At 41.7% G+C, this 144,179-nt stretch overlaps 1 protein-coding gene across 3 annotated transcripts; it reads left to right on the top strand.

Moving 5' to 3' along the window:
• Positions 1 to 41,535: 41,535 nt before the first annotated feature.
• On the top strand, positions 41,536 to 116,878 carry LOC137334976 (myoD family inhibitor domain-containing protein-like). 3 transcript variants are annotated; one of them, XM_068000067.1, is made up of 5 exons: positions 41,537 to 41,795; positions 42,085 to 42,219; positions 51,126 to 51,260; positions 105,391 to 105,666; positions 115,529 to 116,878. In XM_068000067.1, the coding sequence occupies exons 2-5, from the start codon at positions 42,135 to 42,137 to the stop codon at positions 115,777 to 115,779; spliced, it is 747 nt and encodes a 248-aa protein (XP_067856168.1). In that variant the 5' UTR covers positions 41,537 to 41,795; positions 42,085 to 42,134; the 3' UTR covers positions 115,780 to 116,878. The 3 variants fall into 3 exon arrangements, with proteins under 3 accessions (XP_067856170.1, XP_067856168.1, XP_067856169.1); XM_068000069.1 differs by lacking the exon at positions 51,126 to 51,260 and having other exon boundaries at positions 41,536 to 41,795; XM_068000068.1 differs by lacking the exon at positions 41,537 to 41,795 and having other exon boundaries at positions 42,165 to 42,244.
• The last annotated feature ends 27,301 nt before the right edge of the window (positions 116,879 to 144,179 follow it).

Here is a 144,179-nt window from a genome sequence, read left to right as displayed (position 1 = left end):
GGCGAAGCCAAGTGTGTGTGTTAGAGAAATGGAGAAAAAATGATTGTTCCTTTTCCACACCTGTTGCAGCTTTTGTGTTCTGTAAACTTGAGAAAGTATTAAATTGAGGGAGAGTGAGAGGGGGTAAGAGAAATGGATACTTTATGTTAATGCTATTTCAATTTTTGAAAACACAACACCAATTGAAGCCAATTATTTATCTCCCCTATTTATGTTGAGCGTTAGAAAAGGTCAATGTTAATTATTATTTATACCTGTGTGAGACAGAGAGAGAGAGAGAGATTGCTGTCAGACAGAGAGAGGGTGAAAGAGGAAGATATAATGTGTCTTTCTTCATTGAATGTTACTTCAATTTTCAAAAAATTGAATTTTGAAACCACCTGATTTATCTCACCTGTGTTTTATTGACAGTTAGAAAATGTCAAAGATAATCACTTATAAAGGTGGGCAAAAATTCCAATTTCTAACACTTATGAGAGAGAGAGAAAGACAGACAGAGAAAGACACAAATAGTGGGGAAAAAAAGACAGGCAGCTTCTTTTTTTTAAAAAATAATAATTTTGAAAGCAAACAGATGGGAAGCGAGGATAGGAATGGGAAGGGAGGAGGGAAAATTGTTGAGGAGGCCTCTGGGATCTTACCACCCACTTTTGGGAGTAGGGTTAATGTATGGAAGCTGAGGTGAATGATAGCAGAGCAAGGGGGCAAGGAGGATGTAGAGGTTGACAGCATAGTTCAAAGTAGTTCATACAACAGGAAAAAAAGAATAGAAGAGAAAGAGAAGCAAATAAAAAAAAGTTTAGGGGAGAGAACAGAAAGAGGGAGAGAGAGATTGGCCCTGATATGTACGGGGAGGTGGGAGGTTGGTGGGTCATCGTGGCCGGGAAACCCAGAAATGCAGGTATTGCGGAGGTCCTGCCGATTTTAATGGCAGGACCTCATTTGAATTTTATTTTTCCATTTCCCGGCCGGCAGCCAGCTGGATTGAGAGGCTGGCTGGCTGTCGGGCAGGAAGGTCTGCACTGGAAGGCCGCAGCCAGGGAGCGGAGCGGAGAGGAGGGAGGGAGATATTGCGGTGGGGGGGGGGGCGGGTTGAAGACATCATGGGTGGGGGGGGGGCGCTGTTGAAGACACCACAGGTCGGCTGGTTGGGGGAAATTCAGATCGCGTGGAGGGAGGCCGATTGCAGCAGGTTTTCTTGGGGGGCCGGGTGGAAGTACTCCTGCTCCTCCTGGCCCACAAACAGTGCCGAAAAGGCACGTACCTGCTGGATCCGGCCATTCTCGCCTCCCTTCAACTGCCGGGCTTCCTGAGCCCTGAGAAACCCAGCCCGCCGCCGTTAAATATAGAAGTCAGTTAAGATTTGAGGCATGTAGCCTCATTAACATATTTAAATAACTGACTCGCCTCTTGAGAGCAGGTTCGTCACCTGCCCCCCAACCTGCCTCTGTTAAAACTGGAAGTGGGTGTGTTCGAGGCGGGCTGGTGTCGGGTTTCAGATTTTAAAGATTTTTACCTACCCCCACCCCTCTACTGCCTGAAGTAGGGGTTAAAATACCCCCCCTTGTAAAGCAGAAGAGACAGAGAGAGAAAGCAAGGTGAAGAAAGCAGAAATGGATAAGAGAGTGATCATATTCTCTGACATATGTAACAGTGTGAGAGATTGACTCGTTCTTTTAAAAAAAATTAATATGGCAATTAAAACATCTGAGGATCAAGCGACTACCACTGCTGCTGAAATTAATACTTCTTTTAAAAATGATCAATTATTATACTAATCAGGATGTTGTCTTTCTGAATAGGACTGAGAATTCTTCTTTAGGGAGCTGTATTTAACTTAAATTTCTAAAGAACATAAAGTTATGAGAGATAAAAATATAGGCCTTGACATTTCTGGGGGTCCACTCCACAGGTACAAGTATGAGAGAGAGTTACTCCCATCTTTCCATACTGATAACTGCAGTCCCCATGCCAAATTACAGTGACAGGGCACTTGCATGGCTGGGGTGCATCAGCAGTGCCTGACCTGAACCACTGGCTGGAATGTCATTGCCGCACCAACAGTGGAGCAAAGGCCCGTCAAGGACCTGAACTGAATCCTCTCCTTCAAGTCTTCTGTTCCCAATGAAGTAAGCTGGTGTGAGTTCCTATGAGGACTATAGGGGACATAAAGGATAGCATTCTAGGGTTGGCTGAGAAACTCTACTAAACATGTCTATTTGACATCGGGGGAGGGGGGGATGTGGTGGGTGGTAGATTCACCCATGCGCCCCAATTGAAATATAAAGGGCCAGGATAAATGGTGCTGAATTATGGTGTGACTGGGTTCCGGCTCAAATTCCAGCCTCCCACACCTATCAAGCTATTGGCCCTCTCCAGCACCAGGAATTTTGGGGCCATAGTGCGAAGAAATAGTCAAATCAATATGGTCAGGACAGGATCTTGATAAATGGGTGAAATTGAGATTGTGTCAGATTCCTAACAGATTATAATTGCAAGTTTCTGTCCTCCATCCAATTTGGAAGATAAATTCAGGGATTGATTTTAACCCCGAGTGGGATTCAATGGGCTTCCAGAGGCCTTTTTAAAGTGGGAACGCACCTCTTAAAGGGAGGCTGCATTTACTTTACTGACATTGCTGTCTTTTACTGCTGCAAAGTGCAATATGAGTCAGAAGCAAGCCCCCAAGCTCGCTGAAGCCTCCTTGGAGGTCCTGGAACAAGAGGTGATGGCCAGGAGGGAAGTTCTCTTTCTCACCAATGGAAGGAAGAAACTCAAAATGGACATTCTCCAGGCCTGGTGAGTGGTAGCTGAGATCATCAGCTTTTGAAGCAGCACATCCAGGACCTGAGTACAATGCAGGAAACATTTCAAATAACTTGAGAAGGGCAGCAAGGACAGGTTTTTTTTTATTTCTCCATCTCTTTCAATAACATTTGGCAACAGTCCGTCTCCCTCCCTCAGCACTCTAAATAATTCCCTCCCTGCATCATATTCTTCACCACCCATCACATGGGCACACTATACTACCTCTCATTCACAGTCCAAACACACACTCACCTCTTGCTTGTTGCCTTTACAGCAGCCACTAACCACATTCTTTTCTCACATGGTATCTATTGCAAAACAAAGAACTTCTCTCATGGCTTCTTCCTCAATTCACACTCCAGCCACTTGCTTTCCATTAAACATCTCCCCAACCTGCTTGAATTTTGCTCCTCCCCCCTCTCAGCATTTGCACAAGCAAAAGCCCCATACAGGTGTATTTTCCTTTTCAGTAGCCACTCACTGGCGGTAATTTTGACTTTATGACATTGATTTAGCCACCCGTTATACATCTCTCCCGATTTTTATTTCCATTGAGAGATATACAACCGACGGACACAACCAGCGTAGGACACTTATTATAATGAGCCATTTTAATGCTTCCAGCGCGCGCCCTGGACTCCTATGGAGGAGCCGAATGCAATTTTGCGGGCGGCACAATTATATGGAACAAGTACCTGTGTGCTTCCTGCCATATTGGATCCTAAGCACCTGTATTATGGCTGAAAAATGGGCATAGTGCAATCAGATTTCTAGCCCTCTGAATCCAACAGGGAATAAGCATGGTTTGCACTCTTTAGTGATTACTGTAGCTCCATCTGCCCCCAACCCAATTCTAGCTTGTTTTTTTCTACTTCAAATATTAGAGGCACATGGATAGAAAGAGAGCAGCTATTTAAGGAATATTGATTACCAATATTGCCCATTCTGAACTTCACACACAGTTGGACAAGTTCACCTATAGCAAATAATATTTTTGCTATTTGATAAAGGATTTATTGTTTTATCAGAACAATATGGCTGTAAACTATACTTGACTGCCTAATCAGCTTACAGTTTTCTGGTATTTTGGATTCAGATTCATCCAGGCATGTTTCCTGAAGAACACCATTCCACACTCAAGATTTCTAAGGTATAAAGTCATTTTGCATTTTCATGTTGCTAATCCCTTTTATTTGAATCTTAACATTAGACTATTTAGTATTCAAAGTCAGTCCGGTCTGTCATAATAGCACATATCACTTAGAACCATACACCAAGGATTTTTTCCTCTTGTCTGAGCATGAAACTTAATCTTCATGGAATACACACAATATCCTTACAAAAGTGCATTATCCAATTTGTGATTACACGAGAGTATGGCACTTTATTTTCTGTAAGTGTCACACTTTAATTACCAATATTTACAAATTGTAAGAAGTCAGCATTGAGGAACACTGGCTGATGATCTCTAAAGCTATATCTCTGAGTTGCTATTTCTGTTGTACAACTGCATCCAGAATCAATATATTTTCCTGTGTATCACCTTGATGGGTAAAGTCTATGGTGATAGTGAATTTTCAGTTAATCTTTGCTCCTTGGTACCTTTCTTTCTGTGTGGTGTGAAATAAGGAGGTCACGTGCTTATGGGCTGTGCTTCCCATATGTGTCATATACTATAATGCAGAAATCAATGCTGTTATATAATACAAAGTCTAAGCTCTATAACCACTGGATTAGATATCTGGGGGAGTTTACAATGAATTACTAACCTTGTGGCCATTATCTCCTCAGCCAAAAATATCCAGCTTCTTCTCAAAAATTTGGTTTTCTTTGTGATTTCTCTGCCAAATTTTCCGATGAGAATTTCTGACAGAGAATCTCTGTATGTAGCTTTATAAGCAGTTACGAGTGTAAGCTTTGGCTGTTTGCAATACTTAGCTGTGATTATTGGTGTACGAGGAACTCACCACTGTCATCACTTTTATTGCAACTGGTGAATGATTTGACAGAAAATGTTGGGCATTTTCCTGAAATAGTTATACTACATCGTTTTAGGTTGACTTTGAGAGATAGTGTAAAATAGGTAATAGCGAATCGGCAGCCCATTGCTGAATCAATGGAAACAAAAATCGGGAGCGATGTAATATGGGCTGCAGATTCATTGTCACCCGTTTTACACTATCGCACAAAGTCAAAATCTACCCCAGACTCTCTGGCAAAGACAGAGCAGCAAGACTTTGATTTAATTTTTAACTGATTATGCAGACAGATAAGTAAGATCTTAAAAATGTGTATTTGCATTCTTTAACCAAATAAATAAATCTCATAGAATTTTGAAGTTATTCTGTATATTTTGATTTGACTATAAGCTATTTTTTGTAAATTTCAAAACAACTAGTTTGTACATGGATGGATAAGAATATTCAAAGTAGCATAAATAATCGGAAAAAATTGAATCTAATTTCCACTCTGCTGATGCTGATTATGCTTTTTTCATACTGTTCCATTCCTAATGCTAAAACATCACTGAAATAGATCTAAACAATTGGCTTTGCACCAATATAATCATGTCAGTGAAATCTGCTGGAAAATTCAAACACTTATTACTGTGGTCAATAGGATCTTTAATCAAACTTCATATTTACTTTGAATCATCACAGTTAGGTGTACATTTGTATATAACACCCACACATCATTAAAGATTTATGATATGAAATCTTTTTAAAATGTACCCCTGTTAATTAGTTAGTCTGAATCCAGGCACCAGTTCTGTCGTATTTTTAAAGCCATGTATTGACGTGATTTGAATCTTGTAACCAATCATATATAGATGGAATTTTGAAAAAAATTGGAAGAAAGCTGGTACTGCTTTAAATTTGGTGAGCAATAAACCTTTTGTTCTGAAGTTTGTGTATAAGCTTCAGATATAGTTAGTCTGTTCTACTTGTCTGATGGGAAATAGGGGCCGATTTTCCTGGGGGTCCTGCATCTGGCCACTGGACAGGAGTAGTGCATCTGAAGTATGCTGTGCCTGCAAAGGCTGAGAAATGCCTGAATTTTGTGGGTTGTGTCATTAACATGGCCTAGTCTCATCCCTGGAGCAGGGCCTCCTCCTGGCAGGGTCTTGTGCCAGGAATCGGGGTGGAATTCAGAGCACGGCCTGCAGCTGTGGATCTGACTGGCAGCTTTGGGGCCTTTGGCTGCTGTTGCAGAACAGCGGCCAGTAGGCCTCCAGACCCTATAATCCACCAGGCTCATCCTAAAAAGTTAGGGCACTTACCTTATTGGCCTTCTTTGCCATGGTGTCTGGCCCCCTCAGATATCCTAATCTATGGAGGGGTGGGGATTCAGACACAAGACCTAATGCTGCCTTCTTTAGGTGCTTCCCAAAATAGGCGCTCAAATGACAAAAGCACAAGAAATTGAGGCGGGAGGGCTGGGAATGCACCTCCGACTTCATTTTAATTAGACCATGGGGCCTGTATCTATTTCAGGTCCAGGCCTTGCTCCGTCACTCAAGTAAAGCCCCGTAAATCCTTCACAAATGTAAAGGAGGAGGAGATTTGGTCTCTTCCCCTTTTTTCTTGAATTTTGCGCCCAGGAAGAAGGGTTGCTTGGGGTAAAGGTCAAAAAAATTAGAGCTGAAATCACTTGCATAATGCTATTGATACATGAAGGAAATGACAATTCGTAATACTTACTTTTTATTTGAATGGATAAAAAGTCCATTAAAATAAAGAGCTTAGCTTCTCCTTCAATTATCCTACTTTATTTAATAATACCAATTTTATAAACAGATATTATGCATGAAAAAATAGCCTTCATAGTGATATTAATGACCATCCTCCAGTAGAGGTATCAGATTGATGATGCCTTTGATAGTAGTGCTAGATATATGTTAATTTGAGCTACAGTGCAGAAAATGGTTTCAATTGATATGGGGAGCATAGAAAGTAGAAAGCACAGTTCTGCGGATGTTCAGCATATGCTGTCAAGTGCCAATAATGATTTCTCAGATGCTAAAAAATTGCCATATTGTACCAAAATTGGATTTGGATATTGTTGGAGAGTAGAAAGTACAAGCTGTTGATAACTAAAAATATGCAATCTCATGCAAAATCATGGATGCCGGCTAAATATAAGAGATGTCACTGAGGGCATCATTTCCAAATTTCTGAAAGTTGATGGTTTGCCTTAATTTCTTTGGAATTTGAGAAGTTTTGTAGATTTGCCACTGAAAGACTTAAAAGAAGCCCATATTTGTACTCTGGTGACACTACAAATCAAGTATCGAACACTTTGGGCACAATTTTAATATGCCGGTGGGAAGAGTCCAGGGGGATGATTTGTGAGCGCTAAATGTGGAAGGGAAGCAGGCGGGTTGCGAAAGCCTCGTCAGCGCCTGATTGACAGGCTGGCTGCTGACAGGAGCTGCACATCCGAGGTCGGGGGGGTGGGGGAGAGAAAGAGAGAGATAGAGTCCTCGTTGGCAGTTAGGATAGAAATGGGGGGGGTGGTGGGGATCAAAGATTAGCGTGGAGACATCGGACATCGGGATCAGAGTGCGGGGGAGGTCCAGGCAACATTGTTTTTTAAGGTATGTTTATTTAATTTTTTTACTATGGGAAATGTAATTTTATTTAATTTATTTTTCACTGATCTGGCCCTTCCTACCTGGTTTCACCAGGTGTGAGTCGAAAGCAGTGGGAAAGCCGCCCAGGCAACATTAAAATCTTTTTAACTGTCCAATACACAAAAAATAAACGACCTGAAGTACTTCAATGAGGTACATTTGCTCCTTTAATTATCAGCCTGCTGTATTTAAGTGGGGGCGGCACTTCCTGGTGACTGATATACGCACACACACAGATTTGCCTGAGTCGCATTCAAAAATATGCAGGTTCCAGCCTGCTCCCAAAAACAGCGATTTTGATTGCCCCCCAGCCCCCAACCCACCTGTTTTTCCCTTTTAAAATCGTGCCCAATGAGTCAATAGGTTTGAAGCACACATCACTCTACAAATTTTGATATATCTGTAAGTCTGCAAAAATAGCATTTATCAGCATGTCAGTTTGCAACTGCAGTGACATGATGGCGATGAGTTTGATATGATCAAACGATGCATAAAAATAGTCCTGGTTAAAGAACCCATCAGATTCAAACATTTTGAGAAATCATCCATTTTTTATGGCACTTACTTAACTTCTGAAGACATCTTAACCGATCGAATTCAATACACAACTTAAAGTTGTGAATTCAATACACAACTTGATGTCAATGTGTGTGTGTGTGTGGGGAGCATTGTGGGGGGGCTCACCATTATTCACTGCACCAGTAGAATACTTTGAACCTATTGCAGGAAACTAGTTAGTTTAAGTGAAATTCCAATTGAGATACACAGAAAAGAGTGACTATTTGCAATGCCATTCTTTATTCATATGCATCACATTAGTCATAGGGAATATTGAAGTGCCAATGATCCAATATGCCTTAGAAGAGGAATTTTAGAAATCTGTGTTCCGAAAAAATGCTGGCCATGACCTTGCCTAAAAAGATATAAGTGGAGTTTCTCATGATGACTTAGGTATTAATTGCACTACCTAATGTGGAACTGAGCCATATAGTTCAGGAAGGTTTCTATCTGTAGAATGCACTAACTTAGCTTCTGGGCAGCAGTAGGGACTCTAATGTTGGCCTCAAAACCCCTGGGCTAGGGAAGGGAAATAAAATCAGCCAGCGTTCCACTCATATCAAGTGACTCCTACCAGAAAATCCACATGTGGGTGTTGAGCAAAGACAGGATCGGGTTTGGCTGTGATTCTTACGGTCAGAGAGCCTGCTAACACTCACTGACTAGGCTCATATAAGAGAAATAGTAAATTGGGAAGGTATTGGAGGGCAGTTAACACTGGTGAACAATGCCTCAGCATATGTCTGCGCCTTTATTAGAGAAGGGAACAAAATTGCCGGGAAAAAATAAATACATCTTACTTGCCTTTTAACATACTGCCATATACATTTAGATAACTAATTCTCTCTATAAGAAATGATGTTAACAGCTTGGAGAGAAAAATGCTGCTTTTGAAAATTATTAACAGTCTGATTACATTACGAAATAAAAATATTTGTTCGAAAGTGGTTAGAATTTAGATACGCAATCATATCTATATCTATGGAGGTGGTGAAAGTTAAACTGAAATATGCAACAGACAGGGGGAGCCAAGATGTTTGTATTGCTCAGATTTATAGTACGCTTGATATATATTAATGACTTGGACTTGGTTGTACAGGCCACAATTTACAAATTTGCAGATGACACAAAACCTGGAAGTGTAAGTGAACAGTGAGGAGGATAGTGATAGACTTCAAGAGGATATAGACAGACTGGTGGAATGGGCGGACATGTGGCAGATGAAATTTAACGTAGAAAAATGCGAAGTGATACATTTCAGTAAGAAGAACGAGGAGAGGCAATATAAATTAGAGGGCACAATTCTAAAAGCGGTACAGGAACAGAGAGATCTGGGGGTATATGTGCACAAATCGTTGAAGGTGGCAGGGCAGGTTGAGAAAGTGTTTTTTAAAAAAAGCATACAGGATCCTTGGCTTTATAAATAGAGGCATAGAGTACAAAAGCAAGGAAGTCATGATGAACCTTTATAAAACACTGGTTCGATCACAACTGGAATATTGTGTCCAGTTCTGGGCATCGCACTTTATGAAAGATGTGAAGGCCTTAGAGAGGGTGCAGAAAAAATTTACTAGAATGATTCCAGGGATGAGGGACTTTAGTTACGTGGATAGACAGGAGTAGCTGGGGTTGTTCTCCTTGGAACAGGGAAGATTGAGAGGAGATTTGATAGAGGAATTTAAAATCATGAAGGGTCTAGAGAAAATAGATAAAGAGAAACTGTTCCCATTGGCGGAAGGGTCAAGAACCAGAGAACATAGATTTAAGGTGATTGGCAAAAGAACCAAAAGTGACATGAGGAAAATCTTTTTTACGCAGCGAGTGGTTATGATCTGGAATGCACTGCCAAGGTGGGTGGTGGAGACAGATTCATTGATGGCTTTCAAAAGGGAACTGGATAAGTGCTTGAAAGGAAAATATTTACAGGACTACGGGGATAGGATGGGAGATTGGGACTTGCTGGATTGCTCTTGCATAGAGCCGGCACGGAATCGACGGGCCAAATGGCCTCCTTCCATGTTGTAACCTTTCTATGATTCTATGTAATGCAGATGTTGCCCTGCCTTTTTACAAGGTTGTCTTTAATTATCTTTGGAGGAACTGATCAAGTGTGCTTCATCAACTGATTAAATATTTGACTGATGTTCAGTAAATTGTGTTTGTTTATTTTCACTGTATGCATAGTATTATTCAGAAATTATGTATTAGACAAAGTTTTGAGTAACACAGCACTGCAGGTGACCACAGATATTCTCTGTATGAGGTAAATTAAAACTCATAGTTTGAAAATTATAAGATTCTTGCACTTCATGATTTAAATATTTAATTGTAACTCATGTTATGATTTAATGTCTTTCTAAGCCAGGCATTAAATGAGTAAACATTGGGGGAAAACACTTATATCCCTTAGGCATGGAGATAAATAAATGATATTGCCTAGTGTTCAGTTAAACATGGCAGACATCGAGCAATGAAAAACCTGCAGATGTTATGACATATCTGTTTGAATGGAAAGTATAAATACGTTTTTCTACCTCTTGCTGGATTGGGGCATCTCACAGCGCGCCCCATTAGTTAGGCTTTTTTCTTCACCCTTCAGCTCGAAAATCTTTTGCACCATAACTTGCTGATAACGGTGTGTAAACAATTTTACAACACCAAGTTATAGTCCAGCAATTTTATTTTAAATTCACAAGCTTTCGGAGATTTTCTCCTTCCTCAGGCAAATGTTTCAAGAGCTCCTTGAAGCCTACGCATTTATACATATTGAACAATACATGGTGTTTACAGACTGCCCCTGCAACTGCCCGTTGCCAAGGCAATCACCGTGTTCAGACAGAGAGGTGTCACCTGCAGAACCCCCGAATACACATTCAACAAAAAAACAAACAGGGAAAAAAAACAGAGAAAAAAAAACACAGAGAGAGGCAGAAACATCCGGAAGGCAGAGAGAGCTTTCTTAACGGTGTGGTAAGGGAAATGGGGCATCTGGGACCTGCGTGAACAGTGGGACCAACAATGTATCTCCTTAACCATTGTGACTTAAAGATTGAGAAAGAAACAGAGGAACGATGGAGAAGGAGGGAGAATTAGAATGGGCGAATTAGAGTCAAATCAGGTACAGGAAGAGAATTAAAGAGAAGGTAAGAGAGAGCGAAAAAAGACACAAAAAGGAAAAGTAAGAGAGAGCGAAAAAAGACACAAAAAGGAAAAGTAAGACAACAAATTTAAAATGTTAGATTTGACATTTTAAAAATCTCTGACAACAATTCACTACGTGCAGGAATGAGATTGAACACTTTAAATTTTTCCCATTCTGGGACAGAGGGGTTGATTGGCATTGCGTTAATAATTATCAGGTCGCTAAAAAGGTGCTTATGCTCTTAATTACAAGACTTAACTTTCTGTGGCAAGTTTAGTGGGCAATTAATGTACAAATCCAGCAAGTTCTTAAAAATAACGGGGAGGCTAAGGGCAAGATGCTGTTTGTGTGAAGCAAACAGCGGAATTGCGTAAATCGACCAGCAAGTTTTGGAGATTCACAACACATGGTGTATTTCTTAATCCCCTGAACTTGCTGGCCAATTTGCACATTAATAACAGTGTGTGTTGTTAACACGTCGTTATTTTTCCATCAAGATCTGGCCCAATATTTCACTCTTGCAAAGAATGTAATAAATTTGTTTCTATCACCATTTTTGCTAGGTCAGTCTATTGCATGTACTTCTAATTTAGGATGGAATAACAGAACAATTACAGAAATGCAATGTTGCTGGTGTGAAGAAAGGAAGAAAACAGTCTTAGCTGTCCTATAGTACAAGTTTTCTCACTTGTATTGTTCACCTTATATATTCCAGATTGTCTTTGGTGTCTTCCTGGTCATAACTCCACAAAGGAAGGAAACTGTATTTATTTTAAACTTCAGTGATCTAGTGGGAGGGGCAGTTAGTAAAATACAAATTTTTCACTCGTGGCATATGTCACACATTCTAATTTTTTTAACTTGTAATAGTTCCACTTCTTAACTTGTGGCAGGTTATGTCTATAACACAGACAAAGTGGGCAATTCTAACCCGACCCACCTGGCAAAAACTGGACGGATTGGCAGTTGAAATGCCCCAAAATTATTTAGCTGCCCTGGAACTCCAGGATCCCATTGTTTGTGATTATAACCTGCTTGCCTGAGCAGGCGGCAAGGATACTCCCACAAAGCTGGCGGAGTCCTTCTTTACATATGCATTTTGGGCCCCGATGATGTAATTGGGACCCAACTGCAATTTTAACTCAGGCCTGAGTGCAGCTTTCTCGTCCTACCCATTCCAGAACACGAGACGCCATGGAACCTGATCCTGCCACATACTTTGTGTCAGCGGGAGGTCTCTGAGCTGTGCAATTTTCTGCTGCATCCCGCCAACTACCTTCCCATTACGGGTGGGAGTCGGTCGGTGGGATTTAAATGAGGCCTAACTGTTAAAATCAGCCGGGCCTCATTCTGTTGTGGGTGGGCGGGAAATGAACTCACCAGTATGGTTTCCTGACAGACACCCACTGACAGTTAAAATCTAAGGCAAAAGCTCAAAATACTATTGGACTATATCTTCTCGATATTCTGTGCCCTTGCTGGAGTGGACCTGAAAGCATCAACATATAATTCTGCAACTTATTTTAAAAAAGCATTTATCTATCTTCTGGTCGACAAACTGTGATTTCATGTCAAGAGGCAATATTGTGAAAGTCATTGCGTTCCACTAAAAAAACTGACAAGCATTATTGTAGTCCATTCCTGGATTAGCCAAGGCATCTAAAACATATTTTGATCATGTCAAATGCCAGTTTAATCAGACACGTATGTCCCTATTTCTACAATCCCCATCAGGAATAGAAGTATTTAGGAGTAGAGTATCAAGCCATCCGTTCACACCATAATCACTGTCACCCAGCAGACAGGCCCTCCAGGCTTGTGTCTTTCTCAAATCACAAGAGTTGATTGAGACAAAAAGAAAAGAATTCTGACAGGATCCAGATTAAATGGCAAACATGTGTGAGGAGCATCACATAAACACTTTCCAGTTGATCTAAGTGATTGAATGCATGAAAGGGATGTGTAGTTCTACATGTGTGCAATTAAAACTTAATACACCATCTCCTAGTCTAACTTCTTCTTTCCCACTGCAGAACTCCTTACCTCCCTCAGCTTTTTCTTCCTCCCACAATCAACAGTCTTTCAAAACCCAATCTGGCTGTCACCTAACCATTTCTTGATTTACATTGTCTACCCTCCTACTCTTTTCAATTGTCTTTCACAAAGAGCTTTGCCATCCATCTAAGTTTCTCGAGAGAGGAAAAAAAATCAATGATTTCCTTTTGCAAACCAGCAGTCATCTAAAACCTGTATGTATTGCTTAATCTTGAATCTCATGGGTAAATGGGAAATCAATATTAAAGACTGCTACCTTGACCACCACACCTATGACCTAACTTATACATTTGGACTGTACAGATGATTGATGCTAGTGATATTACCTATGAATGTCGGTAAGAACCCAGTAGTATAGGCGGCTATAACTTACCAATGACTGATTCTGAATCTGTTTGTAAGTACAGATTTAGTTCCACTATTTTGAACCATAATATATTACTAATTGCAAATGGTTCTTTGGAAGGAAAAAAACAAATTTATGGCCGAAATGGGAATTACAGATCTAGTTTTAAAAGCAATAGGATTTATACAATTATTATTTTACTTGCAGTGTTTTGTACTGTGAAATGTTCTTTCAATTGTATCTTTTGAGCTGATGGTGGATGGGAGAGCCAGCAGGAAAACTCTGACAAACTCTGGATATTTTCAGCTGCAATTTCAGTATTGTGCTCAATTTTAAAAACATTAATCTTCTGTAACTTGTTATTTGGCTAAAAAAAGGATTTGTTGTAAAGGAAAAAAAGAAAAAACAGTCAACATCAAAAATATGTGATAGAAAGTAGATAAACACATCCCATGAGGATAACAGTTCCAAACGTTACTGGTGATTTGTGGTTTACAGTGATTGCCATGATGCGTGTTCATCCCATGATGCTTATTCGTTCCAATTTGTGAAATTCAATTCAATAAATCTGGACATTTATGGGCCAGCATCAGAAAAACTGACCATGAAAGCTGCTGGATTAGTTGGAAACCCAACTGGATCACTAATGTCCTTCAGGGGAGGGGACCTGCCAGCAACAGAACACAATAAGAAAAGGTATGCTGTAATATTTTCCGAAATGCTTGGAAAAGACACTCCAAGGCCACATGATGCCATCCTCTACATTATTGATGATGACATGGAATAGAACGAGTAACAGTGAACAACCTTGCCTCATACCTCTTTCAAGAGAGAGAGGGGGGAGTTTTAACCCCCCCAGAACGAGTGGGTAGGGGGCGGGTGGGAAGTTAAAATAACAGAATTTTGCAGCGCGACCGCAACCCGGCTCCAAAGCGTCTGGTTTAACAGAGGCATGTTTGGCTGCGTGCAAGTAACTACTCGCCGGAGGCGGGTGGATAATTAGTGCAGGCGGGCAGGAATATCGGAGCAATTTACCTAATTATCAGATGTAAATTAGGTGATTTTAAATTGAATTTAACAAACCTTAGAATTTAACGCCTCTAACATGGGTTTCCTGAGGCAGGGGAGATTGAGCCACAGTTCATGGGGTCTTTAAAGTTCTGATTGCCCAATGTGAATAAAAGCTCAGTGATTACAATTGGTGTCTCAGTTCCCTCTGGCAAATGTTTGGCAGAGAGTTCTTGTATTCATACAGCTTTTTCAGAATTTTGAAGGCTTTCAAACAGACAGGAACAGGATGGGAGCTGCAATGGATGTATTCAACAGGACATCGGAGGAGGAAGACAATGACCATCCATGGCAGTGACATTGTGCTGTGTTGGGATCTGCAGGTGCACAAGAGAGAGATGCACAACACAGAGCTGGAGAACAGCAGAGAGGAGAACAGAGAGGCCAAAAAAGAACTATCCAGCCTAATCCCATTTTCCAGCTCTTGGTCCGTAGCCCTGTAGGTTACGGCACTTCAAGTACATATCCAAGTGCTTTTTAAATGCGATGAGGGTTTCTGCATCTACCACCCTCTCAGGCAGTGAGTTCAAGACCCCCAACACCCTCTGGGTGAAAACATTTCTCCTCAACTCCCCTGTAATCCTTCTATGAAATTCTTTAAATCTATGCCCCCTGGTTATTGACCTCTCTGATAGGGAAATAGGTCCTTCCTATCCATTTCTACCGGAGGTTGACTATCAGACAGATGCACCACATTGCATAAGGATTGGGGTGAGTGGCAGCGGTGGGTGGATACATAGAGCGGTGAGGAAGTGCTTAGAAAGGGAAGGATGGTTGCTGCTGAAATATAAGTGGGTGTAAGGAATGTGATGGAGTAGCTTGGCAAGACAGAGTGAGAGGGGGTGGTGTTGTACACCACAGGATGTAGGTGAATCAGCAACAGTATTCACTTTTCCTGACCTGGTTCGGTCATTAAAGCATTTCCTGCACCTGCATCCAAGAATGGGCCACAGTGCTCCTGCTGCTCCCCTCCACAGCCACGTCCAGCCAGGCCTTCTTGGTAACAGAAGCAGGTTTTTCCCTCACATTAATAATAAAATAAAAGCAGAAAATGCTGGAAATAATCAGCTAATCAGGCAGCATCTGTGGGGAAAGAAACAGAGTTAACGTTTCGTCAGAAAGGTCTTTGACCTGAAACATTAACTGTTTCTTACCCCACAGATGCTGCTTGACTTGCTGAGTATTTCCAGCATTTTCTGTTTTTATTTCAGATTTCCAGCATCCATTCTTTTTTCCTCTCATTGCTGGGGAAAATGATGTCCCTCCTGCTCCTCACTGCACCCAGCAGTACTTCAAGAGAAGCATCTGTGAAACTGAGTGCTGGCCTGGCTCATTGCGAATCCATGGTTAAATTCCTCCTGGCTCCTCCAAATTCCATTTTTGCCATGGCCCTTTAAATAGTGGACTTCAGATCGCACCATGCGGGTGCACATTACGCCCGCTGTGCAGCTTGGAGACTCGAAACCTGGAAGAAAAAATGTAATCGTTCGATCAAGTTGAGATCGCAGAATCTGACCCGTTAACTTCACTCTGGGTTTTGCGTCCGAAAATCATCCGCCCCACCCCCCCACTCTCTTCCCAGCTCCGGCTATATATCGGGGCCATAGGTTCAGTGGGGGCGATTTTAAAGTAGTGTCCGAAATGGGCATGAAATCCTCGAAGTGTGCCTGCTGCCCGTTCATGTTGGGCCTCACAAGCATGCCGCCGGCGGACTGCAGACACCCATTGTAGCTTGCCAGTTCGGGAGGGTGGGAAGTCGACTGGATCTCACAATGAGCTCACCAGCAGGATGGGCCGATCCCGGGAGGACCTCAAATCAGCCAGCAGCGGGCTAGAGCTATTGGCAGCCCACCCAAAAAAGAGTTTCCTGGGTTGTTTGGTGAGTGGTTTACAGTGGTTCCTCTAAGCACCGCTGATTAGATCACTTACTGCCTGGTACAAAAAGGCAGAGCATGCATGGTACATGCTCCATCCATTTGCAGCTGAAAATTGCAATTGGCGTCCTACAACCTGCGTAGGACCTCAATTTGCATATTTAAGCAACCTTGTGCCTGTTCCAGGCAGGCAGACTGCTTGTTTATTTAAGGCCTGTCTGAGAATTGCACCAGGCTGGATTTGGGCGTCAAAAGGACAACTCCCAATTTTCAATTGCTGGATGCCCGATTTTAAAAAAATCCGGCTGGAAATGTGCACGTGCTTCCTTGCACATCATATTGGGAGCATAGTAGCCGAATTTCTAGGCTTATCTCTTTACTTTATGTTTCTTTTCATAAAGTTCCACTCTTTTAAAAAAATGTTAGCCTCGATTTTAACTTCTGGCCGAGTGTCGTGCGAGCAAGGGCCATGGTGGATGGTAAACTGTCCGGCCCTCCGCAGCGTGAGGCCAGAGAGATTTTAACTCCCAGGCCTCATCCGTTTAGACCTCGTCAGTCTCTTGCCCGAACCCGGCAGGAAGCAATAGCTGGACAGCAGGCCGCACGAGATTTCAGGCGGCAGGAGGTCGCCACTGGGATCGCAAAGGAATGGTCCCCGGCACTCAGGTTAGGGGTTCGGAGAGGGGTCTGGAGGGCCTCGCGATCGGGGAGGGGGAGGGAAGTCTGGGCTGGGGGGGGTGGGTGAAAAGTTTCCTTGTAGGGATCAGAGCAGCACTCCTGTTTCTCCTGGCCCACAAGGAAACAAAAATAAAATTCACTTATCTTTCAGATCCTCTTCTGGCCTCAGATCCTCTTGCTGTCAGTTTGGACTGGCAGGAAAGCCTTAACGGCTTCCCTGTTCAGGCCTCCGGTTAAAATTGCAGTTGGCGCTGATGATGTCATCAGAACCCAATCTTCATATTAAAGGAGCACCCCGCTGCCTACCAGCAGATGTTCCTCTCGCTTGCTCAGAAGAGCAGGTTAAGATCAGAACTTGTGGGAAGACAGCAGGATCGCTGCAGGTAAGTTGCACAGGCCATTTTAACTGTTCACCTTCCCTATCTCCGCCAGACTGGCAAGGTTAAAGTTAAACCTGTTATTAAATATTCATTATTGCAAAATGTGAAATTTTTCCAGATGTAAGATTTCCAGATGTTATTGTTCAATTACCTTCACAAATATGCTTCCATTTATTGGACATTTTGGATTATTCAAAACACAATCTGTGCAAGACTGTTACTTCAGATTTCCAACATCCGCAGTATTTTGCTTTTGTTTTACTGGTTATTTGTAGTTGACAGGCAGCATATCTTGGCAGTTTGATCTGATAATAGCATGTGGTTCATTTTAAGATTTGGCAAAATATTATACTTTTGGGTAGAACGTAGATTTTATAAACTGCATATGTGTGTCTGATCCACCTATTACGTAAGTATAATTTTTCACATATATGTCCATATCTACACTTTAAAAGCATTTAATTAGGAACATATACAAAATTATACCATAAAGTTAGTTTTTATTGGGGGGATAGATTTTTTTGTGCCCGTTTTCGGGTGTGAACTGGGTGGCATACACATAGGCTACAGGATATGATAGTGTAGTGGTAATAGAGGCCTGGACTAATAATCCAGAAATGTGAGTTCAAGTCCCACCATGACAGTTTGAGAATTTTAATTCAGTTTAAAGAAAATGTGGAAATAAAAAGCTGGTATCAGTAAAAAAAAAAGTGTCCATGAAGCTATCAGATTGTTGTAAAAACCCAACTGGGTTGGGTCCAGGTCCAACCCTTTAGAGAAGGAAACCAGCCGGTCTGGCCTATATGTGACTCCAGACCCACACCAATATGGTTGACTCTTAACTGACCACTTAACTGACCAAACTCAGGGCAATAAATACTGACCTTGCCAGTAATGCCTTCATCCCCAGAATGAATAAAAAAAACACTGTATGAGCCAGAAGAGGCCATTCCGAGGAACATCCAAAATTGTTCCTCGGGATTCATCCTAATAATTCAGGTGAGCTACCGATACCTGTCGCTCCTCCAGAGGCAGCTTGCTGCTTTGGTACCCTGCAATTTGGGTGGGCTGCCTTGCCAGCAGGACTCTAAAGTTAAGTCCTGGGAAGAGGGTGATGAGAACGGGATGGGGGGCGAGCACGGGCTGGCAGAGGCCTGCAGTAGTACTGAGGAGCCGGGAGAGGCCTCAGTAGTTTTTGCAAATCAAGATTCCATGGATCCTATACAAATTTAATATTGGAATGTACAGCGTGCAGTGCGCAAACCCTGCCCAGTGGAACTCAATGTAAAGCAGGCACATCACTGGTCCTTAGATGCACTGCTTGGAAAATGCTCTAGGTACGCTTTTTTAACGTGTTTTGTGGGGCTAGGAGGAGCATTCCTACAGGCTGCATAAAAATCAGAAAAAAGTATTTTGTAAACTAATTTAGAGCATCCTCCAGAGGTCCTTTAAGGACCGCTGGTTTGGCCACTCCATGCTCAGTTCCACTGAGCAGAGTGTGTATAGCAGGTGCTTCACCTGGTGAAAGACCAAAACTGCATCTGAGGACCTGGATTTCAATATGTTACTGAGGCTCCTGCTTGTTTCGGGTGGGAGCACTGGCTGCTTAAATTGAGGCCCACTCCAAAATCACATCATTGAATTTCCTGAATAGAAACAGATTCACTCCCTCAAAGATCAAATTGTTCATGACCATCAGCAACAAAATCTCCATGTCAATGCCAAATTTGTCATGATGCTTTTGTCATGAGATCGTCCAACCTCCGAGGGAAGAAGGTAGTCAATTGTCAGGTTGACTTCTGGTAGATGTGGCATGCCCCTTGCATTAATGGCTCATAACTCCACGTCAAGTGCCAGCCACACTGTCTGAACATCTCTAAAATTAAGCACGTTCATCAACTAGAGCGAGGACTACTGAAGTTCTGAAAGGAAGGTTTTGCTGTCTTGATAAATCTGGAGGAGGTCTCTCATGTTATGATTGTTTGCAGAGCCTTTCACAACTTCACTATTCAGAAAGGATTGGAAATGGAATCCCTGGAGGAAGCAGACCTGACTGCTATAGAGGCTGAGGAACAGGGAGCTTAACCTTCCATGAGTTTCGGATCATGACTTGGAGGAATCTTCCTTGCTGGCTGCCAGGAAAATTTCTAGGCAGATTATCCTCTTTGAAAACTTCCATTACTGCCCCCGCTGAACTTCATGCCTACTCCAATCCTTCCAGAATGAAACATCTGCTTTTGTGTCTCACTAAACAAACATGCCACTTCACCCCAAACAGACCTCTTGAAACCTCATGAGCTCATTGAACAACAAAGCCAATTCAAACTGCAATATTTCATTTCATTATATATGAACGCAATTCAAATTTACTCTAAAGCCCTATTTCTTATCACTGTGTTTCCTCTGAGCATCTAGATGTGCTTTTCTATTACCCATGCTGGTGCATCTTCTAGGTGCCATCTGAAGGCCAGTATCATGACAGGTGATTGGCTTTTCATTTGGAATAAGAGGGTCGTCAGCTTGTGACAGCTGGGTCCTGGGAAGGATTTGCTGTAGGCTGCATTTATGTGAGTGCTGGTGTAGACTGGTGCTGCCTCCTCTCTGTTTGCTGAGCCTCCTATTGTTGTGTTGCTAAAAAATATCCACGTTACTTTGCTTGTAGCCAATCCAAATCCTATCTCTATACCCTGGGGAACTCCACTTCCAACTCTTCTGCAGTTCAAGCAACACCCATTTACCGGAATTGTTTGCTTCCTGGCCATCAACCAACTTTCTGTCCAGGCTGCTAAATTTCCTCATACCATATGCACAATTTATTTTTGTGAGCCTCTTATGAGACACCTTATTAAACCCCATTTGAAAATCCATATGCACCACATCTATACGTTCTCCTTATCCATCCAATCAGCTACTTAAAAAAATTCTACTAAATTTGTGAAACATGATTTACTATTAACAAAGCAAAGAGAGAGTAGGACCTTGATATACCCATGAATTTCTATCTCAAATTATGGATTGTAACTATCATTTTAACCCCCTGAGCCCAAAGAGAATGGGGTGGGTGAGATTTCAAATAGGGGCAGAGTACTCACCTCGTTGTTCGTGCCGCGCTCCCGCCCACCGCCATTTTAACTCCTGGGTTTCACACCGCTGGCAGGAGATGGCCTCATAAATGTGCAAAGGTTGGGTACTATGACACAATTAGGACCACGACACGGTTTGAACCCTGGGTTGCGTATGTCATGTTGAGTACCGGACCTGCCACAAAAATCTGACAGCAGGAGGATCTATGCCAGAAAAGGCCCAGGTATGTTGGAATTTAAATTTTTTTTAGGGTTTCCTTGTGGGCCAGGAGGAGCAGGAATTCTCTTCTGGACCCTACAAGGAAATCTTGGGCCTTCCTGCCACTCCCACTCCCCCAACTGTGATCGCCTCTGGACCCCTCCCCCTCCTTCGCCACTAATGTTCCCTTGGTCACTGGTGGATACCCTTTGCCGCGCAATATTCCGCTTTTGTCCGCTATCCCGCTCCCTCTCGCTGGCCACCTCGTCATTTCCACCAGGTTTGGGCAGGAATGCTTCCTCCTATTTGCTAATGAGGCCTGGAGTTAAAATGGCCCGGCTTCATGCTAGCATGGCCATGGGAGCTTGATGCTTGCCCATTCCCCAGCCACATCGTACCGTGTCCTGAGTTAAAATCGGAGCTTAAGAGTTTGCTTACTATTGATATGGTTACCCAATTTATTCTTCTCCTCCCTTCTTCAACAAAGGTATTACATTACCTACTCTCCAATCCCACAGCACAATTTGTACATTTAAGGAGGATTGTAAAATTGCAATCAGAGTCTCTGCTATCTCCTCTCTGTCTTGTTTCAACAGCCTAGGCCACATGCCATGAGGACCCAGTGACTTAACCGTAGTGAATTCTGTGAATGTTTTCAGAACCAATTCTTTTTCTACAGTTATCTCTAACAATTTTCCACTGCCTCCTCCTACATTATAACTTCCATCATCATTTGTAAAAACTGATGTTTATCTCTGCCACATCTTAACTCTGCATAACTAGATTCCCTCCTTCATCTCTGAATGGTCCTACTTTCTCTTTAACTATTCTTTTACTTTTTATACGCTTATATATGCCCTTACTGTTTCCTTTTATCTTCTATCCTTTTTTATATACCCTTTTAGCATTTCTAATCTCCCTTTTCAACTCCCCACTACACTTTCTATATTCCTCATGGTTATCTTCAATATTGTTAGCTCTAATTTTATCATAATGCTCCCTTTTAGGTTTCAGGTTAGTTTTAATCTCTCAATTTATACATGGATTTTATACTTTGATGTACCTCGTTTGCGTAATAGGAAAATAATTTTGTACTCTATCCATCTCATATTTGATGATTTCCCACTGCTGATCTGTCGACCTGTTTCCCAACATTTCTGCCCCATTAATTTGGACCAAATCCTTTTAGAATCCTTCACTAACACTGCCAACTCTTCCTTTATTTTTCTTCCTTATCACTCCTGAAAATATTATAATCAAGATTACAATTTTCCCAGTCCTGCTCACATCTCTGTTATAACTATTATATCATATCTTTCCATGTGCTTCGAACTATCCAATTTTGTTTTTAATATTTGTGGATTCACATTCATAACACTCAATCCTGAGTCTATTTTTTCGGAATGTTGACCATTATTCTTTTTCCTGGTTTTCTCATTTAATTTTTTTGATTTCCCTTGCCCCTTCTGCAGCAATGTTTTTATCTCTCACTATCTCATAGCTTCTTTCTTTCTTTTTTTCCTCTGATAAAATGTTTTCACTATTTATTTCAGCTATGAGTCCTGCTTCCATTACAACAGCTTTATTAATTGAAATCCTTCCCCACTGCTCTGTTTACCTTCTCCGCAAGGACATTGTTGCTATTGCCCTGTTGTTCTTACATTACTATAAACTGTTTCCAGATCCAGCATTCCAGCATGGGCTCGATGGGCCAAATGGCCTCCTTCTGTACTGTAACCATTCTATGATTCTATTCAGTTCAGAAAATAGCTCCAATGGCCCAAGAATATGAACTCTTCCCTCCTTCACCACCTATGCAGCCCCTTGTTGACCTTCCTAATCTTCTTCTCCTTAACCTGTTCAGTGCATGGCACAAGAAGCAATATAGAGATTAACACCTTTGAGGTATTATTTTTCATTTTATATGCCTAATTCCTTAAACTCCCTCTGTAAGAACTCAAATCTACTTCTATCTATGTCATTGGTTTGAATGTGAACCGCAATTTTTGGCTGTTCTCCTTCTCTTTCCCGACGTTTTTTCCGCAGGTTCCACGATGTTCTTCACCCTAGCTCAGGGAGGCAACATAACACATTGGCAATGAAAATCCATGGATCTTTGATCCCAACACAAATGCCAGGATCCGCCCATTGATGACTTCCACCACTGACTCTGCTAGCCAGGTCAAGGGAAGGTCACCACTTTTATATAAACTGAGGATGCACCCTTGCCACTTGGGTTGCATCTTAGACGCTTGAGAGGCTACAAAAAGTGGCTTTGGATCCCTACTTTGGGGGGAGGGACATTCTAGAAACCCCTCCCCCCCACGTAGAAATATTCAAATGTACTGGTCATTGGGCCCTGTTATTATGGGGAAAACATGTAAATTTACAAAAGGCTGTGGATGCAAAACCCCCAACACGGGGGAGCCCTTGGCACTTCCCCACCGTTGCTTGGGACAAAGCCGGCATTTGGTGTATCTGGGACCAAGCCTACTTTGTAGCCATTCTGCCAGACCCGTACCAGAGTTACTGGAAGATCTATAGATTTTCAGCCCCATTCTTTTATTTAAACAAAAGCCATTCTCATGTACAATTTCCAAAGGCCTTAGTACCAAATTATCAAAATATGATTTCATGCCTAGAAGTAAGTAAAATGAAGTGTGAAATGAGGTGCTAGAAATATTGCTGATATGGTATGATAATAAATGGCTTTTGCAGTATGAACCTTTTTACAACTTTACTGTTTATGATAGAGGTCACTATCTGCTAAAATGGTTTTCACCAAAATTCCCTCAAATGTGAGTTACATTGCAAAAAGTTTTCTGTATGAAGCTGGAGCCCTTTCACTAAATGTCTGCTGAAAAATTTCTTGGCCCCTAATTGCACTGAAACAGAACATTTAAGAGCACAGTAAGAAAATGTAAAGGATGATTCTGTGGGAAAATTGGTCAATTTCTATTGCTGCTCTGAAATTGGTCAATTTGCTACTGCTGAGTTTGGAAGAAAGAAGCTGTAATTTAACAAAGAATGTATTATGTCCTCATATATTATTTTCTGGTGCATGTACAACAAGGAAGATTAGAGTTCAAAGGCAGGCAGATTGATATCTGACAAAAATTTAGGACAAAAATATTATTTGAGGTGTATAAAAACATTATATAGCTTTACTATTTTGACTGTGTGTGTTTTAAAATGTGACTTTATTTTTGATATCCTTTATATGGTTACCACCAGACCCATTTAGGGTCAGTTGATGGGAAAAGCAGACATGTAAACTATAATTCTTGTTTTCCCTATATTAAGCACTGCCTGGAGTGAAAGTGAGGAAGAGTTTTGCTGGCAGAACTAGGAAGTACCATCAATACAAAATGTGTAGGAGCAGGAAGAGGAGAAAAGGAAATAAATCAGATGGAATCAAGTTCTACCAAAAACGAGATTAAGGAGTTGGAAACGTCTTACTTTTAAAACTTTTGAGGGGACTTGTTTTTCTTTCAGAATGTGAGATATCTGAAAATCTGTTGGTTTTAGCTAGCAAACCAGCAGGTACAAAAAAAGAGTGAGGGCAGACAGTGTGATATAATGTATGAGACAGAACTAAATTGAGAACAAATGTGTGCAGAGGAAGAGACTACAGTGTGGCATGACAAGAATAATTTTAGTTATGAGTTGTTTTTGTAAAACTTATGTTGGCCTCTTCTGGCCAGTCAACGTTTCCCGCTGTGGTTTGGCTGTCGGGGTGGGCCTCGGCGGGCCGCCCAGAAGTTAAAATGCTGTCACGACGCTGATGACATCATCAGGTTACGACTTTTAAATTTAAATTAGGCCCTCGCTTGCCTGCGGCAGGAGCCTCGGTGGACTTCAAAATTGGTGAAGGTAAGAAGTCGCCGGGGGGGGGGGAATGTTGTGGCCTCAGGCTGGTAAGTAGATTCGGTTTGATCCTAACCCCTCCCACGCACCGATCTCACTGGGTGAGGGGGGTTAAAATCGACCCCTAAGATAAAAGTGGGATGAATTGAAGTAGCACTCAGAACAGAAAGCAGAGCAACATATTGGCCCAGAAATTGCTGGAAAAATAATGGTGAATTAACGGCAGCCGCCATTATTGGTTTGCAAAAAATATAGCAATTTGTGGCGAAGAAGAGATAAGCCATGAGTTCCGATTGTCCACAAATTGCTGGGCGATTTGCGCCACTCCGCTGTCAGCCTCGACAGAACCAAAAATTGGAATCTCACCGTGAGCCTTTCCATTGAAATTAATTGCATGTCACGAAATTTGCTGGATTTGTGCCATAAGTGCGAATTAATCTCGCCGCTGCCATTTAGGACTGGTAATTCATGTTGTAAGGACTCTGTTAATGATGTGATTTATGGTGCTGACATGAAAGTCAACCTTGGAGGCCCAGTAAGGGAACAAATCAAGCTGTGGAGTCTCACTCCAGCAGGTAGTGAATTGTTCCTAGAGGTTTTTAAAAACTTTTTAAAATCTGTCTTGGCAGTATTTTGGTGCCAGTCTTGCAATCCACACTCCTTTTAGTATCTGAAGGAAATCATTTTCAGGATGCAAAGCTGTATTTACAACTCAAATATGCAAATTAGATAGATTTCGTTCAGCGAATAATTTTGGGATACAATATATAGTGAGAATGTTTGTACATTTCACACACCTACCTTGCCATTCACTCGTTGTTAACTTCTCAAGTTCCACTACAGCAATTCCCAAACACAACTGGGTTATAATGTCCTGTTCTTCTGCTTGTTCATTTTAAATATTTGCTTTCTTTTTCTTTCTGTCTCTTTTTTTCCCTCTCTCCTAATCCACTCTCCTTCTTTCCCTCTCTTTGGGCTCGATTTTCAGATGTCCGAGCCAGCGGGTTCGTGGCTCCAACCCGCCCACTTCCGGGACCCCCGCCGGCTTATCCCACTTTAACAAATTAATTAGATAGTTCAGGTCGTTTGCAGACCTGATATGTAGAATATTTTAGGAGGGATGGGATTTTCAACTCAACTGAGACTGTTTCCCATAATGGGGGAAACACTCCCAATTGAAATGGACATGTTGCAGCCACCAACCTGTGGCAGCTGCAAAGATCCATTTGACAGGTTGGGGGGGGGGGGAAGACCCTCACTCATTGCAGGAGGCCACTCTGTCACTTTGGACAAAGTTTGGCCTCCACCACCCTCCTCCTGACAATCAAATTCACAAACATGCACACTTACCCCGGTGTGCAGACATATTTACCTACCTTGCGGACCCCCTCAAACGTACATCTTCTGGATGGGGGCTGCCATAGCTGCAGTCATGACCTCCTCGGAGGACGAACAGCATCACCAGCCTCGCCGGCCACGCGTCCACCTCAGATACGTGGAGCTCCACAACACAGTGCTGTGACACTTCCACCTGCACAGCAGGAGGGAGGGCAACTGCAGAGAGAGATGCGTCGCAGAGGGCACTACCCTCGCCACAGGGTCTACAGACCGAGGCTCAGCTTCCTGGACCTCTCTGAGCAGCAGTGCACACGGAGGCTTAGAGTGACTCGACATGTAGTCGTGGACATCTGCAGCCTCCTTCATGCCGAGCTGCTCCTGGCTGGCCCGAGCACCATCTTCTTACCTGTCACTGTCAAAATCACCACTGCCCTCGACAACTTCTCCTCCGCATCCTTCCAGGGTGCCACCAGGGACATCGCTGACGTCTCTCAGTTGTCTGCACAAAAGAGCCCTGCAAATACACCTACACCCACTCTGCAGTGACACAATGGGTGGCATCAGTTGTGGGTCTTCATGGTGATCCTCAGGAAAGGGCATTATTGCACAAACCAGACAAGATTTACAAAGGCGTGGCAATGGGGATAATATAATATGTAATGTGAGTTGATCAGAAATCAAATATAAGTAAAAACCATGAAAAAACCCTCAAACACCCTTGTGCATCCCCTTCATGCTCATGACACGTTTGCCTCACACTTCCTACTACACATATGTGATGCATACCCTGTGGCTGCAGCACAGGTAGTGGCAGGTTGAGTGAGGCTGACCGTGAAAGAGATGCATGAGAGGGTGAGTATGAAACGGAGCCATGAGATTGTATGAGGATTGGGTTGAGTGGTAGTGGTGGGATGAGTACTGGCGAGGTGAGTAAGTGCAGGTAAGATGAGGATGAGCTTTGAGTGGGTGTGAGGAGTGATGTGATAGAGTCATGTTGGCAGTGCAGAAGGAGATGTGGGGTGGGGGCGGTGATGTGGCAGATGGAGTGTAGGGGAATGAGTAAGTGTACTCGCTTCGGCTGACCTACTTAGGTCATTGAAGCGCCTCCTGCACTGTATGCAAGTGCGTGAGATGTTGGTGGTGCTGGTGACCTCCTCTGCCACCTCGAGCCACGCCTTCATGGTGGCAGAGGCAGGCCACTTCCTCCTCACCCCATTCAGTAGGACCTGGAGTGAAGCATCATTAAACCTGTGAGCAGCCTTCCCCCTGGGCTGCTTCATGCTGCAATTTTGGCTCCTTTCTGCAGCATCAGTCAGTGGAGGACTGCCCCTTTAAATAGGGCTCCTCCAGCTGACAGCCTATGATGCAGCTGCGCAGTCCGTCTGCTGCGCAGGTTTCCAGTGCGAAACCTGGAAGCCAAAGTAAGTGCCTTCAATTAGGCTGCGATCGCGTGCGGAGCACCCCGAATTCATTGGGCACGTTACCCACGCGCCCAGTCGACCCCCCGCTGCCAACCTGCCTCCCTCCTAAAATCGAGCCCTTTATTTCTCTTTCTGTATCCAATTTGACTCTAATTCACCCTATTTCCTTCTCTGGTAACGTTCTGGTGAATCTGCACTGCACTCCTTCCAAGGCCAATATATCCTTCCTAAGGTGCGGTGCCCAGAACTGTACACAGTACTCCAGATGTAGTCTAACCAGGGTTTTGTACAGCTGTAGCAAAATTTGCTCCCCTTTATGTTCTAGCTCTCTAGATATAAAGGCTAATTTTTGATTATTTTTTGTACCTAACCACTATAGTTTAGTGATCTGTGTACATGAACCCCTAAATCACTGCTCCAAGCTTTACACCATTTAAAAAATACTTGGATCTATCCTTTTTGATTCAAAATGGATGACCTCACACTCTGTTTCTTTCTCTATCCTTAAATGTCACTGGTTAAGGAGATAGGCCGTTGGGCACGATGTTCATGAGGTCCCAAATCCGACATTGATATTGTTGCATCATTATCAATTCGCATTTCCAGCAATTTGCGGCGCAATCTGAAGGGTGAGGTAAAAAATCCATTTCATGTCGCTCGCTACGAGATGCGCCATTCCAGCAATTTCTGGGCCATCATATCATGGTTATCCATCAGAGCTAGTCAATCCCTTTGGAAAGCTAAGAAAGAAAAATGCCCTATGTGCTGAACGTATGATGAAGGGGTTGAGAAATTAATTTACATTTAGCATCATAGACGCATTCTCTCATATTCATGGCATCGCACCATTTTCTAAAAATTGTCCTTACTGTGGTAAGAAGGTCTGAGTACTACACAGCACATGTGGAAAGTGTTATTTTGCTAAAGTCATATTTAATCTGTTGCCATGGAAACAACAGGTCACCATTTTCAAAACTCAACAATTGATGAATAACTATCAAGTACAAACTTTCAAGGAAGTTTCTAATGAAAATTTGCTACATAAAAATTAATCTTTCTGGATACACAAACCTTAGTAACATCCCCTGTTTTAAACTGTGCAGAACAGAAACTTATTGAATATTTTCATTTGTATATCTGTTATATATACCCTGTTTTTGTGAGAATAGGAAAATCGGGACAGCAATTGCCAATGGTGTGGGTGCATTCGTACCAGTGGCAGAGAGAGCTGGCCTCACTGAAATTTGGGATGTAAGCCCCTCCCCAACATTTCAATGTGCTCTCCAGCACAGGAAGGCAGGCCTGTATTTGCTTGGCTGGAAGCTGCAAAACTGAGCAAGCCACAACTTGTGAAAGGGATGTTACTCATGATTAAAGGTGAGATTCACTATTTTTCTACCTTACATTGAAAATAAATATGAAAGGACATACTTAGAGAAATGTGTGCAATGCGGGCTGCATCTAAGATTCCCTCATTGAGTAATGACTCCTTGGAGGTCTTGCTCGAGGAGATGCAGCGAAGGTGCTAAACACCATCCACTTGTTAATTCTGAGGTGCAAGCTGCATAAGTGGAGGTAGCCAAGTGACTGAATGCAGTCTCCTAGGTCCCTTGTACCTGAACAAATGGGAATGAAGTTCAGTGGCATCAGAAGTGCAAAATTGTATGTACCCATCTTTGTATATATACTTACTCTTCGTCCGTACAAGGTAATGTAAATGCTCATCTGCACGCTCACCAGATTATATGTAAACCATTTAGAAAACATGCACCCCTTTTCACAATAATACTTCACACAATAGCAGTTGCAGGACACAATTGCAGAGAGGCACAGAATACCTTGCACATAGCAGTTCAGTGTTCAGTTTACAAAGAGCACTGCCACCGGAGACACTATGCAAGCTAATTTGCAAAGGTCTGGCACAGGAAGGGAGGCGGTCTGGGCATGAGGTATCACTGGGCGTGCTAAGGCAATTGCAAAGATCCTCTTAAATATGTTCTGCTTACAGGCCAAGGCAGATCGCACAACCACCAGAGGAGAATCAGGACAGATGATAGCCCAGCCAGGCTGCTCCAGCTCACCCATAATAAGGAGATTAACCTGGCCTGCTTTGACGGCAAATTTCTGGAGGGGGTTTTTGAGTGCAAGCTTGGAGGCATGGCACTACTACCCAGCAAATATTCTCCATTTATTATTATCTTCCTACACTGATTCACTTTTCAATCCTTATGGCAGGAGCTAGATTTGCAATGCACAAAACGTTTTATTATATTACCTCTCTTTGAAGGCATTTCTAGGAAGATGCATTGGAAATCCACTGCCTTTTTTCACCAGCACACATACCAGTACCTTGGAGAACTAGGAAGTGGCAACTTCCTAGCTATCTGGAAAGGAGCCCAAAAGTATAGAGGGAGCAAAAGCAAAACAACTTTCTCTCATGAACGTTGTGAAGATTTAGTAATGAGAAATAAGCCAGACTTAGTTAATAATTAACAGAAAGGAAACATTTATCTAACAGTGATCATAATACGATCGAATTCAATGTTAGGTTTGAAAAGGAGAAACTAAGATTCTAGATTTTGGTAAGACTAACTTTAATGGGATGAGACAGAGACTGACAACAACAAACTGGTCAAAACTGTTATCAGGTAAAACAACAGATGAACATGGGAATTTAGCTTAATACAGGGCGAACATGTACTCTTAAGGGGCAAGAGCTCTACTTACCAAATAAAACAGCCGTGGTCGACAAAAGAGGTGAGAGATAACATAAAACTAAAGGAAAGAGCATACAAACATGCAAAGAATAGTGTGGATCCAGGGGAATAGGAGAGATAAAGGACAGCAAAGGAAGACAAAAAAGATTGTACGACCTGCAAAAAGGGAATATGAAAAGAAACTTGCGAGGGATATCAAGATTAACACAAAAAGTTTTTACAATTATATTCGAAGAAAAAGGGAAGTCAAGGGTAACATGGACCCTTTATAAACAGATGCAGGTAATATTGCAAATAAAAGTACTGAAATGACAGACTTGTTGAATAATTACTTTGTGTCAGTCCTCACGTACACGGAAGAGGATAATGGGTTAGATTTTAAAAGTAAAAAACAGGTGGGTTAGGGGTGGGAGGGCATTGAAAATTGCCTCCCTTTCAGATCCGCCTTCAACCCACCCATTTCCGGTTTTCATGGGGGCGGGAAGAGGGGCGGGCGGCCAACCGTCTCCTAAGAGGTTGGTTGGGCCTTAAAACCTTTCAAGGAAGCTTCAGGCCTCCATTTTTAACTAATTCCCGATTTCAACCCCGGGGGGGGGGCAGGATTCCCGGGCCTATTGTTTTACACCTCATGAAAGGAGGCGAGAAGGCCCGAGACTGCAGGTAAGTGTCTTGAGGGCCCGGAGGAGAAGGAGTGCTTCCCCTAGGCCCAACACGCCTACATGCAACGATCCCCCACCGATCGCGGACCCCCCTCCCGATCGCAGACCCACCCCCCATCGCGGACCCCCGATCCCCAAGCGTGGACCCCCCCTCTCGACCGCGGACCCCCGACCCCAGTCATCCGACCTCGATCCTCCCCTTCCGACCCCGACCCCAATCCTCCGACCCGATCCTCTGACCCCGACCCCCGAGCCTGTCCTCCAACCCAATCCTCTGACCCCGAACCCGATCCTCCGATTCTCCCACCCCGACCCCGATTCCCTGATCCTCCCCCTCAATGATCGCGGACCCCCGCGATGACCCCCCAATCCCGCCCCACCGTGACTAACCCCCGAAACCAACCCCCATGACTCGCAACCCCCATGCCCACCTGTGCCCCTTGCCCGCCTGTGCCCCTTGCCCACCCGTGCCCACTCCTTGCAAACGAAGACTTACCTGCAGACTTACCTTCAGACGTCCTCTCCCTGGCTGGTCTCCCATCCGACTGAGACCAGCCTGTCAATCAGCTAGTCAGTCAAACGGGAAACCAACAAAAAAAAAAGATGTCCTTATGTCAAAATCGTAAGGACTTCCGGGAAACCCGTACTAATGGGTTTCCCGACCTCAAATTGACTGCCCGCCCCCTTCTCGGTTCTGTTTCAAAATTGAGCCCAATATACCTGGAAATTAATATCCATGGAAATTAATAATGAATCAAGGACTGGAACTGACCAAAGTTAAAGTAAGCGAGAAAACAATAAAAGAAAAAATAATGGCACTAAAGACTGACAATTACCCAGGACCTGATCGTTTCCACCCCAGGGCTTTAAAGGAAGCAAGTGAGGAAATTGCAGATGTTATAGCCATAATCTTCCAAAGCTAGCTCTATTCAGGAATTGTCCCTTTAGATTGGAAAATTGCAAATTTAACTCCATTATTTAAGAAAAGTGAGTGAGAGAATCCAGTAATTATAGACCTGTTAGTCAAACATCTGTTGTGGGGAAGTTATTGGAATCTATAATTAAGGACAAAGTGACTGAGCACTTAGAGAAATTTGAGCTGTTTAGAGAAAGCCAATGTGGATTTGTAAAGGTCAAATAACTAGCTCTTTAGTTACTTCCTCAGTAACTCTTTAGTTACTGAGGAAGTAACTAAAGAGCTAGACAGGGGAATGTCTATGGATGTAGTTTATATGGACTTCCAGAAGGCATTCAATAAGGTTCCACATAAGAGATTGTCAGTTAAAATTAAAGCTCATGGAATTAAAGGCAAATTATTGACCCGGTTAGGAGATTGGTTAGGTAGTAGAAGACAGAGAGTAGGGATAATTGCTATGTACTCAAATTGGAAGGAAATGACTAGTGGTGTCCCACAAGGATCTGTGCTGGGGCCACAACTATTCACTATATTTATTAATAACTTAGATAACATAATAGAGAGCCATATGTGCAAGTTTGACAATGACACAAAGATTGATGGCATAGTAAGTAGCATAGATGGGAGCATAAAGTTACAAAGAAACATTGGTAGACTAAATGAGTGGGTAATACTGTGGCAGATAGATTTCAATGCAGGCAAGTGTGAGGTCATCCATTTTGAATCAAAAAGGATAGATCCAAGTATTTTTTAAATGGTGTAAAGCTTGGAGCAGTGATTTAGGGGTTCATGTACACAGATCACTAAACTATAGTGGTTAGGTACAAAAAATAATCAAAAATTAGCCTTTATATCTAGAGAGCTAGAACATAAAGGGGAGCAAATTTTGCTACAGCTGTACAAAACCCTGGTTAGACTACATCTGGAGTACTGTGTACAGTTCTGGGCACCGCACCTTAGGAAGGATATATTGGCCTTGGAAGGAGTGCAGTGCAGATTCACCAGAACGTTACCAAGGTTGCAAGGGTTAAATTATGAGGAGACATTACATAAACTAAATTTATATTTCCTGGAATATAGAAGGATAAGGGGTGATTTGATTAAGGTTTTTAGGATTTTGAAAGGAATTGATAGGGTAGATAAAGAGAAACTTTTTCCACTGTGGGGGAGTCCCTCAATTAGAGTGGGGGAAATAACCTTAAAATCAGAGTCAGGCCATTCAGGAGAGAAGTTAGGAAACACTTCTTCACACAAAGGGTGGTAGAAGTGTGGAACTATCTCCCATAAAAAGCAGTAGATGCTAGCTCAATTAATAATTTTAAATCTGAGATCGATAGATTTTTGCTAGCCAAGGGTATTAAGGGATATCGAGCCAAGGCGGGTAAATGGAGTTAGGGTACAGATCAGCCATGATCTCATTGAATGGCGGAACAGGTTCGAGGGGCTGTATGGCCTACAACAACAAAAACAACTTGCATTTATATAGTGCCTTTAACATAGTAAAACGTCCCAAGGCGCTTCACAGCAGTGTTATCAAACAAAATTTGACACCGAGACACATAAGGTGATATTAGGTTTGAGCTTGGTCAAAGAGGTAGGTTTTAAGGAGTGTCTTAAAGGGGGAGAGCGAAGTAGAGAGGTGGAGAGGTTTAGGCAGGAAATTCCAGAGCTTAGGGCTTAGGTAGCTGAAGGCATGGCTGCCAATGGTGGAGCGATTAAAATCGGGGATGCGCAAGAGGCCAGAATTGGATGATCGCAGAGATCTCGGAGGAGGTTACAGAGCAAGGGAGGGGCAAGGCCATGAAGGGATTTGAAAACAAGGATAAGCATTTTAAAATCGAGGCGTTCCCGGATTGGAAGCCAATGTAGATCAGTGAACACAGGAGTGATGGGTGAATGGGACTTGGTGCGAGTTAGGATACGGAGAACAGAGTTTTGGATAAGCTCAATTTTTATGGAGGGTGGATGATGGGAGGTCGACCAGGACAACATTGGAATAGTCAACAATGGTAACAAAGGCATGAATGACGGTTTCAGCAGCAGATGAGCTGAGGCAGGGCTGGAGACGGGCAATGTTACCGAGGTGGAAGTAGGCGGTCTTGCTGTTGGAGTGGATATGTGGTTGGAAGCTCATCTCAGGGTCAAATAGGACGCTAAGGTTGCAAACGATTTGGTTCAGCCTCTGACAGTAGCCAGGGAGGGGGATGGAGTCGGTGTCTTGGGAACGGAGTTTGTGGCGGGAACCGAAGACAATGGCTTTGGTCTTCCCAATAATTAGTTGGAGGAAATTTCTGCTCATCCAGTACTGGATGTCGGACAAGCAGCATGACAAATCAGAGATAGTGGAGAGGTTAAGAGAGGTGGTAGTGAGGTGTAGCTGGGTGTCATCAGCATACAAGTGGAACCTGATGCTGCATTTTCAGATGATGTCACCAAGGGGAAAATGAGCCATTGGAGGCGATTCTCTGGTTATGATTGGATAGATAACAATGGAACCAGGCAAAGGCAGTCCCACCCAGCTGGATGATGGAAGAGAGGTGTTGGAGGAGGATGGTGTGATCGGCAGTGTCAAAAGCTGCAGACAGGTCAAGGAGGAGGGATAGTTTATCATGTTCACAGTCACATGGGATGTAATTTGTGACTTTAATAAGGGCCGTTTCAGCGCTGTGGCAGGGGCGAAAACCTGATTGGAGGGGTTCAAACATGGAGTTGCGGGAAAGATGGACACGGATTTGGGAGGCAACAACACGTTCAAAGACTTTGGAGAGGAAAAGGGAGGTTGGCGATCTGGCGGTAGTTTGCAAGGACAGTGGGGTCAAGGGTGGGATTCTTGAAGAGGGGGTGATGACGACAGATTTGAAGGGGAGAGGGACAGTACCTGAGGAAAGGGAACATTAACAATATCAGCTAACATGGGGGCCAGGAAGGAAAGTTGGGTGGTCAGCAGTTTGGTGGGAATAGGGTTCCTATGTTCCTATGACTGGTGTCATTGAGACCTTGGGTACCCATCTACAGGAGTCTGTCACTGTCAGATTTGATAGAGTGAGCGATTGGTTAAGAAGAGCAATGATGATGGGCTTAACCCACATTGGAGCCAGACAATGCTCTGCTGTCATGCAAATTGCTGGTCATCCAGCTGGGGTACCCAGCACTGGTGGCATGGCAGGAAAAGAGTCAGATGAGATGGCTTCCTGTTAGACTATCCGCCCATCCACCCAGCCCAGTCAAACCCCACAACGAATAGATGAAATGCCAGAGAGCAGGTTCTAACCACTGCATTGTTGGACATGGTTTCAGCTGTGCAGATGAAATGAGTTAAAATGACCCGTGGGGTACTCCTGCCCATCCTGCACCACACACCCCCAAACCCAACCCAGATTAAAATCAGACCTATGCACTTTGTTTTTTAAAAAATGCTAACTGAAACAACAGCAACCTTGCTTTAAGAATTAGGCCAAAGCAGGCCTGGTCTTTCAGCAGACCTGTAACCATTTAATATGGGTGTGGTGCACGCTGAGGATGAAAGTTGCAAAATTCATCATGGGAATTATTTTGAATCATTTTACTATAGATTGAGAGTTGGCTAGCCTCTTTCTGCCCCAAAAATTGTGACTTGCAAAATATGGCACGCTATGAATCAGGCATCAAGATAGTGCCCCCGATTTTATGACCTGCACTTGTCACCTGTGAGACCCCATACCAGTGCAGAGCCTTGTAAAATCAGAGCTGATATTTGATCTTGCAAATTCCCATGACAGGATGTGAAAAATATTTTATGTAATTTTATACCTCTAACGTCATATGTCCATTATTTTCTTGCACCTGCTAATTGCTCTTCATTACAGATCAGTGTTAGTCCAAGCCAATTTAAGACTGTGTATATACCTCTGTAATTCAACCCCGACCATCTGCAATTCTGCACAATTCTACATGAAAATATTAACTGGGCTTAAGTGTGAACGAAGAATGTTGCACAACTGCATTAAAACACAAAGAGTAAATAAAATATAATCTAGACCTGGTAAGTCTAATACTTCTGAAGTAACATTCACTATTTTTGGTTGAAAAATGCAAACTGTTTCTGTGTCATCCATTCCAGCTACATCAACACACATCTTTATATACACCAATTGATTTAAGATCCATCTCACTCATTGTTCTCATTAAATGCCTCTCCTAGTATTGTGCCAAGGTTAGCAGCTAAGTATAATTAAACCGGTTAATGTTGCTTGGCTGAGGAACTTTAATACCATATTAAGTGTCAAGAAGCTTACTGAGCAGTTTCATGGTTTCATTTTTTATTTGCTGTATTTAAACATTTGCTTTGATTTTGCCCTTTTAGAACTTAAATTCTGTTTCCTTTTACCATACTTTAGTTTGAAGAATTGAACTATCTTAGCAATAGACATCTCCCCAGCCAGAACAATTCCACTCCTGAATTATTTCACTTCTATGGGATGGGAAGGGACTTCCAGCTGTCTTTTCTTCATCCAAATGTGTTCCATCTAGTTGCCTAAGGAGGGAAGACCAGTTTGAATGTCAGGTAAGGCTGGACTATAAACCTTGTTGGGGTTTAATGTCCAACTATTAGAACCACTGGATATTCACTGAGTTTGCTGATGTCTAGTGAAATCATTGGAATTACTATCATTACCAGCAGCCTTGCTGATACACCAGCTTTGTTTATGTAATGCTGTGGGCGGGGAGTGAAGAGTTTTTGTAGCCTTGCATGCTAATATAAATAATAGAAAGCTGGTGGTTAACCAGATATTGCACCATATTATAAACACTGCACATTCTCTCTCAGCTTTAATATCAGCATTTCATTTGTTACCGCAATGAAGATGATGTGCCACCTTTTGCTAGTCAGTATAATTTCATGCTGATATTTTTGCTGGTGATATCCATTGCATGCAGATTTTCAGAGGTAAAAGGGGAGGCCTAATATGATATTTCTCTTTGGAAGACATGTATGGGATTACCAGCAGTGGTTTACAACAAGAGTTTTAAGAATCTGTGTGTATGCTAAATATTGCCCCAGCCCATTAGTGGTCATTCACTCTCCTTATCAGTCTCTCTTAGCTTGTTCATTTCTAACTTTATTCTCTGTCTTTCTCCAGGTTCGCCCTCTGTAATTATTGCCACTCTGTTGGCTGTCTCTACTGTCTGCTCTTGTCTATTCTTCTTAAACTCAAGTGTGAATAGTGAGGTTTATTAAATGCACAATAGGCTCATAATAATCCAGAACTTGAATGGATCAGGCTAACAATTGTACCAACAAAAAGCAAAAAACTGTAAATGCTGGAAATCTGAAACAAAAACAGATATTGCTGGAAACACATCAGGTCAGTCAGCATCTGTAGAGAGGACAAAACTAATGTTTCAGTTTAGGCCTTTCTTCAGAAATGAAAAATGAAAGATGAACAAGCATTTGAGTAGATAAAGAAAAAAGGGGAAGTTTTGCAGTTCTAAAGAAAGACCTGGCCCGAAACATTGACCTGTCTGTTTTCTCCACAGGTATTAACTGACCTGATGTGTGTTCCCAGCAAAGTCTGTTTTGTTACCAATTGCACCAAAATGCTAGCTATCTGTATAATATAGGACAGTATTTTAAATAAAAATATTAAACAAGAAGTTTTTTGTTATTAAATTAATTCTGTGGGTATATGTGCACAAATTGTTGAAGGTGGCAGGGCAGGCTGAGAAAGCAGTTAAGAAAGCATTTGGGATCCTGGGCTTTATAAATAGAGGCATAGAGTACAAAAGCAAGGAGGTTATGATGAACCTTTATAAAACACTGGTTCGGCCACAACTGGAGTATTGTGTCCAGTTCTGGGCACCGCACTTTAAGAAGGATGTGAAGGCCTTAGCAAGGGTGCAGAAGAGATTTACTAGAATGCTTCCATGGATGAGGGCCTTCAGTTACACGGATAGAATGGAGAAGCTGGGGTTGTTCTCCTTGGAACAGAGACGGTTGCGAGGAGATTTGATAGAGGTATTCAAAATCATGAAGGGTCTAGACAGAGTAGATACACAGAAACTGTTCCCATTGGCGGAAGGGTCAAGAACCAGGGGACATAGATTTAAGGTGATTGGCAAAAGAACGAAAGGCGACATGAGGAAAAACTATTTTACACAGTGAGTGGTTATGATCTGGAATGCACTGCCTGAGGGAGTGGTGGAGGCAGATTCAATCGTGGCTTTCAAAAGGGAACTGGATAAGTACTTGAAAGGAAAAAATTTGCAGGGCTACAAGGATAGGGCGGGGGAGTGGGACTAGCTGGATTGCTCTTGCAGAGAGCGAGCACGGACTCGATGGGCCAAATGGCCTCCTTCCATGCTGTAACCGTTCTATGATTCTATGATAAAGCCTTTACAAAGCCATAATATATGATGTAAATAAAATACATGTTGGGATAGTGATGGTGGAGTATAAAAAACAAACTACTCATAACATACCCAACATAACTTACTTGTGCCTCAACTGCCTGTGAGATATGCAAAACTGAACATCCTGATACATGACCACATAAATCACTTTCTACTACATTGGAAGAGGAAAGGTTCATGAATTTGGATCAGAAATTATGTGATAAAATTTGTAAATACTAGGAGCAGAGAGGGAGGATGAAAGGAGAACCATTCAGTGGAAAGTTAATGTAAGGATGGAATAGGTATTCTGGATGAGGAACGTAGGGCATTATGAAATTAAGAGATAACAAATCAGATAAAAAATAGCATTAGGAGCAAGATATTAGAGCATGAAATTTGTGTACAGGATGAGAAAGTGGATATAATCAATCACACCTTACTTTCTGTAAGGGGTACGATAATAATCCATTTGTGTATGCAGATGTATTACTAAGGAGACACAATCCTTAAAATTTACAGACATAGCCCACAAGGTCATGCCCTTCACCTTATCAGCTGCACTGCATTACATGCACTCATTTATCCAGTGTGACCCGTGATCTATAAAAATATAACTGTGTATAATAGAACCTCTGCCCTGGAACATTTACCTCCAGTTCAAGTCTGCCACCATTTCTTTTGATAGGTATGTAGCATTCTGCAAATGGCTGCCATGTTGGGTATCAAATATTAACCAGCTATTTTAATGCTATACAATGATTGTGCCCTCATTCAATTTTAATGTAAAATGTATCTTTAATTCCTCAAGTATACACTTTATTGATATTCATGTTGCTTGATAGCCTTCATTGTATTTCCCTTTTGTTTAAATTTGGAACTAGAATCATAAGATGCATTTTCAGATTGAAATCAGAGTCAGTTATGAAAAACAAAGTATCATCAATACATACAAGAGCACAGGCAGTTATCAGACAGGTTACCACACTCAAATTCCCTGCACAGCCCTGAGCCTGAGAAGATGAACAAATCATTACTTGGGCAGTGAAAGGTGGCCACTCACATTCATGTGTTGTTATATTCTTTGCATGCCTTCTGCACATTTAATATGAATGTAATGGGTCAGATCTTGACTTTGTGCGATAGTGTAAAATTGGTGATAGTGAGTCGGTAGCCCGTTTTACATCTCTCCTGATTTTTATTTCCATTTACTCAAGGACATCCCAAAGTGCTACACAATTAATTAATTCCTTTTGAAATGCAGTTACTGCTATTTTGTAGACAACTGTGGCCATTTACACACAACAAAGCCTACAAATAGCAATAAGATAAACGGCCAGTTAATCTGTTTTTTGATGGTGTTCGTTGAGGGAGTCATGTGGGCTAGGACGCGATAAGATCTCATTGCTATTTTTCAAAAAATGCCATAGGATGTTTTGCAGCTGCCTGAACAGGCAGACCAGCCTCACTTTAATATGTAATCCAAAAGATTGTACTACTGACAATGCAGCACTCCTTCAGTACTGCACTGAAGCACCAGCCTAGATTTTATATGCTCAAGTCTTGGAATGGGGGCATGAACCCAAATCTTCTAGCTCAGTGACAAGAATATTACCACTGAGCCAAGCTGACGCTTACACCAATAAAACCCCCAGGATGCTCAGTTTACCTGAGGCTTTGTATCAAAACAAGATGAACCATTTTCTGTAAGTTAACCTGGTTTTTATGCACAAAGGTACCATGACTTAAAGAAGCCAATACCATGATACTTTTTGTTACAGCTGAGACCTGGGAGGCACAGAAAGAAAGATAAATGCAGTATTCCTAAATTTTTAAAGAATAAAGGGTCACAATAAATAGAATAGGATATATTATGTAAAAATTAAATGATAAAAATAGAAGAGAGAATAGGGAAAAGATAATATGGAGAAAGGAAAAGACAATTCAAGCAAACGAAAAGTATTAAAAAGTTTTACATTTATTTGAAATTATTTGTTTCTCTTTACATTAGTTGTATATGATTAATATTGCAGTAATGAAGCTATTCTTGACTTTCAGTAGCTTCTTACTGTAATATTCACATTTGTATTACTGTAACGATATGCAAAATAGTGTTTTGCATGACCTCTCCCCCCTTCATCATATAAATGCTGCTTCTTGACAATTTTTTCTGCAGGCATGGAATCAGTTTCCATTATTTTTCAATTACATCTAGCTTTACCGCATCGCCACCACCACCACCCCCAACTCTACAACTACTGCTGTGCTGTTTGACTATCTGTCCAACATCAAGTCACAGATGGACCGAGTAATCATTAGCAACACTGAAGCCTTACTCCCCATTTCAAAAGTCTTTTCAAAGTTCAGCTTTTTGACCATACCTTCAGTCACCTCTCCCTAACCTCTCAATCCCTGCTCAGTGTCCACTCTTCCTCTCTACAATGCCTTGGGAGATTTTGCTAAGTTAAATATGGCATAGAAGTGAAATTGTTGTTGATCTTGGACAGTTTAAGGGTCGGAGAAAGTTCCTGTAACTTTTACTTAATATGTAGTATTAAAGGAAACTTGTCCCAGAAACGTTAAATCATGATACAGAAACAAAAGAGGCTGTATATTTTGAAACTACTGATCATAAGCATCCTGAGAATAGATATTTTGAGTGGAATTTTCTTGCCATGAAGAGGGAGAGGAATTTACCTTCATCATAATGGTAGAGTATTTCCAAAAGAGGGAAGCAGGTTATGACCGTTTAAATAAACGTTTTGTTTTACAATAGTGTACTGTGACAATGACATGTGCTAAATACGCATCGTTTGAGTGAATTACGTACTATTGGCGACAGTTTTATAACGTAAATAACATTGCGAAGAATTAAAAAAAAATATTTTTGAAATTGAATGAAAAAAGTCGTTTTGTATCACTGGCCACATAATCCATCCAATGTAACTTTATTAGCTGTGCTGCTGCTGAACTTCCTAGTGAATCATTAAAGGCGGATCCTTTACTTTGTGGGCGCTAAGTTCCACTGGGCGTCAACCGATATCAGCCAGGTGTCATGCTAATGTGTAAGTGTCAGAATGAGCATCAGGATATAATGCAGCATTTTAACCCGAAAATGAATCAGCTGTTTTGAAGTATGCAACTGTTAAACCTGAATAATAATGATTTTTTAAAAAACTATGGCATTATAAAGAAGGATGATGCCGAATTTAACTTAAAGATATTTTACTTGCAATGTTATATGTAAAAAAAATAAATGATTGAATTACAAATAAATCAGGTTAAGTGAAGTGTGAAATATATATATATATATAATGTTATATTGATTTGTAGTTTAAGACTGTAGTGATCCGGCGGACATGTGGACCCTGAGGGTAACCAGCACACTCCGTGGCTCCACTCCAGCGCTGGATACCATTGGCATCCGGAAATGATGAAAACTGTGGTCTGGGGAGAAAAAGAGAAAAAAAAGGTCTCTGTGAAGAAAAGTGAAGAAATAATGTAAGAGCAGCAGGCTTAGTCGGAGCCTGGCTATCTTTGCATCGCTTCACTCAATCCTCATTTTATAACTGGGACTGAGCTGCAGAAAGTATCCGATTGGCGTCGTTTGGATACTTTGTAACTTTTAAAAAATATCCAATAAAATCACATTCGACAAACACAAGGGACTGGGATGGTTTTCAGGTACGTAACCCAAGAAAAAATGTAGTCAGAGCCTATTAATGTACTGTTATTAGATAATGCACTATTTTCCCAGAGATTATTTTCATTAAGGTCTGTATATATAGTTTTGGTTTAATTTTTTTCCAGATTTTGAAACAACTGTTGACGTAGTTCAAATAATGGCTTACAGTGGCGACGTAAAAAAAGTTTAGAAATTAAATAAACGGCCAGAAAGGGTAGAATGAACAGCTTTTAAATAAAAAAAAAAGTGATGGGTGGTACTTTGAGTTTTTCTCCTTGTGTTTATCAGGGTTGCTGGTTCCGTTTCTGCGATCTGTGCGTGAGTGAGCTGCTTGGCAGATGTCCCAGGTGAAAGAGCCTCCAGGGCCTGAAGGGCCAGAAGAGGACACTTTCACAGAAAACAGTCTTTTGCTCCATACTGATGGTAAGGAGACTTGGAAAAAAGAAACGTAAGCTATCTCTTACTGTTAGAGAATTCCGCCTTCGATGTTCAAACGGTTCGGTTTAAACTTAAAAGAAAACTAACGTTTGGTGCAAAGTACAAATCTCAGCGCAGAAATAGATCAATGTAAAATAAGAATTAATTAGAGACACTATCCTCACTAAATTTACATTTTATTTTATCCATAGAAGTTGTTTTAATTCTCTTCTGAATAAGTGAATATTTGAAAAAGATGAATCAGGCATGTTTTCAAATATACATTTGATTGCTGGAATAATTCTTTTTGATTGAAACTTGAGTTTTAAAATATGCACCCAGCCTGAACTTGGTCTTTTGGACTATGTCGAAGTTTGACATCTTCTTGCTATGGTAATTTAAACCTTTTCCCCAAGCTTTTTATTTGGCGTGTTTTATATGATTCTGATGCATGGTATATTATAGGGCTGATTTATACAGCAGACATTGAGATTCAAACTGAGGATTCTCACAACTCAGGGCTATAGTGCATTTGCTGGTTTTCAGAGTTATGCTGCCACTTCTCCATTGATGTGCATCCAAAAGTACTTTTGTATTGGAAAAAAATGCAGTGTAATAAGTATCTGGTTTGAGAATGTGGAATGAATATCTGTTAAAGTAAAAGTAAAACCCAAACAGCATCATTGATTTTTTAAAGGATTTCCTCCTGATGTACATAAGATTTACATTGAAATTTAGCCACATTTTTTTAAATGGCTGCTATGAAATTCAAAATTAGTCGAATGCTGTAGAAGCCTCTTGTTTGAAGTTGATATTGTGGAAATTTCAGTTTTCTTTATTTAAGGCTCATGTAATTTTCTCAGAATTATGGTTTAATTTTACTAACATCTTGTCAAAGGCTGAACTAACTAACAACATAACACAAACAATTTCATGTAAAATCTGGATAGACAAACTCCAGAGGGACAGCAGTTTGAATGCATGAAATTGGTGTTTGGGTGTGTCACCTGATCAATGGCCAGAAGTTAAATCTTGGCAATTTAATGTGTGTTATATACTAGGCAGCTGTGGACAGAATAAGCATCTGTTTTATTTCTGTTGTGCTTCTATTGCTTTTTTTAAAAAGAAAACCTTAACTTTCTGATTTCAGTTGCTGCTGTAAACCCTGATTTTGCTGACTTGTTTCTTCACCTTCTGTTCTGTCTTTGAATAATGAAAATGCCCTTTTATTACTGCATTGTTACAAAATATGAAATAATAAGTTGATGGAACCTTCTTGTGATGTCAGCAGAAGCATATTATCTGAAATGAGCACTGAAACAAAATGAGAGTTCAATTTATTAGTGTGTTTGAGACTAAAAATTCAAGGGAGCTTGCTTGTGTCCCACTTAAAGTAAAAGTACAAGATAGCATTATCAAATTAAGTGAGATTATAGATACAAACTGTTGCAATAAATTGTGATGAATGTAGACCCATTTTAAACAAATCTATAAAAAAGTGTTTTGCAATTTTAACTGTTTTTCCTCTTTGTTGTGACTGTTTGTTTTTATATAGAATATGTGAATAGCCTAGCTGTTGCTTTCGTAGAATGGCACTAAACCTTGCCTCCAATAAACGTCATTTCCTGTGAATTTTTCACTGACACAAACATAAGGGTATAGCACATCTTGAGTTTTAAGAATTTGATTTGTCCCCTTTTCTCTAGGAAGATAAAATGTCAGGAAGTGATAGGTTTTTATTTTGCATATCAGGTTTTAAGATTCTCAAATTCTCAGCACACATAGAATCTCATCATAAACAGTTGCAGTGGGTGGTGCAGGCATTTAGCTCACTGTCCTTTCACTTCTAGAAACTATTAAAATTCACACACAGAATTTACAGCACAGAAACAGGCCATTCTGCCTGTGTTTATGCTCCACACGAGCCTTCTCCCACTCTATTTACATCACCTAACCCTATCAACACAGCCTTCTGTTCCTTTCTCCATCATGTACTTTTCTAGCTTCCCCTCAAATGCGTCTATGCTATTCGCCTCAACCACTCCACGTTTTCATCACTTTTCTGAAAAAAGAAGTTTCTTCTGAATTCCTTATTGAATTTATTAGTGACTATCTTAAATTTGCGGTCTCTAGTTTTGGGCTTACCCACAAGTGGAAATATCTTTTCTACGTGTACCCTGTTGAACCCCTTCATAATTTTAAAGACCTCTATCAGATCATCTCTCAGTCTTCACTTTTCTAGAGAAAAGAGCCCCAGCTTCTTTTGTCTTTGTTCAGACAGTTTGAGTGGTCTTGATCCAGTTTCCAGTGGGGTTCAACCTATAGCACAAAACTATTTTGAGCTTGGCACTAAATTGGCAATCTCACTTGAGATACAAGAGAGATAGCTTAAGTGAGAAATGGAATTGCTCCACTGATGCATTGTGGGCAGTGCTTCCTAATATTCCCACAGTCCTTCAGATATTCCCATAGTCTTTCAGTTGATGGTGTCGCCATGCCATTTATCTTCTCCAGGGGCTGAGCAAGCTGTTCCAGCATTCTCCTTAATTGTTCTCTATAGAGTCCTTGTGCAGTGTTATATGCTTTGATATCAATATTATAGTGGAAGCTGTACTGCCTACCTAACCATCTGTTTATAGCTAAGATAATGTGGTTATGGAAACATTAATTGTGATATCTGACTATAATACTATCAGTGAAAGATCAACATGCACATTTGCTTTTATGAAACCCAGAAAATTAGATACTTGGTTTCCTGATGTCTCAAATATCAGGCAGTCACACAGCTATTGGAGCATCATTATTTGGATTCATATGATTGCATGATTTTGTCAGGTCTCCAGTCTTCTGTATGGTTTCCCCCAAGTGCAAGTTTGTTTGCATTTTTTAATATTTGGTCACAAAGTAGGAGGCTTTGCAGGAAGGGAGCAGTTCAGTTCCTAGCTGGGAGTGAGATTTATGTGAAAATCCAGAGAGATTAATTAAAAACCTTTAGAAGTGTTCTTCACTCTTCCCCAATCTTGCTCCCCCCCTCTCCCTCTCCCCCTCCCCCCCTCCCCCCCTCCCCCCCTCCCCCCCTCTCCCCCTCCCCCCCTCTTCCCCTTCCCCCCCCTCTCCCCGGCCTGCCTTTTACCATTCTCTTACTGCAAAAGTGTGGGCAGGTGATTTGTTCCCAAATCACTGCCTGTGTTCTGATATGGTTGCAATGGATCAACCAGCCTTTTCCCCTCCATTCCTTCAGATAAGCAGGCAGAATTGTTGGTCCTGCACATTTTAAGGAATATTTATTAATTAAAAAAAATAGTAATTTTTATTACTTCATTAGTAAGGAGCTCAAATTTTCAAGTAATGAAGCATTGTGCACTATTGCTTCATTCCAGATACTCTATTCATTGAATTCCAGTTCCTTTCTTACTACACTGCTCTGCCCTCTAGCTCTCCCACCCCCTCCCCCAAACAACCAAAATTCTACAAACGCACCATTTTAGTTCACATTGTGGAGCTTAAAATATCAAGATGTGTTTTTATAAATCAATGGCCTGAAATTCTGAGAGATGCCTTTTTGGGGTGGATCTGGGGTGGAACATATGACCATCCCATAGATGGATGACTGGCCCCGTCCCAATTCCGGGAGTCAGGGGTATTTGCATACTGTGGGCCAGTGCCCGCACCACTTATGTTGGCACAGGGCACTTATTTTGGCTGGGGTGCAGGGATTTAGCTGCAAGTCCTACCTGCATTACCAGGCTAAGAACATTTAAAAAAAATAAATTGCTGCTGCTGTTCACTAGCAACAGCAATTTTCCAAAAGCAGTCAATTAGAGTCATAGAGTCATAGAGTTATACAGCACGGATAGAGGCCCTTCGGCCCATCGTGTCCGCGCCGGCCATCAGCCCTGTCTACTCTAATCCCATATTCCAGCATTTGGTCCGTAGCCTTGTATGCTATGGCATTTCAAGTGCTCATCCAAATGCTTCTTGAATGTTGTGAGGGTTCCTGCCTCCACAACCCTTTCAGGCAGTGAGTTCCAGACTCCAACCACCCTCTGGGTGAAAAAGTTCTTTCTCAAATCCCCTCTAAACCTCCCGCCTTTTACCTTGAATCTATGTCCCCTTGTTATAGAACCCTCAACGAAGGGAAAAAGCTCCTTAGTATCCATCCTATCTGTGCCCCTCATAATTTTGTACACCTCAATCATGTCCCCCCTCAGCCTCCTCTGCTCCAAGGAAAACAAACTCAATCTTCCCAGTCTCTCTTCATAGCTGAAGCGCTCCAGCCCTGGTAACATCCTGGTGAATCTCCTCTGCACCCTCTCCAAAGCGATCACATCCTTCCTGTAGTGTGGCGACCAGAACTGCACACAGTACTCCAGCTGTGGCCTAACCAGTGTTTTATACAGCTCCATCATAACCTCCTTGCTGTTATATTCTATGCCTCGGCTAATAAAGGCAAGTATCCCATATGCCTTCTTTACCACCTTATCTACCTGTTCCGCCGCCTTCAGGGATCTGTGAACTTGCACACCAAGATCCCTCTGACCCTCTGTCTTGCCTAGGGTCCTCCCATTCATTGTGTATTCCCTTGCCTTGTTAGTCCCTCCAAAGTGCATCACCTCGCACTTTTCCGGGTTAAATTCCATTTGCCACTGTTCCGCCCATCTGACCAACCCATCTATATCGTCCTGCAGACTGAGGCTATCCTCCTCGCTATTTACCACCCTACCAATCTTTGTATCATCAGCGAACTTACTGATCATACCTTTTACATTCATATCCAAGTCATTAATGTAGACCACAAACAGCAAGGGACCCAGCACCGATCCCTGTGGTACCCCACTGGCCACAGGCTTCCAGTCACAAAAACAACCTTCGACCATCACCCTCTGCCTTCTGCCACTAAGCCAGTTTTGTATCCAAAGTGCCAAGGCACCCTGGATTCCATGGGCTCGTACCTTCTTGACCAGTCTCCTGTGGGGGACTTTATCGAAGGCCTTACTGAAATAATTGATCTGAGTGCTTTTGGAAAACCAGCCTTTCAAAATTTAAATTCCCTTCCCTTCTGCCAGGCCCTTAGCAAATCTGAATGTTTGGGCTACACCGATCACTCTTGCATCCAGTGTTGTATAGCTTCATAATATACCTGCCTGTTTCTGAGTGGGCTTACTATAATGTGAAGAGTATTTAAGCCACAATTTCTGATTGGGGCAAAAAGGGCTGAACTCAGAGTAAATGGGTCTGTCCAAACTCCTCCACTGCTGCAGAGTTTTGGTCTCATTTTTAAGGAATTATAATGCTCTTTTTTCTATGTTCTGTTTAGTATTTTCAAAAATAATTTTGCTTAGGTAGTGTATAGTGATGACATCAGTGGAAAAATTAGAGCACATAGGAATGAGTTAACTTGCAACATTAGATGCTGGAAGACCCTTATAGTTTGATAAGCATCGCTGAGGACTTTGTTTTTCCTTTATTTATGCTGCAGGGTGTTTCACCAACAGGAGGAAGATAATCTATCTAATGGAGAAAAAATGGCCAATGGTAAACCTCCTGAATTGAATCCTGCCACTATAAAAACATTATTAGGTGACTTACTGGTCGACTGACTGGTATATTCTTTTAACAAAGGTTCACTGTTTTTCAGTGTGTGTATGTCAACATATTGGCCTAGAAATTCGATGGTGCTGCGCCCATTTTTCAGGCGCTAGATGGGCGCCCAAGCCTCCAATATGGCAGGCAGGAAGTGCACCGCCTGGCATATTGGTACAGTCGAAAAATAGCGTCCAGGGCTCGTGCCTGAAGTTTGTCCCTTTGCATATGCAAATCAGGGGCCTAACACTTGTTTGAGGCCCCCTGTGAAAAATTGGGTTGCCTGGGCCAGCTGCGTTCAGGAAAACTATGGGGTCTAACCAGAGGTCCTTAAAGGGACCACTGCAGGCTGTACCAAAAAGGTAAGTTTAAAAAAAAATACTTTCCTGAATGTCGAGCCGGGAAGCGCAGGAGTGCTTCTTCTGGCTCCAGTGCAGTTCCGCAGATTGATGCCGGTCCCCGATCGCTTTCCTTCCCGGTTGCCCCCGCCCCCCCTCTCAATTGCCTTCCCTTCCCCTTAAATGACTTACCTGAGGGCCTCTGCCGGCGACACTGCAGCACGAAATTCCAAGCCTCTTCGCCGGTGAGCTGCCTGGAGATAGCCAGCGGGTATCTGGACAGCTTGCCAGTCTCGTTTAAATGAGGCCCAATATCAGGTGCGCCTTGGAGCTACTCGTTTAAGCACAGGGATCATTCTGTACACCCAGTTCGCGCCAGCACGAGCGAATTTCTGGGCCACAGTGTTCAGTGACTTTACGTGGTTTGAGTTTTTAAATCTCTGAAAGTAATTTTATGTGTACAGACAGGTGAGCAATAGCATGCTTCAGTCTGTTCTTAGAAGCAACAAAATTAGTAAATTAGTGAAGGCAGTAACACTTTGACATTTGAATCTTTTAAATCATTTTTTTTAAATTAGCCCCACCATCAGGACCCATCTCTTCAAAAAGCATCATGAACAATCCATTGAACTGTGCATGTGCCACACTGTGCATTGGAAAATAATGAAATGTTAACTCATCCATTTAGGCGAATAATGGACAGAAAGCAGTGTTCAAAATGGGACTGACAAGCAAATACAATATCAGGACTTTTAATCTGAAACATGATTTTATACTATGAATTACTGCTCAATCCAAAAAGTCTGCACAGAACATCAGCAGTGAAATTTTACACACGACTTATCATGTTTGTGGTGTTCACAGACAGTGTCATTGTTTGGAACTCTGTCCTTTTGCTCACACATGCTTTAATATAGAATTAACTTTTCTGGGAGCATGCATTAAGGTGTAAAGATTGTTTTTTTTTTCATTGAAAAACCAAGGTGAAGGACCAAATCTCAGTGCTGAATATCAACAAGGTTGAAAATACACTAGGTAAGTAAGTAGTGATGCCAAGTTTGGGGTTTAAAAGTTGGAAGATTGTAGGAGGAAGGAAGGATTGAGGAAGGTAAAGAGTGTCAATTTTGAGACCCTGGTCAAAAAAAAAGTTAGAATAAATCAGGAATAGCATAACTCAGCATGCATTCAACACTGTTTGTAGGGAGGAACAAGAGCGTGTAGGATGCTACAATGTGGATCTAAAACATTTTTAGAGCAGCACTGACCAAAGTAGTATTGATTTAAAGTAGAGAAAGGCTAGAATGGTTGCAACAAAGGCTCAAGGTGATGCAGGAATTGCCTATCAGATGATCAGTATTCTGTCAAGAATGCAAGACAGGTGCCAGAAAACTCTTCCCAGATATGGGGGGGGAGTATTCAAATCTTGTACAGACTTGGGTTTTATAGAAAAATCACAAGATAGGTACAAATGATAGGCCATTCAATCTATCTTCGCTATCTATCCAGAAAGACCCTGCTGACCCCTATAATGGCATCCAGCTGCTTTGCAAATGATTTCAAGGATTTTGCCTCCACTCCTTTACCCAAAGCCTATTCCATGTATTGATCATTGTTTAGTGCAGAGAAGAACTTCCTGACATCACTCCTAAATGTGCCTTTTACTACTTTGAACCTATACCATTTATTTTGTTTTCATGTTTTAGTTTGAAGTAGAGTTCTGAATTTACCTTCTCCATATTCTTTACTATACTATAAGCCTCTAAGATTATTTGTCAGCCTTCTTTCAAGACTGACAAGCCCAAGTTTCTTTAATCTTGCCTTATAACTCAGTCCTCTGATGCTAGGCATCAGTCTCTTGGCTATTTTCTGAACCACTTCCAAGGTTTGAATGTTTCCCCACTGTCTTGGTGAATGGAACTGGATGCAGTATTCAAGGTAAGATCTGACCTGAGCACTTTACAGTCTGAACAAGAATATCTCCAACTTGTACTGTACTGTTTTGCCTATTATAGTTCCGTATTCAGTTTGCTTTGCTGATTGCTGCCCAGCTGTGATCAGATATGTTGAGTTTGCCAAAATCCCTAGATTTTTCAATTTCATCTTTAACTATTTCAACACCATTCATGGAGTTTTTATGTCACCTATTTTCTTCATATTTGTAGTACTTTACACTTGTTCATATTAACTTTCATTTGCCATTGATATTCTCACATACGTTTCGTTTAACTCATTTTGTAGTTCTTGAGCTCTCTCCTCCGATTCATCTAAACTATTAATGAAAATTAAAAGCAGTAGGGTTCCCAGTACCATTCAGTGGGACATCCCACTCAGCACTTACCCTTATCCCGACACAGCTTTTTAAAAAATGACTTATTACCTCCTACCCTTCAACTAGTTTCTTATTGATTCCCAGTCTTCGTCCTGAGTCCCCAACCCTCTGATCTTAAATAGTAACCATTCATATAGAACTTTGTGATTCAGTCCACTTGGGATGTCACTTCCTCAAAAGAAATCTGGTCAGACAGAATCTTTCTCTTCTGAATTTATATTGGCTGTTCTTTACTATGCTGTCATACAGGTAATCCTCAAGTTTATTTGTAATCAATTCCATTATTTTGCACAGTATTAATACAGGTTGTTGTTGCAGTGCAGTTTCTCCAAATCTTTTCAATGCTTCCAGAGTAAGATTCCTCAACTCTGTCTTTGTTGATTGTTCTCTAGGTGTACACTGTTGTAATGCCATCTGATATGCAGTAAAATTGCTTTTCCTCAAAATGGAATAAAATATATAATGACCTAAACAAGGAGTGACATGATTTTTGTTCATAGTTTTGCAGATGTTCGAGAAATTTCTGGTTTGATCCTAAATGGCTAGAATAAAGGAAATGGTTGAATAAAACTTGTTTACTTAAGTCGGAAAAATTCTTGCCTTTTTACATGGTTTTAGTAATTGGAGAGCTAGAGAAAACATTGAATAATTGCCTCTTTCAGATACCAATAAACATGATGAGGGGAGAGAAGTTGCACAGCAGGAGGCCTTACCTTCACCAGGTAACTGGGCCATACATCAGGATGCACAGAACTCATCAAACCTGGTGAATGACACCACTGGTGACCTCATCAGAAGTAAGTTCATGGAAGGTCTTTTGACTAATGTAGTGCATTCTGGAACAAATTGCTGCCTGACAGTGTTACAATAATACCACAATTACAGATAGTGACGATATTGACACACAGTTAGCTTGTGTCAAATGTGATAATGTCAGTAAAGTAACATGAGTCAACGGAATTGCTTTAACAGAATGATGGCTGTCAGAGTATATTAACAGTTTGCGTAAATGCACAAGTATTGCTAAGTACTGCTCATCGTTATCACTATGCATATTGTCAGGCTTGTAAATAGTTGATACTATTTGTGTGCTAGTGGTGATCTTTGCATTACAGATTTGTTGTCATTGATTTCAAGAACAAATAAAACTCATTCTGGTGGAATGGTTCAAGTACACATTCATTGGTGTACTGTTGTATGTAGGAAGCTTGATAAGAACATAAGAAATAGGAGCAGGAGTAGGCCATACGGCCCCTCGAGCCTGCTCCGCCATTCAATAAGATCATGGCCAATCTTCAACCTCAACTCCAAGTTCCTGCCCTATCCCCATATCCCTTGATTCCTTTAGTGTCCAAAAAGCTATCACTCAGCCTTGAATATACTGAAGGACTGAGCATCCACAGCCCCCTTGTGTAGAGAATTCCAAAGATTCACAACCCTCTGAGTGAAGAAATTTCTCCTCACCCCAGTCTTAAATGGCCGACCCTTTATCCTGAGAATATGCCCCCTAGATCTAGACTCTCCAGCCAGGGGAAACAGCCTCTCAGCATCTACCCTATCAAGCCTTCTAAGAATTTTATGTTTCAACGAGATCACCGCTCATTCTTCCAATCTCTAGAGAATGCAGGTCCATTCTACTCAATGTCTCCTCATAGGACAACCCTCTCATCCCAGGAATCAATCTAGTGAACCTTTGTTGCACCCTCTCTAAGGCAAGTATATCCTTCCTTAGGGAAGGAGACCAAAACTCCAGTTGCAGTCTCACCAGAGACCTATAGAATTGCAGCAAGATTTCCTTGCTCTTATACTCCAACCCCCTTGCAATAAAGGCTAACCTACCATTTGCCTTCCTAATTGCTTACTGCACCTGCATGTTAACTTTCTGTGATTGTGTACAAGGACACAAAAATCCCTCTGGCTAACAACATTTCTTAGTTTCTCACCTTTTAAAAAATATTCTGCTTTTCTATTCTTCCTACCAAAATGGAGAATTTCACATTTCCCCACATTATACTCCACTGCCACCTTCTTGCCCACTCACTTAACCTGTCTATATCCCTTTGCGGCCTCTTTGCGTCCTCCTCACAGCTTACTTTTTCACCTAGCTTCGTATCATCAGCAAACTTGGATACATTACACTCGATCCCCTCATCTAAGTCATTGATATAGATTGTAAACAGCTGAGGTCCAAGCACTAATTGTTGCAGCACCCCACTAGTTACAGCCTGCCAATCCGAAAATGTCCCGTTTATCCCTACAATCTGTTTTCTGTCCGTTAACCAATCCTCTATCCGTGCTAATATATTATCCCCAATCTCATGAGCCCTCACCTTGTGTAACAACCTCTTATGTGGCACCTTATTGAAAGCCTTTTGAAAATCCAAATATTCTACATCCACTGGTTCCCCCTAATCTACCTTGCTAGTTACATCCTCTAAAAACTCTAATAGATTTGCCAAACATGATTTCTTTTTCATAAAACCGTGTTGACTCTGCCTAATCATATTATGATTTTCTAAGTGCCCTGTTACTACATCCTTAATAATCGATTCTGGCCTGACATCAGTAGTAGGGAAAATGCTAACTGGCCTATAGATCCCTGTTTTCACTCTTCCTCCTTTCTTGAATAGCGGGGTTACATTTGCTACCTTCCAATCCACGGGGACCGTTCTAGAATCTAGGGAATTCTGGAAGATCAAAACCAATGCATCCACTATCTCGACAGCCACCTCTTTTAAAACCCTGGGATGTAGGCCATCAGGTCCAGGGGATTCATTAGCTTTTAGTCCTGTTAATTTCTCCAATACTTTTTCTTTACTAGTCTTAATTAATTTAAGTCCCTCACTCTCATTAGACCCTTGGTTCCCCACTATTTCCGGTATTTTTTTGTCTTCTACTGTGAAGACAGATACAAAATATTTGTTTAACATCTCTGCTATTTCCTTATTCCCCATTGTAATTTCTCCTGTCTCTGCCTCTAAGGGACCCTCGTTTGCTTTTGCTCATCTTTTTTTTACATACCTGTAGAAGCTCTTACAGTCTGTTTTTATATTTCTTACGAGTTTGCTCTCATATTCAATTTTTTTTCCTTTTTATCAATTTCTTGGTCATCCTTTGCTGATTTCTAAAACCCTCCCAATCCTCAGGCTTGCTACTCTTTTTGGCAACATTGCAAGCTTCTTTTAATTTAATACTATCCTTATCTTCTCTAGTTAGCCATGATTGGATCACTTTTCCTGTGGCGTTGTCATTCCTCAAGGGAATGTATATTTGTTGAGAATTATAGGAACATAGGAACAGGAGTAGGACATTCAGCCCCTCGTGCCTGCTCCGCCATTTGATAAGATCATGGCTGATCTGTGATCTAACTCCATATACCTGCCTTGGCCCATATCCCTTAATACCCTTGGTTGCCAAAAAGCTATCTATCTCAGATTTAAATTCAGCAATTGAGCTAGTATCAATTGCCGTTTGCGGAAGAGAGTTCCAAACTTCTACCACCCTTTGTGTGTAGAAATGTTTTCTAATCTCGCTCCTGAAAGGTCTGGCTCTAATTTTTAGACTGTGCCGCCTACTCCTAGAATCCCCAACCAGCGGAAATAGTTTCTCTCTATCGACCCTATCTGTTCCCCTTAATATCTTATAAACTTCGATCAGATCACCCCTTAACCTTCGAAACTCTAGAGAATACAACCCCAATTTGTGTAATCTCTCCTCGTAACTTAACCCTTGAATTCCGGGTATCATTCTAGTAAACCTACGCTGCACTCCCTCCAAGGCCAATATGTCCTTCCGAAGGTGCGGTGCCCAGAACTGCTCACAGTACTCCAGGTGCAGTCTAACCAGGGTTTTGTATAGCTGCAGCATAACTTCTTCCCCCTTGTACTCTAGTCCTTTAGATATAAAGGCCAGCTTTCCATTTGCCTTCTTGATTATTTTCTGCACCTGTTCATGACACTTCAATGATCTATGTACCTGCACCCCTAATTCCCTTTGGACATCCACTGTTTTTAACTTTTTACCATTTAGAAAGTACCCTGTTCTATCCTTTTTTGATCCAAAGTGGATGACCTCACATTTGTCTACATTGAATTCCATTTGCCACAGTTTTGCCCATTCACCTAATCTTATCAATATCCCTATGTAATTTTATGTTTTCATCTACACTGCTTACAATGCCACCAATCTTTGTGTCATCGGCAAACTTAGATACGAGACTTTCTATGCCTTCATCTAAGTCGTTAATAAATATTGTGAATAATTGAGGCCCCAAGACAGATCCATGTGGGACTCCGCTAGTCACATCCTGCCAATATGAGTACCTACCCATTATCCCTACTCTCTGTCGCCTTTCACTCAGCCAACTTCCTAACCAAATCCGTACTTTTCCCTCGATTCCATGGGCTTCTATCTTAGCTAACAGTCTCTTATGTGGGACCTTTATCAAATGCTTTCTGGAAGTCCATATAAATAACATCCATTGACATTCCCCTGTCCACTACTTTAGTCACCTCTTCAAAAAATTCAAATCAGGTTTGTCAGGCACGACCTACCTTTCACAAATCCATGCTGGCTCTCTCTGATTAACTGAAAATTCTCGGTGTTCAGTCACCCTATCCTTAATTATAGACTCCAGCATTTTCCCCACAACAGATGTTAGGCTAACTGGTCTATAATTCCCCGGTTTCCCTCTCTCTCCTTTCTTAAAAAGCGGAGTGACATGTGCAATTTTCCAATCTAGAGGGACAGTTCCTGAATCTAGAGAACTTTGAAAGATTATAGTTAGGGCATCCGCAATGTGCTCACTTACTTCCTTTAAAACCCTGGGATGGAAACCATCTGGTGCTGGGGATTTGTCACTCTTTAGTGCTATTATTTTCTTCATTACTGTTGCTTTACTTATGTTAATTTTATCGAGGCCCTCTCCCCGATTCAGTATTAGTTTTCTTGGGATTTCTGGCATGCTATCCTCTTTTTCGACTGTAAATACTGATGCAACGTAATTGTTCAACATGTCTGCCATTTCCCCATTGTCAATGACAATATCCCCACTTCCAGTTTTTAAGGGGCCAATACTGCTCCTGACCACCCTTTTTTCCTAATATAACTATAAAAGTTCTTCGTATTGGTTTTGATATCCCTTGCGAGTTTCTTTTCACACACTCTTTTTGTAGCTCTTACTATCTGTTTTGTGACCCTTTGTTGATCTTTGTATCTTTCCCATTCGCCAGGATCTGTGCCATTTTTTGCCTTTTTGTATGCCCTTTCCTTATGTCTTATACTGTCCCTTACCTCTTTTGTCCATGGCTGTTTTTTTTGGCAAGTAGAGTTCTTGCCCCTCGGGTATAAACCAATTCTGTATCACGTTAAATGTTTCTTTAAACATTTCCCACTGATCATCAGTTGTTTTACCCATTAACAGATTTGCCCAGTTTACTGTGGACAGTCTCTGTCTCATCCCATTGAAGTCGGCCTTGCCCAAGTCTAGAATCTTAGCAGCTGATTCACCTTTTCCCTTTCAAACACTACATTGAACTCGATCATGTTATGATCACTATTGGATAGATGTTCACGCACAGTTAAGCCGTTAACTAAATCTGGTTCATGTGAATTATGAATTATTTCTTTAAATGTTTGCCATTGCTTATCTACCATCATATCTTTTAATATAATTTCCCAATCTACCTTAGCCAACTCATCCCTCATACCTACATAATTGGCTTTGTTTAAATTTAAGATCCTAGTTTTGGACTTAACTACATCACTTTCAAACTCAATGTGAAATTTTATCATATTATGATCACTGTACCCCAGAGGATCCTTAACTATAAGATTCCTAATTAATCCTGTCTCATTACTCAATACTAGATCTAAAATAGCCTGTTCCCTAGTTGGTTCCTCGACATATTGTTCTGGAAAACTGTCTCGAATGCATTCCATGAACTTGTCCTCCAAACTACTTTCGCCAATTTAGTTTGCCCAGTCTGTACAATGATTAAAGTTCCCCACGATTATTGCATTACCCTTGTTACATGCTGCTCTAATTTCCTGATTTATACTCTGTCCAACAGTATAACTACTGTTAGGGAGTCTATAAACTATTCCCACCAGTGTTTTCTGCCCCTTGTTATTACTTAGCTCCACCCCTACTGATTCTACATCCTGATTTTCGGAGCTATGATCCTTTCTCACCACTGCCTTTATCTCATCCGTTATTATCAGAGCTACCCCCCCCCCCCCCCTTTTCCATTTTGACTGTCATTTCTAAAAGGCAAGTACCCTGGAATATTTAATTCTCAACCTTGGTCACCCTGCAACCACACCTCAGTAACGGCTACTAGATCAAACCCATTTATCTCTCTCTGTGCCATGAATTCATCTATCTTGTTACGAATGCTTTGTGCATTCAGATATAGCACCTTTAATTTTAGCTTTTTACTATTTTCCCTAATGTGACCTATCACTGATGTGCTATGACCAGTTAAGTTTCGAACAATTCTGATTTATAAATTTCATTTTCCATTGTGTCTTGTGGTGAATTGATGTAGAAAGAAAATTTGTACCTATACAGCAGCTTTCAATAGACAAACCACAATTTTAAATCAAAATAGCTTAACACTTTTTTTGTCTTTTTTTGCCATCGAATGTGACCCTTTCAGCCCTTTTCAAAATTACTTTATAAGCAAGTTCTACAAACAATTCTTTGAAAACCAGCCCCATAGACCATTTTGTTTTTTAGCCAATTAAGAACCAAAAATATGAAAGCAAAGTTATTTGATCAGCAACGTCCGATGCCTTACCCTGCTCATCGGTGACTAATTTTGCAAAGAGGTCTTTCAACAGGCATCAAGCCCCTAATTTACACATTCAAGGAATCTAATGCCTATTTTAGGTGTCTGCCCGGGATGCATAAAAAAAGAAAAATGGGCCCCACAAAGTGCAGAAAAAAGGGCGCAATACAGACCAATTTCTACCCCATTAAGTTTTGAGTGCTGTGAGTTGCAAGCTTACGCAAATTACAATCGAACATGAGGCTGTTACTTGCTTTGACATTCTTTGATATCTGGGGAGTGCAGTTTTCAGCACCCTGAATGTACACTAGTTTTGGGGATGTTTGGTTTTAAAACTGAGGATTGTGCCCATTGCATTAATCTGATTAAGTTAAACTAATTTGAGGCATAGGCCACTTAAGGTAAGGAGGGTTCTACTGAGCTGTCAAAATTACTCATTTGGAAATAGAATTCTAAAGAATAAATCTTTCAGTAAAAAATAAGTGTTTAACAAAACAAATGTTAATGTTGCTAATAAGGCAAATAACCCAGCCTAGGTGAGCTAGTCCCAGACCCTACTAGACTGGATCAATTATGGGTTATTTTTTCCTCTTTATATATAGGATAGTCTATGCATAAATACACTGTTCAGATTTCCCCCTCCCCCTCCTGTCACCCTCGTAGAAGCTAACTTATATTGGAATAATATTCAACTGGCGCCAACAGACCTCGAGTAACCCTATTGTTGCTACTCTTCGTGTGAGTTTGGATCATGAGTGATGGTATGCTGCTTGACTCTGGGGAACATTACCCAATGTTCCGACATGTACATTTCTGACAGAGGCAACTGAGTAACAATTAAGCCTCTTCTTTCCTACTTCCCAAGCTTGATTGGGGTCCATTGTACTTCTTTTGTTCCCCAGGCTGAGAGCCAGTCAACATGTGCCAGGGATCAAAACTGACTTCTTCCTCTTCTCCACAGTTTGCTACCGCACTACATAGTGTATTTGTCCAATGACTGAATGTTTTGATGAATTGTTAATTCAAATGAGAAATAGGACTTCCTTAATACTACATTTTTGTCTTTTTTTCCTGAAGTAAAGAAGTAACATTTGTAACCACAGCTGCCAGCATTGTCCAAGTTTGGGTTGAAAAATGTTGTGTATGTTTTTTTTTGTATGTTGTTACAAAAGCCTGGATTTTCCACTAGGATGGAAATCCTGCCGGAAGTGTTGCAGGATGAGAATGACGCACTCCCGATGTCACTGGTGCTGACCCTGCTATAATCTCTGTGGTGTCTTGAGGGTCAGTTTAATTAGAATAATATATGTCTTCTCCAAGTGTTGTAAACTCCCCTGATTGGGAGCTTGTCTATTTCAGTGCAGTAAATAGCATGCTGCTGCAGGGTTTAAAGACCTGCAGCAGTTTAAAAGGCCTATTAATTTCAATTGCTTTGGCTGCAGTAAAGTGTCTGATTGCTGTCCAAATGTTAGGTTGACTTTGCCAGTCTGTAAAATTTAATGCATTCAGTTTCCTAATAGGTGCTGCTGGCAGGCAAGGCTCCCCACCGCCTTGCCAATACAAACTCAGAAAACTATCGTCCCCCATATATGTTGCTAATATCTCAAGGGGAAGAATGCAAATGGGAAAAATAAGGGGCCAAAGATGAAATGTTGCGAACGAGGTGATCGTGCAGAGCTGAGAGGAAAAGCCATTGCTGAAAATGTTCTGGTTATGTAGAGACAGCCATGTAAGGGCAGTTCCTCAGAGTGGAACCACAGGGGAGAGATGGTGGTGGAGGAAGATGCTGTGGTTGGCTGTTTCAAATACCACAGGGATGAGGAGGGATAGTGCAAGATAGTTGCACTTGCAGAACATGTCAAAGCCATCAATGACTAGGTTGGTCATGGCACTGTGAGTGGGATGGAAGCTAGTTTGAAGGAATTTGAAAAATGCATTTTCTGAGAGGTTAGCACTCGGCTGGGTGCCGATGACGTGTGTGAAGACCTTGGAGAAGAAAGGGAAGTTAGATATGGGATGGCAGTTAGGGAGGATGAAGGGATCAAGACTGAGTTTTTTCAAGGAGGTGTAATAGTTTTGGAGGAGAGGGTAACAATGCCTGTGGAAAGGGATGTTGGCAAAGATTGGAGCAAGGAGAACTAGTTGAATGAGGAGGAGATTTAGATGCTGGGAGGCGGGCCTCAGAGGCGATGGACCTGGTAAATGTTGGTGGGGAGAGGGGGGAAAAGTTTGAGTGATATGGGATCAGGTTGCGGCAGGGAAAGGCTGAGTGGGAGGAGGAAATATTGAGGAGGAAATGTTGAAAAATATTTTCAACATTTTCTGCTTCAGCCTCCTCTGGTCAATCAGTATCTGTAAATTATTGTGGTTATAAGCCTTTGTCAGAACACTTGGACCCAAAATAGAAACCTGTCTCTTCTCTTTACAGATACTGGATGACCTGTGTATTTCTCATATTTTCTGTTTTTGTTTCAGATTTCTAACATTTACAGGTTTTTTTTTTCTTTTTAATCATAGCTGTGTGGACATTCTTGATTTTTGAGACAAAATAGTCGATAAGCTTTTCACACTTGGCATTGGAGATGAGGGTGGGGGGGGATTGAAGTCGGCAGTTGAATGTTGAGAAAGGGTTTGAAATTGTTCTTGCCGTCAAGGACTTAGTAGGAGGATTTGGCTGTATTTATTCATATGCAAATTGAGGAGGGAAGAAAATATAGAATAACCATAAAAAAGAAAATCAACATTTAAATTTTACTTAAAATTTTGTGAAAAGACAAGTATGTAAATGTCAGGATATTGGAAGGCAGCAGAAAGAAAAACTGCCAAGCTAAGAGAAGGCTACCTTCTAAATGAGAAATAGGAGGGGGCCAAGAATAGATCCTTGAGGGACTCCAGAGATAACAGTGTGGGAGTGGGAAGAGAAGCCATTGCAGGAGATTCTTTGGCTACGACTGGATAGATAAGAATGTAACCAGGCGAGGGCAGTCCCTCTCAGCTGGACAACAGAGGAGAGGCATTGGAGGAGGATGGTGTGGTCAACTGTGTCAAAGGCTGCGGACAGGTCGAGAAGGATGAGGGATAGTGCACCACTGTCAGTCACGTAGGATGTAATTTGTGACATTGATGTGGGCCGTTTGAGTGCTGTGGCAGGGACGGAACCATAAGAATATAAGAAATAGGAGCAGGAGCAGGCCATCCGGCCGCTTGAGCCTGCTCTGCCATTCAACAAGATCATGGCTGATCTTCTACCTCAACGCCATTTTCCTGAAACATCACCATATCTCTTGATGCCTTTAATATCTAGAAATCTATCGATCTCTGTTTTGAATGTACTCAATGACTGAGCCTCCACAGCCCTCTGTGGCAGAGAATTTCAAAGATTCATCACCCTCCTGAGTGAAGAAATTTCTCCTCATCTCAGTCCTAAATGGTCTACCCTTTATTCTGAGACTGTGACCCCTGGTTCTAGATTCCCCAGCCAGGGGAAACATCTTCCTTGCATCTACCCTGTCAAGCCCTGTAAGAATTTTGTATGTTTCAATGAGATCCCCTCTCATTCTTCTAAACTCTAGAGAATACAGGCCTAGTCTACTCAATCTCTCCTCATATGACAATCCTGCCATCCCAGGAATCGGTCTGGTGAATCTTTGTTGCACTCCCTCTATGGCAAGTATATCCTTTCTTAGGTAAGGAGAACAAAATTGTACACAATTGTCCAGGTGCGGTCTCACCAAGGCCCTATATAATTGCAGTAAGACATCTTTACTCCTGTGCTCAAATCATAGAAACATAGAAAATAGGAGCAGGAGTAGGCCATTCGGCCCTTCGAGCCTGTTCTGCCATTCATTACGATCATGGCTGATTCTCTATCTCAATACCATATTCCCGCTCTCCTTATACCGCTTGATGACTTTTGTGTCTAGAAATCTATCTAGCTCCTTCTTAAATATATTCAATGACTTGGTTTCCACAGTCTTCTGTGGTAGAGAATCCCACAGGTTCACCACCCTCTGAGTGAAGAAATTTTTCCTCCTCTCAGTCCTATATGTCCTACCCCGTATCCTGAGACTCAGACCCCTCATTCTGGAACCCCCAGTCAGGGGAAACATCCTCCCTAAATCCAGTTTGTCGAGCCCTGTCAGAATTTTATGTTTCAATGAGATCCCCTCTCATTCTTCTAAACTCGAGTGAATACAGGCCGAGTTGACCCAATCTCTCCTCATACGGTAGCATAGTGGTTATGTTACTGGACATAGTGGTTATGTCCAGAAGCCTGGACTAATAATCCAGTTATGAGTTCAAATCCTCCCACGGCAGCTGGCGAATTTAAATTCAATTAATAAATAAAATTCTAGAATAAAAAAAACTAGTATCAGTAATGGTGGCCATGAAACTACCGGATTGTCATAAAAACCCATCTGGTTCACTAATGTCCTTTAGGGAAGGAAACCTGCTATCCTTACCTGGTCTGGCCTATATGTGACTCCAGACACACAGCCATGTGGTTGATTCTTAATCGCCCTCTGAAATAGCCTAGCAAGCCACTCAGTTGTACAAGAAGGCGGCTCACCACCACCTTCTCAAGGGCAATTAGGGATGGGCAATAAATGCTGGCCTTGCCAGCGATGCCCACATCCCATGAATGAATAAAAAAATGACAGTCCTGCCATCCCAGGAATCAGTCTGGTGAACCTTTGTTGCACTCCCTCTATGGCAAGTATATCCTTTCTTAGATAAGGAGACCAAAACTGCACACAATACTCCAGGTGTGGTCTCACCAAGGCCCTGTATAACTGCAGTAAGACATCCTTGCTCCTGTATTCAAATCCTCTTGCAATGAAGGCCAACATACCATTTGCCTTCCTAACTGCTTGCTGCACCTGTATGTTTGCTTTCAGTGACTGGTGTACAAGGACACCCAGGTCCCTTTGTACATCAACATTCCCCAATCTATCACCATTTAAATAATACTCTGCCTTTCTGTTTTTCCTTCTGAAGTGGATAACTTCACATTTATCCACATTATACTGCATCTGCCATGTATTTACCCACTCACTCAACTGGTCTAAATTGTCTTGAAGCCTCTTTGCATCCTCCTCACAACTCACGATCCTACCTAGTTTTGTGTTGTTAGCAAACTTGGAAATATTACATTTGGTTCCCTTATCCAAATCATTGATATATATTGTGAATAGCTGGGGTCCAAGCACTGATCCTTGTGGTACCACACTAGTCACTGCCTGCCACTCTGAAAAAGACCCATTTATACCTACTCTCTGTTTTCTGTCTGTTAACCAATTTTCAATCCATGCCAGTATATTACCACCAATCCTATGTCCTTTAATTTTGCACACTAACCTCTTATGTGGAACTTTAGATTTTCAGCAGGTCTTTGATAAATACACAACATCCACTGATCCCTTATCTATTCTACCAGTTACATCCTCAAAAAACTCTAGTAGGTTTGTCAAACATGATTTCCCTTTCATAAATCCATGTTGACTTTGTCTAATCCCATTTATATGTTCTAAGTGTCCTGTTATCACATCCTTTATAATAGACTCTAGCATTTTCCCTACTACTGATGTTAGGCTAACTGGTCTGTAGTTCCCTGTTTTCTCTCCCTCCTTTTTTAAATAGTGGGATTACATTTGCCACCCTCCAATCTGCAGGAACTGTTCCAGAATCTATAGAATTTTGGAAGAAGGCAACCAATGCATCCACTATTTCCATGGCTACCTCTTTTAGTACTCGGGATGCAGATTATCAGGCCCTGGGGATTTATCGGCTTTCAGTCCCATTAATTTCTCCAGCACTTCTTTTACTAATACTAATTTCCTTTAATTCTTCCTTCTCACTAGAACCTTGGTTCCCTAGCATTTCTGGGAAGTTATTTGTGTCCTGTTCCATGAAGACAGAACCAAAGTATTTGTTTAATTGCTCTGCCATTTCCTTGTTCCCCATTATAAATTCTCCCGTTTCTGACTGTAAGGGACCTACATTTGTTTTCACTAATCTTTTTCTTTTTACATACTTGTAGAAGCTTATACAGCCTGCTTTTATGTTCTTTGCAAGTTTACTCTCATACTCTATTTTCCCCTCTTAATCAATCTCTTGGTCCTTTTTTGCTGAATTCTAAACGGCTCCCAATCCTCAGGCGTGCTACTTTTTCTGGCAACTTTATATGACTCCTCTTTGGATCTAATACTATTCTTAATTTCTTTTGTTAGCCATGGTTGGGCCGCTTTTCCTTTTGTGTTTTTGCACCAGAAAGGAATATATAACTTGCAATTCATGCATTTGTTCCTTAAATGTTAGCCATTGCCATCCACCTTCATACCTTTTAATGAAACACCCCAATCTATCATAGCCAACTCACTCCTCATACATTCGTAGTGTCCTTTGTTTAGATTTAGGACCCTAGTTTCACGTTGGACTACTTCACTTTCCATCTTAATGATGAATTCTATCATGTTATGGACACTCTTCCCTAAAGGACCCCGCACAACAAGATTATTAATTAACCCCTTCTCGTTGCACAATACCCAATCTAGGATAGCCTGTTCCCTAGTTGGCTCCTCAATGTACTGGTCTAAAAAACCATCTCTTACACACTCCAGGAATTCATCCTCCACCGTATTATTGCTGATTTGTTTTGGCCAGTCTATATGTAGATGAAAGTCACCCATGATTACTGTAGTACCCTTGTTACATGCATCTCTAATTTCCTGTTTGATGCCGTCCCCTACATTACCATTACAGTTTGGAGGCCTATAGACAACTACCACCAATGTTTTCTGCCCCTTGGTGCTTCTTAAATCCATCCAGACTGATTCTACATCTTGATTTTCTGAGCCAATATCCTTTCTCTCTATTGCTCTGATTTCATCCTTTACTAATAACGCTACCCCATCTCCTGTCCTTCCTAAATATCGAATACCTTTGGATATTCAGCTCCCAGCCTTGATCACCCTGCAGCCATGTCTCCGTAATTGCAATTATATCGTATCCATTTACATCTATTTGCACTGTTAATTCGTCTACCTTATTAAGAATGCTTCGTGCATTCAGCTACAGTGCCTTTAGATTTATCTTTTTAACATTTTTAGACATCTTAACATTTTTTTGTCCTATGGCCCTATATGTCTTACTACCATTTTTTTCTTACCCGGACCCTATTTGTTAGTGCACTCTTTTGTTTGTATGCTCTGTCCCTTCCTGACACTATCTGGTTATCCTTACCCCAGTCACTTTCCTGCACTGCTTCCTTGTCTTTTCTTTTTAGCATTCTAAATTTCTCTCCACTGGGACCCTCCCCTCCGCCCCCCCCCCCACCCCTTATTTAGTTTAAAGCCCGATCTACCTCCCTAGTTATTTGATTCACTAGAACTCTGGTCCCAGCATGGTTCAGGTGTAGTCCATACCAACGGAGCAGCGCTCTCTTTCCCCAGTACTGGTGCCAGTGCCCCACGAATCGAAACCCACTTCTCTCACACCAATCTTTGAGCCACGCGTTCATCTCCTTGATGCTTTTGACCCTATGCCAAATTGCTAGTGGCTGAGGTAATAATCCAGAGAATATTACCTTTGTGGTTCTGCTTTTTAATTTAGTCCCTAGCTGCTCAAACTCTCTCAGCAGAACCTTTTTCTTAGTCAATGCATCCACTATCTCTATAGCCACCTCTTTCAAAACCTGGGATGTAGATCATCAGGTCCTCGGCATTTATCAACTTTCAGCCCCAGTAATTTCTCTAATACTATTTTTTTACTAATACTAATTTCCTTCAGTTCCTCATTCCCACCAGACCCTTGGTTCTCTAGTATTTCTGGGACGTTTTCTGTCTCGTCTTCAGACACAAAGTATTTGTTTAATTTCTTTGCCATTTCCTTATTCCCCATTGTAAGTTCTCCCGTCTCTATCTGTAAGGGACCCATATTTGCCTTCACCCTGATTGGAGAGGTTCATACATGGAGATGGATATGGATTTGGGTGGCGACAACACATTGAAGGACTTTGGAGAGGAAAGGGAGGTTAGAGATGGGGCGGTAATTTGCATGGACAGAGGGGTCAAGGGTTGTTTTTTTTTTGAGGAGGGGAGCAATGACAGCAGATTTGAAAAGGAGGGGATCAATACCAAAGGAGAGGAAACAGTTAACAATATCAGCAAGCATGGGGACCAGAAAGGTAAGTTGGGTGGTGAGCAGTTTAGTAGGAATAGTGTCGAGAGAGCAAGAAGTGGGTCTCATGGACAAGGTGAGCTCGGAGAGGGCTTGAGGGGAGATAGGAGAGAAACTAGGGAAAGATGTGAGTTCAGGGCTAGGGCAGGGAGGGAAGTTTGGCTTAGTGGGCTAGGGGAAGGGAGGGATGTGGCAGAGGCAGCTGAACGGATGGTCTTAGAGATAAGGACGTCCATTAGCTCCTCGCATTTGGTGGAGGGGGCAGGGTTTAAGAGGATGGTTGGTAGTGGAGAAGTGATGCCTGGGGTTATCTTTGCACTCCAGGATCATCCTGGAGTTGTGAGCAGTTTTGGCAGAGGAGGGCAGGACCCGATAGTGCTTTCTGTGGTCTAGCCATATCTGACGATGAATGGCTAAACCAGCTGTCTGCTATAAACATTCAAATCTGTGGCCCTTGGACTTCAGGATGCAGAGATGGGGGCTGTATTAGGGGGAATGACCAGGGTGGTAGAGGGTAAGGATTTTACTGGAGATAAGGGCATCATAGGTGGTGGTGAGATTGTGATTGATCAGATCAGTAGCTGCAGAAATACCGTGACGAATGGAGGGCTAAAGGCTGGAGAGTTGGGAATTTGAAAGTGTCGTTATAAGTTACTTGGGGGAGAGTTTTTTCCTGGGGCGGAAGCAGAAGGAAGTGGGGTTGGGAAGGGAAAGAAGGGGGATGGGTGTGGAGAGGGATATAAGGAAGTGATCAGAGTTGGCCCTTTCTGTGATTGAGACGATGGGAGTAGAGAGGCCTCATGAGATGGCAAAGTCGAGGGGTGGTCGTGAATGTGAGTAGCAGTGTTTATGTGGAGGGAGAGGTTAAAGGAGGGCAGTGAACTCGGAGGAGAGAGGGCAAGGTGAGTTGAGATGGAGGTTGAAATTATCGAGGATGAGAAGACACTTGGTGCAGAGGTTGAAGGAGGGAAGTAGTGAAGCTATCTCAGTAAGAAACTTGGCATGGTACATGGGTGGGCGGTAGAGAATGAGGATTTTAAAGGAGGGGTGGAACAAGATAAGACGCTGCAAGGAGGAGAAGGTGCCAGAGGAGTAGGGTGACAGACCAAGGTGAGATTTGATGATAAGGACCACACCGCCACTGCGGCGGTTTGGCTGTGGCAGGGGTGGAAGGTATAACCAGGCGGGGAGGCTTCAGCAAGCTAGACATTCAAACCCATCCATACGTATACAGTTTTTATTCCCTGTGTCCTAACCACACATGTATACCAGAAACTAGTTGAATTATATGCACACCATGATTGACAGTAAGTCATCCAATTGTGGCATGGAGGAGCCAGGTTTTGTCCAGTATCTTAGCAAGGCACATCAGTTGTTTCATTGGCATTGATTTTTCATACAGATGTTTCGTACTGACATTCTGACATACACCAAGTTGGTCATAATATAGGTTGTATACTGGTTTTGATGCATTTAGTTGGGCATCTTTTTCCATCAGAAATGTGGGCCTTTAGGGCTAGTAACTTTAAAAATTAGAGGGCATGCACCATGAATTTAGATGCCTGGGCATGTTTGAGAGTGATTAATTACTCAAAACATTAGTTAAGTGTTTTGAATGTTTTTAATAGTAGTGATTGGATTTACTGCAAAATAATTATAATTGTCAGTGGGGTGAGGGGGAGAATTAGTCTTAAATAATGTGCATTACCAAATTTAAGGTTGTATGCATTATGGAGACAGTAAATGATCAAAACTGTATAATTGGAGCCCAAATAGGCCTTTTCCTTTTATCAAAAATATATCTATGGACTTTTTGCTTGATAAATTCATTTCTCGCATAATTTCCAGTGGCATGTATTCTGGCTGGTCCTACTCAGCTTCATGTTTCTCTAGTGTTAGGTGCAGGGACAGATTGGCTGCCAGAGAAATAGTTAGTTTAGTTGGTAAGAACAATCAGGGATGTGGACTCCAGCTTCAAGATCTATGTAAAGGTAAATCAAATGCTCACTGAACCCTTCTTTCTCTCGTGGAAAAAGGAGTGGGGGTAGATTTTCGTCTTCACTGCCTGGGTAGCAGTATGTTTTTTTTGCAAATGTCATTGTGTTGTTGGCAGATATGAAGAATCTTGGCAGGTATTCTTAGTACTGATCTATCAGTATTGATAGACCCTTGTTATACATGGATTTTGTTACATGGTTTAAGGCCATAGCAGTGCAAAAATGATACAAAATCCCAGTATAGAGTCACTAAATTCAAAATGGGATTGACTCTATCACCTTCCCAATATTTACCTTGGGAAGTACTTTTTTTTTTGTTTTGTTTTCCTGTGTAACATGAGAGACTAGTACAGCCCCCCATAATCCAATGCGTGGCCTGACATGCAGTGGATATGCTGTTGATACAGATACGAGTCCAATTCAGATTCGTTGGAAACGTACTACTAGTTGGTGCAGTGAAGGTATTATTGATTGCACGATGGGTAATCTGCCTTCTTTAAAAATGTTAGCAATGTGGCAGAGATTCTATTTTGCAGTGTTTGAATCAGGTTCTCAGTATTTCAGAAAAATCTGGTTGCTCACAACTTCTCTGGTTTTGGAAACCCCTACCTGATTCAAATAAAATTAACTTCACAGACAAGTATTTTGAGCCCAGTGAATTAAAAAATTTTTTTCCAATTCACTTTTTAATATTTGTTTTTGAAATTTTCTTCTTATAGACTTCAAATAAAAAGGAAAATTACTAAATGGACAGGGAGTCGGTCTTCCTTCTGGATGTTCCAGATCAATATTTGACTATCTTTCTCCCTCCAAGTTTTTACAAATGGGTTGTTCTCAAACATGCGATTTTTACCAAGTACCTATATCTAATCTGCTTAATTTCCAGACTCTGTGACATATCCTGAACCTCACAAAACTTTAACAGAAATAACATTTCTGTTAACCTACATCAAGAAATTTCCCAAGTCTCCTCTATATCCCACTCACTCCTCATCAACATTTACACACTAGACAAGTAAGATTCTGCCCACCTGTTAGGTTCTCTTTCTGCCACCACAATACACATGATTTAAGTTCATTCAATTGAGCATGTAAAATAATTAATCAGAACTATTAATATGATTTATTTCAAAATTTCTATCTCCTTTTTGAATTCGGCCAATTCATTAGATGTATTCAAGAAGGAGATAGATATATTTCTTAATGCTGAAGGGGTCAAGGGATATGGGGAAAAAGCAGGAACAGGGTACTGAGTTGGACGATCAGTCATGATCATTTTGAATGGCGGAGCAGGCCCGAAGGACCGAATGGCCTACTCTTGCTCTTATTTTCTATGTTTCTATGTTGGGAACCAATCTATACACTTCTAAATTCTCAAGCATATTATTCAGTTAAGACTCAACATTTCTGTTGAGACTTCAGGGAACATGTCTGGATTTTCAGTATCTTTTAAAAAATATTAAGTGTGAGGGTGCTCCTGAGATTGGGAATAAGGCCCATTCTTAAACAGTATAGAGCGAGCTTTGCTCTTGCCCATCTGACCTGGAAATGTTTGGTTTTTTTTCAAAAAAAAGCAAAAAAATAATATTCAATTCCACAGCAGGTGAGAAACCTTACTTAAGGATACAAATGGTTTCTGTGATTCTAGCCTTGTTTGATAGCTTTGCAGACTTTATTTCAAGGTACATTGACAGTTTTGGATAGAATTATAATAAGTTGTGTTTATCATAGGATAGAGTATTGATGGTTCCAGTAGTTAATATTTAGAAATTCAAATGGGAAATAACATTACAGCACTATACAGTGCGTAGCTGTACTGTTGTTTCATAGCTCAGACACTGGGGTAGATGTTGACTTTGTGCGATAGTGTAAAATGGGTGATAGTGAGTCAGCAGAGCATTTTACAGACCGTTTTATCAAAATAAAAATCGGGAGAGATGTAATATGGGCTGCCGACTTGCTATCACCTGTTTTACACTGGCGCACAAAGTCAAGATCTACCTCACCATCTCTGGCTTCATGTCCAGGATTGTTCCATGTTTTATTACAGAGCTGCTCACTGCTATATGTTCCAATGGGATGTTACACCGTATGTGTGAGAGGGAATATTTGAAAGGCTGGGTTAAATGAAATATTAGGGTATCTTGTAAGATGGATCATTCCTCTAATTTTTTTAGTTTATTGAGTGGGAACATTTATTAACAGGATATCCTTTCCTCCCCACCATGCAGCTCTTTAAATGTAGAAATATTTTTGAACCAATTTCAAAATAATTAATTGAGTTGTAGTAGTCGAGGTGCTTCCTTTGGTGTTAATTGGGCACTTAATGATGCTTAAGTCAGCAGATACTTCAGTACTGTCAATGTAGTATAAAAATCTGAAAAATTCTCCTCACAGAATTTATACAACTAGCAGCTGTGGTTATGTTTGTTCATTTAAAAAAAAATTTGTGGAGAGAATTTTGGTAGGCAAATTTTATAAAGTACAACAGAGACCTGTGAGATCATTTTCAAAACTCATCTGCGGTGCAAAAAAGTGAATGTGACACAAGTAGTTATTTTCAAATTGCCTGGGTCTTAATTTATTAAAATGTCAAATTGATGAATAAAAGTACTTCATTTCAAAATTAAAATTTCCTTTGTTCCTATTCTGCATAAGTGCAGCCGAATTTGTCCATCTGGATTGATGCAAGAGGCTAGATGCAACTACATTAGCAAAGGGCACCAAAATATAATCCAGATCAACATGGTACAATCCTTGACATTTCTATCTGCTCAGTGCGGTGTTTCTTTCCTTAATATGTGACTCCAAAGCAAGGGACTATTTCTCTGAAATTATAGGGTAAATTTTCTGCTTGTCCATTCCTGGTGCAGGAACTTGACCGCTGATGGTGGATTTTAGGAAATTACAGGCAAGTGCGCATCCCATGCTTTTCCATCCACAGACGGACTATTGTGGGCTTTGCACATGCTAGCTCCCGATGTGTGCTCCCAAATCGTGCAAAAAGAAAACTTCGGTTTGTCTTCCTTGCTACAGTGCAAATTTCACAGTCGTAGTCCAAATTTAATCAGATTTCATCTTTGGAATATTCTCAGGTCATTATTGAACTTTCCTGTAATGACTAAATACCAGCAAAAAATATATTGAGAAATGAGCAGTAGCAGTAGCCAAATTGGCTTAAATTTCAATAGAATCATTGGTCCGTGCCGGCTCTCTGCAAGAGCACTCTAGCTAGTCCCACTCCCTGCCCTTTCCCCAAAGCCCTGCATGTTTTTTCCCTTCAAGTACTGATCCAATTCCCTTTTGAAAGCCACGATTGAATCTGTCTCCACCACTCCCTCATGCAGTGCATGCCAGATCATAACTACTCGCTGTGTAACAAAAAATTTTCCTCATGTCGCCTTTGGTTCTTTTGCCAATCCACCTTTAAATCTATGTCCTCTAGTTCTTGACCCTTCCGCCGATGGGGACTGTTTCTGTCTATCTACTCTGTCTAGACACGTCATGATTTTGAATACCTCTATCAAATCTCCCCTCGACCTTCTCTGCTCTAATATGGCAAGGAACATAGATAAATTAAAAATGCTGTATGTGTATGAAGTAAAGATATGTACAGTGCAGGAAGTGTTCAAATGCACACAATTTTTAGGCTTTCCAGAATTCTGGCTTTGCTTTTCTTTTCTTCTTGGGGTCTAGAATTGCAGTCTATTGTAATCTTGCTTCATCACACAGTTTAGATGATACTGAGCGTTTTCATTGCACCCTTTAATTTAACATGACTTCTCTTCATTGGACTCTCTTCCTTCTAATAACTTTTGTAATCCCAATTGACTGTCATTTCCACACAGGCCAAATTGGTGACCAAAGCTAAATCAAAATACCACCTTTTTACAACATTGGTGGGAACCTGTGAGTGAGATGTGGACAGTGCGCAATATGTAGCAGTGTCGTTCAGGTCTATGAACTTCCTCTGAACATAGGAACTGGGGAGAATGAAGAGGGAGGAACAAACAGGATTTATTTTCAACACATATGGACAAATCTTTACTTATCCCTTTATTAGGCCAACTTCAAATTAATCAAATTATAATGGTTTACTTGGAATTGTAGTGCTTAATGGATCTTGCTAAATACTTTGAAGTAGCATTTTAAAGGAGCAGTGTTATTTTTGTGTTAATTTAATGCATCTTTGTTCAGTCTTTCTGAAGGTACTACATGAACAAAAAAATGTTATTTTAAATGGAGAATTGATTATATAATTGGCCCTGTCTCTCGCCACCGAATGAGGCGATGAATGTTCAGTACGGCACCATATGCTGCATGTGAATTGGAGTCAGATTGTATGTGGTGTGGTATGTAGCTGCAGCATGCATGCACAGAATTACACAAAATGGCGATGGGATAGCACGAGTGCTACTCACATTTTAAAAACCCAAGTGCGGATGTGATGGAATTTTCTATTTTCATGATTACATAAAAAATGCCAAATTATTCAATTATACATCTACTTGATTGAAAAACAATATCCCTTACTTTAATTTGCTATAAATATTTCATCTTGTAAAATTGGAAATGAACATCAAATTTTTTTTTTACGACCGTAAAATTTCTTGAAAGCTGAAAGTTTGGAAAACATTTACTGTACCAGAAAGAAATATGGTGTGTCATGTATTTAGGCAAACATTCCAATTTGGATATTTGAGTAAAATGGGAAGGAGATTCTTTTGCTATGATAAATATGATTGCATCACATTAAAAGCTGCAGGTGAGAACATTAATTAGAAATATAGGAAAATAAATCTAAATTTGTTAAGACAAAAGGATGTTCCTGTACGCATCATTAGGATGCGGTCAGACTGTGTCTCCTTTTCCACTTTCACACCTTTTTTTCCCACCCTCTTTAACTCCCATTATTCTCACCGCCTGACCTGCTAAAAAAATCTCCTCCTTCCCCCTCTCCCCAGCTCCTTCACAAAACTCACTCTCTAACTTCCAACTTCCTTAGTATTAGCTCCCCACTCATCTTGATAATTCTGTTGCTACTGACAACTCAATCTGCTACTGACTCTTAACTCTCTTCAAATTGACCATTCTTTTGCACAGCTGATGCTCCCCTCAGTACAACATCAACCTCTTCTACCTTATGACTCAGGGGTGCAAGCTTATGGTGCAGGCCTGTCTTGACCATGTTAAGCATTACAATGCTGTGTTGTCCTCAGCCAAAACTGCCTACTAATCTTGGAGAGTAAAAACAATCCTTGGCTCTTTTTCTCCATGAACAGCTAGCTACCTTCCTAAACCCCTTTTTCCCAATATCCATTGTCCTCACCTCGAACAACAAGAATGAAGAGTTCATGGATTTCTTCATGTTGAAGATCAAGGTCATCCATGCAGCTGCCTTTGCCACTTTCTTGCTCAACTCCTCCCATTAACCTCTTTCCTGTCTTCTACCCATTCTAACCCTGCATTATTACCTTTTTTCAGTTTCTCTCCATAAGAACAGAAGAAATAGGAGCAGGAGGAGGCCATATGGCCCCTTGAGCCTGCTCCACCATTCAATAAGATCATGGCTGATCTTCAACCTCAACTCCACTTTCCTGCTCAATCCCTATATCCCTTGAGTCCAAAAATCTATCTATCTCAGCCTTGAACATATTCAAAGACTCAGCATCCACAGCCCTCTAGGGTAGAGAATTCCAAAGATTCACAGCCCTCTGAGTGAAGAAATTCCTCCTCGTCTCATTCTTAGATGGTCAACCCCTTATCCTGAGACTCTGCCACCTAGTTCTAGACTCTCCAGCCAGTGGAAACAACCTCTCAGTATCTACCCTGTCAAGCCCCCTCAGAATCGTGTATGTTTCAATGAGATCACCTCTCATTCTTCTAAACTCCGGAGTATAGGCCCATTCTACTCCATCACTCCTCATAGGTCAACCCTCTGGTCCCAGGAATCAATCTAGTGAACCTTCGTTGCACTACCTCGAAGGCAAGTATATCCTTCCTTAGATGAGGAGACCAAAACTGTACATAGTATTCCAATTGTAAACAATTTTACAACACCAAGTTATAGTCCAGCAATTTTATTTTAAATTCACAAGCTTTCGGAGATTTCCTCCTTCCTCAGGCAAATGTTTCAAGAGCTCCTTGAAGCCTACGCATTGTGAATTTAAAATAAAACTCCGAAAGCTTGTGAATTTAAAATAAAATTGCTGGACTATAACTTGGTGTTGTAAAATTGTTTACAATTGTCAACCCCAGTCCATCACCGGCATCTCCACATCATAGTATTCCAGGTGAGGTCTCACCAAAGCCCTGTACAATGTAATAAGACTTCCTTGCTCTTGTACTCCAACCCCCTTGCAATAAAGGCCAACATACCATTTGCCTTCCTAATTGCTTGCTGCGCCTATATGCTAACCTTTTGTGTTTCTTGTACGAGGACATCCAAATCTCTCTGAACACCAACATTTAATAGTTTCTTGCCATTTAAAAAATATTCTGTTTTTCTATTCTTCCGACCAATGTGAATAACCTAATTTCCCCACATTATACTCCATCTGCCACCTTCTTGCCCACTCACTTAACCTGTCAGTATCCCTTTGTAGACTCTTCGTGCCCTCCTCACAGCTTACTTTCCCACCTAGCTATGTATCTTAGACCATAAGACCATAAGAGATAGGAGCAGGAGTAGGCCATTCAGCCCCTCGAGCCTGCTCCGCCATTCAATGAGATCATGGCTGATCTGATTTTTACCTCAACTCCACTTTCCCGCCTTTTCCCCATATCCTTTGACTGCCTTGCCGATCAAAAATTTGTCTAACTCAGCCTTGAATGTATTCAATGACTCAGCCTCCACAGCTTTTTGGGGTAAAGAATTCCAAAGATTCACGACCCTCTGGGAGAAGAAATTCCTCCTCATTTCCGTCTTAAACGGGCGACCCCATATTCTGAGACTATGCCCCCTCGTTTTAGATTCCCTCATGAGGGCTAACATCCTCTCAGCATCTACCCTATCGAGTCCCCTCAGAATCTTATATGTTTCAATAAGATCTCCTCTCATTCTTCTAAACTCCAATGAGTATCGACCCAACCTGTCCAATCTTTCCTCATAAGACAACCCTTCCATACCCGGAATCAACCTAGTGAACCTTCTCTGAACTGCCTCCAATGCAAGTATGTCCTTCCTTAAATAAGGGCACCAGAACTGTACGCAGTACTCCAGGTGTGGTCTCACCAGCACTCTGTACAGTTGTAGCATGACTTCCCTGCTTTTATACTCCATCCCCCTAGAAATAAAGGCCAATTTTGCATTTGCCTTCCGGATTACCTGCTGCACCTCATGTTGACTTTTTGTGTTTCATGTATGAGGACACCCAGATCCCTCTGTACCGCAGCATTTTGTAGTATTTCTCCATTCAAATTATATTTTGCTTTTTTATTTTTCCTCCCAAAGTGGATGACTTCACATTTTACCACATTATACTCCATCTGCCAAATTTTTGCCCATTCGCTCAACCTTTGCAGACACTTTGTGTCCTCGTCGCAACTTGCTTTTCCACCTATCTTTGTATCATCAGCAAATTTGGCCACAAGACACTCTTACTTCATCCAAGTCATTGCTTGGGCCTCAACTATTTACAATATATATCACTGATCCTTTCGGCAATGTGGTTGATTCTTAATTGCCCTCTGAAATGGCCTAGCAAGCCACTCAGTTGTAAAATCTCGCTAAAAAAAGTCACAATAAGAATAAAACCGGACGGACCACCTGGCATCGGACCACTAGGCACCGGACACGACAAAGGCAAACCAAGCCCAGTCGACACTGCAAAGTCCTCTTCACTAACATCTGGGGACTTGTGCCAAAATTGGGAGAGCTGTCCCACAGACTAGTCAAGCAACAGCCTGACATAGCCATACTCACAGAATCATACCTTTCAGCCAATGTCCCAGACCCTTCCATCACCATCCCTGGGTATGTCCTGTCGGACCGGCAGGACAGACCTACCCAGAGGTGGCGGTACAGTGATATACAGTCAGGAGGGAGTGGCCGTGGGAGTCCTCAACATTGACTCTGGACCCCATGAAATCTCATGGCATCAGGTCAAACATGGGCAAGGAAACCTCCTGCTGATTACCACCTACCGCCCTCCCTCAGCTGATGAATCAGTCCTCCTCCATGTTGAACACCACTTGGAGGAAACACTGAGGGTAGCAAGGGCACAGAATGTACTCTGGGTGGGGGACTTCAATGTCTATCACCAAGAGTGGCTTGAGAGCACCACGACTGACCGAGCTGGCCATGTCCTAATGGACAAAGCTGCTAGACTGGGCCTGCGGCAGGTGGTGAATGAACCAACACGAGGGAACAACTTACTTGACCTTGTCCTCACCAATCCACCTGTTGCAAATGCATCTGTCCATGACAGTATTGGTAGGAGTGACCACCGCACAGTCCTCGTGGAGATGAAGTCCCGTCTTCGCACTGAGGACACCATCCAACGTGTTGTGTGGCACCATCACCGTGCTAAATAGGATAGATTCAGAACAAATCTGGCAGCTCAAAACTGAGCATCCATGAGGCGCTGTGGGCCATCAGCAGCAGCAGAATTGTATTCCAGCACAATCTGTAACCTCATGGCCTGGCATATTCCTCACTCCAACATTACCAACAAGCCAGGGGATCAACCCTCCTTCAATGAGGAGTGTAGAAGAGCATGCCAGGAGCAGCACTAGGCATACCTAAAAATGAGGTGCCGAACTGGTGATGCGACAACTCAGGACTACATGCATGCTAAACAGCGGAAGCAACATGCTATAGACAGGGCTAAGCGATTCCACAACCAACGGACCAGATCAAAGCTCTGAAGTCCTGCCACATCCAGTCATGAATGGTGGTGGACAATTAAACAACTAACGGGAGGAGGAGGCTCTGTAAACATCCCCATCCTCAATGATGGCGGAGTCCAGCACGTGAGTGCAAAAGACAAGGCTGAAGCATTTGCAACCATCTTCAGCCAGAAGTGCCGAGTGGATGATCCATCTCGGCCTCCTCCCGCCATTACAGAAGCCAGTCTTCAGGCAATTCGATTCACTCCACGTGATATCAAGAAACGGCTGAGTGCACTAGATACAGCAAAGGCTATGGGCCCCGACAACATCCCGGCTGTAGTGCTGAAGACTTGTGCTCCAGAACTAGCTGCGCCTCTAGCCAAGCTGTTCCAGTACAGCTACAACACTGGCATCTACCCGACAATGTGGAAAATTGCCCAGGTATGTCCTGTCCACAAAAAGCAGGACAAATCCAATCCGGCCAATTACTGCCCCATCAGTCTACTCTCAATCATCAGCAAAGTGATGGAAGGTGTCGTCGACAGTGCTATCAAGCGGCACTTACTCACCAATAACCTGCTCACCGATGCTCAGTTTGGGTTCCACCAGGACCACTCGGCTCCAGACCTCATTACAGCCTTGGTCCAAACATGGACTAAAGAGCTGAATTTCAGAGGTGAGGTGAGAGTGACTGCCCTTGATATCAATGCAGCATTTCACCGAGTGTGGCACCAAGGAGCCCTAGTAAAATCAATGGGAATCAGGGGGAAAACTCTCCAGTGGCTGGAGTCATACCTAGCACAAAGGAAGATGGTAGTGGTTGTTGGAGGCCAATCATCTCAGCCCCAGGACATTGCTGCAGGAGTTCCTCAGGGCAGTGTCCTAGACCCAACCATCTTCAGCTGCTTCATCAATGACCTTCCCTCCATCATAAGGTCAGAAATGGGGATGTTCGCTGATGATTGCACAGTGTTCAGTTCCATTTGCAACCCCTCAAATAATGAAGCAGTCCGAGCCCGCATGCAGTAAGAACTGGACAACATCCAGGCTTGGGCTGATAAGTGGCAAGTAACATTCGTGCCAGGCAATGACCATCTCCAACAAGAGAGAGTCCAACCACCTCCCCTTGACATTCAAGGGCATTACCATCGCCGAATCCCCCACCATCAACATCCTGGGGGTCACCATTGACCAGAAACCTAACTGGACCAGCCATATAATTACTGTGGCTACAAGAGCAGGTCAGAGGCTGGGTATTCTGCGGCGAATGACTCACCTCCTGACTCCCCAAAGCCTTTCCACCATCTACAAGGCACAAGTCGGGAGTGTGATGGAATACTCTCCACTTGCCTGGATGAGTGCAGCTCCAACAACACTCAAAAGGGTCGACACCATCCAGGATAAAGCAGCCCGCTTGATTGGCACCACATCCACCACCCTAAATGTTCACTCCCTTCACCACTGGCGCACAGTGGCTGCAGTGTATACCATCCACAGGATGCACTACAGCAACTTGCCAAGGCTTCTTCAACAGCACCTCCCAAACCAGTGACCTCAACCACCTAGAAGGACAAGAGCAGCAGGTACATGGGAACAACACCACCTGCACGTTCCCCTCCAAGTCACACTTGGAAATATATCACCATTCCTTCATCGTCGCTGGGTCAAAATCCTGGAACTCCCTTCCCAACAGCACTGTGGGAGAACCTTCACCACACGGATTGCAGCGGTTCAAGAAGGCGGCTCACCACCACCTTCTCAAGGGCAATTAGGGGTGGGCAATAAATGCCGGCCTCGCCAGCGATGCCCACATCCCATGATAGAGTAAAAAAAAGTAGCTATACCATTGGACATAGAATTAATCGAGAAATAATAGGTAATGCAATAACCGTGGGGGACTTTAATCTTCATATAGACTGGACAAATCAAATTGGCAAAAAGACAGTTTGGAGGACAAGTTCATGGAATGTATTCAAGACAGTTTCCTGGAACAATACGTCATGCAACCAACTAGGGAACAGGCTATTTTAGATCTTGTATTGTGTAATGAGACAGGGTTAATTAGTAATCTTACAGTAAAGGATCCTCTGGGGAAAAGTGATCATAATATGATAGAATTTCACATTGAGTTTGAGAGTGACGTACTTAAGTCCGAAACTAGAGTCTTAAACTTAAATAAAGCCAATTACATCGGTATGAGGGGTGAGTTGGCTGTAGATTGGGAAATTAGATTAAAAGATATGATAGTAAATAAGCATTGGCAAACATTTAAAGAAATATTTCAATATTCTCAATGAATATACATTCCCTTGAGAAATAAAAACTCCACGGGAAAAGTGATTCTTCCATGACTAACTAAAGAAGTTAAAGAGAGTATTAGATTAAAAGAAGAGGCCTATAATGTTGCAAAGAAGAGTAGTAAACCTGAGGATTGGGAGAGTTTTAGAAACCAGCAAAGGGTGACCAAAAAATTGATTAAAAAGGGAGAAAAATAGAATATGTAAGTAAACTAGCAAGAAATATAAAAACAGATTGTAAGAGCTTCGACAAGTATGTAAAAAGGAAGAGATTAGCAAAAGTAAACGTTGGTCCCTTAGAGGCTGAGACAGGAGAAATTATAATGGGGAATAAGGACATGGCAGAGCTTTAAACAAATATTTTGTATCTGTCTTCACAGTGGAATACACAAAAAGCACAGCAGAAATAGCGGGGAACCAAGGGGCTAATGAGAGTAAGGAGCTTAAAGTAATTAATATCAGTAGAGAGAAAGTACTGGGGAAACTAATGGGACTAAAAGCCACTAAATCCCCTCGACCTGAGGGTCTATAGCATAGGGTTCTAAAAGAGGTGGCTGCAGAGATAGTGGATGCATTGGTTTTGATCTTCCAGAATTCCCTCAATTCTAGAATGGTCCCAGCGGATTAGAAGATAGCAAATGTAACCCCACTATTCAAGAAAGGAGGGAGAAAGAAAACCGGGAACTACAGACCAGTTAGCCTGACATCAGTCGTTGGGTAAATGCTGGAATGCATTATTAAGGAAGTGGTAACAGGGCATCTAGAAAATCATAATATGATTATGCAGCATCACCATGGTTTTACGAAAGGGAAATCGTGCTTGAGAAATTTATTAGCGTTTTTTGAAGATGTAACTAGCAGGGTAAATAAAAGGGAACCAGTGGATGTAGTATGTTTGGATTTTCAAAAGGCATTCGATAAGGTGCCACATAAATGGTTGTTACGCAAGATAAAAGCTCATGGGAGTAATATATCAGCATGAATAGAGGATTGGTTATTGGACAGAAAACAGAGAGTAGGGATAAATAGGTCATTATCAGGTTGGCAGGATGTAACAAGTGGAGTTGTTTATTTATTCGTACATGGGATGTGAGCGTCGCCGGCAAGGCCAGCATTTATTGCCCATCCCTAATTGCCCTTGAGAAGGTGGTGGTGAGCCGCCTTCTTGAACCGCTGCAGTCCGTGTGGTGAAGGTTCTCCCACGGTGCTGTTAGGAAGGGAGTTCCAGGATTTTGACCCAGTGACGAGGAAGGAACGGCAATATATTTCCAAGTTGGGATGGTGTGTGACTTGGAGGGGAACGTGCAGGTGGTGTTGTTCCCATGTACCTGCTGCTCTTGTCCTTCAAGGTGGTAGAGGTCGTGGATGTGGGAGGTGCTGTCGAAGAAGCCTTGGCGAGTTGCTGCAGTGCATCCTGTGGTTGGTACACACTGCAGCCACTGTGCGCTGGTGGTGAAGGGAGTGAATGTTTAGGGTGGTGGATGGGGTGCCAATCAAGCGGGCTGCTTTGTCCTGGATGGTGTCAAGCTTCTTGAGTGTTGTTGGAGCTGCACTCATCCAGGCAAGTGGAGTGTATTCCATCACACTCCTGACTTGTGCCTTGTAGATGGTGGAAAGGCTTTGGGGAGTCAGGAGGTGAGTCACTCGCCGCAGAATACCCAGCCTCTGAACCTGCTCTTGTAGCCACAGTATTTATATGGCTGGTCCAGTTAAGTTTCTGGTCAATGGTGACCCCCAGGATGTTGATGGTGGGGGATTCCGCGATGGTAATGCTGTTGAATGTCAAGGGGAGGTGGTTAGACTCTGTCTTGTTGGAGATGGTCATTGCCTGGCACTTCTCTGGCATGAATGTTACTTGCCACTTATCAGCCCAAGCCTGGATGTTGTCCAGGGCTTGCTGCATGCGGGCTCGGACTGCTTCATTATCTGAGGTGTTGTGAATGGAACTGAACACTGTGCAATCATCAGCGAACATCCCCATTTCTGACCTTATGATGGAGGGAAGGTCATTGATGAAGCAGCTGAAGATAGTTGGGCCTAGGACACTGCCTTGAGGAACAAGGCAATGTCCTGGGGCTGAGATGATTGGCCTCCAACAACTACTACCATCTTCCTTTGTGCTAGGTATGACTCCAGCCACTGGAGAGTTTTCCCCCTCATTTCTATTGACTTCAATTTTACTAGGGCTCCTTGGTGCCACACTTGGTCAAATGCTGCTTTGATGTCAAGGGCAGTCACTCTCACCTCACCTCTAGAAATCAGCTCTTTTGTCCATGTATGGACCAGGGCTGTAATGAGGTCTGGAGCCGAGTGGTCGTGGTGGAACCCAAACTGAGCATCGGTGAGCAGGTTATTGGTGAGTAAGTGCCGGGATGTTGTCGGGGCCCATAGCCTTTGCTGTATCCAGTGCACTCAGCCCTTTCTTGATATGGAGCGAATCGAATTGGCTGAAGACTGGCTTCTGTGATGGTGGAGATAGCGGGAGGAGGCCGAGATGGATCATCCACTCGGCACTTCTGGCTGAAGATGGTTGCAAACGCTTCAGCCTTGTCTTTTGCACTCACGTGCTGGACTCTGCCATCATTGAGGATGCGGATGTTTACAGAGCCTCCTCCTCCCGTTAGTTGTTTAATTATCCACCACCATTCACGACTGGATGTTGCAGGACTGCAGAGCTTTGGTCTGATCCATTCGTTGTGGAAACACTCCAGTGTTTTCTGCCCCTTGTTATTTCCTATTTCCACCCATACTGATTCTACTTCTCATCTCCCGTGCCCTCTCCAAACTTATTCATGAGACCCACCTCTTGCTATCATTGAACCCTTTTCGGCTCTGTTCCTGCCTCCCATGCTAACTGATACTGTCAACGGTTTCCTTTTCTCGGGCATTGTTCCTCTCCCCTTCAAAATGACAGTAATTACCCCTCCCCCGACCAAAAAAACACACTTGACCCATCTGTCCTCTCCAATTATGACCCCATCTGAAACTTACTTTTTTTCTCTTAGTGTCTTGGACATATTGCCACATCCTAATTCTTTGCCCATCTTTTCTGAAACTTCCTTTTCAAATCCCTCCAATCCCACATTTTCACCCCTCTCTGCACTGAAACGGTCCTTCCCAAATCCTTAAAGGACATCCTCCATTACTGACTGTAGTGTGTTATTCCCCCTGAACCTACTTGTGGCATTAGCCACGGTTGATCATGCCATCCTCCTCCAAAGCCTCACTTCTAGGTTCCATTTCCACAGAATTGCCCTTGACTGGTTCAATTGCTACCTATCTGAATGCTACTAGTGTAATTCCATCAATAATTTCTCTTCCCTTCTCCGTACTGTCACCTCTGGAATCTCCCAAGAATCTATCCTCATTGCTCTCCTCTCATTTTGGTCTGTGTACTCCCCCTTAATGATACCAGCTGCAGGCATGGGGTTAGCTTCCACATGCATGTTAACAGCCAACTTCCCTTCTCTATAATTTAATTCCTCAACTGCTTGTTTTCTGTCAGACTACTTGTTTGGCATCAAATCCTGAAGGGGTTACAACATCCTGCAGTTCAACATATGACTGAAGCCATTGTCTTTATTCACTGCCATACATTCCTTTCCCTTACCACTCTCTCCATCCCCTTCTTAATCATTCTCTCAGGCTGAACCAGACCGATAACAATCTTGGCGTATTGCTGAACACACTAATATCACTTGCGTCCATCAACATCACCAAACTCAGCCTCTCCGTTACTGAAACCTTGATACACACCTTTATCACTCCCAGACTTGATTATTCCATTGTTCTTCTTGCTTTGTTCCTTTTGATTCTGGCCTATTCTCCCCTCTTTGCCTCACCATTGGTGGTGGAGCCTTCAACTACACTGCTCATGTTTTCTGAAAGTCTCTCCCTAGACTTTTCTACCTCTCTCTCCATTTTCAAAAATCTTCTCAAAACATAGGAAGCAGGAGTAGGCCATTAGGCTTCTTGCGGCTATTCCACCATTCAATTAGATCATGACTGATCTGTACCTCCGCTCCATTGATCTGCCTTTGCGGGCATCCCTTGATTCCCTTGATACCCTTGCCTAACAAAAAAATCTGTCGATTTCAGTCTTGAAAATTTCAATTGACCCAGAATCCACAGCCATTTAGAGGAGAGAGTTCTTCATCTCTTCATCCAAGCTCCTAAAATCTCTTTCTGGCTTGACATCCAATCCAACACCTGTCTGTGAAGCACCTTGGGGTGCTTTTTACGTTAAAGGCCCTAACAATTTCAAGTTCTTGTATACAAATCGCACATGCACACGGTTCACTATTTTCATTATGACTGAACCTGGTACGAATTGGTATGAATGATCTTTTGCCTATATGCGATAGTATAAAAGATTTATGTGAAGCTTTTTTTGCAGAGCGATGTATATTTTACGAATTGGACGTGCTTTAGATACTTTTTCTTGTGCCCAGTGCAAAAGTTCACTTTCACAGGCAAACCCATGATCCAAAATATGTCCCTATGCATGAAATGAAGATCTTACAACACATTTTCAAAGAATAGCTGTGTCTATCCTGGCCAACATTCATCCTTCAATCAACACCATCAAAACAAATGGACTGGTTATTCATTTTGTAGCTGTTTGTGGGATCTTGTGTGAAAATTGGCTGCTTCATACTACATAACAACAGTGAAGCGCTGTGGGATGTCCTGAGGACATGAAAGGGAGCTTTATAAGTGCAAGGCTTGTAGGATGAACAATTAATCCTTTTACCAGTGAGGTAGTTGCTGGAAATGGTATGGGTTATTACTCGTATGCTCTTCATTTCTCCAACTAATGCACAACATGCATCTGTGAATTAACTTTTATTAAGAAGTAAAATTAAATGGAGGCATAGCAAACACAACAGATTTCACTAGATTGCAATTCTACATTTTGCTCCACAAGCTGTAGCTTGTTAGCTGGCAAAGCAGAGATTCACAAACAATTTCAATGGGAGGAACAGAGATTCACAAACAATTTCAATGGGAGGAACAGTTATACCCATCTTTGATTTAAAGTCCGAACCATGACTGAGAAAGGTCACGTAAAAGTAAACCTCCAAGTTCCTAGTTGTACATCTTTCAATCAAAGCAGTGCTGAAAGACAAAGGAACTGCCTGATGTTTTCCTGATGTCATATTCACACTTACAGAGCAGCAGCACTGATGCATTGAATATAGCTCCCATCCCCTCATTGGCACCCCCTTGATGGCCTGGCCACTTAGATATTTATTGATCAGTCCACCTTATTGGGATCAGATAATGTCCTGTGAAGTGACATAAAGGTAAGTTTCCGAGGCACCATGGGCACAATCTTGCATGCAGCAGGCAAATTGTTGGAAAATCAGTGGTGCTTTGCCTGCAATTTTCCACCTGGAAAAACCGAAGGACTTCAGAACATGAGGGACACGTATTAAGCTGCTTTTATATTTTAATTCAGATTCCAGGAGCCCAAGATCTGTAAACTGGCTCACAGCTGTTAAATCCATCTTCACTAGCCCAGCAGCAGACTCCTAGACCCAGTTTCAACTGACTGGAAAATTGGGAGCAATGAATGTCTTCTCCCGATTCTCCAATCAGTACTTCCATGGAGCAATCTGGGAGCTTCATCTTACAACACTATTGCTGGAATAAGTAAAGGAGACCTGTCCCCTTGGCTGTAATGTTTTATAAAATTTCCCCCCACCTTTTTAAATATAACTGGCTGATCAAACAGCAGTATTTCAAACCATTTCTTTTGGCTTCCTCTTGCTTGCTGTGGTCTTTTTTTTGCTTTTTCTTAACTGCTTCAACCGTCATGTTTTTCTATTCTTTCATCAATTCCTTGTTTCTTTTGATAGAGAAGATATTTCCACTTAAGGGGGAGACCAGAACCAAGGGCCATAAATATTAGGTAGTCATTAATAAATCCAATAGAGAATTCAGGAGAAACTTCTTTACCCAGATAGTGGTTAGAATGTGGAACTCGCAACCACAAGGAGTAGTTGAGGCGACTAGCATAGATCCATTTAAGGGGAAACTGGATAGACACCTGAGGGAGAAAGGAATAGAAGAATCTGCTGATAGGGTGAGATGAAGTGAGGGGGAGGAGGCTCGCGTGGAGCATAAACACCAGCATGGACCTGTTGGGCCGAATGGCCTGTTTCAGTGCTGTACATTTGATATAATTTTTGCTATTTCTCTTGCTATATCTTTGGTTCGCTCACTCATTTGTGTTTCCACAGTTTTTGTCTAATACTTCTTTTGATTTTGTTTTCTTTCTGTTGCTCTTTGTTCTCCGGTTTGCTCTCAAGTCTCTCTCTCCTTCGTGGTGTGCCTCTCTCTGAGGCAGACAGACAGTCATAGATACAGAGAGAGACACTGTCCTCTTGCTTTCATGGAAGTTGCTGCTCAGTGCTGGCCTTGAAGTATTATTTTACACAGTGGAACAAACCCCAGTGTTATATTTTACTTTGTTGCTTATACTGGGAACATTTGCGGAAGAATTCATGATATAAGCTCAAGTACATTTGTACATACATAGGCTGTGTTGCAAGGAGTACTCTTAAGGATAAGAGAATTGTATTGCTGAGCAGTAGCCCCTAAAACTATGAAGGAGGGAGATTATATCAGTCCATTCTGCTGGCAGTGCAAATCAGAACGTCAGACTCTCACTGTCTGCAATTTTCTGTTAATTCATTTTAATGGATCGAAAATCATCTGCAGTGTGCCTGGATTTCCGATTTGCACTGCAAGGTTCTCTGCTGGCAGAAAGGATTCATAAAATTACCCCTTAAAAGTAAACAAGTAAGGTATATGGTCATGACTACATTGGTCATTTGCATATGTATAATGTAAATGCATAGGTCCTTGCATACTAAATAAAATTGAAGTAGATTTTCTTTTTACATCATCCATTAGAATAATCTAAACTTATCTTTGCTAGTAGTAAAACATCTCCCTTTCCACCCACCCTCCACAAAATCCACACAGTTAACAGCTTCAGCTTTTTAAATTAACTTTTTTTTTTATTATTCGTTCATGGGATGTGGGCGTCGCTGGCAAGGCCAGCATTTATTGCCCATCCCTAATTGCAATTGAGAAGGTGGTGGTGAGCCGCCTTCTTGAAACGCTGCAGTCCGTGTGGTGAAGGTTCTCCCAGGGTGCTGTTAGGAAGGGAGTTCCAGGATTTTGACCTAGCGACGATGAAGGAACGGCGATATATTTCCAAGTCGGGATGGTGTGCGACTTGGAGGGGAATGTGCAGGTGGTGTTGTTCCCATGTGCTTGCTGCTCTTGTCCTTCTAGGTGGAAGAGATCGTGGGTTTGGGAGGTGCTGTTGAAGAAGCCTTGGCGAGTTGCTGCAGTGCATCCTGTGGATGGTACACACTGCAGCCACAGTGCGCCGGTGGTGAAGGGAGTGAATGTTTAGGGTGGTGGATGGGGTGCCATTCAAGCGGGCTGCTTTGTCCTGGATGGTGTTGAGCTTCTTGAGTGTTGTTGGAGCTGCACTCATCTAGGCAAGTGGAGAGTATTCCATCACACTCCTAATTTGTGCCTTGTAGATGGTGGAAAGGCTTTGGGGAGTCAGGAGGTGAGTCACTCGCCACAGAATACCCAGCCTCTGACCTGCTCTTGTAGCCACAGTATTTATATGGCTAGTCCAGTTAAGTTTCTGGTCAATGGTGACCCTCAGGATGTTGATGGTGGGGGATTCGGCGATGGTAATGCCGTTGAATATCAAGGGGAGGTGATTAGACTCTCTCTTGTTGGAGATGGTCATTGCCTGGCACTTGTCTGGCGCGAATGTTACTTCCCACTTGTCAGCCCAAGCCTGGATGTTGTCCAGGTCTTGCTGCATGCGGGCACGGACTGCTTCATTATCTGAGGGGTTGCGAATGGAACTGAACACTGTACAATCATCAGCGAACATCCCCATTTCTGACCTTATGATGGAGGGAAGGTCATTAATGAAGCAGCTGAAGATGGTTGGGCCTAGGACACCGCCCTGAGGAACTCCTGCAGCAATGTCCTGAGGCTGAGATAATTGGCCTCCAAGAACCACGACCAACTTCCTTTGTACTTGGTATGACTCCAGCCACTGGAGAGTTTTCCCCCTGATTCCCATTGACTTCAATTTTACTAGGGTCCCTTGGTGCCACGCTCTGTCAAATGCTGCTTTGATGTCAAGGGCAGTCACTCTCACCTCACCTCTGGAATTCAGCTCTTTTGTCCATGTTTGGACCAAGGCTGTAATGAGGTCTGGAGCTGAGTGGTCCTGGCGGAACCCAAACTGAGCATCGGTGAGCAGGTTATTGGTGAGTAAGTGCTGCTTGATAGCACTGTCGACGACACCTTCCATCACTTTGCTGATGCTTGAGAGTAGACTGGTGGGGCGGTATTTGGCCGGATTGGATTTGTCCTGCTTTTTGTGGACAGGCCATACCTGGGCAATTTTCCACATTGTCGGGTGGATGCCAGTGTTGTAGCTGTACTGGAACAGCTTGGCTGGAGGCGCAGCTAGTTCTGGAGCACAAATCTTCAGCACTACAGCCGGGATGTTGTCGGGGCCCATAGCCTTTGCCGTATCCAATGCACTCAGCCCTTTCTTGATATCACGTGGAGTGAATCGAATTGGCTTCTGTGATGGTGGGGCTATCGGGAGGAGGCCGAGATGAATCATCCACTCGGCACTTCTGGCTGAAGATGGTTGCAAACGCTTCAGCCTTGTCTTTTGCACTCACGTGCTGGACTCTGCCATCATTGAGGATGGGGATGTTTGCAGAGCCGCCTCCTCCCGTTAGTTGTTTAATTGTCCACCACCATTCACGACTGGATGTGGCAGGACTGCAGAGCTTTGATCTGATCCGTTGATTGTGGAATCGCTTACCTCTGTCTATAGCATGTTGCTTCAGCTGTTTAGCATGCATGTAGTCCTGAGTTGTAGCTTCACCAGGTTGGCACCTCATTTTTAGGTACGCCTGGTGCTGTTCCTGGCATGCCCTTCTACACTCCTCATTGAAGGAGGGTTGATCCCCTGGCTTGTTGGTAATGTTAGAGTGAGGAATATGCCGGGCCGTGAGGTTACAGATTGTGCTGGAATACAATTCTGCTGCTGCTGATGGCCCACAGCGCCTCATGGATGCTCAGTTTTGAGCTGCTCGATCTGTTCTGAATCTATCCCATTTAGCATTGTGATAGTGCCACACAACACATTGGATGGTGTCCTCAGTGTGAAGACGGGCCTTCGTCTCCATGAGGACTGTTCGGTGGTCACTCCTACCAATACTATCATGGACAGATGCATTTGCGACAGGTAGATTGGTGAGGACGAGGTCTAGTAAGTTTCTCCCTCGTGTTGATTCGCTCACCACCTGCCGCAGGCCCAGTCTGGCGGCTATATCCTTCAGCCAGCTCGGTCAGTCGTGGTGCTACCGAGCCACTCTTGGTGATGGACATTGAAGTCCCCCACCCAGAGTACACTCTGTGCCCTTGCTACCCTCAGTGCTTCCTCCAAGTGGTGCTCAACATGGAGGAGGACTGATTTATCAGCTGAGGGAGGGCAGTAGGTGGTAATCAGCAGGAGGTTTTCTTGCCCATGTTTGACCTGATGCCATGAGATTTCATGGGGTCGAGAGTCAATGTTTCGGACTCCCAGGTGGGAGCCACTCAGGCTGTTGCTTGACTAGTCTGTGGGACAGATCTCCCAATTTTGGCACAAGTCCCCAGATGTTAGTGAGGAGGACTTTGCAGGGTCGACTGCGCTTGGTTTGCCTTTGTCGTGTCCGGTGCCTAGTGGTCCGTCCGGTTTTATTCTTATTGTGACTTTTTTTCGCGAGATTTTACAACTGAGTGGCTTGCTCGGCCATTTCAGAAGGCAGTTAAGAATCAACCATGTTGCTGTGGGTCTGGAGTCACATATAGGCCAGACCAGGTAAGGACAGCAGGTTTCTTTCCCTAAAGGTCATTAGTGAACCAGATGGGTTTTTACGACAATCCGGTCGTTTCAAGGCCACCATTACTGATACTAGTATTTAATTCCAGATTTTATTTAATTAATTGAATTTTAATTAATTGAATTTAAATTCCGCAGCTGCCATGGCAGGATTTGAACTTATGACTCCGGATTACTGGTCCAGTAACATAACCACTATGCTACCGTACCCATATTATATTAACATAGCAATGTTTTGGGCAAGAAAAGACCATTAGTCCCATCTATCCTATCCTTCCAAACCTTCCATCAGTTTCCCTACCATGATTCTGGAATTAATTGCCCTGATTCACTTTCCTAATAGGAAATCACCCAGTCCTGTTTTAATACCTGCCACACCTTTTGGTACCACAACCCCTACTGATTATCTGTTTCAACATTCTATTAGTGCTTTATTTGAAGAAAGTTGGTGAAATTTGCTATGTCATTTTGACGCCCTTAACTATGTCCCTAGTCCTCAAAATCTGTACCTGACAAAAGAACTTTCCTGGAGGAAAGATATTTTTACACAGCAAGTGGTTTCGGATACACTGCCCGAGGGGGTGGTGGAGGCATGTTCAATCATGGCCTTCAAAGGGGAAGTGGATAAGTACTTGAAAGGAAAAAAATTGCAGGGCTATGGGGAAAGGGCGGGGGAGTGGGACTAGCTGGATTGCTCTTGCATAGAGCCGGCGTGGACTCGATGGGCCAAATGGCCTTCTTCCGTGCTGTAACCTTTCTATGATTCTAGGGATCCAAATTTTCATATCTTAAAAGACCACTAATGAGCCTTCTCTCATCCACCTTCTCTCCACAGAATAAAGTCCCAGGGTAGATTATTTTCCTTCCTAATTCTGCTCTCGAACTTCAAGAATCACCCTATAACCCACTTCTTGACTCCCTTCAGTAAATCTACATGTTTCTGATAACATGGAGGAAACCACTGGTTCACTGCTCAAAGGCTGTGAAGAACGTTTTTTTAAAAAAATGTGGGAATGTAACTTATAAGTCAAAGAAGGTGACATTGAAGTTGTATCTGGCCTTGGTGAGATTGCATCTGCAGCGATATGTTCAGTTTTATTATTTTGTAATTTTTTTTTTAACCAGGTTGGGAGGGAGGTGGGAGTGGGAGCTGCCTTATGTTGGGAGAGAAGTATAAGGCAGAGAGAAAACTCTTAGTATCAGAAGGGTAATGCAGGGTAAGGTCTTTATTATATTTGTTCTTGGTATGTGGGTGACACTGGCAAGGCTGCATTTACAGCCCATTCCGATAGTGATTGCTTTTTCAATGGAGTGGTTTGCTGGGTCATTTCAGAAGATATTAAGAGTTGCATGAAGGCCAGACTGAATATGGGTGGCAGGTTCCTTTTCCTTAAGGACATTTGTGAACCAGTTCAAATTTTATGGAAGCAGTCATTGTCATTTTTTCTGGTGCCAGCCCACAAATTACAATATTTATTGAATTCAGAATTGAGCATTGTGATCTGGATGCAAACTCTTTGATCACTGATTGGATCAAAATGACTTTTCTCATTATTCCAATAAGAAAATTGATTGTGTTGAGTTTTTAAATGACTCTTCACTTGTGTGACTTTTGCGTTTAAAGCTCATAAAGCCTGTGGAAGCATTTTACAGCTTTCTGATGGTGGTCTGAAGCAGATAGCTTTCTGATGACATACGGTGTAATTTTATAGAGTGTTTTAAAGCTTCCAACTGCTTGAAAGCAGCAAGACAGTGTGCCAAATGAACAGGAGGAAAGAGATCTTGAAAGTAGTACTATCCTGTCGCCACTGCTGAATGTTTTGTCAAGGAAGTAGGTTGAATTTTATTTGTGAAAGCTCTATCATTTATATGTGTGTTTTTAAGGCCTTTTTAACTTGACATTAGGCAGCAATTAACTCCGGTCCTTATTGAAGGCTCACATTTTCCATTGCCACTGACCGCAGCACTCAGGACTCCTTAAAAAGGCAGATCCTGGAAACATTTCGAGGTATGATGTTCATCATCTTTATATTTATGATGTGCCATTAGTGACAGGAGCACCACAAGCCTGCTGCCAATGGTACACTAACCATGTCACTAGAAACACTATATGTTAGCTTCGTTAATTGACTTTAAAGTCACATCAGTGTTTGTATGCCTCTATGCTTGTGCTTTTCCTTGGAGGATGTACAAGAAAAAAGCGTTGACTATTAACTTTTTTGTGGGGGGTGTTGAAAAACTGGTAAGGATCATAGTGGATATTTATGGGTACTGTTCAAAATTGAAATGCAGAAGCATTTTGATGGTTAACAATAAAATAAGTCACATATTTTGAGCAATATTCTCGTTATAGTTTGTATTCTGCAGAACTGTGGACAGATGATTTTCCACATCTGTTTGTGATTTAAGATATATAGCATTTAACTTTCCTGAAGACAAAGTCTCCCTGTTCTGTCTGAGCAATGTCATTCAGCTTGGAGATGGTTAACTGGGAGTGTTTCCAAATGTCCAGCAAAGGGTAATGCAGTAACTGTAAAACATTTGAAAGTCTTTAATTCTGTGACTCTTCAACATCATAAAAACAAACATAAATCAATAATATGAGAGCCAGAACTTTATTTTTAACCTGAATGGTAAAATTGCTCTGTATTTGAAATACAGATGCCAACATTTTTCATTCAAGAATGAGAGGAATGGGCAAAAGAAATGTTCCAGTATAAGGCTCTGATTTTACACAGCAATATGTGTTTAAATGAGAAGGTTTAGGAAGATCGGTCTTTGGCAAGATGTTTTATATGGTAGCCATGTGTACTTCTAATTACAAGTACAGTGGGAGAGAATTGTTTCTTAAGGTAACACAGTCTTTAGCCTTGTTAACTGCTGATCACTTATTTTGTAATTGTCCAAATGTTTGGGACTTGGGACACTCCAACTTCCAGTTGTATACTTGTGTATGTATGGATTTTTTTCAGTTCCAAGCCACAATTTCTGTATAGAAATACTTGCAAGAGCAAAGTATTAAAGGGGGTATCACACATGACTTTGCAATGGTTTTTGCAATACAAATATTTCCATACTGTTTGAAAAGTACCGTCTTAAATGTTTCAATATGTAAAATCGTGAATGCAAGTGTCCAGAAATAACATGGTTGTGAAATCAAAAGGAGACTGATTTCTTTCCCTCTGTTCTCTTTGATTTTTCAAACTAAACACTGTTTCTATACAAGACTTTTTGGTTTTGAATGTAGGAATTTAATTTAGAAATGCCAATTAAAATTATGGTAAAGGAAGCACAGTACAACACCCCAATGACTCAGCCATATATAACTTAAGAAAACTGTATGCAGTTTATTACCAACACTCTGCCTTATTCCATGGAAGTCCTGACGCACACTTAGCTGGTCAACTATGATCTTTGTTTTTGAGTGCCTCCATTGATTGGACATGGATCTGCATGCTTTTTATTCTGATTCTAAGCCAAACCTGTTGAAATTGCCCAAATGTGGCAATATATATTTCTTTTTAATTGTATGCTCATCAAGGGGAGGAATGTCTGCTGGGGAAGGTAATAATTCCTCAATGTTGGCATCTGGTATTGTCCTCAAACGTTTTGGGTCAACTAAAATGTGGGCTAGACATTTGCCTTCATGTTAATCCACTGCAACGAATGCCCGGAGTCCTGGAATATCTGACTTTGGATCAACAGTCTGGAACTAAAGGTGCTGATCAGTGGAGCTGTTTGCTGATGACAGAGCATTTGTCGTGGACTCCACCCGACCTGAAATACTGAATCTCTTTAGGGATGTAGTGTGGTGCTGATGTAATTTGTGCTGATCAGAGATTTCCCCACCCCCCAAATTACACAACAAAAAACATAAAGGACACTGATTTTCTTTTAAACTACTTCCCTATAGAGTATCCTTCTCTTTAACTATGTCCAAGCTGTGATGTAAAATCCCATACAGAAACTTATGTAGGGTTTTAAGACCAAACCTGCTAACTGTAAGCACTTGGTCAGTTTTAACTGGGTTGGACACACCTCAGCAAGCTGCCCAATTGCTCCATATGAATGGAGATAACTCTTCCTATAGTAAGATTCTGCCCACGTTTGTTAAGTTTTCTTTTTTATTGCTTCCCTATTATCTTGAGTGTCTGTGGTTAAATAAGCTTGGAGAGATTTGCTTGTGGTTTTTGCCACCAATTTCAATGCTTGCTTGACTGTGGCAAGTTAATGTAATTAATCTCAGTTAACTTGTGCAGTCTATCTGTTTCAAAATACCTGTGTTCTCCCTTAAATGTTCATTGAAAACTTTGTTGACTTGCTTCATGTGAGGCTTTTTTAAAATTCGTTCATGGGATGTGGGCGTCGCTGGCGAGGCCAGCATTTATTGCCCATCCCTAATTGCCCTTGAGAAGGTGGTGGTGAGCCGCCTTCTTGAACCGCTGCAGTCCGTGTGGTGACGGTTCTCCCACAGTGCTGTTAGGAAGGGAGTTCCAGGATTTTGACCCAGCGACGATGAAGGAACGGCGATATATTTCCAAGTCGGGATGGTGTGTGACTTGGAGGGGAACGTGCAGGTGGTGGTGTTCCCATGTGCCTGCTGCTCTTGTCCTTCTAGGTGGTAGAGGTCGCGGGTTTGGGAGGTGCTGTCGAAGAAGCCTTGGCGAGTTGCTGCAGTGCATCCTGTGGATGGCACACACTGCAGCCACATTGCGCCGGTGGTGAAGGGAGTGAATGTTAAGGGTGGTGGATGGGGTGCCAATCAAGCGGACTGCTTTATCTTGGATGGTGTCGAGCTTCTTGTGTTGTTGGAGCTGCACTCATCCAAGCAAGTGGAGAGTATTCTACCACACTCCTGACTTGTGCCTTGTAGATGGTGGAAAGGCTTTGGGGAGTCAGGAGGTGAGTCACTCGCCGTAGAATATCCAGCCTCTGACCTGCTCTCGTAGCCACAGTATTTATATGGCTGGTCCAGTTAAGTTTCTGGTCAATGGGGACCCCCAGGATGTTGATGGTGGGGGATTCGGCGATGGTAATGCCGTTGAATGTCAAGGGGAGGTGGTTAGACTCTGTCTTGTTGGAGATGGTCATTGCCTGGCACTTGTCTGGCACGAATGTTACTTGCCACTTATCAGCCCAAGCCTGGATGTTGTCCAGGTCTTGCTGCATGCGGGCACGGACTGCTTCATTATTTGAGGGGTTGCGAATGGAACTGAACACTGCAATCATCAGCGAACATCCCCATTTCTGACCTTATGATGGAGGGAATGTCATTGATGAAGCAGCTGAAGATGGTTGGGCCTAGGACACTGCCTTGAGGAACTCCTGCAGCAATGTCCTGGGGCTGAGATGATTGGCCTCCAACAACCATTACCATCTTCCTTTGTGCTAGGTATGACTCCAGCCACTGGAGAGTTTTCCCCCTGATTCCCATTGACTTCAATTTTACTAGGGCTCCTTGGTGCCACACTCTGTCAAATGCTGCCTTGATGTCAAGGGCAGTCACTCTCACCTCACCTCTGGAATTCAGCTCTTTTGTCCATGTTTGGACCAAGGCTGTAATGAGGTCTGGAGCTGAGTGGTCCTGGCGGAACCCAAACTGAGCATCGGTGAGCAGGTTATTGGTGAGTAAGTGCTGCTTGATAGCACTGTCGACGACACTTTCCATCACTTTGCTGATGATTGAGAGTAGACTGATTGACCGGATTGGATTTGTCCTGCTTTTTGTGGACAGGACATACCTGGGCAATTTTCCACACTGTCGGGTAGATGCCAGTGTTGTAGCTGTACTGGAACAGCTTGGCTAGAGGCGCAGCTAGTTCTGGAGCACAAGTCTTCAGCATAACAGCTGGGATGTTGTCGGGGCCCATAGCCTTTGCTGTATCCAGTGCACTCAGCCCTTTCTTGATATCACGTGGAGTGAATCGAATTGGCTGAAGACTGGCTTCTGTGATGGTGGGGATATCGGGAGGAGGCCGAGATGAATCATCCACTCGCCGCTTCTGGCTGAAGATGGTTGCAAACGTTTCAGCCTTGTCTTTTGCACTCACGTGCTGGATTCCGCCATCATTGAGGATGGGGATGTTTGCAGAGCCTCCTCAATGTGTTTAATTGTCCACCACCATTCACGACTGGATGTGGCAGGACTGCAGAGCTTTGATCTGATCCGTTGGTTGTGGAATCGCTTAGCTCTGTCTATAGCATGTTGCTTCCGCTGTTTAGCACGTATGTAGTCCTGAGTTGTAGCTTCACCAGGTTGGCACCTCATTTTTAGGTACGCCTGGTGCTGCTCTTGGCATGCTCTTCGACGCTCCTCATTGAACCAGGGTTGATCTCCTGGCTTGTTGGTAATGATAGAGTGAGGAATATGCCGGGCCATGAGGTTACAGATTGTGCTGGAATACAAATCTGCTGCTGCTGATGGCCCACAGCGCCTCATGGATGCCCAGTTTTGAGCTGCCAGATCTGTTCTAAATCTATCCCATTTAGCACAGTGGTAGTGCCACACAACACGTTGGATGGTCCCCTCAGTGCGAAGACGGGACTTTGTCTCCACGAGGACTGTGCGGTGGTCACTCCTACCAATACTGTCATGGACAGATGCATTTGCGACAGGTAGATTGGTGAGGACGAGGTCAAGTAAGTTTTTCCCTCGTGTTGGTTCGCTCACCACCTGCCGCAGGCCCAGTCTGGCAGCTATGTCCTTCAGGACTCGGCCAGCTCGGTCAGTAGTGGTGCTACCGAGCCACTCTTAGTGATGGACATTGATGTCCCCCATCCAGAGTACGTTTTGTGCCCTTGCTACCCTCAGTGCTTCCTCCAAGTGGTGCTCAACATGGAGGAGGACTGATTCATCAGCTGAGGGAGGACGGTAGGTGGCAATCAGCAGGAGGTTTCCTTGCCCATGTTTGACCTGATGCCATGAGATTTCATGGGGCCTAGAGTCATTGTTGAGGACTCCCACGGCCACTCCCTCCTGACTGTATATCACTGTACCGCCACCTCTCGTGGGTCTGTCCTGCCGGTGGGACAGGACATACCCAGGGATGGTGATGGAAGTGTCTGGGACGTTGGCTGTAAGGTATGATTCTGTGAGTATGGCTATGTCAGGCTGTTGCTTGACTAGTCTGTGGGACAGCTCTCCCAATTTTGGCACTGGTCCCCAGATGTTAGTAAGGAGGACCTTGCAGGGTCGACTGGGCTTGGTTTGCCGTTGTCGTGTCCGGTGCCTAGTGGTCCGATGCCGGGTGGTCCGTCCGGTTTCATTCTTATTATGACTTTTCGTAGCGAGATTTTACAACTGAGTGGCTTGCTGGGCCATTTCAAAGGGTAATTAAGAATCGTAAACAATTTTACAACACCAAGTTATAGTCCAGCAATTTTATTTTAAATTCACAAGCTTTCGGAGGCTACCTCCTTCCTCAGGTGAACGATGTGGAAAATCACCTGAGGAAGGAGGTAGCCTCCGAAAGCTTGTGAATTTAAAATAAAATTGCTGGACTATAACTTGGTGTTGTAAAATTGTTTACAATTGTCAACCCCAGTCCATCACCGGCATCTCCACATCATAATTAAGAATCAACCACATTGCTGTGGGTCTGGAGTCACATATAGGCCAGACGGCCTATATCGGCTGATGGGCACCTTGGTGTCACAGAGCCATTACCGTAGAGGTGTGTGTGTGTTCTTACTTGACCTGATGGATTTAATATGGATCATGTATTTAAAGATAATGGGCTCCGTTTTCACAACCCCGAGCGGGTGCGTTCGTGGCAGTGGGGCTGCGAAAATCGGGGATTCCCGGGGCAGGTCCGGAGCCCGGCTCCAACCCGCCCACTTCCGGGTTCCCCAGTGACGCGCTGACATGCGCGTGCAGCCCCCGCATGTGGGACTCCCGCTGGCAATTAAAGCTGGCGGGGTGCCACTTAAAGTACTTAAACAGGTACTTCAGATCGTTTTCAGACCTGGTCTGATATTTTAGGAGGGGTGGGATTTTGAAATTAACTGGGACTGTTTCCCGTACTGGGGGAAACGCTCCCAGTTCAAATGGACGTGTTGCAGCCATCAGCCTGTGGCAGCTGCAAAGGTCCATTTGACAGGTGGGGGGTGGGGGAGACCCTCACTCATTGCAGGAGGCCAATCTGTCACTTTGGACAAAGTTTGGCCTCCACCACCCTCCCCCTAACAGTAACATTCACAAACTTGTACACTTACCCCGGTGTCCAGACACATTTACCTACCTTGCGGACCCACTCAGATGTACATCTTCCGGATGGGGGCCGCCGTAGCTGCAGTCATGACCTCCTCGGAGGGCAAGCAGCATCACCAGCCTCGCCGGCCACGCTGTCCACCTCTGACACGTGGAGCAACACAACACAGTGCTGTGACACATCAGGAGGGAGGGCAACCGCAGAGAGAGATGCGTCGCAGAGGGCGCTACCCTCGCCACAGGATCTACAGACCGAGGCTCAGCTTCCTGGACCTCTCTGAGCAGCGGTGCACACGGAGGCTCAGAGTCACTCGACATGTAGTCGTGGACATCTGCAGCCTCCTTCATGCCGAGCTGCTCCCGGCTGGCCCGAGCACCATTATCTTACCTGTCGCTGTCAAAGTCACCACTGCCCTCAATAACTTCTCCTCTGCATCCTTCCAGTGTGCCACCAGGGACATCGCCGATGTCTCTCAGTCGTCTGCACAAAAGAGCCTTGCAAATACACCTACACCCACTCTGCAGTGACACAATGGGTGGCATCAAGTGTGCGTGCTCATGGTGAACCCCATGAAAGGGACCTATTCCACAAGCCAGTCAAGAATGGGCAAGACGTGGCAGTAGTAGTGATAATAATAATATTTATTGTGCATGTGAAAGAAAACAAATATAAATAAAAAAACATGACAAATCGTCAGACACCCTTTTGCATTCCCTTTGTGCTCACAAAACCTTTGCCGTGCGTTTCCGGGAACCCCTACGTGGTGCTACCCCTGTGGCTTCAGCAGAGGTCGTGGCAGGTTGCTCTTGTCCATGCCTGACCGATGAGATGCTTTGGGCTGACTCCCTCTGGGTTTCGGTGCCTGTGAGGGCCCCTCCAAAGACTGCTCCACCTGCACTTGTGCAGGGGCAGACTCGGCCATCTGGAGGGGGGCAGCATTGCGGGTACCGGTTGAGAGGGGGGCAACGGGTGAGACGTGGGAGCGCTTTGAGTGGCGTCCCCACTTCCATGTCCCCTTTCACCATCATCCCTCTCGTGGCCCAGGCCCACATCACTCCTTCCACCATGCTGGACGGCAGTTTGGAGGACTTGTTTGAGGCCTTGGAAGGCCACTTATAAAGTATCTGTCAGCCTGTTCAAGGCGGCAGAATGTTGCTCACCCTGAATCCAAACGGCCGTTGTCAGGGCCTGAATGGACTCATTGTTGAGCCATGCTTGACGCTCGAGGGAGGCTAGCCTTTCCTCCACCGCAGACGTTCCCGCACCTATCCGTGACACTATCTGAGATGCTTTCACGTCCCTGCGACACTACAGAGGCGTGATTGAGTGTTGGTTACATGGTGAGCCGCTGCATGCATTGGTGTGGGTGGGGTTGAGCATGAGAGAGATGCATGGGAGGGTGCGTTGCAACATAGCCATGATATTGTATGAGGATTGGGTTGCGTGGTAGTGTTCAAATGGGGACAGGGGCGGTGAGTATGTGCAGGCAAGGTGAGGATGATAGTTGAGTGGATGTGAGGAGTGATGCGAGAGCGTTGTGGTGGCAGTGCAGAAGGGGTTGTGTGGTGGTGGAGGTGATGTGGCAGACAGAGTGTGGGAGAATGCGTAAGTATACTTACTTTGGCTGACCTGGTTAGGTCATTAAATCTCTGCCTGCACTGGACCCAGGTTCGTGGCACATTGCCGCTGCTGGTGACCTCCTCGGCCACCTCCAGCCAGGCCTTCTTCAAGGTGGAGGGAGGGCACTTCCTCCCATCAGACGGGAAAAGGATTTCCCTCCTCCTCCTCACCCCATCCAGCAGCACCTGGAGTGAGGAGTCCAAAAATCTTGGGGCAGCCTGTCCTCTGGCCTGCTCCATGGTTCAGCATTGGTTGTTTGCTGCAAGAGGAGCATTGGTGGACAGCCCCTTTAAATAGGGCTCCTCCAGCTGACAGACCTTGCTGCGCATGCGCAGTCCGCCCGCCGCGCAGTTTACCAGCGGGAAATCCGGAAGCACAGGTAAGTGGCTCCAATTAGCCTGCGATTCCGTGCGGAGCACACTGATTTCACCGGGCGCGTTACCCACGCGCCCAATCGACCCCCTGCTGAGAACACGCTGCCCTCCTAATATCGAGCTCAATATGTTTATAATTTTTTCCTGATTTAATTGCCAGTCAAGATTCATTGTTCCTTTTATAGCTTAGAAAATACAGAATGGACCATGTTTATGTCGGAACATCTTCCCATTTCATGTAATTCTCACCACGAAGGCTGCTGCTGTGCTTCTAGGCTGTGACTTTCACAGTACAGCTACAACACTGGCATCTACCCGACAATGTGGAAAATTGCCCAGGTATGTCCTGTCCATAAAAAGGAGGACAAATCCAATCCGGCCAATTACCGCCCCATCAGTCTACTCTCAATCATCAGCAAAGTGATGGAAGGTGTCGTCGACAGTGCTATCAAGCGGCACTTACTCACCAATAACCTGCTCACCGATGCTCAGTTTGGGTTCAGCCAGGACCTCTTGGCTCCAGAACTCATTACAGCCTTGGTCCAAACATGGACAAAAGAGCTGAATTCCAGAGGTGAGGTGAGAGTGACTGCCCTTGACATCAAGGCAGTATTTGACAGAGTGTGGCACCAAGGAGCCCTAGTAAAACTGAAATCAATGGAAATCAGTGGGAAAACTCTCCAGTGGCTGGAGTCATACCTAGCACAAAGGAAGATGGTAGTGGTTGTTGGAGGCCAATCATCTCAGCCCCAGGACATTGCTGCAGGAGTTCCTCAAGGCAGTGTCCTAGGCGCAACCATCTTCAGCTGCTTCATCAATGACCTTCCCTCCATCATAAGGTCAGAAATGGGGATGTTCGCTGATGATTGCACAGTGTTCAGTTCCATTCGCAACCCCTCAGATAATGAAGCAGTCCGAGCCCGCATGCAGCAAGACCTGGACAACATCCAGGCTTGGGCTCATAAGTGGCAAGTAACATTCGCCCCAAACAAGTGCCAGGCAATGACCATCTCCAACAAGAGAGAGTCTAACCACCTCCCCTTGACATTCAACAGCATTACCATCGCCAGATCCCCCACCATCAACATCCTGGGGGTCACCATTGACTAGAAACGTAACTGGACTAGCCATATAAATACTGTGGCTACAAGAGCAGGTCAGAGGCTGGGTATTCTGCGGCAAGTGACTCACCTCCTGACTCCCCAAAGCCTTTCCACCATCTACAAGGCACAAATTAGGAGTGTGATGGAATACTCTCCACTTACCTGGATGAGTGCAGCTCCAACAACACTCAAGAAGCTCGACACCATCCAGGACAAAGCAGCCCACTTGATTTTCACCTCATCTACCACCCTAAACATTCACTCCCTTCACCACCGGCGCACTGTGGCTTCAGTGTGTACCATCCACAGGATGCACTGCAGCAACTCGTCAAGGCTTCTTCGACAGCACCTCCCAAACCCGCGACCTCTACCGCCTAGAAGGACAAGAGCACCAGGCACATGGGAACAACACCACCTGCACGTTCCCCTCCAAGTCACACACCATCCCGACTTGGAAATATATCGCCGTTCCTTCATCGTCGCTGGGTCAAAATCCTGGAACTCCCTTCCTAACAGCACTGGGAGAACCGTCACCACACGGACTGCAGCGGTTCAAGAAGGCGGCTCACCACCACCTTCTCATGGGCAATTAGGGATGGGCAATAAATGCTGGCCTCGCCAGCGACGCCAACATCCCATGAACGAATAAAAAAAAATGTGGGCAAAAAATCAGTGTTTTCATTTCATAGTTGTCAGTTGCAATGGGAAAAAAATATTTTTAAAAGTATCTTCAGAAAACTGGTTCTCTGGTCTTGTGTACCTCTGGTATCTGTTCTTTGGCAACATGAAGGATTTCTACTGTCCCAATGAAACAAATAGCTTGGTTATTTAAAAGTCCAGAGGATACACCCAAGAGCCACCACAGTATCTGATGCTTTTTTTGGCATCATTGTCTACTGCTAAGAAGAGATCTAACTTGTGCATGGATAGGAAAGGAGATCGTACAAATGTGGAGCTCTTATGGTCCAGTTGTGTTTACAGAATTGGCTTGATAAACCTATTAAACCCAGAAAAGTGCATGAGCAGCTGCATCACCATTTTAATATATTAGGCAGAGGCACAGCTTGGGAATATCCTTTTGTGTCCAGATTCATAAAAGCAGGAGCTAGGTATGTGTAGCCTCCTTTAACTTCCTAGGTACAGTATGTGAGAAGACTTGCTAGGTTTCTGTTCTTTTGAACTTTCAGAGGAACATATTTAAAGACTAAACCTGTGCCTTCAGTTATCACAGATAAAGAGAATCTCACCCAGCTCCTAGTACACAAACACATCTAGCTTCACAGGAAACTCATGATTGTTTTTAAAGTGGCAGCTAATAGTACACAGCATGGGACCAAAATCTAGTATTACAAAAATTATTTAATATACCCTTCTTTATGTACCAGTAGCACCATGTGATATAAAATTCCAAAGATGAGAAGGTACTTTCCTCATGGCTTTGGTATAAGCTGGAGGATGAGTAAACTGTATGTCCTCATTAAGTAAGCAATTTTGTCCAGCATTAAGACAGAGAAATGCATAGCTGCATCCAAATATTATCCCAGATGAATTCTTTGTGATCTTTTTCATCTTCCATGTGATCCTGAAATGGAATGAATGGTGTCTCATGGTTGTAAAAGATCTCTGTTACTGTATAGACAGGATAAAAAGTGTTAGAAAATCCACTGTTTTATGTCTGTTGGAAATAATATTTTATTTCCATCATATAAAGATGATTCATTGTTCATGCTATATTTTTCAACCTTAGCTGAAAGGGAACAATTTTTTTTTACCTCTTGTTGCTCCCTCTGGGCCAAACTACTGATCATTGTATGTAACTACTGACCACTATGTGGGATTGTTTGATTTTGGTTTTGTTAAAGAACAAGGTAGCCGTGTGTGAGTAATCTTGCATGTTAACTGAACATGGCTGTTTGTTTAATCTGCCTGGGCAAAAGCCTGGAAGTTTGGCAGATCTTTGCCAATCTCTGCCATGAATCTGTTGAGTGGTTTGAGGAGTATTATGTCGTTTATATGGACTTTCAGAAGGCCTTCAATAAAGTCCCTCATTAGAGACTGTTAGCTAAAGTTGAAGCTCGTGGAATTGAGGGCAAATTATTGACCTGGTTAGGAAATTGGCTGAGTGGCAGGAGACAGAGAGTGGGAATAATGGGCAGGTACTCAAATTGGCAGGATGTGACTAGTGGTGTCCCACAGGGATCTGTATTGGGGCTTCAAATATTCACTGTATTTATTAACGACTTAGATGATGGGATAGAGAGCCACATATCCAAGTTTGATGATGACACAAAGATAGGCAACATTGTAAGCAGTTTAGATAAAAGCATAAAATTACAGAGAGATATTAATAGATTAAGTGAATGGGCAAAACTGTGGCGAATGGATTTCAATGTAGGCAAGTGTGAGGTTATTCACTTTGGACCTAAAAAGGATAGATCAGAGTACTTCCTAAATGGTGAAAAGCTTGAAACAGTGGAGGTCCAAAGAGACTTAGGGGTCCATGTACAAAGATCATTAAAATGTCATGGACAGGTGCAGAAAATGATCAAAAAGGCTAATGGAAAGCTGGCCTTTATATCTAGAGGACTAGAATACAAGGGTGTAGAAGTTATGGTACAGCTCTACAAAGCCCTGGTTAGACCACAGCTACAGTATTGCATTCAGCTCTGGGCACCACACCATGGGAAGGATATATTGGCCTTAGAGGGAGTGCAGCGTAGATTTACTAGAATGATAATTTAACCCTTGGAGTCCAAGTATGAGAAAAGATTACCCAAACTAGGGTTGTATTCCCAGGAATTTGGAAGATTGACATGTGATTTGATCGAAGTTCTCAAGATAGTAAGGGGAACTGTTAGGGTAGATAGAGAGAAACTATTTCCGCCGGTTGGGGAGTACAGGATCAGGGGACATAGCCTAAAAATTAAAGCCAGGACTTTCAGGGGTGAAGTTAGGGAACACTTCTACATGTAATGGGTGGTAGAAGTTTGGACACTCTCTTACGCAATCGGCAGTTGATGCTAGCTCAATTGTTAATTTTTTTACCTAAGATTGATAGATTTTTATTAGCCCCATATCCCTTATTACGTTTGGTTAAGGCAGGTATGTGGAGTTAGGTCACAGATCAGCCGCGATCTCATTGAATGACGGAACAGGCTCGAGGAGCTAAATGGCCTACTCCTGTTAATATGTTCCTGTGTTCCTATCCATGTTGTATGGATAATACATGAAGAAAGCAAGCTAGATTGTTCCCTTTAGGCATAGTATTCCACTTACAAATAGTTATTGTATGCATCATGTTTTCTAGCACCCCTTCACTCCCCTTTGGGGTTTGGTCTTGTTACCTGGCTTTCTCAGTTTGGACTTTTGCATAGTTACAACTGTTAGTGAATCCGTATCTTAAACACAACTACACTGCATTTTTTTTAAAAGGCAGATGGTGCATTGAAGACTGGATACATGTATGATTTTAGATGTGAACCTCTTAAATGTGTTTCTATCTTGAATACATTTCTGGATTCCAGACATATCTGACAAAGCTGGACAAAATCTGTATGTTTATAAATGAAAATTAAAAAATCATTTTAAACTTGCTAAAATAATTTTCTAATGCCTTGGGGGCTGGAGAAGTGGGAACGGACTGGAAACCTATTCTGAACTTCTGGCTTGACCTTGTGCTATACAGCTGCTTCCTGGTTAAAGCATTTAATTGGAGATCCTGTGTAAGAGGCAAGAGAGGGACAGTTGTGTTCATCCTGAATCAAAATCTCTGATGAGCATCATATATGATCCTGCTTTTAACTTGCAAGATTTACCTATTGTGTAATGAAGGCTAACTATATGAAGAATGAATTATACTCATTGCCCAGAGGATAATTTGGCCTTTAGCATAGCAGCAGTCATCTTTTTATTTTTGCATAATATGTAGAACTTTTTTTACTGAGTTTTATTACCAATGTAATTTTTTCTTTGTCACCAAATTTTGCTGTGTCTATTGCAACAACTTGCACTTATATAACACCTTTTAATGTAATGAATTGGCTCATGACACTTTGTAAAGAGAATCTGGACACTGGGCAGAATTTGGGAGAGGTTTAATAGTCTGGATTGAGAAGTCACTTAAAAGGAGGGAAGGTTTGTGAAAACATTTTGAAGTGCTACGGCATGATGGTAAAAGGCTTTGCCACCAATGGCTGAGTGGGAGGGATGCACCGAAAGTCAAAAGTTGGAATAACGTAGGGTGCAAACTGGGAGTGGGAGAAAGTTGCAGAGATAGAGTGGATCAAGGCCATACAGGGATTTATAGAAAAGAATGACAATTTTGACATCAGTACGTTGGGCGGTTAGATTCTGTTGGAGGTTGGTAAAGGCAGGAGGGATCTGTGAATGGGACTTAGCGTGGGATAGAATTTAGATGATAAAGTTCTGGATGAGTTGGAGATTCTGGATTTTGGGAGGCAAGGAGTGTGTTCGAGAAGTAGTCTGGAGGTGAAATATGCATGGACGGGAGATTCAGGGGTGGTGATGCTCAGGTAGGCAATGTGGTTGAGGTGGGAGTAAGTGGTCTTAAAAAATCGGGGGCAAAGGTGCAAATCTTCTGGTGAGGGCTGAAAAGATTCTTTGTCTTGCAGATGTTGAGCTGGAGAAAGTTCCAGTTCGTCCATGACTTGATGTCAGATGGGCACGTGACTAGAATGGGGGATTGTTTTTACAAGATGATGGTACTACAGTGAAACCTGTAAATTAGGGACGCCTAAGGGACTTGTATCAGGTGTCCGTATTTTCAGAATGGTCATTCTATGTACAGTAAATTATTTGGGACTGTCAATGAGTGTCCCTTTTTTGCAGGTATCCCTTTGCACAGGTTTCACTATATAAAGTTTACAATTGGGGGATGAGAATTTGAAAACATTTTAGCACGAACATCACTGTATGAATTCTTATAACTACAAATGGCATACGAAGCATGGATTTTCAATGTGCAATTAAATACATTTTCAGATTTTAAGGTTACATTGTTTTGAGTTTGTACATACCTTTATTTGTTGACATGAATCATGAGTTTGTGCTTTTTTAGTTTTACCAAATTTGAATGGGTAAAAGAAAAAGAAAGACTTGCACTTATATAACGCCTTTTACGACTTCAAATTATCCCAAAGCGTTTTACAGCCAATTAAGTACTTTTGAAGTGTTGCTATTGTATGGGTCTCTTGCTTCCTGGACCTTCACAGTACAGCTTTCTTCATGTTTTCAATTGTCCTTATGAATGCCATTAGATTATGTGTTGAATGTGTAACATTTTTGCACTAAATTATATTGAAACCTGTGCTATTTTGTAGCAAAAGAATTGTTTTAAAGAATATAGATTTTGGATCACAGTTCTTTCTAGTACTCACATGTTGGATTAAAAAAAACTGCTGTTGAAAGATTTTTACAACAGTTTGACTTTTCTGGAAATCTAGAGATTATGAAATTTTACTAATCTTTAATTTGTACCAAAAATTAATATCAATCATTTGAAAAATAAAACTTGAGTTTTCATTTTTCCTCCTTGCAATATATTCTTTCAGCTCAACCTCAATCACTGCCTTGGCCAACTACTTCAGCACTGGAACAGACTGAGGGGGAAACTGGCAAATTGCAAAATGGCCACATGAGTCTGAGTAATATAAATGGAATCCACAATGGGGTCACACATGGAATTTCAGACCACAGAAAGCTTTCTGCTCCAGTCTCTCAAAAAGTGCACAGAAAACTCCAATCAAGCCTTTCTGTGAGTAGTAATGGCAGCAGGAAAAGCAAATTAAGCTCTACCAATTCTCAGAAACCAGCATCCACACCAGAAGGTAAGCTTAACTATGCAGAATTATTTTCTTACTACATTCTAACGTTTGTTTTAAATAATGTTATGGAACAAGACTAGTAGCGACTATGTATCTGTGCTGATTTTTCGACAGTGGCTTTTAAAAAATTGCTTTTATAATTCATTTGAAGAGAATTCTTATTAAGAATTACAGCATTATTTTCTTCAGTTATTGTTCACCAAGGAAGAATTCATTCAGTAAACTCTTCAAAGCAGATTGGGAAATGATTTTGTTACCTTGCAGGCTTATGAATCATTTTGCTTTATCTGTTCATCCTGACCCACCAGCAAGAAGTAATTGGATATATTTCAATATAATTTAAGGATCTAAGATCATGCAAATCTGGCTGCTTGTCATGTGACCATCAATGTGAATACTTAATGGTATATTTAGAATTGTGCACAAATTTTGCAAATGTGTTTGGAGTGTGAGCATCAAAATACCATCATTTTGTTCATTTAAAATCTCTATATCTAAACTAAAGGCCGCAATTCTAAAAGGGGTACAGGAACAGGGAGATCTGGGGGTATATGTACACAAATCATTGAAGGTGGCAGGGCAGGTTGAGAAAGCAGTTAGAAAAGCATACTGAATCCTAGGCTTTATAAATAGAGGCAAAGAGTACATAAGCAAGGAAGTCATGATGAACCTTTTTAAAACACTGGTTCGGCCACAGCTGGAGTATTGTGTCCAGTTCTGAGCACTGCACTTTAGGAAAGATGTGAAGGCCTTAGAGAGGGAGCAAGAAGAGATTAACTAGAATGATTCCAGGGATGAGGGACTTTAGTTACGTGGATAGACTGGAGAAGCTGGGGTTGTTCTCCTTGGAACAGAGAAGGTTGAGAGGAGATTTGATAGAGGTATTCAAAATCATGAAGGGTCTAGATAGAGTAGATAGAGAGAAACTGTTCCCATTGGCAGAAGGGTCAAAAACCAGAGGACATAGTTTTAAATTGATTGGCAAAAGAACCAAAGGTGACATGAGGATAAACTTTTTTACACATCGAGTGTTTAGGATCTGGAATGCACTGCCAGAGGGGGTGGTGGAGGCAGATTCAATCATGGCCTTCAAAAGGGAACTGGATAAGTATTTGAAAGGAAAAAAATTGCAGGGTTACAGGGATAGGGCGGGGGAGTGGGACTAGCTAGATTGCTGTTGCATAGAGCCGGCACGGACTCGATGGGCCGATGGCCTCCTTCCGTATTGTAACCTTTCTATGATTCTACATAATCCAAATTCAAGGACCTGAATTCCTTTCAAAATGATTTTTTTTCCTCGCATCCTCTTGATTTTTAAAAAAAAATTTCTCCTTTCCTGAAGGACAAAATATACCCAAGTATGACACCTCACCGAAGTGTCCATTCTTAAAACGTAAACCAAATATTGTGTCCTCAGGCCAAGCCCATCCCTTTCCTCACTTGACAGCTATTAATGTGAAGTTGGAGCATGGCATTTGGATGCTGTTCAGGGGCAGGCATTCTGGTCAATATTCCCCTCCCTATCCAAGAGATGATGAGACTGAATGTAGTGCACCTACCATTGTCTGGCTGAGATCAACAAACTCAGCACAGATCAAAATTTGAATGTGGAAATCACCTGCTTTATGTGGCTCAGTAGCACTCCATGTGTGCCACTGTATAATTTTTTTTTAAGGGCAACTGTATCAGTTTCTCCCACCAGATAAAGCTGTTTACAGATCAGAAAAGTGAAGGTGAGCATGTTGTATCCAACACTTATAACTGCTCTGCTGCATAGGCACCATGCTAGCTCCCAGCATTACTCATTGTGAGGAGCAAAAGCTGTTTTCACAATAACCAGAAAAGCCAACATATATATTCCTGCAATTGCACAGAAACGAGGAGCTTGTCAATAATTGCAGAGTAATGTGCAAAATGTATTGAATCTTAAAATTGATGCAAAACCACAGACTTTGCTTTATAATAAGCTTGCATTACAATACTGCAATGCATTTTGGCTTGTTTACATTTAATAACTTTTACTATTGATAATCAAACCTACCATATGATTACATTTAGTAACCTACTCCAGGGAAATTGTTCCTGTAGGTTACAGTATTACTGAAACTTAGAAATGGTTCCTTGTGCCCATTTTCTGGGCAGATAATGGGGGCATGAAGGACCGATTTTGGGGCGCAACATCCTACATTAAGCCATATTGATTAAGGCGGCTTTGCAGGCTTCCTAGGCGGCTGCCTAAAACGGGTGTTGGGCCCCTTGCTTAAGTAAATAAGGGGTCTTCTACTTGTTTTAGGTAGTCTTGCAGAAATTGTTTTCGATTGGGTGGAGCAGGAGACAGGCCTGCACTGCTTAGGATTCTTAGGTAAGTTTTTTTTTGTGGAGCCAGGAGGAGCAGGAATGAAAGATATGAGGTGCCTGTCGAGGCAAATGTTAATGTGGCCCAAGGAATAATTTCGGGTCGGCCTCGGGCCTTCTGGTTGGGGCGCATGCTGTCAGCTCGCCACTGGTTATTGGCCCATACAGGCCATAACCAATTTCCACGCACAGTCTGTTTAATACAGAACTCAGTCCAACAAATAGTGTCTCAATTACTATTCTCTTCATCCTATCCTGTGATAAATAATTGGATAGTGTGGTATGCTTTACAGGTGTGGGCAACATAAACTGTCCTCAAGGAACAAGTGCAGATGTGCACTCTTTGATTGCATATAAGTTCTGGCAGTGATAGTTAACATTCCCAGGATGCTTGAATCCTGATCAAGTTACTAAGAGCGATTGATGTTTTTACTGCATTTTTTTGAGCTTTGAAGTACAACTAGAATATATACTAGAGTAGCTATTACAAATTTGAGTTTGCTTTAAATATTCCCTTGGATTCAGTGGCATTGGTCGCTCAGTTAGCGGTTCCCGCAACTTACATTCGGGGTGTGCCCATAGCGACCAGTTCATAATAATACTGTGGCATATCCTGCAGGGGGTGGGGTGGGGGGTAACAATAATACTCACTCGTGATCTGACTTGGATATTTTGACTTTCACATATGCCCTCGCGTGCGTTTCTCCAGCTTTTCTGTAGGTCGATTTAAAGCACTTCAGTGAGATGAGGCGAGATACAAAATCATTAAGTTACTTCATTGTACAGAAAATTAGTGAATTTACAGAGTGACAGTTATAAAAAAAAACTCACTTAACTTCAAACCCTCCTCGTGAATAAGAAAAATATTAAACAACGCAGCAATATCCCAGTTAGTATGGTATTTTCTATAGGAAAAGAAAGGGCAGTTTACATCAGATCCCCGGAGTGCCTGTTTTGTATGGGTAGAGCTTTATCCACAGTGAGGAAATTTGATGAGGGATCTTATTTAAGTAATTAATACAGTAATATAGCCTCATTTTCTTCCCCTTGCGCCCCCCCCCCCCCAAAAAAAAAATAATTGCGCCTCAGAAAATCAGGCACAATTTGGGCATGATAGCCTCGAGGCTTGATTTTCCAACCTATGCGTAGCGCCGGTGAGGCTGCTTAGCTTTAACATAACCTTGGAAAATCGAGGCTTTTGACTTTCGAACTAATCCAGTGTTTGGGCCTGATTCTGGAACAAAGCAGAGGGAGCCTCACACTGCTTCCATTTGATACTGTTTGGAATGTCAATCCAGTGCAGTTTCAAACCAGGTGTGAAAGGCACTCAGAGTATCCCTTGGACTTTTGTAACATTTTTTAAAAAACCTACTTGCAAATGATTTCAAGATTACAGGTACTGCTGCAAGCAAAGTCTAAACATTTAGAATTTAACTACTGGGAGAGGAGCTCTTTGCGTGACCAACGGAATTCATGTTTCAACCAGGCAGTGTAAACTCGACACTGCCTGCCTGAAACCCGAAATTCCAGCAGTGTAGATGCACCCATAGTCTATAGAAAGAAGTATGTCATTTGGTGTGCTTGTTTAACCCTGTACATGCCTATCGGCAAATTACACTCAAAACTGCTATTAACCTAATGGTGCTGTGCATTTTTTGAAATGTAACAAGGTGTTCATTTTTTTTATTGTCACCTATGCAGGGGACTCGTATATGTCTATTGCAAAATATGAAAATCTCTGAACTAGATCCCTTTCCCAGGTTTAAAATATAGGGGATTAATCAAATGCTTAGTTAGATCCTTTTCTAATTTGCATTTAAACAGAGACTGGCCTGTTCAGTTTCTGATCTGTATTGAATAAAAATGTGATTTATTCATACGTGCGAATTTCTCTCTTTCAGTTAAACCATAGCCAGTAGTTTATTTTACCAGTGCCTTATTTGCATTTAATAATGGAGCAAGAGAGTAATACATATTTCCTGCATTCATATTTAACCAACAAAATGCCAGTTAACTCCTGTCCTTGGTGTGCTTTTTGTTTTTTCAAATCACTTCAGATTTAGTGAAGCTAGAAAGTGCATTATAGTGTTTTAATCGATGTCATGAACTTGGGTAATACCTGAAAGTGGAGATAAATTGACGAGTCAATTACTGCTTCTGCCTTGAGGGCCTAACAGTCAGTTATATTAACGATAATTAATAGGCTTTAGGGAGCAACTAATTTTTCAGGAAATCAAAACAGGATGTACGAGACATAAAGGAAGTGAGTTGAGGACTCTATTTGAAGCAGCATATTAATGACTGAATTTTTAAAACTACAACATCCCTGTCTGCTGGCCTCCTTAGACAGACTTAAACTCATTATCAAGTTGACTATATCATCTTGTAATGCTCCAACATTTGTAGTATTTTGGGGGGAAAAAAATTGATGACCTATGAAACTGTTCCACAAATAATACAAATATTTTCTAGGATCTGTAGGGAAAAAAAGACAAAACAAATGTGCAGGTTTTTTTTGTGGAACCTAAATGCACTCTCGTCTCCTTCCATAAGAATAGGCTAAACCCTAACCCTATATGTGACCAGGGATTGTATAAAGCAGAAGAAAGGGGAGGGATGGAAAATAGAGTATCCCTGGAGAAGAAAACCAAGTGGTTTATTATATCTGTATGCTTAATTATTTCAATTTAAGTGAGGGCATAATTTATGTTGTAGTCCATTTCAAAAACAGTACTAGAACCATAAACAACAACATACTATTTAAACCACATAGCTGCTGAATGTTGCAAAATAAGACCTTTCCTGGAGAATAGTTTTGTTTAGTATAGTAATATTTCTCCATACTAAATGAAGTGTTTAAATTGTGATTATTTGACCAAAACTTTCTTTAATTATGTAAATTAATTCCTTGAGGTAGCAGTTCAAGCTACAGCAAGCTGCATTTAGGCTTTTGTCCAGTAATTGCGATCAAACTTTTATTTACATTGCAATCATTTGTCTGTTGCCATACTGATTATGTTTGCAAGGAAAAGAAAAGCTACGAGAACTACATTCATTACCTCTTTATATTGTCAGATTTCCAGGTTTGCAAGAGCCCATGGTCTTTCAGTGTTTAACATTTGGACACAATTTTCTCCAGAATAAGTAGTGGGAAATTTACACTCTCCCAACCCCCCAAAAAAGACAAGTTTCTGTACTTTTCCTTTGTTGAAATATTAAGATGGTTGCAAAACAATATTCAGGTGTCTGCCAAAGAAAACTTATGTGCAGTTGTAGTTATTTTTCTTGCATGCTGATTAGTAGTGGATGATAGTTGTCTGTGTAAGAACTGGGCCACTGTATTGCCAATGGGCTTGTTTTTTTGCTTGCTATGAATGGTAAACTAGAAGTCAAAAGTAGGTGACAACATGGCTTACGTTCTGTTGTGTTCCAGAGATAGCTGTATGATGTGTCCTAGTGAGAGGTTCCCAGGAACTAACTCATGCTCATGAGTTTGGTCTGCTGCTGCTGCTGGCACTATCAATAAAAGGGAAAATCCTGTAACTGGTTAGTATTCTTGCTGCTAATGAGCTGCAGCTGAATGAGATGGAGAATTGAACACTTGTTGATATTGCAGACTTATTGGTGCTGCCTGTTAATTTGCTTTCTAACAGGAATATTGTCTGTCGTGTATTTGAGTGTAGACCTCTTTTCTTAACAGTATATTGCTGTATGGGTAGGGAATAATAATTTTCAGTGTAATTCTTTTTTCCACTTATGCCCCTCCCTGCCCACGGGTTATCTTGCATTCTTAATCTCATTTTGGTAGTTCAATGAAAAAAGACCATCTGGGTCTGAAACTTAGTAAGACCCTCTCAGCTGATGTTGTGGTGGGTTTGTCAGTGAACTGCTCCATAGTTAGTGAAAGTTGGCACCCTCTTTGGTGACCGTAAGACCTGCCTGGTACTAAATTTAAAAATTGTGAGCGCCTATCAGAATCTGGAATTATAAAATATGTTGATTGTTGCTAACTGTATGGGATGACTTGCCCATGTTAACTGACTTAACTGAGTGTCTGTGTTTGGGTCTCTATAGGGTAAAAATTAAAAGTTACATTTGAAGTAGGTAACACATTAACATACTATTGTCCTTTAGATCCAGTCCTGGCTGATGGGATGAATTCTTTTTGTTGACCATAGGGGTTCTGACATGAATTGGATTTTGCAGTCTCAATCCATTTGCTTGTGTTGCTGATATTTTGGCATATCAGCGATGGTGAAGTAGGGCCGTCTTCTGAGACTGAGAGATAAGACAAGCTTTTGTGGCAGAGTAAAAGAAGCTTTACTCTGCATTTGTCCTTTAATGTGCATGATCTACAAGATTTTGATCTGATGCTTCATGGAAAAATATTAATTTCTCCAATGCTGACAACTTTCACCTTAGTGAACAATAAAATGAACTCGAACCTATTTGATTTCTTCTGCTCCTATTAGGTTCCCCACTGTTGCTTTTTACCGACATGCTTTCCTTGTCAGGAGGGCAGGTCTGATTTGGCCATGGGGTTATCTCAGTAGCTTGCTAACGAGAAGAAGCGCTCTTCTAGTATGGACTGGGCCTGTTCGTTTTAGAGCTACCTCTTGGCGCTTCATCTGGAAGCCCATGCTAATAACTGGCAAAACTTGCTCTGCTCTGTCAGAGTGGATGAGTTATGAATGTCAGTCAAATCGGTGATTTGAATTTGTGACCCTCTGTTAGGAGTCCAGCAAACTACGTCAGGTGTTGTTGGGATGCCCACCATAAATGCTGTAGGAAATTAAAACTTGCAATATCTAGTTGTATCATACTATATTTGTGTTTATAGGTCTAATTTAAAGGAACGAGGCTTCTCACCTCTTCTATCTTTTCTTTTGTCTTTGTTGTATTAGGCCATAAAATGGTCTAGATATTTGAATGTTTGCTTCATTTTTCTCTTTTTCTCGCACATTAGATGCTATATTTTATGTGCAAAAAAATATAAACTCAAAGCCAAAAATGAAAAGGTGGGTTGAACGTGTCTCTATGAAGAACACTTGAACAAATGTACTTTTTTCATGATCCTGTATTTACTTATCTTATTGACTTTATTTGGCTTATTCAAACCTTTCTCTCTGCATCAGACTGCTGTGCTTCTTTGGTTCTGGCCTGTCTCTTCTGTCGCTGCACCGAGCTCACCCTTGGCCTTCTTCAGGTTTGCTCCTTCTGGCAGCATGGTGTCTGTGATTCCTGCTGTGATTGCTGTGCCTGTTGCTGCATGAGCCTTGAGGAGACCCCTGCTGAGGACAACTGTGTCTGTGACTTCGATTTTGCCCTCTTTGATTCTTGCTGTGAGACAACTGAGTGTCTGGAGATTTGTTTCGAGTGCTCTGAACTCTGCCAGCATAGCTAGCTAAAATGGAGCTGGTTCAAGGTTTGTGTTGTGTAAGTGAGCTTAACAATATGCTAATATCATGTTCAAAACTTAAATTAGCTATTAGGGAAAATCTTGAATTTGTTTGCTTCAGTCAGCAAGAAATGATAGTTCAAAGGTTAAATTAGATAACAGTCTTCACATCACTCAATTTGTACACTAAAATCCACTTGCATACAATTTGGACATGTGCATTGCCAGACATTTCCTCCAGATTGACCACTGTAACTTTGGAAACCCCGTTTAAGTATTATAAACAGGGTTTCTGCTCATCCGGAGAAGTTACGGCGGCTGATCGGGAGAAATCCCGAGGAAATTCCCGGTGCAATTCTTTAAAGTCCTGATTTCATTTTATTTATTTCACTGGTATTCTATTTTCATTTTTAATGTAAGTCTCTTGTATAAAAACTCTGGTTATATGTAAGAAAGATAAAATTAATATGTTAATTAAAAAAAAATTGATCAGGGAACTGGGTGGTGCATTGGGTTAAACACATGCCGTTTCATCTCTGGGACCTGAGTTCAAATCGATCCACGACTGATGAGCTGCAAATCTGCTCTATCTGCAGTCTATAAGGGTCCTATGTGAAATGGGTTTGGGTGGTCTCAATCGAGTTCCTAGCCTGCATGAACCTACAACCCAAAACTGGCACTAATTGGCAATCTTGCTTGGGATGGCTGGTATGGAAACTGCAAATAATGTCCGATTGGTGCAATAGACAGTGCTCTTCTGTGCTTGAAACTGAGGCACGTTGTTACGGTAGAGTAGAGGGAGCTTTTTTTCTCACTCTGCCTGTGCTGTGTCTGACCAGGGAGTCATGATGTGGAGATGCCGGTGATGGACTGGGGTTGACAATTGTAAACAATTTTACAACACCAAGTTATAGTCCAGCAATTTTATTTTAAATTCACAAGCTTTCGGAGATTTTCTCCGAAAGCTTGTGAATTTAAAATAAAATTGCTGGACTATAACTTGGTGTTGTAAAATTGTTTACAATTGACCAGGGAGTGTTTGATGTTGACACTTGGTACCCAAATATGAAGAGTTCCATTCCCCAGCACAAAGCAAAATCTCTGAATATTGTTTATATTTCAGATAACTTCTTGGAACTGTGTAAACTAAGTTTGGAATACATTTAGTAAAACAGTTAACTGTTTTTATGTGTAGTCTTCAAATAGAACTACTTTGCCTCATTTGTTTACATGTAATTTATAAGATCCCATCTGGTCACATGTAAGTGATTCCCAACGAATGATCACCAGTGTATCAACATTATATTCATTTCGAAGAGATAAATGGAATTCTGAAGAACTCTAACGTATGTATAGGTTAAGCAAAACTATTGTAAACTAGTGCATAACATTTTGGAAAGAATACAGAAGGCACAAAAACTTCAGTGAAAGTCTTTTGCACAGCATGTGTACTGGCACCTGGGATTACTACAAGTACCACTCACAAGTATTTTACAATCTTGTAGATCTTGGCCTTTTTAAATCTTAACATGGGCAAGAAAAGGGACAACAGTTTAGTGATTTCAAACGAACAACCTGACATATTTCCCTGGAAGTATGAAAGGAAATTGAATGGCGGAGCAGGCTCGAGGGGCTGTATAGCCTACTCTTGCTTCTATTTCCTATGTTCTTAATGCTTCCTTTAGTCTCCATTACCATGACCAGATTTACAGTGGCATAATAATTGCTTTTGATGTTTTTGGGGGTGGAGCACAAAGCGGATTGATTCACCAAGTTTTTTGTTTCTTTATTGTAGTTCATATTGGAATCACTCCAGTATAAACTTGGTAAAATATATAGAATATTGAGATTCCTTAGTATTTCTGTTAACCATTACTGATAATTAGTTACAGACTTCTTAAATAATTCATATTTTCAGCTGTAAAATTATCATAGTATGTCTTACTGAATAGAAGATACCTGCCAATCGTTGTGTTTTGATTTAGCTTTGTCTTTTGCCTTGCTGTGATATGACATTATACCTTTCTTCCCCCTTTCCCCCCCTCCCCCCACCCCCCTCCAATTTTACAATCTGTGGGATGTGTGGTATTTTATACTTGTTCCCACTTGAAGATGGTTGTGTGCATTGCATTCTCGCCTGCCTGTTCTGTGAGTTCATCACCTTCTGCAACATTATCCTGGGACAAGCTTCCTGTGGTATCTGTACATCTGAAAACTGTTGCTGCTGTTGTGGACCAGATGAGTTTGGGGATGATTGTAACTGCCCATGTGACATGGACTGTGGCATTATGGATGCCTGTTGTGAGTCCTCAGACTGTTTGGAAATCTGTATGGAATGTTGTGGGATTTGCTTTCCTTCGTGATCATCTGAAGCAACATGAATTTTAAAAACAAGCTGAACAAACTGGAGATAACGTCCATTCTGTTGCCAAGACAGGAGATACCAAAATACCCTGGTCATGTTCAACATTATGAAGACAAAACAGTTGCACTCTAACTTCTACATTTGTATAAAAAAAATCACTGTGGAAATTTATATCATCTCTGAACTAATGTGGGCAATTGATTTGGCATATTTGGTTTTAAAATGTGCTGTACAAGTTTTTCCCCTTTTAAAGCTTGCAAATGTTGCATTGTTATTAGGCAAAGCTGTTGCCGTGGAACGTTGTATGTGTACATGATTAGGTTGTGCACATTTTCAAAAACCAAAGCTATTCCTGCACAAACTTTTTTTATATGCATTCATGCTGTATACCGATGAAGATTTTTTTTTAAAAAATTGGATTTTACACTTAACCAGGTTTACAATCCAGCTTCACAACATTCTGCCCTAATCATTTTCAATGCTTTTGGTTCAAATTAAAGAAATCAGTTTGGTTACCGATTGTATTAAATGCTACATTAAATTATTAGAAATATACATTTTACTGTTAAGTGTATATTCTTTGAGTTTAGTGTCTTGGTGTAAAAACAAATTAAGGATTTAACTGTGTAAAGGCTTCCTTTTGTTATATCCTACAAATAGGAACAAATGTTACAAGTATTCATCTCTGCTTATTTTCCTTTAAAAATGTGTTTAAATTGAAAACCTGCTTAAGCATACCTGCATGGGGAAAGTGGGAGGGGTTTTGAATACTTTCATATAGTTCATTAATTTAAGATCCTTATTTTTCATTTGAAAAATGATTCTTTTTCTGGAAACTTATTGTGTAGAGTAGTAATGAACCAAATAAGGTGATAAAGCAATGTAGTATTACAGGATAGGGATATTTGCTTGCTCTGAAAAATGAGTTGTGTGTTTTCTCTTAACTTGTACGTTGCTTCATTTTGTGAGATAAACCAAGGCGGACCAGATATATATTTTTTATGGCTTTCTGTATTTTTTTTACAGACTAGAGCATTGGTCTCAGCCATGTACTAAAACAACCGACACAATTTAAAAATAAAAGTAATTTGACTCAATTTAAACATTGGCTATATTTTGTTCAACCCTGTGTGAATGTATAATCTTGTTGACAAATTGAATCTATTGAACATGCTCTGAATTTAAGCATTACTTTGTTCTCTTCCTCTTAATGTTAATAAGTTTTGAAGATTTTATTCCAATGTTGTTTTTATGCTAGTTGTGTAACTATAGAAGCCACTGAATAGAATTAATTAGGAACTACATAGCAATTGGAGAGTCTTAAAATATAAATAATGAACCCCAGAAAATGATTTTGTTCGATAGACAATGAGTATACCTGAAAGTATATATGTGGGTGGTCAAGGCAGCTTTGCCAGACGAACTGATTTTACACTATTAGGCTGTTGCATTATGGGGGAACATCATGAACGGCCAAATAGTATGATTCATATGAAAGACACATGAGAAATTAATTATGCGGTTTGATTTTCGAGCTTGACTGCTCAATTCATTCTAAGAATATTGGCATTTTGCATGACATTTGACTTTCTTTAAATGTTTTTTCAAACAGCTTCACATTTGAAAGTTACTTGGGAGGTGGAATGGGAGAAGGAGCCACTTATTCAGTGTTGCATATTTTAACATGTATTTATACAAAGATTCACTCCAGTAAGTGTATGTGTGTGTGTGTGTGTGTATGTGTGTGTTGGGTGGGAATCCGAAGTATTACAAATCAAATTGGTCTTGTGAATTTGCTTAGAGCAATAAGGTTCTGTATGGTCAATATTTGCATAATTTTGCTGAGTGGAAATTGGTGCTTCCTTAAAGCCCTTGGCTTCAGAAGAATGTCTGGCCAGATATAACTACTTGAAGTGGGGGAGGGAAGAGGAGGGGGAGAGAAATCAAGCCCTGCAATTGAATGATTTGTTTTTGTTACCGTAGAGTTTGTTAATGGATTTTCGAAGTTGTCTTGGTTTGCAAAAATGCTGCTATGTTTACTAACCTTCCTTCCTTCCTTAGCTGATTGATCCATGAATGTTGTTGCCATGCTTGTGCCTGTTCGTATTGCAGCTTGATCAACACAGAATTTACAATGGAATCATTATTAGGTTTGATATATGAATTCAGAGTACCTGATCAGGCCACAGTGGATTCAGAAGGAATGTTCCCAATTGGATGGCAGCAAACTACGATCCCATTTGCAGTTTAATTAGTATTAGGTTTGGTATTCAAATCCTGAGAGTAACGGATTGGAAAGTAATGGTTTTGGATGGAATGTTTGGTTATGAAATATCTACATATCCGAGGGATGTGCCATGAAATATGTCAGAATACACATTCTTTCAAATAACAAAATAGTAGATATGATTTCAAATCAACTCAAGATAAAATCCTTGTGAAGAGTGACTGTTCTTTATTATAATGGAAACCTCAGGGTGGAAATAGGTATAAGTTTTGCACGTTTTCCGAGTCCAAAGTGGGTTCCAAAAAGTCAAATTCTGTAGCACGACGTTCTGTGCTGAAACAGCACCTGACGCCATATTGGTTCAGACATAATTTAAATATGGTAATCAGAGTCCTGCGCCTGAATCCTGCCCTTTTTGTGAAATTGGTGACCATGCATGCCTGAATCGTCACTTCCTTATCCTGCCCAACAAATCATGGCAGGAACAATTGGCAAGCAGCTTTCACAAGTGGTATTTAAAGGGATCGTCTCTTCCAATAAGGTAAGTCTCTGGTTAGTCGCTTTAGGTTTTGTTGGCCAGGGGATGCAGAAACTACAGAGTTTATTCCGAGCTGCTGACACACAGGCAAAAGCAACTTTTGAACTGAAGTAACCTGAGTTCAGTCGCTGGCCTGAGCTGGCTGGAACCGGTTTGAATTAGCTAAGTTTTGTGAAAGACAAAGGAGATGTGATAAGACACAAGTCCTTATTTAGAAAAGGAGTAATGAGGTAATGCTACCTAAGTCCTTGGGACAGAGCCAATGAGGAGAAGACACAGACTAGGCGAGCAAGCCTAAACCAACGGGAGAGAGAGACAGCACAGCTTGAAGAGATAAGATTCAGAATAAGAATGAAGAATCTGGGGTGTGGAGCCAGAGCGAAGACTCCGGAGACCAACTATCGCGGAAGTGGAAGGACCGACGTCAGGGACGTAGAAACGATGTTGAAAGAGAGAGAGAGAACGGAACGCCTGGCCAGCGTCAGCTCTCCTTTTCGGGTATTAGCCTTTATAATCTGTGACCACTCAGGAAGTGTCAGAGAAACCTAGTGGGTGTGCGTTTAGATCCTAGTTTGGGTATAAAACTGTATAACCTGGTGCAAACTGCATGTCTATATCTAACCAGACGTATAAGCTATATGTATATGATCTAACGGCGTGAATAAAGCAAATTGAGAGTTAAGAGAGAATTGACTCTTCTCTTTGTACTAAGCCAATAACCGTAACCGGTGACCTCCGGTCAACAGTTTCTAGGGTGCTTTTGGTACATGTTTTTAGCTGTTTTGGCAGTGTTTGTCTGAGATACTTTTGCAGAGGGCAGGAACTGCTTCACAAGATTTGCTGGTTCTTAGAATCATAAAATTGTTACTGCACAGAAAGAGGCCATTCAGCCTATTGCGCCTTTGCCGGCTCTTTGTAAGTGCAATCCAGTTAGTCCCATTCCCCCACTCTTTCCCTGTGGCCCTGCAAATTTTTTCCGTTCAAATATTTATCCAATTCCTTTTGGAAAGCCATGATTGAATTTGCATCCACCACCTTTTCACGCAGCCCATTCCAGATTATAACTACTCGCTGCGTAAAAAAAGCTTTTCCTCACGTCGCCTTTGGTTCTTTTGCCATTCACCTTAAATCTGAGTCATCTGGTTCTCAACCCTTCCGCCAATGTTTCTCTTTGTTTACTTTATCTAAACCAGTCATGATTTTAAACACTTCTATCAAATCTCCTCTCAACCTTTTCTGCTCTAAGGAGAACAACCCCAGCCTCTCCAGTCTATCCAAGTAACTGAAGTCCCTCATCCCTGGAACCCTTCTAGTAAATCTTTTCTGCACCCTCTCTGAAGCCTTCACATCCATCCTAAAGTGCGGTGCCCAGAATTGGGCACAATGGACGAACCAGTGTTTTACAAAGGTTCAACATAACTTCCTTACTTTTGTACTCTTATGCCTCTATTTATAAAGCCCAAGATCCCGTATGCTTTTTTAACTGCTTTCTCAACCTGTCCTGCCACCTTCAAAGATTTGTGGACATATATCCCCAGATCTCTCTGATCCTGCACCCCCTTTGGAATTGTACCATTTATATTGCCTCTCCCTGTTCTTCCTGCCAAAATGCATCACTTTGCACTTTCCTGCATTAAATTTCATCTGCCGTGTGTCTGCCCATTCCACCAGCCTGTCTATATCCTCTTGAAGTCTATTACTATCCTCCTCACTGCTTACTATGCTTCCAAATTTTGTGTCATCTGCAAATTTTGAAATTCTGCTCTGTACACCCAAGTCCAAGTCATTAATATATCAAAAAAAGCATTGGTTCTAGTACCGACCCTTGGGGAACACCACTGTATACCTTCCTCCAGTCCGAAAAACAACCGTTCACCACTACTCTCCGTTTCCTGTCACTTAGCCAATTTTGTATCCATGCTGCCACTGCCCCTTTTATTCCATGGGCTTCAATTTTGTTGACCAGCCTATTATGTGGCACTTTACCAAATGCCTTTTGAAAGTCCATATACACAACATCAACCGCATTGCCCTCATCAACCCTCTGTTACCTCATCAAAAAACTGAATCAAGTTAGTTAAACACTATTTGCCTTTAACAAATCCATGCTGGCGTTCCTTTATTAATCCACAATCGTCCAAGTGACTATTAATTTTGCCCAGATTATCATTTCTAAAAGCTTCCAAACTGCTTAATTGCTGAACATGGGAATGCTGTTGGACTTACCCTTGAGGCTCAAATCAGGAGAAGGAGCAGCAGCAAAGACCTGCACAGGCTGCAAGAAAAGGGCAAAGGACACATGGGTGTAGTAGGCATTCAGAAATCAAACATTATACCTGGACCTCACAGAGGAGCAGTGTGCAAGGCAGCTGCGTTTCAACAAAGAGACAGTCAATTCCTTATGCTACCATGATGGAGCAAGAATTGGAGCCACACAACAGGGTATGTACTGCGCTGCCTGTGGCAGTGAAGGTCACCGTGGCTATCAACCTTTATGCTTCTGGCTTCTTCCAAACTGCTTCTGGTGACATCAGCACGTCAGTATGTTTGCTATGCACACGCCATCTGCCAGATCACTGATGCACTGTTTGTAAGGCGACAACTGTTCACTATCTTTCCCCCTAGAGGTTGTCAAGCTGGAAGAAAGAGTACTGGGATTTGCCCGTGTTGCTGGATTCCTGCAGGTTCAGGGCATCATAGACTTCATGCATGTAGCCCTACTTGTTCCGCATCACTGTCTCTCAACTGGAAGGGCTTCCCTTCGCTCAATGCTCAACTTGTTTGTGAGCTCAACAGCGGTTCGCGCAGGTCTGTGCCTGGTTTCCGAGCAGTAGTCATGACGCTTTCCTACTGCGCCATTCCTCACCACCGCCTTTGTTCCACCCAGACCATTGGATGGAAGCCTGGCTACTGGGGGACATGGGGCATCCTCTCACCAACTGGCTCATGACTCCTGTCAGGAACCCAGGCACAGATACGGAGTGCCAATTTAACGAGAGCCTTGCAACAACAAGGGCTCTGATTGAGCAAACCATTTGTGTTCTGAAACAATGATTCCGTTTTCTGCACAGTTCAGGAGGAGTCCTTCAATGCAGCTCAGTGTGAGTGTCAAGATTTATAATTGTGCAGCATGCAGCAAACAATCTTGCAATACAAAGAGAAGTTGCCTTGGAGCTTCCTGAGGAAGTGGAGCAGGAAGATGAAGAAGGGGATGAGGAAACGGAAGAGCATAGCCCAGCACTGCTGTGAGCTGCTTGAGCTAAAAGGCAGCATAATATTGAGGAGAGATTCTCCTCAACCATCCCTCCCCTCCCCAAGCACCAACACTCTCTCCTTCCATCCGACCCAGTCCTGACACCCACCATCATGTCCACAAACTGTACAAATTCATGGGTGTTCTTGTTACATCACTAAGACTATGAAGATGGCTGTACCAAAAAAAAACCATTTTATTTCACTATTCCAAAAGATTCCAGTCTTGATTTGACAAATGGTTACATGACTAATGCCTACCTACAAATCACTCTTGTGCAAATCCCTAGTGCCTGTCTTGTGTGCATGGTTACTTAGTCTAGTACTCCTATGAGGTTGTTCCCCAGTGGCTACAGCTTGGGAGGTGAAACGCTATTGAACTTCCGCTGAGGGCACTTGAGATGGCTGTGGTAGACGGCCTTCAGGAGCTCTGGCCATTGAGCGCCCGGATGCAGACTGCTGGGACTGATTCGGACTGGTTGGCCTGCCCCAGCTGGCTGTTTGGCACAAACGAGGGCACTGGTTGACAGGCTGATGGGGAAGCAGGCATGCAGTTATCCTGAGAAGGTAGCAGGTGCCTCTGCCATTGGAGCCAATGTCAGTCTGGCTCTGTCTGTCTGCTCTGTGTGAAAAAAGAGTGCAGGCATGTTGATAGGCTCTTGAAGCCCCTATCCATGCTCTCCTTTAGGTTTTGTTAAGCCAAGCAGCATTAGCTTCCATTGAAGCTGTCAGAGCTGTTCGGAGAGGCTCCATTGCAGTGCTCACTCGCTGTATGGTTGATTACATGGTCTTGATGCTGTGTGCAAAGATGCCACACAAGTTCGAGCCGAACTACTACATACTCTCCGATATTGTGGGCAAATTTGCTGGGAGGCAGGCCAGTGCACTAAAAAGCTCCATATGGATTGTCACCAGTCTTCTTATCTATGGTGGGTCCTTGACGTGTTCATCTGTACCCCCTGCATCAGGGCTAGGATGCGAGTTCTCCCTCTGGTGAGCTGCTTCCTAGGCCGTTCTATTCCCCTGCCTTTGCTCCACGTGAAGACCCCTCCAGCCTACCCTTTTAACTACATGGAGTGACGGTCACCGAGCTGGTTTCTGCAAGTATAAGGTTAATTCATGTTTCCTGTTCTGCAGTACTGCTCTCTCCGGCTCCCTGAGCAAGGGAACAAGGGAAAGATCTTCTAAAACCCCTGCACGGCTTGTCCTCCAGCCTCGTCAGACGCCGCGCCTCCTGCCTGCTATGTCCATTCTTGTTCTTCAAGTGGGATTAGCACATGGATGAAGCATGCCCCTTCTCCTGTGGCTGGCTGCTCCCTGTTATTGCATACGAGCTTGCTGTGCAAGAAAGGAGTATATCAGTGTTGGAGTGGTGACAAGCTTTGAGGATGTGCATGTCAGTGTAGAATAGTGTTGCAGGTGTGTGAAAGATGGCAGAGGTGTGCGGATGTGATGGAAGTAATAGTGAGGAGAGTAGCAGGTGTAGAGTGCTTCAATAAGAGGAGATGGAGTGAAGTGTACTGCAGTGATTGCAGAATGCTAGTAATCGAGGACGAGAAGGGTGAATGCTGGGGAGCAGGTAGTGCAACACTAAGCAAAGAGTGTTGCCTTGATGTCTTCCCGCTGCCTGGTGAATAGAAGATGTCCCTTCTCCTGCTGACCTCCTCCACCAATCCCTCTAACGCAGAGTCAGAAGAACAGGGGGTCCAGCTCCTTCTGTGCCTGCCATTGTCCACAATCTGTAGCCAAAGAGCACGTCCCTTTTAAGAGGTTTAGACTGCCTTCAAGCGGTGTGCGATATGGCGCTCCCCTATTAGGCAAACTGCCAATGAACAGTGCAGGTAGAGCTGGCAGCACACCTTTCTTATTAAAACTAACCAGGGAGACCAATTTGGGGCCTTGGTTGTATCCACGTGATTGGGCACGTACTCAGACCGTGGCCCCCATTCTGCGCCCGAAAACTGGCTTAAACCAATTTCTGCCCCCTGATGTAGTTTTAATACATCTTGTTAAATGTATTTTTTTAAAGATTCAAATGAAGTCTTGGACCTTTGTTTATCTGGAAAACTTTTCTATCACATCAAATGATGAATACAGGTTGTCAAGTAGAGTATTTTATTTTAAAGTCTATTTAATGTCACACCCAATTAATCTATTTGGGTAGCGCCTCCATTAGAATTCCCAATTGTGAGTTAGCTCACCAAGCTTAATGGGGTTATAACCTAGAGACTCTAATTGGGTGTGACAATGCTTGGCCAAATCTTTTCTGCATTTTTTTATTTATTTAATCCTATATTCTAATGTTAATTCAATTTTTGACTGCATAAAAATCCATACGTACATGAGTTTGATCCTATTCTACTTTAAAAATAGTATTCCTCTTCAAAAGTTTCTTATAATAGATTAACATTGTGTATGGTGTATAAAACACTTTTATGGTCTGCTAGTTTGGAATTTTTAAAATCTCTGGATGTCAAATGAACAATTGTTCCTGCAGTATGATTAAATGACTTATTGTCAACTATGATTAAATGCATCCAGTTTCTGTCAATATCTTTGAACATGTCACATAGACTATGAACACCTGAATACTATACCACCAAGTTGTTCCAATGTAAGAACCGCTGGAAAGATGCCCGATAATGTTGTGGATTTCTCTCAGAAGAATATGTGCACTGAGATATTGAAGAGGAGAAGCTGACTCAGGTGAGTAAAATAGTTTGTCTAGCAAATTGATTTGTTTTTTAATTATAGTCGCTCTCTCTGGAGTTGCACATGATTAGTCAAAGAGTATGGTCACTCAACTGTCTCTGATGTCTTTGTGTTGGTGATTCTGACTTTTCTGCTTTTGTCTTTCTCTTCTTTGCTGCTTCTCTCTCTTTAAAGTTTCTTGCTTCTCTGCTAGTCCTCTTTGGCTGTTCTCTTTTTGCTCAGGCTGCATTTCGGGTAAGGGTTACAGGTTAAATTTGACCTGCAGTCTTTGGTGGGTTTTTTCTTTACCACACCATGCCATACTACCCACCACCTCCCCAATCACTTATGCTTCATCCCACCCTCTCACTCCCATCACATCCAATACTCACTCCATTCATTCCCAGTATCCTTCCCTCCACCTTACTCCACTGTCACCTCACCTTTAACCCTCCATCCACTCTTTCCCCCCCCCCCCCCCCTCCAACGTGATCCACACAAGGGTTGATGCTGAGAATCCAGAGTACTCCTTCATCCTCAACCAGTTTTTCTCCTACCTTAGCTATAAAAATATAAAAAGCACAATTTTAAATCAAAATAGCTAATACTTCTGTCCACCCAGTCACCTGTTTACCCCCTCTCTCTCTTCATATCTCTCTCTCATATCTCTTGTATCGCTCGGTCTCTTGTATAATTCATGCTTGCTCTTTCTCGTAGCTGTCATGGTCTTTCTCGCTCTCTTTTTATATATCTCCCCCGCACTGTCCATTAGTTTAGTCCACTTTTTAAAAATGTTTCTACACAAAACAAAAGTTACAAGAGGTAATCAAAACACTTATCATTTTTCTCTCTCAAACAAACACACAACGTTTCTTTTAAATTTTTTGAAATTTGCCCTCTTGTTTTTCAAAATTACTTGAAAAGCTACTGGACAGTAAGTGCTAGGAGGTGAAGAAAAATATTCCCTCAATGGAGCTGCCGTATGAGTATGGATGCATCCTGCGAAATTAGGTCCAGTGCACATGCTCAGACTGCATGCCTTTGGGAAAGGCTGAGGCCTTCAAGTAAAACTTTAATGAAGACATAAAAGACAGTTTAATTGATACATTTAATCATGTTATTGTAAAATATGTGATTTTTTTTGTTTAAACCCTTCTCTAGATATTATAAATTTCAGTTACTGAGGAAAAAAATTAATGGCTGAAAAAGATTTCACAAAACATTTCAAGTAATTTGTGGGAACCCAGTAGCCAGATTATGCAACCTCAGGATAATATACTCTAACTGTAAAATAGTAGCTTGTGTGTCACACAGTGTGACAGCCTTAACATTGAAAATACCTATCATAGTGCCACCTATAGGAATAATGGGTACTGCAGGTACTTATGTGTTTTCAAAGAAATGTATGCCCCACATACTGAATTTAATGTATAACAGGTAGGATCATTTTTAATAATCATGGTATAATCTGGTTTTTATTTGAACACAACTTTAGATTTTCAGTACAACTTTCTGCAGGGTTTTTATTCAGTAGGGAAGTGCATTTTTAGAGCAAAATATGATACTATTTGGTATGAAGATGACTCACCTAGTTCTGAAGTCCACTAATAGTGGAAAATTATTTTATTGGCTATTTGTCCTTTTTATTTTTAATAACCAGCATTGAAGTGCAAATGTTAGGAAAATGATTGTTGTTTACATTAAATTCTTGTTGTAAAAGACCAGTTTAATAGTTTCTCAAACTACTAGACTTAATAATTAGGTTTGCAATATCAGTATTCCATACAGCAAGTGGTTTGCGGATGATTATTAATCTTTTTAGTTCAAAATTATGGTAAGTGGATATTCTCATTAAGGCACATTGACTCTGGATTGCAAAATAATTTCTGAAATGCACCACTCGTGTATGAGAGTTGGTCTGTCAAAACAGAATCTCGCTAACTATACTTTCACTATTTGCCTGAGGCAATGTATTGACAATTTGAGTCTATTGCCATAACAATATTTTTCTGTATCTGGCTGTATTCTACGGACAAACAAGTACAAAATCAAGTTAACTTGAGGGTAAACGCATGTTAAGTATATACATTTCCAGGCTTGTTGACTGCCATGGTTTGAACGGTCATCTAATTAAATTTAAAACCAATTTTCTCAACAAATTGGACCTTTCTGCTGATAAAATGTTCATTAAATGATTGCTGATGAGCAGCAATACACATGCCAATAAAATTTCAGTTTGGCATGATGAATTTATCTCTCTGCTGTTAAGAATCACATTATGATGCCAAAGTTCTGCATTAAAAATAGCCTTAGGTTAGAATGCAGGAGCGATTCTGTTGATATTAACTTTCTAATCCCCTCAAAAATATTAGCCAACTAAGTATAAGTTTAAGTTATCCAGACTCCAGTGGGATCTGCCAAAAGTAAATGTTACTCATTTAATCAATACAGATATTTTCAAATTGATAAAGACAAATTACAACAATATTGCAACAGAGTATGGCATACATGCTGTATACATTGATGGCCAAGGGCCACATTCTTGATGCATGACATTACCTGTTGCCGACTCCACTGTGAAAATTAGCAGAAAAGGAAGAAACATTCCAGCAGTAATCTGTTTGCTCAGAAATCTTTATAGCCTGAAATCTTTTGGTGGTTTTACAGGAGGTTTGTATCATTTTGACCATGGGTTAAAACTAGGTAATGTTGCTGTTGGAACCTTAACAGGTTATCTACAGATAGCTAACCATGAATTTGCTGTATTGATTACACTTTTAGAAACGATTTACTGCAAGTGTGGATGTTTTCAAGATGTGATACTTCACTAATATGATGTACAGACTTCTTTGGAACTGCTAATTTGTTTAATATCTTAACAAATGTACATAAAGTTATGCTGTTGTATGCCCATTAAAACCATTTTTTTGCCTAGTGTGGCACAGTAGGTCATTTTGACAGGAATTTTATTAAGTGCTTTTTGATATTTTTGAAGTCAGTGGTCAAAATTTTCATTAATTGTAATTTAAATATTTTAAAGCATGCTACAGTTTTTTTTTACTGGTGATGCCCTACCAATTTGGCGTTTGATCAGATATCTAGAATGTTACTGTTTCTCTGTATAACCCACCACAGAACATATTTTCTTTTAAGAGAAAGGATGGAAAGAGTACCAACCAAGATTTGTATAATCCCTTGAGAGTGGGTTTGCACATTTCAAACATATTATTTTATGGAAAAAATTACAGACACTGAATAAGTTTTTCCATTTGCCTCGTTAGACCTGCTAACCTAGATTCAATTTATGACTTTCCAAAATAAATTTGACCTCAGTTTACAAGAAAGCAAGCTTTATCACATTACGTTCCAGTAAAAAAAAGAATTGCCGTCTTTTAAACTGGGAGTTCAGTGTGTCACCAGTATAAAGATGAACCGATGCAAGGGAAGTGACAATATTACTATTTTGTTTAGGAACTGTATTTATGCTTTGGTGCTATTCAGTACTTTCAAAAATATTTCTGATTAGTTGTTACTTACGTATTACAGAAATAAACAAAACTACTGTTGCAGATCTGTAACACTGTCTCCTCCAGTAACCATGAATGTGACCTTCTGAATTTTTTTTATAAAAGCTATATGACCTCCAGCTAAATACGATCATAGTGAAAAATTGCAATTCATATGTAACTTAAAAAATTATTTTCCAAATTTGTAGCTCCCTTTGTAGCTCCATCAACTACGCATGCAAATAGTAGTAGCAATCATCTATTTTGTTCTTTGTAAGGCACCCCTTTAGTTGTTTTTCTTCTATCATTGTTACAAACCATATTCAAAGTTCAGTAGTTATTGGTTAGTATTCTATTTACCATCAAACAACTCTCCATTGGGATTTATCTCAGAGGGAAATTTTCTTTTAAAATTTGTGTTTATTTTATAGTATTTAGCCTGCAAAGTTTTAACCCCATTTTGACCAATGTCATTTTGACTTTAAGGCCTACTTTAATTCCACACACTATGTTTGATTCCTACTGGCTACTGTTGTTTGCCAACTCCTGGCTTTGAAACTTGCCAAGTGTCGCTGAACATTTGCAGTGACTTGGTCCTTCCAAGTGAATAATTTCCATAACAGCTGTCTTCAATGTGCTCTGTAATCGCACAATGTTTTAAAATTTGAAACCTTTCCAGATTCAGCACTAGAGCTTGATACAGCTGATTCCTTTGCTAACGATGATTCTGGCAACCAGGATGTTGAAGCAAGATTCTTTTTGCCAGACCAAGGTCATGGCCGACTCTTGACCTATACCTAATTGCCTGAGGGAAATTAAGACGTGCCCTTTCAAAGAAGAGGTGCATGCCAGAATAGTGGTGCATACTACGTACCAGAATAGTGGAGCAAAGTACGTACCAGAATAGTGGAGCAAAGTACGTACCAGAATAGCGGTGCGTACTACGTACCAGAATAAGAGTACTGGAGTTCCAATTTGTAAACAGCCTGTTGATCTCCTGTTTGGGGAATCTTGTAAGTGCATTTCCTCTTCTCTTTCCCACCCCCCCATACGTTGAAGGAAATATTTTTGTAACCTCGTTGGCCAAGAAAGACCTGTTTTTTGGTCTTAAAGCCCTCATCTTTAACGAGGGCAAAATCCACCACAAATGTTAATTTATTCAAATTATTTACATATCAAATGACCCAAGTTTTAAAAAATAATTAGGAAGTTGGGAAGAAGAAGGAAACTCACATGGAACTTCTTTTTAGAAAGAAAACACGTTAATATATTTGTGGAATAAGTTTCCTGGGAAGGCCGCTGAAGCAAATGGATCAAGAGGTAATTAGATGCATTTCTGAAGAGGGATGAAATTGAAGAATGTGGTCAGAAGACTAGTAGATCGGGTACAGAATTATCAAAAAGTGAAGGGATTCTTTGGTATAATGGCCTTTTTCTGTTCCTTAAAAATTTAGATTTTTATGTTCATTGTGCTTAAAATGGCTACTTGTGGCTAAGTACAAAGAGTTACTCCAGAGATGTTTCAGCAAGGTAGTGACCTGGAGTAGTGTGCTTGCTTTTATTAAACATCGTCACAATGTTATCTCAATAGGCAGCTGCTAACATGTGCTTTGGTGCAGCTGGGCTCTAAGTAGCGTTTCAGAATCCCATTGCCAATTTTTTACTACTGTACTTTGCTATACTCCTATTTGTGTGAGTAGGTTGAATTAATGACGTATATTGGATATGAACCTTTGATATGGTCTTTCTCATTTTTTGAAAGAAGTACAACATAAATCCTACAAAGTTCCCACCCCTCATTTCTCCTTGGCTTTTGAGATGACTGGACTGACCTCTCAGTGGTTATTTGCCAGAGGTTATTATAATACTCAAGCCACTGAAACAGGAACTTCTTTGTTAAAATAAACTTTAATTTTTCCTATGTAATTTAATTGTTATTACTTTAGTCATGAAGATTTTAATCATGGTGAATGACAATTCCTTCTTTTCCTCTAGACCATAAGACAGTAGGTCTTGTTCTCGTCATAGATTACTTATATTGAGGTAGTTTCTTTGTTCAAAAAATGGAACTAATGTGTGAAGCGATTGGTCGTATTAAGCCGTGAAAGGAATAGCACATGGGTTCCAACTAAAAATTATTTTAGTGGCAACACCATCCTTTTTGGGGTTTTTTTGTTATGTATCTTGCTTTATTACTTGGGTATGTATGTCTAAAAATCATTTGAAAAATAATCGCTACAATTAAAAGTAAGCAATACATTTTTCTGCATGCTAAAAATAACTGGGTTAATAGCTATTTTAACATAAAAGTGATAGTGCCTTTGTCTACAAAAATGTGAAGTTGAAAGAAAAATGAACAAAGCAAATCAATTGCATGAGTGGGATAAATTTGCTGCATTTTAGTTTTTGATATCTGCTACTTTTAATACCTGATAATATGCAAGGACAAAAAAAGAGACTCAATAATAAGAAATTTTTGTTCATGATCAGTTAAATAATACTAATTAAAAAAACTACTAATAAAAGTGTAGAACAGTCCTTGGTGATTTAAAAAAAAAAGTCTTGTTCTGGATTTTGATGTCTTCTGGCAATAGCGGTTTCAGAACATTAACTGGATAACACCTATAATATGTTATTTGATATTTTAAAAATCTTACATCTGTGCACACTTCCTGTCAACTTTTCCATTTATAAATTCTGGTGTCTACATTTATAATAGAAACTGCCTATGGAAAACTTGAGGCTATAATTATACCCTCCCTCCAGTGGAGGTGCTGCAATTACATGACAAATTTATATCTGCAGTTTTCATTATAAATGTGGGTATAGGATTTTATAATACATTTTCTAATGGAAATACAAAAATAAAGACAGAATGTATAATTTTCAAATGGGGATTAAATTACGCCTGCACACCTTGGTCCAATTACCCCTGCTCTCTAATGCATGAAGATTACACGTACGAACATATAAAAATGATGGACAGGAAAAGACCAGCAGGTCTATCGAGCGTGCCCCACTCACTTGTGATTCCTTAAGCATCATGATTCATAACATCCTCCATCCACCTACAGTCATCTAATCTCCTGGGAGAGGCAAAAAACTATTTAAAAAAAACCAAGGTTAATTTAATGAAAACTTTGCTTAGACCCCCTTGGGTGATCAAGACTATTCCAGGAAATCACATTAATCATGACTTATTTTACTTAGTATTCCACCTACCTTTTGTGTGCCAAGATCTCCACCCCAGCTAGGAACTGGTCCAGTTCTTTTGAAGATATGCAGCAAATCAGCATTCACCGCACGATCCAGCAACTTGTTCCATAGGTCTATCCTCTGGGAAAAGAAGAACCGCATGATGTCTAACCTAGTTTTGCCCTTCCATTACTTATATGCATGATCCCTTGTCCTCCCTAACCTATATAATTGAAATAGTCTGTCACTATGACACAGTCTGGTCCCTTTATTATTTTAAATACCTCTATCACATTGCCCCAGAGTTTACGCATTTCTAAAGTAAAAAGACCCAGCGTTTTAAGACTGTCTGGATAACTAAGGTGTTTTAAGCTGGGTATCATTCTTGTGGCCCTCCTCTGGATGTTTTCCAAATATCTTTACCACCCACCATATGAAGGGACCAAAACTCGACACAGTATTCTAAATGAAAGCTACCAAAGCCTTGTACAAGGAAAAAATGGTGTGTTTTGTTTTATACTGAATTGCCTTGGCACTTCAACCTACAACCTATTACCCTATTTGCTTTGGCTATCACTTCACGGATCTGGTCATGAACCTTAAGAGAATTGTGTACAATAACACCAAGATCTTTTTCTTTTTAACAGACTTCAATTCTGTTTCCTGTAAGGTGTAAGTAGACTTGGTGTTGGTCCTGCCCACAGGCACAACACTACATTTATCCAAATTAAATACTATTTGCCGAACGCAGGCCTATTCCCTCATCATATCAAGATCTGCTTTATCCACAGTCCTAACACTGGCACAAATCTTTGTATTATCTGCGAACTTGCAGACCATTCGCCCAACAGCTACATTCAGGTCATGTTTGAAGATAGTAAATAACAACGGCCGTGACACGAATGCCCGCGGGATACCACTGGTAACCAGTCTCCAAGCAGATCCATAACCAGAATAACCACTTTCTGTCTGTGGCAATGTAGACAATTCTTGATTCTCAATCCACTGTAGCAACTTCCCACCAATTCCAAAAGATTCTATCTTGCAAAGTAATCTACTGTGAGGTACCTTATCAAAGGCATTCTGAACTTCCAAGTAGATAGTGATCATAGAGAGCACCTCTTTTGATCCCTTCCAGCATCTTGCCTATGATAGAAATCAAACTAATTAGCCTATTATTCCCTAGAACCGACTTGTCACTGGTTTTTGAAAATCAGAACTACATGAGCATCCTTCCAGTCCAATCGAACAATCCCCAACTCTGGGGAGCCGTTAAAGATGCGGGCAAAAGGCTCGCAAAGCATATGTCCCATCCCTTTAAGCATTCTCAGGTGGATGTCATCTGGTCCAGCAACCCTATCTGTTAGGAGGTTCCTTATTGAATCTAAGATGATATCCTCAGCTATTTTTATATCTACAATTTACAGTCGACACTGCAACTCATTGCTGGTAATTGAACATCATCCACAGGAATGAAGACTGATGCAAAGTAATCGTTTAAGATTTCTGCCATGCCCTGGGAGTCCATTTGAATCTGTATTAAGGAACCCTTCAATGGACCTATGCATTCTTTAATAGTCTCCTGACTCCTGACATAGCTAAAAGAGCTTTTGCCATTGTGACCATTGTCCTGACTCCCTGTATGGAATGTATGGGAGATCAATTAGTAATGTTAAAAGTATTGTGTCTGTGTACATTTCCTCCGTACAAAATTTTAAGTCTGTTGTCACATTTTGTCACACTTTTGTGTTAACCTTTATCATTAATTAGAGACAAAATTAATTGGCACTTGAAAAAATATTGGCTAACAAATGAAAGCCAGCCCAGATTTGTTAAAGGCAAATCACGTTTGACTAACTTGATTGAATTCTTTGATGAAGTAATGGAGAGGGTTGATGAGGGTAGTGCGGTTGATATGTATATGGACTTTCAAAAGTTGTTTGAAAAAGTAGCACATAATAGACTTCTTAACAAAATTGAACCCCATGGGATTCAAGGGACAGTGGCTGCGTGGATACGAATTTGGCTAAGGGACAGAAAGCGGAGAGTAGTGGTGAATGGTTGTTTTTCCAACTGGAGGGAAGTATACAGTGGTGTTCCCCAGAGGTCAGTATTAGGACCACTGCTCTTTTTGATACATATTAATGACCTGGACTTGGGTATACAGGGCATAATTTCAAAGTTTGCAGATGACACAAAACTCGGAAATGTAGTAAACAGTGAGGAGAATGGTAACAGACTTCAGGAGGACATAGGCTGGTGAAATGGGCAGACACATAGATGAAATTTAACGCAGAGAAATGTGAAGTGATATATTTTGGCAGGAAGAATGAGGAAAGGCAATATAAATGAAATGGTACAATTTTAAAGGAGGTGCAGAAACAGAGAGACCTGGGGGTGTATGTACACAAATCTTTGATGGTGGTCGGACAAGTTGAGAAGGCTGATAAAAAAAAATTATACGGGATCCATGGCTTTATAAATAGAGGCATAGAGTACAAAAACAAGGACGTTATGCTAAACCTTTATAAAACACTGGTTAGGCACCATCTGGAGTATTGTGACCAATTCTCGGCACCACACTTAAGGAAGGACGTAAAGGCCTTGGAGAGGGTATAGAGGAGATTTACTAGAATGGTACCAGGGAGGTGGGACTTCAGTTATGTGGAGAGACTAGAGAAGCTGGGATTGTTCTCCTTGGAGACGAGAAGGTTAAGGGGAGATTTGATAGAGGTGTTCAAAATCATGAAGGGTTTTGATAGAGTAAATAAGGAGAAATTTCCAGTGGCAGAGGTATCAGTAACCAGAGGATACAGATTTAAAGTAATTGGCAAAAGAACCAGCAGCAGCATGAAGAAAAAATATTTTACGATGAGTTGTTATGATCTGGAATGCACAGCCTGAAAGGGTGGTGGAAACAGATTCAACAGTAACTTTGAAAGGGGAATTGGATAAATACTTGATAGGGAAAAAATTACAGGGCTATGGGGAACGAGCAGGGGAGTGGGGCTAATTAGATAGCTCTGTCAAAGACCGGCATGGGCATGGTAGGCCGAATGGCTGCCTTCTGTGCTGTATCATTCTATGATTCTTCTATGATTACAAATTCCAATGGCCACATTTATAATGGAAACTGCCTATATAAACAAGTTACACTGTAATTACACCCTCCTGTCAGTGGCGGTGCTGTAGTACCTCATCCCTCATTTCCTTAGCCTGTACTACAGAGACACTCCTATAGTCCAACCAATTTTATTTCTTTAGTTCTCAGATATTGTACATTTTTCTATTTAAATAATATCAAATCCAGGTATATTGAAATAAGTACAGAATGTATAACTCCTCCCTCTAATCTCACCTGACCTGAATACTATATTTGGCCTTGACGCCCCATGTGCAACACTACAGAAGACGGACTAATTTGTGTAGTATGGGTATGTAAAGAAAAATGTGATGCGATAAGATGTCAATTAACCCCCAGGTCAGTGAGCACCATTAAAGTACTGACAGCTTTGAGATTAAAGTTACCAACATTGAGGTCAGATTTGGTTAGGTATACCAATATTCATCATGGAATTGGAGAACCACCCATTCCTCATAAAATACAGTATGTCTTTTTTAGCAAAATGTTCATAATTTAGAATATAAAGAAAAAGGCACAAATGGGCTTACTGTTTCAGCTCGGTTGCTGCTACATTTTTGGAGTGGAGACATCACAGAGCCCTTTAGCTGCAGAGTTCGTATGATTGTGTAAGAACTGTACCATATATAGAGGCAAAGTGAACTCTACGTAATTGCTTTTGAAGAAATCTTCACTTTTACCAAAACTAACTGCATTGGAAACTTGTGTGTAGGGATAAGGGGTTTGTCACAGCGTAACATCCTCCAGTACATCCTGCACATTTCCACACTGTCTATGTGCAGTGTGATTTGCTGCCAGTTATTACAGTTTTGCATTAAAAAATCTGAGGCAGTGAAAATGTCAGTTTCTCTGCAATAACAAATCACATTTGTTATTTATATAGGTTATGTCATAAAATCTGTTTGTACTGATCACACTTTCTTTTGGTATCGGATTCATCAGAAACTGTTCACTATAAGATTCTCCACACTAAGCTACTGAAAAATCCACACATGCACACTTCCCCCCCACCCCCCACACCTGCTCCACCTCCATAGGGACACACCTTGTTTACTTAAGTCCAGAAAACTTAAGGTGCAGGTTTGCAGAGCCGATACGTAGGTGCCCCCAAGTGAGTGGCGTTTGACTGGTAAAAACTGCATAGTTTACCATTGCAGTGCACTGGTAAGCTTCGTGCTACTTGTCCAGTTCAGACCACTTCACCCATTAAGTTATTGGAGCTGAGTGGAGATAATCCCAGACCCCAGTTGTGGGTTTATCCCTTCAGATTCCACCAGGGTGCTAGTTTGACTGGTCAATAGTGCCTTTGAGTACTGCAGACCTGCCTGGTTCAGATATATTATCAAGTCTGCCACAACAAATTGACGTGATTCAGAACTTCTGTCATGAAGTGCGTCATCTTGGAGCCACCTCGACCTCACAGACCCCCTTACCTCTCTTTTTCCCATTCCAAGGAGAATAGTCACTTGTTGGTCCTACATTACAACAGTGACAACGCTTCAAAAGTACTTCATTGCTGTAAAGTGTTTTGGCACATCCTGAGGTTGTGACAGGTGCTATATATATGCAGTCTTTCTTATTCGATAACTGACAATTTTGCTTTGAGTTCCTGCTAGATTGACAGCAGGTACCAGAAGCTCTTTACAAGCAGCATGGTGAGCAATACAATTCACCTTAAAATGTGTTATACATTGCTATCATCCTCCAGATTCTAGCATGGAGACATAGCATGCCCCAGTGGTGCGCAGCTTCAATAGAAATTGCTTGACTCACTGAAATCTAATTGTGGTATGCTCTTAGCTCTAGCTATGTGAGTGGGTTGCTGATACTCCGCCTCCAGGTAATGACTTCCAAGTCTCAAGACTTCTTCATCAGTATGTGGTTGACTCTTAACATTCTCTGAAGCACCCTGGTAATAGACTCAGCTGTACAAAAAAATAATTGGAGATGAACAATAAATATGGCATCACCAGTATTGCCCCCATCTGGAGAACAAATAAACTATACAGCAGACATCTGTCTTCAGTGTGACGGAAGGACTTACATAGGGCAACTTTTATCATGCCAGCCACCTTGATGTTCTAGACATCCAAATCATGTGCTGTGTACCAGTCTTACTCATTACTCCTTGCTTAATCCAAGTTTACATGCGAGGGACTTTGACAAAGAGGCATACCCATCATGAGGAAGACTTCCCCCTTCAGGTCACTCAGTAAAAAGTTGGTCTAGGATGGAGTCCTCCTTCCCTGCAGCCACTTCCTCTTTTTGCCACAAATGCAACTCACAGGTGGGCCACTGCAAGCTCTTCTGTTTCATGCTTAGGAGTTCTGAACTGTTTGGATATATGTTGCATATGCCACATGCTTAAGCTATACTGGGACTTTTGTGTCAAAAATCACACACCTGAAGGCTGTTGCCTGTTGACGTTAAGAAATGATTAGTGGGGCAAATTGTTTTCTCTCATGGCTGTCGGGCTTTTAATTGCATTTGGTAATGGGTTAAAATGTTGTAGTTGGTTTATGACTGATAAAGTTTGGCTGCTAATTAATATTAGTAGTAACATACAAAAGAGCCCATTTTCTGTTTCAGTCTTTTGCAATTGTTGCTGACTAAAACAATTATCAATTATATCCAGAATGCATTCCTTTGCATCTAGTGTAAATCCAGGTTTATAGTAATAATTGATACAGTAAGTAGTGGTAATTGTTATTTCTGGTAGCAACAGATAGTCCAATAATGCATTTGTCCTTTAGCTTAAGGCATCATAGGACTACTTGTCTGAAGGGCAACAAGTTACTGATCTGGTTCTCAGTCATAGTTGTGTTTATGACATTTGTTTGATGTATTGTTAATATTGATTCCTGGGATTTCTCTGTATAAAGATGTATGCTGATTCTAGATATGTGATGGCGTTAATTGAATTTTTGCTTTTGAAAGTTAACTTTTATCTTGTAGTTTTATTTAATAATTCATGTTGTTACTTTCATGATCACCTTTTCAACAAACTCTAGAAATTACTGAAGAGAATTTGACTCTTCGGACTGTCCCTATCATTTTCTCTCATTTTGATCAGCATTCTTTCACAAAGCAGGAAACATCTACAGGAAATGATTCAGGAGAAACTCCTGGGTTTCTCTGACTGGATGACAGCCTGTCAGCATTATACTCTGACATGCAAACAACACCCAATCTAGATAATAATGATTCATATGAACAACACAGAATAGGGGAATAAAGTAGCTCACCCACACAGACGAGCACAGGAATGTCACTGTGGTCCCAGCTGAAAGACAATCCCTAGTTTGTTTGCTAGTAGACTCCCAGGGAACAGAACACAAAAATCCAATAAATAATTAGCTCTCCTGTGACAGGCTTCTGAATTACTGTGATACATTAATTGGGCAAAATTAGCATGAATTAAGGCAAATAAGTATAACATGTAATTTATTACTTACCAAGCATGGCGCTGCAGTGGAAACTTACTATTTCCCTTAAGATTGCTTTAACAGCTATAATGCATTCTGTAATTTACTCTGTGGAAAATTAATTTTTTCGGAGTTCATTAAGCACCAATATGTTAGAATGCAACTCCCAAGAGTAAATAGCTACCATATATTATGCAAATTCTTGCCAGTGTATTTCAAATATGTAAATAGCAATAATACCAGTGTCAGCATCCTGTATTCATTTGCACCATAGAAACCTGGAAATGACTCCTGATGCCATTTTTGCTAGGAATTTAACTTTTTATTTATGAAATCCATGTAAAAAAGCAATATTTATATTACAAAAATAAATTATTTAACTGGAGTTTTAGATGTCAATTATCCTCCCATTTCCCTCCACCTCCTTTGCCAAATGTGTTTTTGCTCCTGTCATTATTTTAGCACCCTCATTGTACTGTGTCCAGGGCAAAGAACATTGCATAGGTGTATTGAGCTGGTATATTGGCAGGCATTGAGATTAGCATTCTATGTGCAGATAAGATTTCTTATAAGATCTTTATTGAGTGTCCATTTTGTCCTGTCCCAAGGGCCCAATTTTTATTTGCTTTGAGCACAAGGAGGCAGGAGTCCAACCAGAACTCTCGTGGATTCTTTAAGAAAAGTTCCATTAAAATAAAAGTACACTTCATACTCTTGCATTGTGGCCATTCCTAGTGACAGAATGACTGCAAAAGCAAATAAGCTTTCCTCATTGGCTCATTTAAAATTTTCAATACACTGCACAGAGGGGTGGGGAATTGCTAGCGTGCATATATACAAATCTTATTGATGCTTGGAATGAAAATAATTGCACCCTTAAGTTAAAAGCTGTTTTTTCTCTCATTTTTAATATTTGGAATTATTTGTTCAGTATTTAAAGAAATCTAGTGTTAGAATTTTTAAATACTTAAAACCAATTAATCCAAAATGGAGGTGCAGTAACATGAAAAGCTAACCAGTAAACATAACCAGAAAAATATTTATTAGTTAAATATGACCACATACATATATGTTTAACAGTGCAAATTTGCTTAATTTTGATTTGGAGCATTTATGCACTAGTATTAAATAGATATTGTGTTATACATGATACTGTTTATGTAGTTGGCTTTCCAAATGCAGTTTTCCCCATTTATTCTGTGTTCAGACATTTTAATTCAACAATTATAATTTGTCTGTTCTAAAAATACTAAATTGTCATTTTGTACAGTACTGTAATGATTTGCAGTGAACCCTCTAGTATACAAGCCTATAGATGTGCAGATTTTTCTATATTCTAGCCGTCAGTGTATAATCTGGCTCCAGTGCAGAACAGTTTCATTAGGAATAAGCTTTCCCAATTGGCTTAACATAAAAGAGTGGTGGGTGAAAGGACCAGTTTTTAATGTTAATTATAGGCTCATTTTGGCTTGTGTATTGATGGGCTTTTTGTCACTTTTGAAGCTATAATTGTACTATAAACAGTGACAAGTTTCTTGTGACACTGGCAGGAAGATAGATTTTTAATGGAATCTCCATTAACTTAGTGGTTTTCCATGGGTTTCAGTGTCTGCTTTGTTAGTAAAACTCAGATCTCTAATTCTCATGAATGTTTTCCCTCAGTTTTTAAAGATGTATTGCTATCCTCACTTCTTTAAAAAGAATGCAAACTCTTGACTGAAAAAGCAGTTTGAGTTCTTAAATGAGGTTAGACTCTTGAGTCTACCATGACAGCACTACATTTGAATAATTTAAATTGTTTCTATTTGACTGTACTGTTTGAACTCTTCAAATTTAAACCTCCAGTTTTTTCAACATACAATCTTCTCGTTATCATAATGCAAAAGATATATTTAAAATTGGGAAAGACTTATTCTCTCTCAAGAAAATATTGCTGTAATTTCCTGGGTTTGTGGAGGAAGAAAATTAGGTGGGGAGGAGACCTGCTGGCATCCCCTGCATTTTCTGCTGTTGGTGACAATGGCCCTATAATACGTCCACCCAAATATGGACTGTAGAAGCTCATGTACAAAAAGAACGTTACACTGGCACAAAATCACTGTTGAATTTCCAGGCAATCCGATACCCTTTTCCTAAAAGGTAACCTTTCCTTAGCATCAATTAATGTGCTAGTTATGTAATCCTATCCCTGTTGAATTAAATGGAAATCTCATTGGTTAGTACAATAATTAAGGATTAAATGCAGAACCTTCATTTTGATAGTACATGTGTATTTGAATGTTTGTGCTGTATACTTAACACAATAGGCCTCTGCATATCTGACAGGTACTGGTCTAATCTGTTGGTACAGTTTATTTAACTGATTTTTCAACAGGCCTTACTGTCCAAGATCACTGTATATTGATTTGAGATAATACATGCAGTAAAAGTGATTTTAAGAGTGCTGTTTTAGAAGTGACCTTAAAATGGTGTTTAAAAACATGCTATACTCTGGGAAAACTCAGAGTTAATACTAAGCATTCTGGAAAGTTCAGACATCACTCTTAGAACAAAGGACTCAGAATTGGCAGCTGGTTTCAATTAATGACTGGAGCTGGTAGATCTAGGTTGTCAAGGTCACAAGCCTAGAGATAACGTATGGGTTATGCTGTCTGAGTAAGATAAACGGGACTAGGGAGTGACTCAAAGGAATGCCAATTTTATCTGGTGTTGGGCGGTTCGTAGCTGTTTAAGGCTGGGCAAGCAAAAGGAGCTAAAGAGCAAGCCTTTTTTTGTTGAATAATTGAAATTTGCTCATTACAAGTCCTTGACAGGTGCCTGTTTAAGGTGATTGACACACAGATGTGAATCCTTGCAATAAAATGAACCATCTTGATTGGTCAGTCATCAAAATTAGTCAGAAAATTGTAAAATGAAGTGTACAAAAGATTGTGTTTTTAACACCTGGGAAGGGTTTGGAGTACCTGATGAAACAAATTTTCCAAGCTGAGAAAATATGAACAGGGAGAGTTGAAAAAGTTTGAATAAATCTGGTAAGATATTAGCAAATGTTTAAGTATCATCCGGATGTAATACTTCAAGTCTCTGGGGACAGAAGTTAGCACTATTACACATGTACACATGTCGGAATGTGCAAGGTTAGATCTACTAGGAAGACAAGCAGATGACGGAAGTAGGATAGAATATAATGACTACAGATGGAGATTGATCTTGCAGGTGTGACCAAATGGAGGCAAATCCACCCAACTCTATCATGGCCGTCTCAGAAGGACAAAATTGCATGAAATTCTGGAATATTACCAAACCCAATAGCTTATTTGGCAATATGCTGTCATAGACTTTAATGTACCTAGATAGACTTGTTATCCACAACTGTTAACTGGTCATCTATGTAACTTATAACCATGCTGAATTACGTAATCACGTACAATAGCATAATCCTGTGCTGTATTAAATCGACTCGAGCTGATGATGAAAAGCAAAATACTGCTGATGCTGGAAATCTGAAATAAAAACAGAAAATGCTGGAAATACTCAGCAGGTCAGGCAGCATCTGTGGAGAAAAAAAAGAGTTAACATTTCAGGTCGATGACCTTTCGTCAGAACTGGAAGAAGTAAAGGTTCTTTACAACTAGTTGCAACAAGAGTTGTAGTGAAACATTTAAACTATATTTGAGCCAGTAACTATTGAGCTCAAGTCAGTTAATATTTACTCAGTTATTTCATATATTCGATGCTTAATCTTATGGTGGTATTAATCGTGATATCAAAGATGTGTTGATAAAGTTCTAATACCACCATGGCAAATTGTGAAATTGAATTTAATACATTTTGTAATTTATTGGCTAGCAACAGGAAAAATAAAAAATGAAAACTGCCAGATTATTGTACAAACTCAACTGATTCACTACTGTCTTCAGAAAAGGGAACTGCCACCCTTACCTGGTCTTAGCAACATGTCATTCCAGTCCCACAATATGTGATTGACTCATAATGACTTCCAGGAACATAGGAACATAGGAACAGGAGTAGGCCATTCAGCCCCTCATGCCTGCTCTGCCATTTGATAAGATCATGGCTGATCTGTGATCTAACTCCATATACCTGCCTTTGGCCCATATCCCTTAATACCTTTGATTGCCAAAAAGCTATCTATCTCAGATTTAAATTTAGCAATTGAGCTAGTATCAATTTCCGTTTGCGGAAGAGAGTTCCAAACTTCTACCACTCTTTGTGTGTAGAAATGTTTTCTAATCTCGCTCCTGAAAGGTCTGGCTCCAATTTTTAGACTGTGCCCCCTACTCCTAAAATCCCCAACCAGCGGAAATAGTTTCTCTCTATCCACCCTATCCGTTCCTCTTAATATCTTATAAACATCGATCAGATCACCCCTTAACCTTTTAAACTCGAGAGAATACAACCCCAATTTGTGTAATCTCTTCTTGTAACTTAACCCTTGAAGTCCGGGTATCATTCTAGTAAACCTACGCTGCACCCCCTCCAAGGCCAATATGTCCTTCTGAAGGTATGGTGCCCAGAACTGCTCACAGTACTCCAGGTGCGGTCTAACCAGGGTTTTGTATAGCTGCAGCATAACTTCTGCCCCCTTGTACTCTAGTCCTCTAGATATAAAGGCCAGCATTCCATTAGCCTTATTGATTATTTTCTGCACCTGTTCATGACACTTCAATGATCTATGTACCTGAACCTCTAAGTCCCTTTGGACATCCACTGTTTTTAACTTTTTACCATTTAGAAAGTACCCTGTTCTATCCTTTTTTGATCCAAAGTGGATGACCTCACATTTGTCCACATTGAATTCCATTTGCCACAGTTTTGCCCATTTGCCTAATCTATCAATATCGCTTTGTAATTTTATGTTTTCATCTACACTGCTTACAATGCCACCAATCTTTGCATCATCGGCAAACTTCGATATGAGACTTTCTATGCCTTCATCTAAGTCGTTGATAAATATTGTGAATAATTGAGCCCCCAGGACAGATCCCTGCAGGACTCCACTGGTCACATTCTGCCAATGTGAGTACCTACCCATTATCCCTACTGTCTGTCGCCTTTCGCTCAGCCAACTTCCTAACCAAGTCCGTAATTTTCCCTCGATTCCATGGGCTTCTATCTTAGCTAACAGTTAAGTGGTCCAGCAAACCACTCAGTTGTAACACAAATGCTACTGAATTAAATCATGAGAAATATTAGATGGACCTATTAGCAATGACTCAGGCACAGATCAGGATAAGATGCTGGCAATTCCAGCTCAGACAACCCTAAAAAGTCCTCATTACTAATATCTGGGGACCGGTTCCCAGATTGGGAGAGTTGTCCCACGGGTTAGTCAAGAAATGGCCTGACAGTCATTCAAAAATCCATATCTATCAGCCAACATTCCAGACTCCTCCATCACCATTCCTGGATATAATAGAGAAGTGTATAGTCCTTCTGGATGGATGAGCGAAGATGGCTAAATGGCCTTTCAAGTCTTTTTCATCCTTATTTATCATGTGATACTGGGATTATTCTGGGACATAGATGCCCCGATATTTACGAGGCGGCAGGAGGGTGTGGGTCAGGCCAAAAATGGCTGAAGAACCCGGACGTGGAGGTCCTGTGGATATTAACGGCAGGACCTCATTAACCTTTTGTAGGTATGTCTCCTGCGGTGGGCTGGAGGGTACATCAGCAGCAGGAGGCCGCAGCTGGGGACCCTTGGGGATGGTTCCTGGTGATCGGGAGGGGGGGTGAGAGAGGCCCGCAATTGGGAGGGGGGTAGAGGCCCGCGATCAGGAGGGCTGGGGGGAGATCAGGGATCGGGGCTGGGGGGGGGGGCGGGGAGTTCGGTGATCGGGGCTGGTTGAGATCGAAGGCTTCTTTGAGGAGCCTGGGAGGAGCACTCCTGCTTCTCCTGGCCCACAATGAGTGCTGAAAGATGCACTTCCCTTGGGAATCCGGCAGCTCCCGCCTCCCTTTCACTACTGAGTTTCCTGACCACTGGGAAACCTGTGTAGCAGCAGTAAATTTTAAATTGGGCTCCCAATTGCACAGTGGGAGCCGATTTAAATATGTTAATTAAGTGTCCCACTTCTCCACGGTGGGACACTCTGACATCCTGATAGTCACTGGTGTAAAAAAGACGACAGGCGGTGCAAGGCGGGTTGGGGTCACGATGCCCGTATTTCACTTTTTAACTTCCCCCACCCCCGATCCTCTCCCACCCGTCACTCTGAAATGCTACATTGTATAAATGCAGAGATTAGACAAGCGTGTAACAAAGGCATAGTGGTCTTAATGGGGGACTTTAACCTTCATGTAGATTGGGAAAAGCAGACTAGCAACTGTCGGAAAGGTAGTGAATTTCTTGAGTGTGTCCAGGATAGTTTTCTACAGCAATATGTCCTAGAGGCAAC

The sequence above is a fragment of the Heptranchias perlo genome, chromosome 18 (assembly GCF_035084215.1).
Source record: "Heptranchias perlo isolate sHepPer1 chromosome 18, sHepPer1.hap1, whole genome shotgun sequence".
NCBI lineage: Eukaryota > Metazoa > Chordata > Chondrichthyes > Hexanchiformes > Hexanchidae > Heptranchias > Heptranchias perlo.
This window is presented reverse-complemented; position numbering and strand designations above follow the sequence as displayed.

Excerpts from the sequence above, each read along its gene's own strand:
- LOC137334976 (XM_068000067.1), top strand. The coding sequence starts at position 42,135 with ATGTCCCAGGTGAAAGAGCCTCCAGGGCCTGAAGGGCCAGAAGAGGAC. Across the intron at positions 42,220-51,125 it reads TCTTTTGCTCCATACTGATG|ATACCAATAAACATGATGAG; the intron begins GTAAGGAGACTT and ends TGCCTCTTTCAG. Across the intron at positions 105,667-115,528 it reads ACCAGCATCCACACCAGAAG|ATGGTTGTGTGCATTGCATT; the intron begins GTAAGCTTAACT and ends TCCCACTTGAAG.